Here is a 144,179-nt window from a genome sequence, read left to right on the forward strand (position 1 = left end):
TAGTTTTTAGTGATGCCCCACACTAATTCAATTGTATTGTACTGGCAGTGATATGGTGGTAGTCTTAGGACCTCATGACCATATTTTAGTGCCATTTGGTCAACGACAAATTTTTTCTCAGTAATGTGTTTTTTGCACTTATTTAATAATTCAGCTTTTAAAACTAGATGTTCGTGTTCTATATTTTTCTCCGACAGCCACTTTCTTAAGTCTTCTTTTTTCCAGCTGCTTGTGGGAAACTTTTCCTCCTCTCTGGTGTGATACGAAGCATTGTCTAAGACTATTAATGAGGATTTTCCAGATTTGTTCATCAATGTTAAAAAATATCGGCGTCCATATTTCCGTGGTAATCATCAGTTTTTTTTGTCGAAGAAAATATAAGACTAGCATTGGGTATAAAACTCTCCGTATTTCCTGCATGCAATATAATATATCTTTTGCCATTACTCGCACTAGTACTCGAATAGCATTTGGTAGAATCATCTTGCCAGGATGATTTGGTATTATTTCCTTTCGCAAAAATCCACGTTTCGTCAAGAAAAACAAATTGTCTGGCAAATTCGCAATTCTTGTTTTTTAAATAGTTTCTTATAAATGTCCACCTTTTTCCAACAACATTGGACATCTCGCACAACACTTTACGATTATTGGTTTTTTGTATCTAAAACCCATAGCTTTTAATACTTTTGATAAACTTGCAAAATAGAAAAAAAGAATGGAATAACCCCATAAGCAGAATGGAGGAAACCCGTGTAGTCTAAACAGCAAGAGATAAGTCACCAATCAGCAAAATAAGTATCGGACGACCGCGCAAAAGATGGAGTAACAACCTTCCATTAATCCGCCAATGAACAAGCAAAATTACTTTTAAAGAGAAAGAAGAAGAAGAACAATATTGAATTTCTTTTTCAAAATTCATATGATCTGTTCGAACTTTATATATATCGAACCTAAATTTTTCAGTATATGGATTCAGATGGATTTAAAATCATGCAAATAGCTTTATTATCCTCTACCTTAGTAAGTTATTCAGGAATTTCTACTTTGCTGATTTATGTATTTGGAATAAACATATCATCATCTTTTATATTTTCAACATTTAAACGAATAATTTGCTTGGTTCGTGGAGGTACTACTATACAATTCGTGTCACGAATTCAGCAAAGTAGAAATTCCTGAGTAACTTACTAAGGTAGAAAATAATAAAAGCTATTTGCATGATTTTAAATCCATCTGAATCTTATTTTAAATTGGATGTAAGTTCCCCAATCTTGGTGGAAAAGTTCGCTGCATAAAAACAAATTTTAAATCCAAATTTTAATTCGATATACTGAAAAATTGAAGTTCGATATATATATATATATATATATATATATATATATATATATATATATATATATATATATATATATATATATATACATATATATATATATATATATATATATATATATATATATATATATATATATATATATATAATGTACGTATATATATTATATATGTATATACAGGGTGTTTCAAAAAGGTATGTCATAAATTAAATCACGTATTCCGGGGACAAAAATAAATTGATTGAATCTAACTTACCTTAGTACAAAAGTGTACACAAAAAAGTTACAGCCATTTGAAGTTACAAAAAAAAAATTGTTTTTTTGCATTATCTCCTAAACTACTTGACATTTTGTAATAAAAATGGACACGTACTTTCTTGTTCTGAAAGCATTTTTCATAAAAAAGAAACAACAAAATCTAAGCGCACAGAAACATTTTAAGGGGGGTATGCAGCCCTAACTCCCCACAAACTTTTGAGTACGTTCAAATTAAATGACTTTTGTGTCAGCATTAGTTTAACACATTATTTTTAAAATAAAAGTTGGATTCAATCAATTTATTTTTGTTCCAATGTCGTCAATGTTGTATATATATATATATATATATATATATATATATATATATATATATATATATATATATAAATATATATAATAATAGCAAAAGACAGAGAAGAAACGAAATGCTGTTAGACCTAAATAAATACAAAATCAAAAGAAATAGGACTAAATAGGAATAAATCTAGCAAAAACTAAATACCTAACAAACGAATCTCTAGATATAACTGGGGATATAACTCTAGACAATAATGATATAGATAAGGTTGAGTCATATATATATATATATATATATATATATATATATATATATATATATATATATATATATATATATATATATATATAATTTATAAAGCAGTTAGGTATTATTGACTGACACGTTATGTAAAATAAAGTTTTATTTTGGGGTTACAGTCATTAATAGGGCAGGAAAGTGAAACTTTTTGTTCTTTATCAAGCTTTCGCGAAATTTATTTGCTTCTCCAGGATATGCAAAAAATTGGTATCAGTAAATACAATGAAATTAGAATTAAATGGCATTGTATAAAACTAGTATAAAAACTTACAACGTGAGGTTAATCCACTAAATTTTCAAATTTACAAAACATTAAAAGCATTATGGAAAGCTCAAATGTAGTTTATATAATACCATGTGAAAATTGTGATAAGTCATACATCAGACACACATCTAGAAATCTAATAGGCAGACTAACATCACATAAAAGTGACCTTAGAAATAATAAAAATACGTGTGCATTTATAGATCACGCAATTAATAAAAATCATTCATTGAATTTCAATGAAACTAATATATTAAGACGTGAAAACCAATTAAATAAAAGAGAATTCTTAGAAATGGTATGCATAAATAAATATCAATGCGTTAATAAAAAAACTGATATTGATAAACTAAGCAATATCTATAATTACATTCTGTCTTACGAAAATTAATAGGTACTATAATTTTCAAATATTGATTTTCTGACTATAAATACTATAATTTCAAAAAATTTAAATATTCATATTTGGCGCCACATTGTACGTAACCATAATAACAATCAAGAGCTACTTATCAACAACAAAAAATATAATAATCAGAAACGAGTGTCTTTCTGACATAAATCAAACATCAACATAATCAATGTCATAATGAATTTGTACAAAATTAAATAAAATTAAAATATTGTACTTAGATAACTATATAATTTTAATAAGTTTTAATGTTTTGTAAATTTGAAAATTTAATGGATTTTAATTTAATTTAATTTTAATGGATAATATATATATATATATATATATATATATATATATATATATAAATATATATATATATATATATATATATATATATATATATATATATATATATATATAGGATAAAAAATCGAATTAACAAAGGTTAAAAGCTGACTTATGTACAAGGATGTTCCTTAGCATGGGCAACATCCGGAAGATTACAAACAGTATTTAAATCAAACTTACTAAATACTTTAAAGGCAAAAATGTTTGATCAGTATGTGCTGCCGGTACTGATATACGGAACTGAAACATGGTCTTTTAACAACAACATATACCACAAACTTCAAGTGACTCAGGAAGTTATGGAACGGAGAATGCTCAACATATAGCTCAGCGATCGCAAGTCCAATGAAGAAATAAGAAGACTAACAAAAGTTATAGATGTAATCCAAAAGATTGCCATATTAAAATGGAACTGAGTAGAACACATAGGAAGCATGGACGACAACGGTTGGACGAAGCGAATTATTGAATGGCTACTAAACAAGAGAAGTAGAGGCAGACCTCAAACCTGGACTGATGACATCAAACGAATGGCTGGTCACGAATGGATGCAAAAACCAACAAACAGAAATAAATGGATACACCTAAGGTAGGCTTACATCCAACGATGGATGGAATACCTGTTCATGATGATGAGATATTTATATATTTAGTGACTTTTTGTGTTACATGACTGCGAGCCCGTCTAACCTCATTCGCCAATTAAGCTAAAATTTTATTTAAAGAACTGGACTATTAAATTTTTTATTTATTTGTTCAAAATAATCTTTTTTGATATTAATATTTTCTTCTTTTTTTGTCGTTCATTGTTTGAGAAACATATAATATGTTAACAATAATTAACATTTTTCACAAGCATACATATTTGAGTATATCCGAAAAGAACAGAAAAAAAAAATGAAATTTCACTTTATTTACGCATGTTAATCTTTACGTAGAAACGCCTTTGATATGTGAAGAAAACTTGATTACTTCTATTATCATTTCAATTTTATTATCCTCGAGCAACTGCTAGTTGCTCTACAGGACGATTTCTATGAGATCGGTTTCTTTGAGTTTTTGCCTCATTATTTCTGGTTCCATTAATATCATCACTTTCTTTCTTGTGTGAATTATCTACAAATACTCACATACTGTTTATATTTCACTGGATCATTGATTTTAATTTACCAACCTTGTACACGACCCCTGTTCTCATTTAAAACAATCATCGGTTACGTCATCACGCCCAGATAGATAACGTCACTAGTATGATATATATGCCAAAAAATCATAATTTCTTCTTCTTCTTCCTTCTTGTATGTAGGCTTTAAAGACTGTTTCTTCTTCAATAGGGAGTTTTTGTAACTACCTAACGTAACCTATCTCCCTATACGTAAAGAACTAACGTATCGAAGAAGATGAACGTTAAATTGAAAATTGATGAAAGTTAAAGTTCTGCACGTAACATAACGATGGTGTTGTCCTCATCGAATTAGTGATAAACTAATAAATTGTCAGTGCCAGTCTTGTCCAATGACGTATAATATAGTCTTGTCCTTGTCACTTAACCCTATTTTTGATATTCAAAATAAATAACAAATATATTTTTTAACAATTTTTAATTTTGGATATGGACGCTATATTAAACGCAGGTGCCTTTATTGATGATGAAGAAGATGAGGATATAGAAAATGCGCTTCTTCTCCATATCTTGCACGACTATAAGACCGCTTAAATTTAGATACCATGTCTGATATACAATGTAAAAATATTTTTCGCTTTTGGATTAAATTCCACCTTTCTGTATGATCGTAAGGATTCTGGCCTACGACTTCCTTCAACAAAAACAAATTATCTTCATTGCTGAAGTGAGGTCGTTTTCTACTGCTTTCCATTATGTATAAAAATCAAAACAAATATACTTAACCATAAATGTGAAAAAACAGGTGCCACGTGTGCTGATGAAATATGGATGTTGAATGTTGATATTTTGGTAATCGGGTAAGATCCCCTTGTACATTCGGTTACTTTCGGCCCGATAGGGATGCGTATGAACGTAACGTACCAGCCCGTTACCAGCACGTTAGATAATACGTATCTAGATACGTTAGTTCAACCATTAATGCGCACGCTTACAAATCAAAAAGATACGTTACGTATACGTATTTACTTGCACAAAACTCTGTAATATTAGCCTCCTAAATTGTTTAAATTATCGCACTATCTTTTTCTTGGCCTGCCTATACTTCTTCGTCCATTTGGTGACTTATTTCGTGCTAGTCGTGCTATCCTATCCTCTGTCATTCTACTAATGTGTTCGTTCCACTCCTGTTTCCGTTTTGTTATCAATCCATTTATGTCTTCTATATTACATGCTCTTCTTATGTTTTTGCTTCTCTCCCTATCCAACAGACTTTTCTCTGATATTCGTCGGAGTATTTTCATATATGTTGTTTCTAGTAGTCGTCTTGTTTTAGATGTCTCAGGTCTTGTCTCCGCCGTGTATGTTAATATAGGTCTAATTGCTGCTTTATATATTCTTATTTTTGTATCTTGTCTTAGGTGTTTGTTCTTCCAGATTATGTCATTAAGAGATCCCGTCGCTTTACTTGCTTTTAAGCTTTGTTGTCGTATTTCTTCTTTAACATCTCCGTAACTAGTTATATCTATTCCCAGATATCAAAACCTTGCTTCCTGCTTTATTATTTTCCCATCAATTTCGATTTTACATCGTAGTGGGTATTTAGATGATGTCACACATTTGGTTTTTTCTCATGATATTATCATATTGTACTTATTGGCTGTTGTATTGAAGATATGTAATAATAAGGAAACAACGTAACTTTTAAGTTCATTTTATTATTTATTTACTGCTTAATATTACATCCTATTCTTTCATTTCATTACACAATGCTTTAATTGCCATTTAATTTTGATTTGAACTCCATTTTTATATATACGTTTTAAAAAGAAGAGCTTTCCTGCTGTCCATAAAACTGTTATAGTTTTTTTACAATAAATCTTTTTCTTATATATTCATTCATATTTTAAATTAATTGTTCTGAGAGTTACCGCCTCGGTGGTGCAGTGGTAAATCGTCAACTTACCAAGCTTAAAAACTCAGGGGTCGTGAAATAGAATCTAAGAGGGTGTGTTTTATTAAAAAAAATTAGAAATATTCATCTTTTTCGCATCCGTACACACCCAAGGTACGCGGTCGTTTGAATATAATGTTACGATAAATAATGATGCATAATATCTAAACTGTAAACATCCTTTCTCATTCAAGTATTTTCCAGATCATATACCTGCCGGCAGAAATTTCTAGTCCCCTACGGTAAAAAAACCTCTGGAAGGTCAACGCCGCTTTGAGAATAACTGTATTATATATATATATATATATATATATATATATATATATATATATATATATATATATATATATATATATATATATATATATATATATATCTATATATGTATATATGAGACATTTTATTTAAAGGGACAGTTAGTTTTGAACATCGCGTCGAGTTTCGAATTGTAACGCGTATTGTAATAAATGTGAATAAATTATATGATTATTAGTGTGAAATAAATTAGTTATATTGTACAAATAAAGACTTTAAACTTGTAAGTGTTATAAATGTAGAACTTCTGATAATAAATAAAAACAATAAATTAGATTAATAAAAATATTACAGGGGTGTCAGAAAAGTGGAATATATAAAATAAATTGTGAAAATGACTTATGATTTATGAGCTCACAGTCACGAATTTAAGAAGACATCTCAAGGATAGAGAATTAGCTTCTACTGGAAAAAAGGCTGAGTTAGTCCAACGACTAAAGAACGCTTTGAAGGAAGAGGGTTTTGACCCGGAAACTTATATATTTGAAGATGCTGTCATCTCGTCGATTTCGAAACTAGAGAACAAAGTCCCGGCGACATCGCATCATTAGAGAACAAAGTTTCTGGCGACATCGCATCATTAGAGAACAAAGTTTCTGGTGACATCGCATCATTGGAGAACAAAGTTTCTGGCGATATTTCGAAAGTTTCCGGCGACATCGCTTCTTTAGAAAACAAAGTTTCTAACGAGATTTCTTCTCTGGAAACCAAAGTTTCTGCTAACATCTCTTCGGAAATCTCTAAAGTCACTTCTGAGATGTCTGCCCTGGACGATAGAATGTCTTCGTTAAAAAAACAAGTTGCTGCCGATATGTTGGCCTTCGAAGAAAAGATGAAAGAGATGGAAAGGAAGATGGAGGAAACAGGGACAGCAGAGAAAGGAAACGATCCGATTACAGTAGAGACAAAAGAAGACGAGACGAAATGTAAGTTGGAAATATGGCCGAAATTTGAAGGAAGTGGAGGTTCTGTTCATGTGAAAGTCCCAACTTTCAACGGAAAATTGTCATGGAACAACTACATGAAACAGTTCGAATCAGCTGCAAGAGCGAATGGATGGTCTGAAAAAGAAAAGGCTGTAAACCTGACTATCGCTGTTTGAGGAGATGCCTTAGATGTGCTTCAGACCATAGCCGTAAAGGGGACGGATGATTTCGAACAACTGAAGAAGGTTAAATATGCGATATGGCCACGAACATTTGGAGCATGTATATCAGTCGCAGCTTAAAAATTGAAGACAGAAGAAAGATGAGGCTCTTCAAGAATATGAGGTAGATATTGCCAGATTAGTACGATATGCTTATCCAACAACTCCCGAAGACATGATGGACAAATTGGCCGTTCAAACAATTATTGATGGTCTTCGTGAACATGAAATGCAGAGAACACTGCGATTAGCTCGTCACAAGACGCTGGTTGATGTCTTATCCGCCGCCCTCGAATACGAGTCAGCTACGTAGTCCTCTGGCGGATACAGAAAAGTTAGGACTGTAAAAGAGGAAGGAGATGAAGATTAACTTGACCAGCTCGTTAATATGATGAAAAGTATTACATGCAAGAAAACGAAGACCATAAAATCAAGAAACTCACCATCAGGAAAACTAGAACGAGTCAGCCTTAGGGGGGCAGCTTCGACCCGGAACTTTTCCAAAGACCCTCTCATACTAATAGCTTCTTTGAAATGTCGTGAAGATAGTGTATATGTAGATGGAGAAATAAATGGTAAAAGGCATACGTTATTGGTGGATACCGGAGCGACCAGAACCATTATACGCCCGACAGTTATAAACAGCCGTAAGAAACTGTTACCATCGAGGTTGCGACTTCGGACCGCTACAGGTGAAAATGCCAACATTCATGGAGAAATCCAGGTACAATTAGGAATTGAAGCAGAAAGGTCCGTCCATACTGTTACAGTTGCTGACATCGAAGAGGATGTTATATTAAGAATGGACGCAATGAATATGCATGGATTCCAATTGGATTTTAAGAATAAGGTAATCAGAGTTGGCAACGAGGAGGTATTTCTTCATCCACATGATGACAACACTTTGCAAGCAGCCATTAAAGAAGATACAGTCGTGCCTGCGAGAAGCGAAACGATCATAATAGCGCGGCTACAGGGAATTATGGACGAAGGGACACCTGTAATGATGGATCCTTGGAACCATGACGACGAGGTTGGCCGTGGAATCATAATTGAAAAGGAATTGGTGACTTTGGCTAAAGAAATTCCTGTGAGTTTTATCAATGTCAATGACTACCCAGTGACCATCAAGAAAGAGACAAAAGTAGGAACTTGTGTACCTGTGACATCTATAATCCGTCAGGCGACAACATCCGATAATTCCAACGTCAAATTCGACCAAATGGTTACTGTTGTGGGACAGTCTCTAAATCAGATGGAGAAAAGGAAATTAAGGGAATTTCTTCGGCAGTATCGTGATATTTTCGTACCCAAAGGAGGAAAGACGGGAAGAACTACTGTTGTAAAGCATAAAATTGATACTGGTAATGCTAAGCCAATTCGTCAAACAGCTCGACGATTACCACAGGGGAAAAGAGAGGAAGCTGAAACAATTGTTCAGGAAATGAAGAAAGACAGGGTGATAGAACCTTCTACGAGCCCATGGGTCTCTCCGGTGGTCCTGGATAAGAAGAAAGACGGAACGATGAGGTTCTGTGTGGATTACCGTTTGCTGAACAACGTTACCAAGAAAGATAGTTATCCTCTGCCTCGGATCGACGATACATTGGACACATTGGCTAGAAGTAAATTGTTTTCTACTTTGGATTTGAAGTCTGGATACTGGCAGGTAGAAATGGACCCAGTAGATAAAGAGAAGACAGCCTTCACCACAGGATTTGGATTGTGGCAATTCAACGTTATGCCATTTGGACTCTGTAATGCTCCTGAGACATTTGAGAGGCTTATGGAAAATGTGTTGAGAGGGTTATCTTGGATAACATGCCTAGTTTATCTACATGACATAATCGTCTTGGGGGAGACATTTGAAGATCATCTGAAGAATTTAGAAAACGTTTTTAATCGACTTAAAGCTACCCGATTGATGTTAAACCCCAATAAGTGCCAGCTATTTCAAGGTAAAGTCAATTATCTGGGTTATATAGTCAGTAAAGAATGAGTGGCCGTGGATAAGGGAAAAATCGATTCCATTAAGGAACGGCCAGAACCAACGGACAAACATCAAGTGAGAAGTTTTCTTGGACTATGTAGCTTAGTGACCTACTTACTACCGGAGGTTTATTGAGAAGTTTGCAGATATCGCTAAGCCATTAACGCGACTTACAGAAGAAGTAAGAGATTATCGCTGGGATAGAGACTGACAAAATGCCTTTGAGACCTTAGAAAAAAGAATTTAATCACAGCCCCAATTTTAGGTTATCCAATGCCAGAAGGAGAGTTCATCTTAGATACAGATGCAAATAATGTGGGAATTGGAGGAGTGTTGTCTCAGATTCAAGGAGAACACGAAAGAGTCCTTAGATATTTTGGCAAAGTTCTCTCAAAACCTGAGCGGAATTATTGCGCCACGAGAAGAGAACTTCTAGCAGTAGTGAAATCAGTAAACGGAATCCAAGGAAGCAGCAGTGCTAAGAACAACGATGGTCAACGACGATTGGAGTCCTACTAAGATAAGGGAAGAACAAGAGAGAGATCCAGTTATACAAAAAATTCTAAAATGGAAAGAGGAAAACCGTCAACCACCTTGGCAAGCAATATCAAACCTATGCTCAGTAGTTAAGACGTATTGGGCCCAGTGGGACTCATTTATCATGGAAAACAGCTTGCTCAAACGAGTACTGGAAAATGGTGACGGTTCAGAGAAGAGAAGATAGTTGGTGATTCCAAAGAGCAAAATAGCTGAAGTACTTCGTCAGTTACACGACAGTCCATCAGAAGGGCATTTCGGTATAAAGAAAACCATTCAGCGAATTCGGGAACGGTTTTATTAGATGAACAGTTCCGACGACGTAAACTACTGGTGTAAGAAATGTACTATTTGTGTTACGAGTAACGGGCCTCACCGAAAAAGAGAGCTCCTATGAGACAATACAATGTTGGAAGCCCGTTTGAAAGAATAGCTTTGGACATCGCTGGGCCATTTCCAGAAAGTGAAAATGGAGGCAAGTACATGTTGGTAGTAATGGATTACTTCACTAAATGGGTCGAGATTTACGCACTTCCAGACCAGAAGGCCGCCACCGTTGCAGATAAGTTGATCCAAGAATATATCAGCCGATTTGGAGTGCCTTTGGAGATCCATAGTGACCAAGGAAGGAACTTCGAAAGCGATCTATTCCAAGGAATATATGATAGACTAGGCATGAAGAAAACAAGAACTACCGCGTATCATCCGCAATCGGATGGTATGGTAGAACGAATGAATAGGACAGTTGCAAGTATTTGACAAAGATGGTGTCCAATCATCAGCGAGACTGGGACCAATATCTTCGGTTCTTCATAATGGCCTACAGATCTGCTGTTAACGAATCAACAGGCCAGACACCAGCCAGAGTCCTATTCGGACGCGAGATGCGACTACCTTGTGATCTAGAGTTTGGGTGTCGACCTGGAGAAGATGTAGCAGGTGAAGATTATGTGATCGAATTACAAAGAAGAATGGACGATGTACATGAGTCGGTCCGTTCCCACCTTCAAATCACTAGCGACCGAATGAAGAAACGGTACGATACACAAGCCGAAAAGGGTTGCTTTAAGAAGAACGACAAAGTCTGGCTCTATAATCCCAAAAAGCGAAAAGGTTGTTCTCCTAAGTTGCATCAGTTTTATAAAGGTCCATACCTCATTATGGAGAAGACCAGCGATGTCATCTACCGAATATGCAAGATGCCGAGGGAAAAGTCGATGATAGTACACCATAACCGGCTGGCGTCTTTCGAAGGTGACCACGACGTAGATAAAGAAGTGGAAGTAAACCAAGTCCAAGATGTGTCTGACCTCACGTTTGAGTAATTCATGGGGCCCTATGGAGGTACCTGTAAAGCAAGACATGGTGTTACCACTGAAGAAAAGCAAGATCTGCGCGAGCTTCCTGATGACTACTCGCTGGCCCTTACCATCCCGGCCAGTATCAAAGACGCACCAGGGTTGGCATCCGTATTTCGAAGGAAGTTCGGTCCAGTTGCAGAACTTTAATGCCAAGTGTCAGCTCCCTTGAAACTCCAAGATGCATCACGTTACCTTTTCTACCTGGAACGAGGAGACACTGTTTGTGACCAACCTACCTACCGAGATGTATGGGAAGCCTTACTTCAATTGAGAGAGCACGTACTAGACTCCGACGTGCAAAAGTTAGCCATGCCAAAGTTAGAGTGCCGCAAATTAGATTGAACGGTTATCCGAAGTATGGTGGAGGAGATCTTTAAAGACACCGAAGTGCAGGTGTTAGTCTGTTGCAATCCGCATAGTTACTGGTGCGGAGAGAAAACAGTCCCTTGTCCAGTTCCAGTCCCGACAAGGTTCCAGGAGGAACCATCTTTTAAGAGGGGGGCAATGTTACGATAAATAATGACGCATAATATCTAAACTGTAAACATCCTTTCTCATTCAAGTATTTTCCAGATCATATACCTGCCGGCAGAAATTTCTAGGCCCCTACGCTAAAAGACCTGTTTGGCTCCACGACAATCGGATAAGTTCTGAAAGGTCAACGCCGCTTCGAGAATAACTGTATTCTTCTTCTTAACATGCCATACACCAAAGTGCGTAGGCGACTATCTCATTACTAGAATTCTGTTCTTGGCGGCGTGACACAGCTCGCCTGTATTGTGTATTCCTGTCCATTCTTTAATATTTCTTAACCAGGATAATTGTTTGCAGCCGGCTCCTCTCCTACCTTCGATCTTTCCTTGTAGGATTAACTGTGGTATTTCATATTTTTCTCCTCTCAATATGTGCCCAAGGTAACCAATCTTGCGTTTTATAATTAATTTAAAGAGTTCTCTTTCCACGCCGGCTCTCTTAAGGACGTCATCGTTTCGAACTCTATCCACCCAAGGTATGCGCATCATTCTTCTTAATGACCACATTTCAAATGCTTCAAGTTTGTTGATAGATGTTTTTTTCAAAGTCCACGTTTCCATGCCATAAAGCAAGATGGACCATATGTAGCACTTGACCATTCTGTAGCGTATTTCGAAATTTAAATTTTGATTACATAGGAGAGGTCTGAATTTCACAAAAGGTTGTCTTGCCATTTGTATTCGGTTTTTTATCTCTTGTTGTGGATCCGATTGGTCATTGATTGTGGTGCAAAGGTATTTAAAAGTTTTCACGCGTTTTATGCGATCGTCACCTATGCATATTATCGGGTTTTCTGGAGGGTTTCTGCTAATGACCATATATTTAGTTTTCAAAATGTTGATTTTGAGGCCATATTTTTTACCTATGCTATTCACCCTATCAAGTAATAACTGCTGATCTTCCAAATTATCAGTTATAATCACTGTGTCGTCCGCATAGCGTAGGTTGCTAATTGGTATGCCGTTCACCTTAATGCCTAATTCCGTGTCTTCTAATGCTTCCGCAAATATATTTTCAACATATAAATTAAAAAGCATCGGAGAGAGTATGCAGCCTTGGCGGACACCTTTCCGGATTTCAAATTCATCCGTATATTGGTCTTGATCAATCCTCACCTTTGCCATTTGGTTCCAGTATAGATTCTGAATAATTCTGATCTCCTTCTGGTCAATGTCGGCCCTATGTAGTAGTTCCATTATGATATCATGTTTAATATTGTCAAATGCCTTCTCGTAGTCGATGAAGGTGAGGTAGACATCTTTTCGTTGATCTAAACAGTTTTGTATTAAAGTGTTCAAACATAAAATTGCCTCTCTTGTTCCTAGTCCTCCCTTAAAAGCGAATTGTGTTGACCGAATTGTATTATAATTGACCAAACTGTATTATATATATTATTATGATTGTTTATTTTGAGTTCAAACTTAGTTTATTGAGCCAATAAAAAAATTATAACTTATCTGTTATCAAAAGTAAAATAATCCTTATATTACCTGTGTTCGATGGATTCAAAAGATTTTCTAGTTGTCCTTTATCGGGTGGAGAAGAAAGGATAATAATACAAATATATTATATTACAAAGATTTACGTTTCTTTATTTTATATGAAACGAATAAAACAATTATTAAATTCTGTCGTTATCTTATCAATCAGCATACAAGAAAATAAATCAAATTATTATGATAATAAGATTATAAAGCTACATACATTTATATTACGTGAAAAACCAATTTTACTTAAAATTTTCTTTACTTGAAAAAAGAAACCACAAAACTTTAAACTTTTGATTAGCCTAACAAAACCTCAGTTCTTAAATTTGAATGCTAATGACCATGATGTCGAAACGATCCTTCACAGATATAAAATTCAATTGTACAAACACTTACAGTTTATTTTCTTCTTGAGTTGTATGTTGGAACATACCCAGAAAAATCCAGTCTCCTCAAAGATGTGATCTCCCCTTTTTGGCACTTCGGCTCCTTCTTTACGTCTCTGCAAACCTCCTTCAGACTACACAAAAAACGCCTGATTCACTTCTCCAAACTCCGCTACTTATTTATGACACCAGGACCTCCTTTTGTCAACTTGATGCCGTAAGAATACTTTCACATATACTTTATAAAATGCCCACGGTAGATACAAAGACCTCTTTTAATCCACTTGTTATCTCCGTCTTCAAACTATTCACTTCTTTTCGTTACGCCGGTATCCAAAATCACGAACCACACCCTATCTTGAGACACACGACTGTTTCCTTTCGATGACCAAAATATGACTGACTTCTCCTGTCTCATCATCGACTCCCAAATTCCCATTTAAAAACGACCGTCCAATCAAAAAGCTTAAATTGTGTTTACTATGATTTTGGAAAAGCCTAATTTCGGTTTCAGAGAAAACTAAATAGCTTACTTTAAAATTGGTTTTTTTTTAATACATCATTTATACATATTTCAAAAGATTAGAATATGGTCATTTAATACTCGACTCTACAAACAATGAAAAGATTAACTTACAGGTAAAATGTCTTCTAATTCTAAACAAAGGTTTTTTGATAATTTTGTTTGCAACGGAAAAGGTCGTTTGCCAAACAAATTTCTATTCTTATCTACACTAAATCTTATCTTAAATTAATATATACATTTTGTTTATAATGATTCCTTGAAATTTTATTTCGATGGATATTTTTATTTGTTTTTCTTTGGTTGGGAAAGAAAAAGTATGACAATATATATATATATATATATATATATATATATATATATATATATATATATATATATATATATATATATATATATATAGGTATATATATATATATATATATATATATATATATATATATATATATATATATATATATATATATATATATATATATATGGGACATTTGATTTAAAGGGACAGTTAGTTTTGAACACCGCGACGAGTTTCGAATTGTAACGCGTATTGTAATAAATGTGAATAAATTATATACTTATTAGTGTGAAATAAATTAGTTATATTGTACAAATAAAGACTTTAAACCTGTAAGTGTTATAAATTTAGAACTTCTGATAATAAATAAAGACAATAAATTAGATTAATAAACATATTACAATAAGTAACTCTTTCTAAAGACAATGAAGCCGAATTTACTTAGTAATAAGGCATTTACTCAACACACACACACACACACACACACACACTACACAAAATGATTATCTTGATAATAACCAAAGTAGTTGATGCGGTTAATTGAAGTAAAAAAACATACGAGATAATTTTTTGTGAGATTATTTGAAAGCAAAAGAAAATGTTAGGGAAATAACTTCTACATCCAAGTATGAAGATTTAATCATTAATTGCCCGTTTTAGGGACAAATGGAGTAAAACCTACCTAAAAATCGATTCTGCCATCCATGACAATTTGTCCCGCGCATTAGTTAGCGCCCCTCCGATTTGGTTCGAAAGCTCAACAAAACACGGCGCAAAGACCAGCAGCAAGATTACAGAGCATGTGTAGCAGAAGCATACGGTGTATTAAAATCGAGGAACAAATGTGTGTCAGATGTTAGCGATGTAAACACGGTACAATATTTACATATCTATTTGTAAGTTTAATATACAAAGTGACGTGAGAACAGATTTGATTATCGTGTATCTAAATACATTTTATCGACAATGGCGGAATTAAGTTTGGATTTAAATAATTCTCTGGATATGAGGATAGCTGAATTTAAAAACGATCCTGAAAAAATGAAAATTGTAAATGAGTTTTTAAATGAAATATTTGATAAAGCACAAAAAGAAGCAGAAAAAAAATGTAGCAAACAAAAAGGAAAACTGGTATGTATTTCCGTATTTAGATATAAAATAAATTTTTTTTAATCATGTTTGCTTTTTTCATTTTCAGGATGCTTTAGGATTTCAGAGTAAGTACCTATTCATTAGTCGCACATTTTTTCGTTAATTTTAAAAAAATCATGAATAATCAATAATCCTCTAGCGCATGTCACCTCGACAGGTGGATATACCTGTTCTTATTTTATTTTTAAAACCCGCCAAAATATCTAGTCAGAGCACCAATCATAGTTTCAACGTTCATTTAGATGTATTATGGCAATTAACATATGCCGATGGTGATATCAATTTTTAAACGAATGCATGATACTTATTACGTTCTTTAATTTTTTTATTGCATTACGACAAAAGTCATGAATAACATAATATGCAATTATCCTGTTTTCAGAAAATTAAGTCAACATTAATTAACGTGTACTTAAAATGTTTTTATATCTAATTGAAAAACATCACTTATTTATATTGAAATTATAAAGTATTTACGTTAACTGGTTTTAAAATATTTAAACGATAATTTTGCATATATATATATATATATATATATATATATATATATATATATATATATATATATATATATATATATGCTTGCTAACCTGAGAGCATGGTATAGAAAGACCTCAAACAGCTATTCCGTATAGCAATCAACAAAGTCATCATAGCCAGAATGATCGCCAACGTTAGGAACGGACAGGCACCCTAAGAAGAATATATATATATATATATATATATATATATATATATATATATATATATATATATATATATATATATATATATATATATATATATTAAACTTAGAGCTAAGATTAATATTATTATAAAAATTAATATTAAACTCACCAGTCTTCCGGGTTGAACCGCGTCGATATCCATTTTGCCGAGCTTTCGACATCCTCTCTGATGTCTTCTTCAGGGCTTCCGAGGTCTCAGTCTCCCGAGCCCCCAGACACTACTACACTCACTAGTCACTTCTAGTTCACTCACTAGTTCACTACTGTGAACAATGGACATTACCCTGTTTTTCATACCCAATACTGTATTATATTTTTGACGAGTGGTGTGGTTTGAAAAGTAATTCATAGACCTTCCCGAAGCTGTTGGTTTTTTGTGCCAATCCAATGTCAGAATATTGTCATTTGTTCTTATTACCTTTGTGTCTAAAAATGGTATACTAAGATCTGTCTCGGTTTCAATTGTGAACTGAAGATGTTCATTAAATGAATTAAAAATGTTTAATGTGGTACTGATGTGATATGATGGAACTGCACATATGATGTCATCGACATATTTATATATAAATGATAATTCGAAAGGTAATTGTGCGATCACATTGTCTAAGAGATGATCAGTTACAATAGTAGCAAGGATGGGACTAATCGGGGAACCCATAGGTGTTCCAAAAATTTGGGAGTAAAATTTTTCATTGAAACTGAAATAAGTGTTATTAAAAATGAACCTGAGAATTAGTAAAAAATTACCTTTAGATAATGCCGTGTGGTCTTTTATAAGGTTCGAATTTGTTTCTATAATGTCCGTGACCATATTTAATGAAATGTTTGTAAATAAAGAAACTACATCCAAAGAAATCAAAACATAATCTTTTGGTAACCGCATTCCCCTAACAGCATCGACAAAGGTAAATGTGTCCTTAGAATTATAATTATTGCGATATTCAAAGGCATCATTTAATATATCAGCAAGAAATTTAGAAATGTTGTACGTAGTGGACTTTAAAGAACTTACAATAGGCCTGAGAGGAACGTCCAATTTATGGATTTTAGGCAAACAATAAAGTTTAGGAAAACATGAGTCATAGATTGTTAACTTTTTTGCAACTTGTTCAGTAAGTTGATGTTGGCTTTTTAATTTTTTTATTAAGTCATTATATTTTTTCTGTATCACTGTAGTAGGTTCTTTGTCCAAACGAATATATGTCTATCTGTCGTTTAACAACGTTAATGTTTTGTCGATATAATCCTGTTTGTTCATAGCTACCGTACATCCACCTTTGTCAGATTGTAAAATGTATATGTCTGAATGCAACTTCAAATATTTTTGAACATATTTAAACGTTTTGTTTAATGTTGTGGGGGGTTTAGATGTTGAATTGTGTAGATAATTAGTTACTACATTTGTTACTTGTGCCCTAAGTAGATCCTTGTATTCAACTGTCACCTCATCGATGATATTTTCTACATCTGCTAAAAAAATATCGAATTTAAAATCTGGGGGTGTACACTCAACACTAAATTTCGGACCAAGAGAAAGAAAATCAGACACTTCTTTTGGAAAGTCAACGCTCGACAAGTTTTTAAACCATTTGTCATTGTTTAAAAATAAGTGGTTAGAAAATAAGTTATTAGTTAGATGTTCAAACTTTTTTATGTTAGTAAGCTTGACTTGGTTGAAAACATTGGAAAAACTATTCTCTAACCTTTCTTCATATTCAGTTAATATGTTGTTAGGAACAAATTGTTGTAACTCACACTTAATTTTACATTTACTCACACTTAACATTAATACAAGTTATTTTTATTTCTAAATTCAATGTTTTCTTATACATATATACATATATATATACATATATATATATATATATATATATATATATATATATATATATATATATACAGGGTATCCAGAAACTCTCCTGAGGCAAACAAAGAACGGAGATTCCTCAGATAATTATAAGACAATTTAACCCAATGCACCTAGTCCGAAAATGGTTCCTAAGGCAGCTAGAAGCTCAGAAGATGGCTGCTTGTAATTAGTTTTTTTTTTAAAATACCTCGAGAACGCTTCTACTTAGACATCGAAAATTAGTACGGTTGTTTATCCTTATAGTTGAATCAATTCCATCAAATGCAGTCAATTCTAGTTTCTCTGTATATTTAGACAAGACATAGTATTTTATTTACAATTCCACTATCAAATACCAAACTAATAAACAAAGTTGCAACTAACGTAAGGTTTCCGTTTTGACGATAAATCAAAACTAAACACACTTTAACTTAAAAGAACTCACAAAAACTCAAACCAAATGTTCTACATGGTCTCCTCCGATTTCTATGCCTTTTCTAATTCTTTTTATAAAGGATTTTCGGACGTTAAAAAAAATATTATTCTGTCCCCTTATAAGATTAGCTGCATTTTAAATGTATCTTCAAAGTTCGTCTCGTGGATTAATTTCATTGGCATAAACTAAGGACTTCATATTATGTCCTCAAAAATAAAAATCTAGCGGGTTGTACTCAGGACTTCTTGGTGGCCATTGAAAATCACTGCCTCTGCCAATCCATCGTTGAGGAAATACGTCATTAAGATGATTTCTAACAGCTAATGAAAAATGAGGTGGCGCTCCATCCTGCATAAACCACATTTTTCTTCTTACATCCAGTGACAGATCATCTAAAATATCACTAAGAGTATTTTCCAAAAAGAATAAATAAGAATCTCCATTTAAATTCGGAGGAAGAACAAGGCCCTAGTAGTTGGTCGCCTATAATGCCACACCAAATATTCAATTTAAACTCATGCTGAAAATGTCTAGCTTTAATAGCATGCGGGTTTTCTTCTTCCCAATAATGACTATTTCGCCAATTAAAAACCTCTCGTCTGGTAAAAGTTGCTTCGTCGGTGAACATAATATTCTTAATAAAGTGTCTGTCATTGCGATGTTTATTCAGAATACGTTGGCAAAACTGTAACCGTCGTGGAAGATCTGTTGGAAGTAAATTTTAAACAGGAGTGAAGTGATAAGGATGGAGGTTCTCTTTTTTTAGAATTCTAACAATAGATGACTGACTTACTGCTGTTGCTGCTAATAGATGTCGTGAACTTATTTCAGGATTTTCATCTACTCGAACCAAAAGTTCATATTCTTGATTAGGTGTGATTTGTTTCGGTCGACCACCCCGATTTTTAGTGTGAAATGACCCAGTTTCACCTAAACTACGATATAATCTTGCAAAAGTTTTGTGATTTGGTTGCCTTCTGTTTGCGTATAACATTCCATACCTTCTGGCTGCCGAGCGACCGCAAAAATTTTCTTGTGCTTATACGCAAATCATATCTCACATTTCTTCATTAGTAAAATGATTGTGACGAGGCATTTCAATAAAAAAGAGTAATGATTACTTTAAAAAAATGCAACATTACACTACACTGTCACATCAAAAATAATTTACTCTGAACAAATGATATTTACCAACAACAATTATCTAACAGTCCAAAGCATACTTTTCATAAATGAAATAATAATATTTGAACTCCTTTTTTAAGACTAAGCAGTTCGACTGCGTTTTTATCGAAAACAGTTAAAATTATCATGTTTAAACAAGAGTACCAATTTTACGTAAAAATGATGTTTACGTCATATTTTCTAATAAAAATTACTAAAAAGTTTCATCAGAAAAAGTTTAGACTCAATTTGATCATTAGGAATGACCCCCATGTGGCGCCCTCTATGACAAAACGTAAAATTGTAAATAAAATACTATTTCTTGTCTAAGACTATGCCTCTGTGCCAATTTTGATAGCAATTTATAAATATACAGGGAAACTATTAGCAAAAAACGAAAAACAAAAATTAACTTTAACACCCTGTATCTTTTTTCTTAGCAACATTGTATTAAGGCATATTTGGCCCAATAACCATATTTTGGTCCAAATAACCTGTTCTTAGTCTATGTCCCAATAGTTATGACTCGCCCTGTATATACTAGTAAATAAATTAATAGGCTTACAAATTGTGAGGATGTGAACTTTTACGAGCGTTTTGAACATTTAAAGTGATTTTTTAAATTATTGTTTTCATTGGTCTTATGAAATAAAGGTAACTATTCTTTAACTGTAAAGTGATTTCGTTCTCGTTTTAATAAATTTCTTCTACCAAACTTAGTAGGTATATCTAAATAGATAAATAAGATCTAAATAGATAAATTAGGTTGTTTAAAATACGTATAAATATACATTGTATTCCAGTAAAAACGGAAGTAGAGTAGTAACAAAAAATAGGGCGTCAGATGTGTTATGTGTCGTTATACTTACATGCAAAGTTTCATGAATATCGTGATTTTAGTTTCAAAGATATTTACTTGGTTCCATACTTTATTCAAAATGTGTATATAGACCTTTACGTTAAAATGATAGTTTTTGAAATAGTATATGGGGAGAAACACATGAAAAATAATCAGCATATATAGTTCTCTCAGTATCTAATAATGTCGTCATTAACTTCAATACAACTTTTTTCGAATAGAATTTGTTTGGCATGTAATTTTTCTTTCCATAATAAAGCAATTACTATTTTAATAGAAATAAGCCACAATTGAAGTTTAAAATAAGTTTATTGACGTTTTAATTTCCACTTTGGAAATCGTTCTTAATATACAAACATTATTAAATTAAACAAGTTTTGTTTATCCCAACTGTAAGCAAAGTTTTTGAAAGATTGCTGCTACAAAGGATATACGTAGATCATGATTTCCTATCATTACTTCCAAAACATCAGTTTGGTTTTCGGAAAATCACTTGACTACCCAACAAGTCTATCGAATGATAAATGAAATATTAAAAAGTCTTGAAAAAAAGAAATACTGCAACGCTGTATTTCTAGACATCTCACAAGCGTTTGACAAAGTCTGGCACAGAGGTCTGCTTTACAAAGTAAAAATAGCACTATCCAGTAACTATTTCCTCTTACTTAAATCCTACATATCAAATAGATATTTCTCTGTAAAATTTAAAGACCAACAATCCAACCTCTGTCCTATCAACTCCGGAGTCCTGCAGGGTAGTGTTCTAGAGCCGCTGCTTTTCTCACTCTACACAGCCGATATACCAGAGACTAATAATACTACAATCACTTCCTTTGCGGACGACGTAGCAATACTAGCTGTAAATGAAGATCCCATGCAAGCCTCACAAAACCTGCAACATCATCTGAACATAGTCAGTGATTTGTATACGAAATGAAGAACAAAAGTAAATAAAACAAAATCAACTCAAATAACATTTACCAACCGTCACAACATATGCTCACCTGTAAGAATGGAAAATGTAAGAATACCAACAGTAACAGACGCTAGATACCTTGACCTCCATCTTGACCAACGTCTTGGAAGAAATATATCCAGACAAAAAGAAGGCAGCTCGACTTAAAATTCCGGCAAATGTATTGGCTCCTTGGACGTAAATCAAAGCTTAACATTCAAAACAAAATTCTTCTATACAAAGCCATACTCAAACCTAAGATGCTGTGATCATCTCAGACTCTAAGTCAATTCTTAGTGGACTTAATAATACTGAGTTAAACCATAAAACATGTGAGCTGATATGTGACATTAAACAAAAAATGAGAAACAAAGATATAACATTTATTTGGGCAAAAAGTCACTCCGGGATAAAAGGTAATGAAATAGTAGACGAGCTCGCTAAGGATTCTACTCATTCAGGTATACAAGAACATATTTACACAGTATCAGACCTAATCAATTTTTATAATAAAAAAATAAATTTTAACTGGCAAGACAGATGGAAAATATTGGCGAATACTTCAAATAATTATTATTACAAGATCCATCCTACGTTACCATCCCTAACAGAATTACCACACATATTCTATTATAATATATCTAAACGATCAGTAGCAACTATTACAAGATTAAAAACTAGTCACGGTGCTGTTCCTGCTCACCTGGCTAGATTAAACATTATAGAATCAGGAAAGTGTTTATGCGATAATATTTCCCAGTGTGATGTTAATCACATCCTGTTTGGATGTATTAAAAATAAAGCACTCTCATCTACGTTTTATAAAAACCTAGTTAAAAGTAATGTGCAACTTCCAGTAAACATAACCCACCTACTGTCATTGAATCAGAAATCTATATACGAACTCATATGTAATCACTTATATGCATCCAGATATATAATATAAATTTAGTACAATCAAGTTTTTAATTGATAAACATAACATAAATCATTTAAAAATCTGTGGCAAAAGGACTAGTTTCCATGCCAAACACACTATCATCATCATCATCATCATCATCATGATACTCAAACCTATCTGGTTCTGCGGACTACACCTATGGGGCTGTCCAAAGCCAACGTCGCTGAATATTATCCAAAGATTTCAGTCTAAAGTACTAAGATCGATAGTGGGTGCACCATGGTACGTAAGTAATCAAACACTTCACTACGACTTAAAGATTCCTTTCATCAGAGAAGAAATCCATTGAGCCACGGAGTCACAAAATAAATGTACCATTAAACATGAAAATTAGCTAGTAAGGGAATTATTCAACAATAGTCCAGCCACAAGAAGACTAGATCTAGAAAACCTGGCCTTAAGACCTACTTCAAAACTAAACCAAAATATAATAAGGTGAGATAACATTGAATGTCTGTCCTTCACGCTCAAAACCTGTAACACATTTACTTAATACTCTGTAATGATGTAGATTGTAGAAATAAACATATTATAAAAAAAAATTGTTTAAAAAAACGTTTAATTTATTAATTTTTGTATTTTGAGAACGATTTCAGAAGTGGAAATTAAAACGTCAATAAACTTATTTTAAACTTCAATTGTGGCTTATTCCTATTAAAATAATAATTGCTTTAAAATACCACATAAAATAGCTTTATAACAATACTCCATAATAAACTATCACTATATTCATTCACTGTTCCATATTTTTTATATAACAAACTACCACACGAAAGTACCAAACTTTCTTACTTTCATCTATCACTACATTGTTTCCTGAGGACTATTACTAAATTAGTTCATTTATTATTACTTTTCCAAATCTGAAAGAAATTTTATTTTATATAATATATTTAACAATAAACTTTATACAGTGGCTCACAGCTTAAATCATGCAGTCGCCACTAAATAAAACTAGGTTATGTCAGGGTCTCAATAATTATTAGAAAAAAATTACATACTGAAATTAAATTACTATAAAGGTCGTCGCATATTATCATGCACGTTGCGTTTACAGCACATAGCGTTTAGTTTCTGAAAAATATAATTTAAATGGTTTTAAATATGAACAATTCACACTGTCCGGAACCTATGGTATCAGACACCTAACGTTTCCGTTCAGTATATTCGAAAACAATATTTTACTGATGCCGATGGCTACGTAACGAGTCCGTTGGTACGGATAATGGTACGGAATTAGATGTCCGTTGTTTTCCCCTCGTTGTTTATTTAGGTATTTGTTTGATTTTGATACAGAGTATTTAAAAAAAATAATTTTCGAGGCTATTTTGTCATTTATGCATGTATTTTTATTGCTTTGTGACAATTAATCACAGAAGTGATAAACAATTAGGACTTTTGTACGGAAGTGATACCTCATCTTTTAAAAAATTTTTTTTAAAATTAAAGTAATTAAATGTAATTAAATTTAAAACATATTTAAACTGAAAACTGAATCCTATTCATTCTAAAATATCCATAATATTTTCATTGTCATCAATTAATTCTTTGTATAAATTCGAGTATTCACCTTCCTTCTTCCTGTCTCTTAGCATTGGATGTACTTCAAACCTTATTTTTACTACAGTTTTTCTTTCTTCATCGTTACGAGCAATTGCACATAATTTTTGTAGAGAAAAGCGAGATCATATCTTCACCGAACCAAACTGATACGTTCTATGTATGAAAATGTGAATGCGAAGTCCGATTGCTGAAGTGGAAACGCTACGTGCCGGAAACTATACGTGCACGATAATATGCTGCGACCTTTTAGTCTTCTAATAAATATTGAATTATTTTATGTATGATTTTGATGTCACAGCTAAAATAATGCAGATAAGATGAAGCATTACAAAACTTTCAACAATTCATATTGCAGTTATTTTATGTTTAGTTTGCATTTCAAAGTATTTAATTATTCAATTATTCAATTATTTAATCATTATTTATGAATGGGTCGACGAACTACGATAAGAGAAAGTAATTTAATTAATATTCACCATAGAAATTGTTGTAAATAAATGTTCATCAACAGTTCAGCACCTTATTGAATGTTACCGAAATAAAAATAGACTTGAAAATAAAAAATCAAGGTTAGCTTCAAATAAGATTTTTACGAAAGTGAGGAAAGATGGATTGCCAGAGAAATGTCAACAAATAATCCTACAAAAAGTGCACCAACATTGCGAGATGTGGTAAAAAGACAGTTTAGAAAACAATATAACTCCGAAACAATTAGACAGATATTACGAAAGAATAACCTACATTGTCGAACTGCTCGAAATAAACCTTTTATTGGCCAAAGAAATGGCGTATTAGATTGGTGTTCGCTAGTGAGCATATTAACAAGGATTTGAACTTTTGGAATTCAGTAATATTTGCTGATGAAACCAAAATAAACTTGTTTTACCACAATTTTACTTTAAATTATTAACTTTTTCCATACAATTTTTATATTTTTGGACCAATGGACAGGAATTTCGGAAGTTAAAAAATACGTGTGTGCCTGACCAAATATGCTGCTAGTACAACTTTCAGTAAAACAGTTGCGTGAGCAACTAGAAGAACGCGATGAAGACTGCAGCATGTCCAAGAAGATCTTCCAAGAACGACTAAAGAATGTTCTTAACAAGAATGGAGATGACCCATAGACATTCCATTTTCAATCAACACAAGAAGCAGTTTTAATGAAGATAGAAGAGACTTCTAGAAAAAATGATGAAAGATTCGATGAAACGTCTCAAATTATAAAAGAAGTAGCTAGACAAAACGACGAGAAACTCGAAAATGTTTCTAGAAGATTCGACGAGAAATTTGGAAATGTTTCTCAAATTATGGAAGAAACTTCTAGAAAGAACAATGAGAAATTCGAAGAAGTTTCTAAAACATTTGATAAAGTAGAAGCGAAGATCAAACAGTTAGAGAGCATGAGAACCAATATAAAAGTGCTACCACCAATTAATACAGTAGCCTTAGATCCGGTAGTGAAATAAGAATCACCTAGAGATGAAACGACATATCATATGCGATTCAAATTGCCACCATTTGATGGAAAGTCTTCTTGGTCCATGTACCTTAGACAATTCGAAGCTATTGCGACAGCCAATCATTGGACAGAATAAGAAAAATCTGTTTCCTTGACTGCTGCTTTACGAGGTGATGCTACGGATATCCTAAGATCGATTCCTAAGGGTCAAGAAAAAGGTTACCAGACCTTGTTCACTCGACTAGACAAACATTACGGAGATGCCCATCTACAACAAATCTACAAAGTACAAATAAGAAGTAGAATTCAACGAGCAGGTGAGAGTTTGCAAGAATTTGAAGCAGATGTTGCTCGTATAGCGCTCTTGGCTTATCCAGAGGCACCAGACAACATATTGGAAGAAATTGCTGTAGATACCTTCTACAATGGGTTAAGAGACAGTGAACTACAGAAAGCTTTACGACTAGCAAGACCGAAAGTTTTAGATGAAGCGCTCGCCATTGCCTTAGAGCACGAAACAGCTAGTCAAGCTTCACGGAGCTATCGAGTACGAACCTCTGAAGAGAGCAACGAACGAAACGATAAACGACTGGAGGAAATCGTATGGAAAGTAGTTCGTAACATGATGCCAAAGACACGCGAAACCAGATGTTGGAATGATGGCGACGTAGGTCAGATTCGTCGTAAATTGCAAGAAAATAATACAACAGTCAGAAAGCTAGAACAGATCGAACACTGGGCTGGAAAAAGTCATTCAAATGCTGATGCTCAGTCAAGACGGCGATGCAGTGTAAATTGTAATCACTGTCTTAGATTAGAGGAACGACTTTGCTCCGTGAGACGAACCACCGTCATTAATGATTAATGGCAGCCTCAACAGCTACAAGACGCTTAAGCAGATGATCAATGTATAAAAAGAGTATTGGATTGGGTGCGTCGAAGTGAAAGACCCTCTTGGCAAGACATTAGTGCATGTAGTCCAGAAGTCAAGTGTTACTGGAGCCAATGGAATTGCCTAGTGCTAAAAGATGATCTTCTGTATAGAACCCTTGAGAACGATGATGATACAGAAACTAAGCTTCAGTTGATTGTACCTTAAATTAAAGTGTCAGAAGTATTGCGTCAGTTGCATGACGGTGCATCAGGTGGACACTTTGGTATTACGAAGACTTTGCAAAAGGTTCGAGAACGGTTCTATTGGGTGAACTGTAAAGATGATGTAAGAAGATGGTGCCAGAAATGTGAACTGTGTGCAATCGGTAATGGTCCAGTTGGTAAAAAGAGGGCACCCATGAAACAGTACAATGTTAGTAGTCCTATGGAAAGAGAAGCAATCGACATTGCAGGTCCACTTCCAGAGACGAATGATGGAAATATATACATCCTGGTGGCCATGGATTATTTTACGAAATGGACTGAGGCGTATGCGATACCAAATCAAGAAGCTGCTACCGTTGCAGAGGTACTTGTTAAAGAATCTTTAGCCGATTTGGTGTTGCCTTGGAGATCCACTCCCACCAAGGGCGAAACTTCGAGTCAACCCTTTTCCAAAACGTTTGTAAATTGATTGGTGTCAATAAAACCAGAACGACACCCCTGCATCCTCAATCAGATGGAATGGTCGAGAAGATGAACCGAACGATGAGTAAACATCTGTCCAAAGTTGTATCAGAACATCAAAGAGATTTGAACCAGTACATTCATTTATTCCTAATGGCCTACCGCTCGGCCGTGAATGAAACTACAGGCCAGACTCCAACTTGCCTGATATTAGGTCGTGAAGTTCGTTTGCTCTGCGACCTAGAGTTTGGCTGCAGACCTTCCAAAGAACATGTTGCAAGCGAAGATTATGTCGATTGCCTGAAGATAAGAATGAACAACATTCATGAACTTGCCCGACAACACATCCAGTTAGCCAGTGATAGAATGAAAGATCAATATGATTCTCGATGCAAGAATGAAAGCTATGAAGTAGGTGATCTTGTTTGGCTTTATAATCCACAATGTCGTCGAGGCTTGTCTCCTAAATTACAAAGACAATGGAAAGGTCCGTACGAAATTAAAAAGAGAATAAATGACGTAATATACCGAATTAAGAAGTTGCCGAAAGGTAAACCAAAAGTAGTTCACATAAATCGTCTTGCACCTTATGCTGGCTCAAATGAAACAGAAGAACGAACCCTTCAACATGAGATCTAAGATGACCGGCGACCAAGCTTTAATGAATTTATGTCAAATTACACAGAAAGAAAGAGTGCTAGATTCGGCGTGACGACAGAAGTTCAGCAGCATCTTTTTAGTGTTCTGCATAACGTTTCTCTAGCCCACTGTGTTGCCCAAGATCTTGAGATGACCAAAGGAATCTCATCTGTATTTTATAAGAAGTTGGGTCGTTTCTTCTTCTTCTTCTTGTGCCACTCCTATCGGAGATTGGAAATCATCAAGGCTACCCTTGACCTTGTTTGCAGCTGACCTAAAGAGTTCATTAGTGGCACAGCCAAACCACTCTCCCAAATTACGCAACCATGACATTCTTCTACGACCTGGATTCCGTTTTCCTTCTATTTTTCCTTCGTATTTCTTCGGTCGTTTGGACGAGTTAAAAAATCAGCAGCCTAAAGTTGGAAGAGTACTAAGATTAGAAGATGGTTCTCGATCTTTGCTGTATATGGTAACCAGGAAGTCATATACAGACAGGGCAAGCTACGAGGATATTCGGCATGCTCTAACTAATTTGAAGAAAATCGTGTGCAATTATGAAATCAAGAATTTGGCCTTACCCAAGATAAGCCATGCACTAGAAAATCTGGACTGGAAGATTGTCAGAAACATGATTGAAGTGATCTTCCGAGAAACCGGCGTACGAATTACTGTGTGTTGCATTAACCTGAAGAGATCGTGTTCTTCAAAGTCAGTAGACTGTTATTTCTTCTTGAGGGGTTCATGCAGAGCTGGAGAGTCCTGTAGATTCCGCCATCCTGAGCCTACATATAGAGTTGCTGATCGGGATGCTCAGATCTAAGAGGGGAGCAGTGTTACGAACATGCATTCGGCGTGGCCCGTGTAACGGTTGCATCTCGAAAGCCACTAAATATTTCCAGCGATGTATGTAGCGCGGGAGGGATCGACCCATCAAATAGGCGAATTAGAAATGCGATACTCCAGAATGTTCTAGTACATAACTACTTTTATAAATAATCGTACCTTCTAGGAGTTGTTTTTAGTTGCTAAGATATTTTCGTGCTGTAAACTTATAAATAAATATATTTATTTAAATTCGAAGCGCTCGTTTTATTTAATCTGTAGTCTAATATATATATATATATATATATATATATATATATATATATATATATATATATATATATATATTGAAATGATATTATTTAAAACATTAATTTATAAGTTACACATTAGATAATATTAGATATTTGGTTATTTTAATAAGTTATATACTAGAGAATTTAATAAAAATTATTTATGTGAGGGCATTTTTAAGAAATTAGCATATAATAATTGAAAAAAGTTGTATTTTAATGTTGTAAATATATTTAAGTGAGCCATGTGCATAGGCAACCAACTATACAGTAAGTGACTGACAGAAATTAAGAATTTTTAGGAATATAAAGTGGGGTTATAATAATAATGTTAGTTTAAAATGTTTAATTTATATATATTTAATGATTTAAATGTTTATTCTGATCTGAAAAGCCTAAATGTCAACAAAATTATCAATAGAACATTAACGAATTCTCCAGAATGTAGAATTTGACCTGTGTTTATGTTGGAACATTCTGGAATAATGATGTCTGTGGAACGAACATATAGGTACTTTTTTCGAGAACATCCATATAGAAGAAATAGAACTAAATCGAACATGATCTCTTACCAGATGGTTCTAGAACATCCAAAAATATATAAATACCCGTGATTTGGATTTAAGATGGCAGTTTTAGTCAGAAAGTTTTACTATGAAGGCCAGTTTATTATGAAAGTTAGTAGAAGATAGACTCATTAAGTTAGTGAAGTCAATTGTTCAGAATTTTCAAGATAGTGCAGTCAGAAAAGTTTTTAGTAAGTCAGTCAGTCAGGCCAGTTTATTATGAAAGTTAGTAGAAGATAGACACATTTAGTTAGTGAAGTCAATTGTTCACAGTTTTAGTAAGTCAGTCAAGCAGTTTAGTAAGAAAGTCCGTCCAGTCCATTCAATTAGTCAATCAGTTACAAATAGTCCAATTGTTTAATATAGTGAGTTAAATGAAGATTAAAAATTATGCATATATTTTAATGCACATTTATAATGAGACACAAATAATTATTGAAGATTAAAAAAGTATATTAGAAGAATATTGTAAGAAATTAAAATTATATTATAATTGGAGATTAGTATAAATCAACTTATAATAATTGGATATTGGTATATTGAAAAGAAGAATAAATATAAATGCTGTTTTGCTGGTTTGCTTGGTGGTTTATAAATGCTGGTGAAGAAAAATATATCTTAAATTGGTAGAAGCTGATAATTGGAAAAAGTAATTTCACAAAAACAAGGATAACCGAAGTACGAAGACATTCAGTGGTGATTAGAATCTATATAGTGGAAAACAGTTCATTTAGGCATTCAGTGAAAGAAAGGTACAAAATTTTGTTAATATAATTTAGTTAGTGTCATAACAGTTTCAATTTTGAAGATAGTTTGTTTAAATTTTACATTGTCTATAGAATTTAATTAGTTTTATAAGAATATCAATTTAAAGATAGTTTATTTTAAATTTACATTGGCTAGGTTAGATATATATATATATATATATATATATATATATATATATATATATATATATATATATATATGTGTTTCATAATAGTTATAATAAAGATAATTTAAAAAAGTACTTACAAACTAATTCTTTGAGAACCGCGATAAAAACCCTATATTATTAAAAATACTCATTGCTCATCACTCAAACAAACAACACATCATAACAATATATATAAATATATATATATATATATATATATATATATATATATATATATATATATATATATATATATATATGTTGTATATATATGTTGTATCTTTTTCTACTATCTCCGGGCCTGAATCTTTTCTCTCCAGTTTGCCATTTTCATCTTTGATATATCCTCTAGTAGTTGGCCTTTTCGTCTTATTTTTGGTCTTCATCTTAATCTGTTGATTACTGAATTCAAGTTTGTTATCTTCTCAAATTGTGCGTCTTCTTCTCTTCTTTATATGTGTTCAAACCATCTCAGTCTTTGTGCTTTAATAAATTTTACCATGTCTTTCCCTTCGGTTATATTTATTATTTCATGGTTCATCCGTCTTCTATATTCTTCCTGTTCTGTCTTTATCTGTATTTATTACTTATTAAGTATTTTGTTCTATTTTGATTTATTATTAGTCCGTTCTTTGCTTATCTTATCAACATAAGTAGTGTTTCTTTTAGCCTTTGTTGGTCACTGCCACCAATGCTAGATCATATGATTTGTGTTGAACTTTGAATAATTGTCTTTTTAGCTATGTGTCTCTAATTACTCCTTCTAGTATGATATTAAATAGCACCCTTGACAAACTATCTCCTTGTCTTTCGCCACGTTCTATATTGATGTCACTTGTATCTCCTTCGGTTGTTTTAAATCTTGCTGATGAGTCCTTCATTGTCATTCTACTCAGTCTTATTAACTTTGATGGTATTTTCATCCTTTTCATGTCTTTCAATAATTGTTGTCTGTATATGTCGTCGAAGACCTGTGGGAAGTAGATAAACCATATGTGTAGTTCTATGTCATGTTCGTAGTTTTGTTCCATTGTTTGCGTTAGTACGTGCATTGCATCTATTGTTGATCTCCCTTTTCTAAATCCCTATTGAAAGTGTTCTATATTTTTTTCTGTGTACCAATTTTGTTACATCATATGTGTAGTTCTATGTCATGTTGGTAGCTTTTTTCGATGTGGATTGCATCTATTGTTGATCTCCTTTTTCTAATTCCTTGTTGATAGTGTTCTATACTTTTTTCTGTGTAGCAATTTTGTTGCACTTAGTTGGATACCCCTTCTTAAAAATTGGTGTGATGTATCCGTTTTTCCACTTTACAGGCATGTTTGCGTCCTAGATCCAATATTATGAAAACCATAAAAATAATTATAATGAATGTAGTACATTTTTATTCCCAAACTTTTAGGTCTCCTTATTTTGGATACGTTATCTAATATACAAAAACTCTTATATATATATATATATATATATATATATATATATATATATATATATATATATATATATATATATATATCTAACAGAAGTCACAGACGTAGTTGTTTTATTATCTTTTAGTATGTAAAAATCGTTTTATTCTTATCACGATTGATACTATGTTCATAATGAGACAACTGGAAACACTTTAAATAATTTTTCCACTCCTCGCCATGAGGATCTTTAGAATATAATACAATACAAAATCATCATTATGTGCCCACTTGACTTTATCCATATTCATGTCAAAATCATCCTTTACAATTTATATCGTTCTCAGACACTGAAAATTCATCAGTCTTGGTTCAATTAACTTTTTTGCTTCTTTTGATTTTATTGTGATTCCCTGTTGTGTTAATTCCATTTTGGTTTCTTATTTTATTTTCACAGACTTTTTCTGTTTTGTATTGGATTAACTTCCTCAACTTTTACTACTTTTGTCACTGCTATGGAATATCCTAATTAATGGTTTCTACACACTATTTTAGAGGTGATTTTTCTGGTCATTCTTGGGTAGTAACTACTTCTTTTTATTTGCCTCTTAATAATACATTTGTGACCAGCAAAGGTATGCCTAAAGAAATATATCGCATATTTACTAATCGATTTACCAGGTGATTTCTGGGGTGGCACTTTTTAAATATACCGGTCACATAAGCTTATAAATTTGATAACTGTTTACAGTATGACCGCTGTAAGTGACTCACGTACATTCTTTGACTGCACAGTTGTTAAATCAGTTTCGTTATTGCTGTACATTTTTGAAGGATTTACATAAATGTCTGTCATTGCAGTTTCTAGAAAATCAAAAAATTTGGTTATATTTTCTGGAGTAAATCATTTTCTTCTAGTTTTTGAGATTTTTTCTGGGTTTCATGCAATTGTTTACCTGCATCCATTATAAGGAAATGGATGACCTAGATCATTTCTGAGAGCTATTTGACACGCCAGCTTCTTAATGTTAACAGTAACTTTTCCATAAAACTACGGTTAATTTCTAATCAGTAATGTATAGGGTGTAATCCATCGATTTGACATAATCTTTTATTGTTGGCTTCGGAACTTCAATCCATTTTTAAACTTTCAGATAACCCATTTTCTTTCCCTTGACGGCACGAATAGCAAGCCTAATTTTTTAACATCACAATGTTTATTTCTTTTATTAAAGACATTTTTAGAATTTGGAAAATTGTTTGGAAATTACTTTTCGGAATTAGTCAATGTTCTTCTTCAAGATTAGGACGCTGTCAAATTTTTATAATTAAAACTATATACAAATTATGACAAAGATAAAACAAGCCAAATCCATAAAAATAAAAAACACTATATATCTTGACTTGCTCTATAACAATCAATAATTCCAAAATTTCTTCTGTGAGAACTAAAAAATATCTCACCTTTTTATATCATAAAAAATTAATAAATGAATATAATTAAATACTAAAACAAATTTCCTCATTCTACTTTACTGTATGCTTCTGCGTTAAGATGTAATGCTTCATTCGTATCAGCATTAGTATTACCTATATGTTTGTTAGAACTAGAAAGAATTGAAATTACAAAGCTGGTATGGTTTCTACCAGGAGTACTACTTTTCATTCTTTATATTCGTAATATAAAATGTATATCGCTTTACTATCAGTTTTTATTCTTATAAAATGCTCCTTGTACATATGTATGTTTGATAAATTCACGTTTACAATGTTTCACTGTCGTTAATCTTTAATTTATGGATTTAAACTAATTGAATTTTGTATGAAATTTGCAACTTTATGCAGTGCACTTATACGCTTAATTATAAATTTGTATCGACAGCGGTCTTTGAATTCAAGTTTGCTTAGGATTTCTACAATATGTTTATTATGAAGACCTAAATATCTTTATCTGAGAATTTTTTTAAAGAGATCAGATCAAGTATCAGTTTTCACCTCTAAACGACATTTTTTACAAGAATTAACAAAAAACAACGCACCTTGAAAGGATTTCTTTTAAAAGTGAGTATTAGATACAGACATACAGACCACCGGTAGATCCCATACCGAAATAAATTTCATTGCAGTACGTAACCAGGTGCTGCTGACATTTGGTTACTTAAACTTAAAATATAACTAACATGCAGAGTAGATCACGACGATCCCGTTCCCGTATGTATGTAATACCCGTAATCCTGTTATGTAATATGTATAATATTACATAAATAACTTTTTCATCGACAGAACGGCAACATTTACAGATTTTTGTACCAGTAAAACCTATCTGAATTGAATTGGCTTAAATTTAAAGTTTATATTTATATACGGTTAACAGTAAATGGCTATTAAACAAAGTGTGCAATATTCTTGCCTGTAATTATATCATTATAATGTATAATTTTAAATAAAGTAGTCAGTAAAGATAATGTCTAAACATTTTATTTTAGGACCCAAATTGAAAATCGTATGTTTTAGAAAATAATACGATTCAATTGGTACTACGGAAACAGTTAGTAGAAAGACTTTTTCTATTAAATATCAAAACTGAGAGATTTTGGCGACAAACGAGGTATGCCCATTTAAACTCATAATTTAGCGATCTTTTTTTTAAATAAACGAGTTTTTTTATTTTGATTGACCAATTATTTAAAAATATTTGATTTAAAAATTGATATCGCCATTAAAAATAAACCATTGTCTGTTTGTGCAGTCTTTAAAGAAAAACGGCTGAAACGATACATAAAGCCGAAAAAAGTGTTTTGGGTGCTAAAGATGTACGGAATCTCCGGATATCTAAGGCGGGAATACTACCATCTTTAATAAAAAGACTACCTTCATTGGCGTAAGTACAGGATAGTTAATTCTAGCGGAATGTAAATAGCATTCGCATATTAGCAACTTGGCTTTTTATGAATTCTTTTAAATAATTAGTGGCTCTTAATTTATAGTGCTAGTTTTTATATTCATTAAGAGTAACCAAAGGATATAAGTATTTTTTAATTAGTACCTACTAGTATTATTTTATATGGTATTTAATATAATTTAATGAAAGAAGCATAGGTCGATCTAGAAAGATGTGAAATGACAATACTCCAATAGAATAAGAGGCAACGTTGAAAAAAAAAACAGGCAGCATGTCTAGATAAAAATAGAAGAATATAATTTTAAAAAATCAATGTTTTTAACATACTTATTGTGTTAATAACCAATATCGACCACAAAGCTATATTTCAGTTATAACTTTTACAAATAATATTAACGCAAAAAACCTTGGGAAGTCTGTGGTTCCAGAGGCGCAGATAACTTCAATAAATTGTTTTGTGAGTGACTTATATGAATAAGAAATTTTTTAATAATTCAGCATTATTATTTTAATTTGAATCTTTATACAATCATCATTTTGAATAGTCAATATTAAATAATTTAGGTATACTCTAGTCACTATATAACCAAGAACACGTAGTCATAGAAAAAATTTTTGTCAAATTAAGTCAAAAATTATTCACATCAACAAATTGAAATTGCGTATCTCAAAACAATAAATCAACGGTTAACATGTTTATTTTGAAATTTTATGGTTGTTTATAGATTAGTATTTTCAAATGAACAGTTTTCAATCAAACCTGATAAATATGCTCTACTTATCGTCTTTTTTCAATGAAAGAAGTCTTCAAAAATAAGTTCATTTGAGCTATTAATAGTGATGGTAGGCATTTTTGTGTTGTATCTTGCTGACAACAATTCTGCCAAAATATTCGCAAGCTGAGTGAAAGGAATATAAAGCACTAAGTGCAAGAAAGAACTTATTTTCACCTCGACTTCAAGCAAAATGATCCAAAGCTAAGCAATAATTCAGTGCCGTATTTACCATTAGTTATTGTGCATAGTTCATTCAAAAAGACTTGCATCCGCCACTCTTAAATTGTTAAGATTTACTTAGGCTGCAAAAACAAAAATCCTTTTAAAAGCTATGTGACCAAATCTCACCATAACCATAATCTATGTTTGTTGTTTCCAACTTATCAATGACTGCAACATAAATCCACTGAATCACTGTATACTTTTGCTTATGCAGGTAATCTTCACGCCATAATATGGGTAGAAAGAGTGAATTAAATTTGAATATATATCTAAAGATAAGAGACCGTTCTCTCTTTTTCTCTTGCAATAACAGAAGATTAGGTTTTTTAAAAGAATAAGAATTTATCGGTAAGTACTTAGAACGTGCTTGGTATTTTTACAGCGTTATATTAAAGAATAATAAGAAAACAATATATTTGATATACTTTAATTTGTATTTTGGTTGATAGAGGAATTAATATGGATATAAAATATTCAGACACATTTTTTGGCAGTAGGAAAGTTGTTGTTGTGTGGTCACCAGAATATTTTGTATTTATCTAAAAAACTATAAAAAAATTAGTAAAGAAACGAAACAAAAAACCGAAGATCGTAGAGTATTGAAAAGTCAAGGAAATTTTGACCTACAAGAAAAAAACAGCATAAATAAAGAAATCTCTAAAGTTATCAGACGAGACATTAGAAAATATGAGAACGATGAAATTATAAAAACTATAGAAGAAAACAAAAGCATCAATGCATTTAGGAGAAAAATAAAAAATGACGAAAAGGAAATCTTCCACTTAAAAACCAAAAATGGAGATATTAGTCTCAGATAGACCGGGCATATTACATATAGTGTAAAGTTTTTATGAAATATTATATCAAAGTCAACTTATTCCAGAGCTCATCGAACAGCCAATACAAAAGATACACAATGTAGGATCAGAGGATATAACAGATATATTATGAGAGGACATTCAACCTGCTCTCAAAAATATGAAAAAATATTAGAGCTGTGGGGGAAGATGGCGTAGTCATTGAGATATTTAAACTATACTCAGATTTACGAGAAGATTTCAGCGTTGGCTCTTACGGACACCGTAAATCAAATAGAAGAAAGCGCTGCGCTGTTGCGAGTTCATCGTCGGCCTTGCCACGATAGATGGTGTGTAGATATACCATTTGTATTCGAACTTGAAACAATCCATTATACAAGGAGCAATCCTCGTAATATTTGACCAATACAAAACTTCTTACATCTCTTTTTATCATATTTACGTAAATGGATGTTCAAATACTTTCTGAAACCGAACCAAATACTAATGATACACAAATACCGGAAATATCGGGAATCACTAATACGGAAATTGATGAACTACCGGATGTTGAAAAGCTATATAGGATTTTCAAAATTTAGCCTATGTGTAATCAATTCAAATAAATTATTAAATTTATTGTTATGAGTACTGTAAATTTAATGGAACAGATATTTCATTATCTATAAAATAAACAATGATTTAGAGATGAATGTCTAATAAATGCCCATTGGTATGTAAACAATAATTTAATAGCAATTTCTTTATTATTGTAATTAAATAACCATTTAGGGTTTTTCTGAGTGGATATTATAATAAATTATTAAATAAGAAAATAACTTACTGACGAATGACAGTTTATATAAACGATTTAATAGTTTTGTGTATGCATTCGAAAAGGGACGTTAACCGGCCAAACAATTAGTGGAATTTATTTTTAAACTTTTTGACGTGACAACGTCTTAAATTAGGTTGTGGCTCGGAGTCATTCATGAAAAAGTGTAACGCCCGCTCACGTCTGTTACGATGAGTCACCGAACGAGAGAGAGGATCGCCGGACCGGCGAATGCCTTGCGTCTCTCTCCCACTCAAACATGATCGGTCCGCTGGTGCGATGCTATTTCTCCTATCATCGTCCTATCCTCAACAAAATCACTCAAATAGAAATTAGTTAAGTTTAAGTTTACATGTACAATCTTTTAGTAAACAAAATATATTTCTATAGTTAAAATTTGTGCAATTCTTATTTTCATTCAATTCCTTGTTCCTATTGTGCAATTTAATAATATTCATATCAATAAATATTCTACCGAGAAAAAGACGTTGTCACGTAAAATCTTCGCACGTAAAACCGACTTTACAGGCAACCGATTTTTTTTTATTTATTTATTTTTTTTTAAACAGTCTGGAAAATTCGTCAGTAAGGATTGGGTCATAATGGAGACTCAAAATTCCCAAAAAACCCACGTAAACGGTCCAAGAAGGCAACCAATCGGGAGTTTACCTACAATTAGAATATGAGGAGCCAATTGAGAAGAGTAAATATTCCAAGAGTACTCTTAACCGACTATAGCGAGAGATAGGCTTTGTTTATGAAAAAGAGGAAAGAAATCAGTAATGATGGAGTCTCCTGATATAATAAATTGGAGGCATAAATTTCTCAAAAAAATACAGAATTATCGATTGCAAGGATACAATATTTTCTATTTGGAGGACAGTTGGGTAAATATCGGACATATAGTTAATAAGGTATGAACGGATTTAACCATAAACAGTTATAAGGATGCATTTTTTGGAAGCTTTGACTACTAGTCTAAAAGATCCAAAACAAAGAGGTCTGAGATTCGTCTTGTTACATGTGGCATTTGATAGAGGTATGCGAATATTATTCAAATTTGTAGAGGGATACGGCAGAGATATATTTTGTCGCCAAAATTATTTATAACAGTCATGGAGTACGCATTAAATCGCTTAGAGTGGGACTCAAAGGGTATTAACATCCATGAAAAGAAACTTAATTTTATCCGATATGCGATGACATTGTTCTCATAATAGGCGACTATAAGAAGCCAGAGTTATGCTACAATATTTGCAGCGTACAAACAAGTAACACAGAGAGTCGGTTTAAAGATAAACTGTGGGAAAACAAAAATGATAACGAATCTCGTCCTCAATAAACTAATAGAAATCGAGAAATCCCTCATAGAAGTTGTGGAAAGATATGTGTATTTGGGTCACGAAATAAGGTTAAAACGAGACAACCAAACATACGAGCTACTGAGAAAAGTAAGTTTAGGTTGGAATACATTCGGAAAAATAAGAGACGTGGTTAAAACAAATGTTTCAATCCATTTAAAAAGAAAAGCTCTTAACCAGTGCATTTTACCAGTCTTCACATAAGGAGCAGAAACTTAAACTCTCACAAAAAAAATCAGCGGACAATTTGAGAAAGACACAACATAAAATTGAGAGATTAATGTTTGGAATAAGCTTACGAAATAGACTAAAAAACGAGGAAGTTTGTAGACGAACCAGAGTGGAAGATATTATCGAACGAATTACAAGACAAAAATGGAGATGCGCGGTATATGTTGCAACAATGAAAGACAGGTGTACAAAAAATTGCTTACATGGAGACCACGGACAGACAAGCGAAGCCGGGGAAGACCCCCAACGCGATGGAGCGACGACTTCAAAAAGAATTGTGACCAATTAGATAGCAGAGGCGCAGAACAGAATAACATGGAAATATCTGGAGGAAGCCTATATTCGACAATGGATAAATTGGGGCTGATAGATCATAATGATAATCTATAAAACAGCGAATGTTTGAGAGGAAGCAGTTATTGATATAATGTAAGGATAATATTAGAAATACATTTATTTTAGGACGATTAATATGTGATGCGCATATTTTTGATTATGTAGTTAATATGTTTTTTTTTCATAATTGGGAGTTTATGGGTAATAGGGAATTTGCATGTATTACAAATAATTTCCTCATTAAATAATTCAAAGTTCATTATAAGAGAGTTGGAGAGTACTATAATTTTATTTTTTACATTGTAATAATTTTTTTTTTATTTAAATTAGATATTACTTTTTATTGCATTCATTTAATATAGATTAAAAAAAAACACTTATAGAAGCAAGGAAATGCATAAAAATGTTAATTTAAAATTAGTATTAAAGATCAAATCTAGGAGAACAACTGTTAGTTTCTTAATATTTCGAATATTATTAAACTCAACAGGAGGCTTTTTATTATCTTTTACTTTAAGATACATTAAATACAGACATATTTATAGTATATGTCTGTATGATAATAAATACTGATAGAGAAGGCAAATTAATACCAACTACCCGTACTTCTTGCCTTGGTAAACTATGAAAAGGTATTTGATAGAATTGAGATGGAAACCAAAGAACACGCAACTATTAATAATTATAGAATAGATTCGAGATATAGACAATTAATACATAATATATATTAGTCCAGGCGGGATCTGTCAAAAGCAGATCATAATGGACATTTTCCATAGATGTCTATTTTTTTGCTGGAATCACTTTAGGATGTACAAATGTACATTATATCCATAATCACGATATGCGCCCGCTACATCAAACTTGTGCTTAATTTTGTATTTAACAAAATCTGAAATAAAAAATCGAAAATTTTTGTTTTTTGCGCCAATATTTTCGCCTATAACTCGGGAGATATTGCTCGAACAAAAAAAAAAAAACTTAAAAAAAGATAATTTTTTAAACAAATATTAATAATTAGGAAAAAAGTGCAAAAAATGGAGTTTTTCCTTTAAATTTTTTCGTTTCCTTTAATATAACTTACAGTCTTCATATTCCGCCCAAAAGTTTTTTTATAATAATTTTGCAATCTAGGATCTAAAAAAAATTGCAGAGTTGCAAAATTCTGCTTGTCCCTGACTAAGCACTTTAAAATATAAAGATGAAATTTGTTTTTTTTAATTAACCGCATATATATATATATATATATATATATATATATATATATATATATATATATATATATATATATATATATATATATATATATATATATGTTTTTTAAGGGTTGGAGTCAATAAAATGGCTATTGGTAAACTATTCTTTATGTCAAGCTTTCAATTGTGTTTACAATCTTTATCATGAGCTTCTAAAAAAAATACAAAAAATCTTACAAAGCGAATCTTAGAAAAATAAATTTTAACTCACCAAATAAAATTAGTTTTTTTAGTAAATCTAAATTGCTAAACATCTTAAAAACTATCTTAAAAAATATCTAATAAATGTTTCTCTAAACTTTGTCTTTGTCGATTACATGCTCTGCTAAATATTATGGAACATATTATGGATTTTAATAACATTAAAATTTTATGTAATGAAAGAAATAAATTCAGAAGAACTTTTTTAGAAATGGTTTGTATTAGCAGAAGTGATAATAATTTAAACAAAAGATCAGGAATTCAAAATCTAAGCAAAATTTATAATTATATTATTTCTTTATAGTTTATTTATAAAACCAGTAAAATATCACATCTTGTTTTAATTTTCCATATACTTGTTACATTTTTTTAGACATCTATCAATGATGAATAAATCTTCTTTTTTATTACTAAATAAAAAAGAATTTTTTACAAAAAATTTTATTTTTTGGCAATATAATTGTCAAAAATTAAAATTGTAAGTTAGCATTCATGACATTGAGGCTTATTTGTAATTGGTCGCTATTCTAACTTATTTATAAATTTAATTATTTTTGTTAAAAAAGTTTTCAAAATTACTAAATTTAGAGAAACATTCATTAGATATTTTTTAAGATAGTTTTTAAGATGTTTAGCAGTTTAGATTTACTAACAAAACTAATTTTATTTGGCGTGTTAAAATTTATTTTTCTAGTTTCACTTTGTAAGATTTTTTGTATTTTTTTTAGAAGCTCTTGATAAAGATTGTAAACACAATTGAAATCTTGACATAAAGAATAGTTTACCAATAGCCCTTTTATTGACTCCAACCCATAAAAAACATATTTATATATTTTTTCCAAACGAGTCACAAGTACTTCTTTTTTTCTTACTCATATATATATATATATATATATATATATATATATATATATATATATATATATATATATATGTTCGGAAAGATTTCCGCGGTTAGTACAATTAAATCTAGAGCTAAGATTATTAATATTATAAAAATTAATATTAAACTCACCAGTCTTCCGGGTTGAACCGCGTCGATATCGATTGGGCCGAGCTTTCGACATCCTCCCTGATGTCTTCTTCAGAACAGACATCTGTTCGCAATTCCGATTCAATTTCAGCTCTCGGTCAACACCATCTTCATACAGGTCACAAAACTGATTTTGAAAACTCCAGAACCATAGTCCCCATCCGCTTCTATAAACCAAGAATTATCCGAGAAGACATAGAAATAGAAAAGAGAGCAAATTTCTTAATAAAAGAGATGACGCCATACGGTTACTTTCTACAAGGAGACCTCTCATAAAGAAAATATCGCCCCTTCCATCCTCGAATCAAAATCCCACTGTCGCAAATGTTCGCGCCAACTCTCGCGCCAATCCAAACCCTAACCCCCACCTAGTCCACGTCACCATCGACGGTATAAATGAACCGTCTCCTGGTCCCAGTCGTAGTAGTGAACTAGAATTGACTAGTGAGTGTAGTAGTGTCTGGGGGCTCAGGAGACTGAGACCGCGGAAGCCCTGAAGAAGATATCAGAGGGGATGTCGAAATCTCGGCTCAATGGATATCGACGCGGTTCAACCCGGAAGACTGGTAAGTTTAATATTAATTTTTATAATAGTATTAATCTTAGCTCTAGGTTTAATTGTACTAACCGCAGAAATCTTTTCGAACATTTTAGTCGCCTGTACGGGGAGGAATTTTACCAGCTTACAAAATCATATAGCAACCTACTACTGCGTAAGAATCGTCTTCTTTGTGATTTAACTTTCCTTAAAGCCTGCCGAGACCATAAAGTCATTCCCAAATTTCTGAAACTCAAACACCACACTTCTTCTTCTTCTATCTCCCAAATTATTAAGAAGGCTAGTTTTTCGTTTCTCCGTGAAGCTATTCATTCCACTAGACGAAAACTAGATACCACAAATAGCAATATTTTCAATATCTGGTCTTCTATTCAATCTTACAATGTACATCCTGTATTATGGGACAGTTTCGACCGTATCAATACACAATCAGCCCTAAAAACTTCCGAATCTAATGGTGAAACTCAGAAGCACAAATTATTGCATCTCCTTTCCAAACAAATCTTAAAAACCTCAACGTTGGAACCCACTACAGTGGTCCATAACTTTTCTGATACCCCTATTTCTATCATTGCCACTCAAGCTTTAGCAAAAGGTTTCAATTACTCTGTTACCCCAAGTCACATTACAATTGAGACAATCATCTGTCAAACTGAAGAAGCCATCTCCAGTTTATTTCCAAAGATGCAGAAATAACCAGACAAGACATCTCTAGAGTTTTCAGAAACTCAAAGCCTCCTACTCAGAACATTAGCCAACCCGAGAAAAAAGCCCTGAAAGAACTTCGGTCAAATCCAAATCTAGTCATTCTTCCCGCCGATAAAGGAAACGCCCCGTCATCCTAAACACTTCTTTTTACATCAATAAACTCTCAAATCTCGTTAATACTCCAGACTACAAACTAATTCCTAATAATCCAACAACCTATCTGGAGAAAAGAACAAAAGCCATTATCAATAAAACCTGTCTTCCTGTTGACATCAAACAATCTCTAATTCCTCGTGACAAGTCTTCAAGAACACCTCGAATATATGGCCTTCCTAAAATTCACAAACCCGATATTCCTCTACGGCCCATTGTCAGTGCATACACTCCCCTACACAACCATTGGCCAAGTATTTGGCCAAAACTCTACAACCTTTCTCCGAAAATGTTTCATCCTTCGTCAAAAACTGTTTTCATTTCATCGAACTTCTTAAAGAATACCCTATATTACCGTTAGACATTCTAGTAAGTTTCGATATTATCTCACTTTTTACAAATATTCCTATAGATAAAACTCTAAACATTATGAAAACCAAATACAGTATCCAACAAGACCACTTATCTCTCATTTAACATTGTATGTCCAACACCTATTTCATCTTCCAAAATCAATTCTACAGACAAATAAATGGTGCCCAAATAGGCTCCCCTCTATCTCCAGTAATTGCCAATATATTTATGGAAGACTTCGAGACCCGAGCACTATCCATATCAACGCTCAAGCCCACATGTTGGCTACGATATGTTGACGATACATTCGTAATTTGGCCCCATGGCAGGGATGCTTTGGTGTCTTTTCAAACCCATCTAAATGGTATACATCCTAGTATCCAATTCACGATAGAGATGGAAACTGATTCATCCCTACCGTTTCTCGATGTTTCATAAAGAAAAACCAATCCCAAGATTTTGATTACTTTTTCTATCGAAAACCCACAGATACCAATCGTTACTTGCATGCCAACTCTCACCATCCACCTTCACAAATTAATTCAGTCATTAACACCCTTGTCTCCAGATCAATACGCCTTTCCGATGATGCAAGTAGATCCGCTGAGCTCTCTTGTTTAAAACAAGCCCTTATCCAAAACGGTTACCGCGAAAATCACATCAATAGGAGCATCCACAGACAACAATCTCCCACTCAATCTCAATCCAAAGACTCAGACCCTTGTCATGAAATGAAAAGCTTTTCTTCCTTACATCAAAGGTGTCACTGACAAAATCGACAACATTCTTAAACCGAGAGGAATAAAAACAAAATTTACCCCCCAACAAAAACTTTGATCTTTTGTCCGATCAATCAAAGACAATATTCCAAATGAACAGCATAGAGTTTATGAAATTCCTTGTGCAGACTGTCCCCGATCCTATATCTATCTATCTAATTAGCCTTCTTCGGTCCATCTTTGGACATAGGCCTCCCCAATCCTTTTTTATTCTTCTCTGTCTGTCGCTATAATCATCCACCTAGAGCCCACGTGCTTCTTGATATCATCTGCCCATCTCATTTGGGGCCTTCATCTGCTTCGTTTACATTCCCACGGTCTCCAACTTATAAGAATTTTATTCCATCGGTCTTTTTTTTGTTTTATATTGTGTATCAATTTTGCAACTTTTTGTCTAACATCCCTCACTTTTGTTTTCTCTCTTATCCACTCGTTTCTTTTTATCCATTAATCTTATGTGCAACATTTGTCTTTCCATTGCTCTTTGGGTTTTTATGATTTCGTCCATGTTTGCTTTTGTAAATGTCCACGACGCATTGATACTTTGGTCTTAAGATGCTGTGGATATCTTTTGTTTTTAAGAATGTAGCTTAGTTTGCCAAATGCCGCCCATTCCAGTCTAACTCGTCTTTTTATCTGTGCTGTATGGTTTTCTTTGTTAAGTTTTAAGTAAAAAAAAACAACGATCCTATATAGGCCAAAAAAATCGTAGAATTCAAAATAGAATTTATGATATATTGAGATATATATATATATATATATATATATATATATATATATATATATATATATTTATATCTCAATATATCATAAATTCTATTTTGAATTCTACGATTTTTTTGGCCTATATAGGATCGCCTATATATATATATATATATATAAAGGTGCTGAATGCCAAGGGATTTATCTTTTACTGAATTACTTAGTTTAGAGTTGAAATTAAATACAACCGACAATGTTTAATAATTCTAATACATTTTTTTACGCTATGCTCGGACTATCAGTAATTTGTTAACTTGTGAACTAAAATTAAATTAGATACTTGAGAATAATTAATAAAATAAATGTTTAACGTGACCTCAACCTTGCATTGATAGGACGAATCCAATTGTTAGTAATGCCGTAGTTAACTAAATTATGCCGGATAGTCTCTCCAACATTAAAAATTCATTCCCGTAATTCAGCTTCTATTGCAATTTCATTTCGGTATCAAGAAGATTTTTAACAGCTCAGGTAAAATGTGCTAAGACTCCGTCGTAAAGAAACCACATTTTAAGGCGTGTTTGCAAAGCCACGTCTTCAGGAGGTACCGGCAAAACATTTTGTAAGACATTATAGCAGGACTCTCCATTTAGTGTTCTGGGTAATTCATATAGACCCATATGGTAATCAAACGATTTTTAATTATTCCAGCCCTTAAATTTATGCTATAATTTATGGGCTCGTCACCTCATATGTGGCAAGTATAAAAATTATACACACCGTTTCTCGTGAAACTTGCTTCATCCGCACATAACACTGTAGATGGATTCAGGTTGCCTGACGAGTATATCATGAAACTACCTATATAAAATGTTAATTTTAGAGGAAGATTACCTTGTTGTAAATCTCGTACTCTTTGAAACTAGTATGGATGTAGAAGTTGTTCCCTAAATGTTCTATGAACAAAGTTTTTTGACATTCCAATATACATAATTTCTTGACATCAATTTTGACAGCTAAATTACTGTTATACTGCCCTTCTCCATAAATAATCAACATACGTACTCATGAATCGAAAACATTTTCGCGATTCGCGGTGACACTAAACACGATTGTTGCAAAATATCTGTATACTAAAGTTGTGACTGTCTACGTTTAGATTTTCGTACTGCGCGTAGTTGACAGTTTTTTGTATGTATTGTATATAATGTATTTTCGTTTTTTGGATAAACCATTGAATTTATAAAAGAACGTTATACTACTTTTTTGATCTAAATGGTGCCTTCTACGGCATTATTTTCGGGGACACCCTATATGTATAATATATAAAAATATATACATATATATATACATATACATATATATATATATATATATATATATATATATATATATATAGATATATTTATATATATGTATATATATATAAATATATATATATATATATATATATATATATATATATATATATATATATATATATATATATATATATATATATATATATATATATATATATAGGGTAGAGTGAGGTTAACTGAACACTTCAACGTACCTGCCACCTGTTAGAGAGAATCAGAGCCGTGCACATGTAGTTTAAAGCAAACTCTAACAGCCACTACTTGTGGCCACTAAAGATTTCTATATAACCTACAGGGAATTGTCAGTGAAGTCAACATGGTTTTTATTGGATGCAAGTAAATTTTTCGCTCTGTGAAAATTCTTATTTTTAAGCAGATTAAAATATAATTTAGCCAGTTATTTTGTACACAGTTTTTGAGGTAAGTATGAGCCATCTATTCCACTATTTGAAGTTAGTATATTTGGCGTTGTTCTTAGAATTATTATTATTTATAATTTTTATTACCTAGTTGGGTTAATTGAACACTCACCGTGTGAGGTTAGATGAACATATGTCCAGTTAACCTACTATAAGGCGGTACGCAGATAAACTGCTTTTAAAATTGGTTTATGGGTCACCTGCAATAATACATTTAATTGTAAATCATTCATGTGGGCGTCACGTCTAAATGTATTGGTTCCAAGTCAACAATAAACAAATTGGCTCAGCAAATATTCTTTAAGCGTCTTGTCTTAATATTTTTACTGGTTTCTATTTATTATTACTTTATAATTTTTTTTTGTTTCAGAAAATGCCAAGGAAAAGAATACGAACGACAAACAATAGGTCCTACAGTTCAGAAACATTAAAACAGGCTTGCAAAGAAGTCTTAGAAAATAGTCGTTCGGTAAGAAACGTAGCTATCCAGTTTGGTCTTCCGAGAATTACACTAAAACGTTATGTAGACAAGTGCCGCGACCATGATTTGGGGACGGTTAATTTTCGCCCAAGTAATGAACACCTAATGGTATTTTCTCAAGACGAAGAACTGCTTCTTAAAAAATATTTACAAGAAGCTTGCAACATTCATTATGGATTGTCAGCCAAACAAGGTCGAAGGTTGGCATATGAATTTGCTGTAGCTAACAACAAAACTATAAAGGAGAGTTGGATTCGGGATGGAATGGCAGAAAGGGAGTGGATGTTTAATTTTATGGGAAGACACAGATTATCATTAAGAACCCCTGAACAAACTAGCCTTAGTAGGGCGACCAGCTTTAATAAAGAAAATGTACAAGCATTTTTCAAAAATCTGAGAGAGCTTAAAAATAGATATAAGTTACATGCCAATGATGTCTATAATCTAGATGAGACAGGTGTAACGACGGTGCACAAACCGCCAAAAGTATTGGCCGCAACAGGCAAAAGAAGCGTGGGGCAAATGACTTCTGCCGAAAGAGGGGTCCTTGTTACCTTGGTGGCAATTATTGGCGCCACTGGCAGGTATTGGTCATTGGTGCCAACGTTCGGAACGGACAAGGCACATGAAGAAGAAGAAGAAGGAAGGTATGTGCCACCCTACTTTATATTTCCACGCGTGCATTTTAAGGATAACATGCTTCACGGAGCCCCTACTGGAAGCAAAGGTGCCGCAACACCATCTGGGTGGATGAGAAGTGAACTCTTTTTGCCTGTTTTGCAACATTTTGCTCAACATGAAAGACCGTCAAAGGAACACCCAAAACTAATGATTATCGACAATCATGAAAGTCACTTAAGCATAACGGCACTAGATTTTGCGAAGGAAAATGGAATAATCCTTTAAACGTTACCTCCTCACTGCAGTCACAAGCTGCAGCCGCTAGATGTGGCTGTGTTTGCCTCGTTAAAAAAATTTTATGGTGCCGCTTGTGACAGGTGGATGGTGAATAATTCGGGAAAGACTATCACCATTTATGATGTTGCAAATCTAGCAGGAGAAGCTTTCCTTCAAGCTTTCACACCAAAAAATATATGCAGTGGATTTAGAGCTACTGGCATAGAGCCGTTTAATGATCAACTATTTTCTGATGATGACTATTTGTCATCATATGTAACAGATAGGCCAAATCTAGAGAACGGACAACAGACTTCGTCCAACAGTGGTCAAATAGGAACATCAGAAGAAAACTCTCAAACATTACAAATTCAAATATCTCCGATAATTATTGAAAAAAATGTTCGTCTTCATCAAATTCAAGAACATCCAGTGGATGCAGAAACGAAATCTCAACAGTCTCAGTCGGGATTAACATTAAAGAGGCCACTTTGTCAAACCCCAATGTCAACAATTATAACTCCCGAACAGATTCGCCCTCACCCAAAAGCCAAGCAACGCAAATCTAAAGTTAGACGTAAAAAACGCAAATCTTTAATACTAACGGACACACCTGTCAAAGAAAATTTAGAAAAAGAAGCTAGGATTCGAGAAGAAAAGGTCAATAAAAAAATAAAAATAAATCAAACTAAGACACAAGTTGTAAAAAAACGTGTATTTAGAGAAAGCACATCTTCCAGTAACGTAAGTGTCAGTTACCAAGAAAGTTTCGATTCACCAGAAGATTTTGACGATGTAGAATCCAATCCACCCAAAGTTTCAAAAGGGGACTATGCTATTGCAAAAGTTTATGGCAAGACTAATGCAACCTGTAGGCATTATGTGGTTCACATTGATGACAATTTGTTAAACGGCTATGATGTTAGTTTTATGGAACGCCATAACCAAACACGATATTTCTTAGAAGGGCGACCCCGGTTTTGTTCCTATTGATGATATTATTTACAAACTGCCTCTGCCGATAAAAAGTAGCAGTGCCAGGTTTGTTAAAATGATTTCTTTTAACATAGACTTTGATGAATTTGACTTTACTTTATATTAGTTCAATAAAGAGTTGTTAAGAAAATTCCCTATTTTCTTTACTCATTTTTTTTGGTATATCATACTGTTCAGTTATCCCGCTTCCATGTTTCAGTTAACCCACTAGGTAGGTTAACTGGTCAAAATTGCAGATTATTACGAAAATCATCCCCTTATTCCTTTAGATATTTATTAAACTTCAAAAACCGTATTAAATGGTTAGTCAAATAACAACGAAACACAGGATAAATATTGGCTTATTTTGAACCAGACACTAAGTAAATATAATTTTTTTTTTCAAAAGATGTCCATTTAACCTCACTCTACCCTATATATATATATATATATATATATATATATATATATATATATATATATATATATATATATATATATATATATATCTTCTTCTTCTTTAGATGCAAATCCACTAATGGATGTTAGCGATCACATTTTCCATTAATTCTCTATTTCTTGCAATATGTATCAGAGATTGTATGTCGTTAATCCCTGTCCATTGCCTTATGTTTCGGAGCCAGGACATTTTCTTGCGTCCCATTCCTCTCTTGCCTTCAATTTTACCCTCGATTATAAGTTGGAGGAACTGGTATTTTTCATTTCGCATGATGTGACCTAGATACGCCGTTTTCCTTTTCTTGATGGTTTCGAAAAGTTGGCGTTCTTGGTTTATTCTTTTAAGGACATCTATATTTGTGATTTTCGCTGTCCATGGTATTTTTAGAATACGGCGATAGAGCGAACATATATATATATATATATATATATATATATATATAATTCTTTGGTAGATAACTATCTGGAAAGCGTCAAGTCAAGGATCGGCTTGAGATGGTATAAGCCAGTTTGGTGTAGAACTTTATTCGAAATGTGAAATTTTCGGTGATAGGCTGTCACCTTCATCAGCACCTAAATGGAAAACTTAAAACACTATATTTTAAAGAACCAAAATAGCAGCGAAATGAAGTCTGCTCTCAAGTTCAGGCAGGTCATCTGTGTATGTTATGGTAAGCCACCTTCATTTTTCAACCTGTTACATCTTGTCAAGTCCTGCTAAAGCAAAAAAAGAAAAAAAATTCTTCTTTTCTACCTTAAACGTGAAGATGCGGTTTTTGTTGGGTTTTAGATGTTTTTGTGTTGTTTTTGTAAAAATACCCTTTTGTGTTTGTAATGTTTTTATTGAAAATTTTAAATGTATTTTTTAACATTTTTAACATATTCATGACAGTGTTCTTCACCACTAGGACAAACTGAACATTTTCAATGTAGGTTTTTAAATGTTAACTTCCACCATTTGTACTAAATAAGTTTTCCATTTAGGTGCTATCACCGAAAATTTCACATTTCGAATAAAGTTCTACACCAAACTGGCTTATACCATCTCTAGCCGATCCTTGACTTGACGCTTTCCCGATAGTTATCTACCAAAGACTTGTTATTCTTAGCGTCGTTACATACACTATATATATATATATATATATATATATATATATATATATATATATATATATATATATATATATATATATATACAAACAACACAGTTTATTAGGGCTGCAGTCAGTAGGTTTGGCCGGGATGTTATAGAAACACTCTTTTGACTTTTGGTCGAGCTTTCGGAATTCTTTTATTCCTTCTTCAAGACACTGTAATTAGAAGAAAGTGTAAATATTTACAACATATCTCAAATTGTCATTACAACTTACTAGTCGTTGAGATTATTTTTCTAAAGCTACGACACTCAACATTAAAAACACACATATAAAATATAACATTTAAAATAATGGACAATATACATTTTAAAATTTAGTTGGAAAGTTAAAATTTTGTTAGTGACATCTTTTCATGGTGTGTTTTGACTGATCCATAGAAAACAGAAAAAAAAAACAAAAATAGTGTGATTAAAAAGTAATTAGGAGTTCTTGCTATTATATTAATGGAAGTAGTATCTTGAACCTGTCTTGATAGTATGCAACATGTTTTGTATGCAGGTGTATTACGGTGTGTATATGTAAAAGTAAATCTTTATTTTATTTTTGATGTTTTGTCAGTAAGTAACAATAAATGTGGCTCAATTTATCTATGTCTGACTTTTTATTTATACAAGACGTATTAGATTTTATGAAACACATTTCCAAGAAAACACGTTTTGAATGGTTTTTTTCTTTAGCCAGAATACAGGAATCCTCGAAATTAAATTCATGTTTTAAAGGTAATGCATGTTCTGTGAGCGCACATGCGTTTATCTTTTTGGTTTTTATGTCGCTGCGATGTGATATTACTCTATTGTGAAAATTACGAGATGATTCTCCGATATACACGTTTTTACAGTTGGCACACGGTATAGAATAAACAACATTCGATGACTCCTGTATTGTGAAAGGATCCTTTGTCTTTGAGTACAACTTCGATACCGTTTTCATATTCTTAGTTGCAATTTTTAAGCCACTAACATTTTTGAAAATGTTCAATAGCTTAGGTGTGAGAACTGGAATATAGGGTAGGCAAACATACGTTATTTTAGATTGTGGTAGCTCTGATGTGTTCTGTGTCAATGTCTGTGTCAGTTGTCGGACCTCATTCACCTCATTATTATGAAAATTTTGGTTGTCAGAAAATTTCAAAGGAAAAGGAGAACCAAAAATGAGTTTATTCAAAAGTCCTGTAGGATAGGAGTTCTCTTGTAGTATAGATCTCAACTTTTTTAGTCCCTTGTCCCTGAACTCGATGTGTGATAAGTTGATAACCCTAGTTTTAAGGGCCAAAACCAAATTTGTTTTCATCTTAGATGGATGTTGAGAATAAAAGTTTATGAAACGGTTACTAAAACAAGGTTTACGATACCACTTCGTCCTTAGCAAGTTATCACTGCCACGATGTATAAGCATGTCTAAAAACGAGATCATATTATCAGCTTCTCTCTCTCAACCGTAAACTTTAAGTGTTCACACTGTGCGTTAAAAGTGTTTAGAACATCAGTTACTTTGTTTTCAGGGACCGATAAGATCAAATCATCTACATATCGTTTGATAAAAGGTATGTGAAAAGGTATCTTTTCCTTAAATGTTCTTATAAGTTGATCCAATACAAAGTTAAGTATGGGGGATATTTTGCTGCCCATTGGAGTGCCAAAAATTTGTTTAAAAAAATTACCATTAAACAAAAAGATGTTAGAGTCAAAAATGAATGTTAAAATTCTTAAGAAATCATCTAAACTGATCTAGGTATGTAGAGAGATGCTGTTCCAGTTATTTTTGATGCTGTTGAGAATAGCATCTAGTGGTAGGTTTGTAAATAGTGACACAACATCTAAACTAATTAGTATATAGTTATTCGGAACTTTAACATTATAGATGAAGTTACTAAATGTGAAAGAATCTCTAATATAGAATGCATTGGATTCGTTGTAGGAAATGGTGAGGATATCTGTAAGGTGTTTAGCAAGTTTACTATTAGGAGCATCAATGGAAGAGACAATAGGTGTCATTGAAATAGTGGGTTTGTGAACTTTAGGAAGTCTATAAAACCTGGGTGCAACTGCATTGTAAATTTTCAAAGATTTTGCAACTTCTGTTGTTATGGATTTGGAAGAAGCTAAATCCGAAACCAGCTTGTTCGCCTTTTGTTGGAGGGTGCACACTGGACTGTTACATCAAACTTAAGAACACCACGAAGAAATAGGGTAGTAAAATAATAAAATAAGGGCAGTAAAATAAATAAAAAGGAATAAAGCTCCTGGAAGCGGTGGAATCTTAGCAGAAATGCTGAAGGATGGCGGAGAAGAAGCCATCACATATCTAAAAATACTATTTAGTAAATGTCTATTCCAAGGCAACATACCCGAACAATGGAATGCTGCTAAAATAATACTAATACACAAAAAGGGAGACACCACAGATCTGAAAAGTTATAGACCAATTTCACTTCTTTCACAACTTTACAAAACATTTACAAAGATTATTACCAACAGGTTAGCAATTAAATTTGACGGATATCAACCAGTAAAACAAGCCGGATTTAGAAAAGGGTGCAGCATCTGTGCCCATCTATATACTTTAAAAATCCTAATAGAAAAGACTAACGAATACAATCTCCCATTATGTCTGGTTTTTATAGATTATGACAAAGCTTTTGATAGCGTAGAATTATGGGCAATAGAAGAAGCATTAGTTAACAACCGGATCGACTCCAGGTACAGAATATTAATACATAATATTTACGAACAAGCTGAAATAATAGTGACGTTGGGTAATGGAATCGAAACAAGAGCAGTAAAAATCAACCGCCGAGGAGTAAGACAAGGAGACACAATATCAAAAAATTATTTACAGCTGCCCTAGAAGATATCTTTAAGTCAATAGACTGGGAAAATAAGGGAATCCCTATTAACGGACGATACTTGAACCATCTTAGATACGCAGATGATGTAGTAGTAATAGCCGACAAGTGGAATGCACTGAATACGATGATTGAGGAACTACACATAGAATCCCTAAAAAAAGGACTAAAAATGAATTTCAGCAAAACTAAACTAATGTCAAACAAAGATGACAAACCTATGATAAACATCGAAGGGACAGAGATAGGACACGTAGGTGAATATACATATCTGGGTCAAAATGTTAAGGTAAGCAAAGAAAATCAGACTACCGAAATAAGCAGACGTGTAAAAATGGGATGGGCAACATCAGTGGCGGCTTTTGGGGGTAGGCAGGATAGGCCGGGCCTACCCAATAATTTTAAGAGCTTTAAAATTGAAAAACATATATTCAAAAATTATGTTAATGCATGTAAATAACTTTTAAATGTACTAAATCACTCAATACATTAGCGTCCGTTAAAACAACTATGTTATTATATTACCACAGAAAGCATCGAAACGTATTCAGGCATTTTAAATATCATTAATAGGCCCGATCGGAACTGGCCGACCCAGCTCACATAAGATCCCCGTAAGAAAAAGCGTTTGAAGTTAAGCAGCTTGCCGGACAACGATTTATATTGTCGTGTTTAAGCTTGCTGTTTAGGCACCAGACGATCGGGCCTATGCCGACCTTTGTTGTCACTTATATTACAATTATCGAATTGTAATATAAATTTTCTTTTAAATTATGATAAAAAAATATGTAACATAATCTATAATTGTAACATATTTTTAAACAAACACAATTGCAAACAAGTGCACGGTTGCCCAAATAAATTTTAAAAAAATCGTCAAATTCAAAAAAAGATTCCCACCCTCACACAAAAAAAAATTATGTATTACACACACTGGCGGCTACAGAATTTTTTTTGGGGAGGTCATGAATCTTGAGGGTGATTACTTTTCTCTGATGCAAGGTCACTTTTAGTCTTTCCACCAATAGAATAAGGGGAGGGGGTCATGACCCGTGACCCCTCCCTCTGGATCCGCCACTGATTACACATAGCTATATGTAATTTGCTGGCTTGGCCTATCCAAAATTTTACCACACCAGCCGCCACTGGGCAACATTCGGAAGACTCTCATACGTACTTAAAAATAAAAATATATAGTACGGTATAGTACAGTATTTTTTTTTTGTCCATTCAGTACCAAGACAAATGATAATTGTAGAATTTTTGGGCAACGAGGTTCCACAAAACATAATAATTAATTTATGCAATTTTTCAGTAGATCCATACATACACACGGTAGTGCAATGCTATAAATGTCTCAGATATGGTCACTCCTCAAAACAATGAAAATCTAAGGAGAGTAGATGTAAAAAATGTACAGACACCACCCATACTGCAGAAACTTGTAATGAAAATAATCATTGCATATATTGTGAAACCAACGATCACACCTCGTTGTCTAGAAAATGCCCAATATACGAGAAACAGAAGAAAATCAAAGCAATAATGGCATCAGAAAATATAACATTCAGAGAAGCAGAACAATTACATAACAATCCAAGTGACACAAAAATAATAACTAATAATAGATTTTCTATTCTAAATAACACTTCCAATTTTCCCAGTTTACCTACCTCGTCTAACAATGTCCCTAATTTCACATTAAATAAACCGGTAAGGAAAACTAATCACACAACTACAACTAATAAACGTAAAGCTCTACCAATTTTACGCCATACCTTTGTATCAACTTCTAGTCAAATACCCACCCCTAAATCTAATCCTATAATACCCAATCCCTACAGGGTCAAGAAACAGGTAATAACACAGAAACGGATAATTTAGCGACGAGTGACAATGAAAGCATTCACTCGTATTATTAATTTCCAAATGCACAGTCAACCTACTCATTCTTCCTTAAATATTTTACAATGGAATTGTAGATCGTTAGTAAGTAATAGGGATAATCTCATAAATTATATTAATAATTCTCATGTAGATATTATTATTTTATCCGAAACTTGGTTGAAAAACCAAATGGATTTTAAATTAAAAGGGTATAATTTTGTTTCAAAATGCCGTGGAAGTGGCTATGACGGTGTAGGCATTTTCATACTAAAGGGCATTGATTATCAAATAATTAACATTAACTATAATTTTAATACCGGAATAGAAGTGTGTGCACTCTTACTTAACAAAATTAATATATCTTTTGTGTCTATATATAAACCATCTAACATCAAAGTAGAAAAGACTGATTGGATACATTTATTTGAACAATTCGATTATAATAAAACAGTTTTTTGTGGTGATTTTAATGCCCACCATTACATGTGGGGTCCGATCCCGGATGACAGTAATGGTAGAATATTAGTCGAAAGCATGAATTTTTTCGAATTAGTTTCTCTAAATGACGGAACAACTACTAGAATCGCCGTAAGTGGTAATCATTCTGCCGTTGATTTGACTATCACCTCAGCCTCATTAACAAATCGTATAAATCGGTTAGTATATCCCGACACATTGGGATCCGATCATTTCCCTATTAAAATAGAGCTTTAAATTAATCCTTCTTCATTCCTAATTAATCCATCAACAAAATGGAACGATTGCCGCGCTGACTGGAAGCTATTTCAGACAGATTTAGAAAAACAATTATCCACAGTTTTATCATCTAATAATCTTTCTAACGATGAGAAGACAGCCCTACTCTTTCAGACTATCTCCCTAGCTGCCTCCAAATCTATGCCCATAAAAAAACCTTTTACTCCTTCAATGCCAAGGCCTTATTGGTGGGATGAGGAATGTACATTCATAATAAAAAAACGATCAGAAGCCTTGAAAGCGTATCGAACCCAAAGTAACCATAATAATTACATAAACTATAAAAATATAGCAGCCCAAACCAGACGATTATTTAAAACACAGAAAAAGTAGTTGGATAAATTTTTTAAACAGTCTAAACAAAAGCACACCTCTCTCAAAAATACGGTCAACCGTCAAATAAATTTCCAATAACTATCAGTACAACAAAAAACCTCAACTTTCTGAAAATCTCATTAAACAGATGTTAGACCAACTTGCACCTTCATCTGCCTCTGGTAATGTTGGTAGGATTATAGAAATTTTTCGTTTTAATACTAGTATAGATTCCATGTCAAAACTTTTTACTCCTTCAGAACTAGATTTCGCACTAAAAAAAAAACAGAAATACAGCCCCCGGTTTAAACGGTTTTACTTATAAGATATTGGACAAATTGCCGTCAAATGCTAAAGATGTTCTCTTACAAATCTTTAATAGTTGGTGGTTGAAACAAGAATATTGAGATACTTTAAAAAATATTATCATATGCCCTTTACTCAAATTTAACTTAAACCCAGAACTTCCATTGTCTTATAGACCCATTTCTTTATTATCATGTGTGACAAAATACTTTGAAAGGCTTATAAAATTTAGATTAGAACATTTTATTGAAAGTAGTTGTTTTTTCCTACTTACAGTATGGATTTCGTAGAGGTCGAGGTACCATTGATGCTCTAATACATTTAGTTACGGATATTCAACTCTGTTTCTCAAAAAACGAATTTATGCTATGTTTGTTTCTAGATTTAAAGGGTGCATATGACGTGGTTGATTTGGATATATTATATTCAAAAATATCGGGGTGTGGTATTGATAAAAGATTATCTGTAAATTTAATAAATTTGTATGTAAATAAAAAAATATACTTACGGGACCATAGAAATGTATTACACGGTCCAAGAATATTATATAACGGTCTCCCACAAGGCTCAATTCTAAGTCCTTTATTATTTAATGTTTATACTGCAGATCTGCATGGTTTGATGGATGAAAAATGCAAAATAATTCAATATGCAGACGATATATGTTTATATACCAGCCATAAATCCTATGAAGATTGTATGTTGAATCTAAAACTTAGCTTTAGTAACATAGATAAGTGGGTGAAACAAATGGGTTTTAGTATATCACAAGAAAAATCTTCGATTGTGTTTCACTAGACGTAGACAAAAAGTCACAGGCAAATGCCAGATAGGTGATTATAATTTCCCCTTAGCAGAAGAGTATAAGTATCTAGGCATGATCCTAGATAAAAAACTCTTGTGGTCCAGCCATATAAAGTACGTAAAACAAAAGTGCGAGCGTGGAATTAACCTTCTGCGTTTCGTTTCTAAAAAAAGATGGGGTGCAGATCAAAATATCTCTTTAATGTTTTATAGATCCTACATACATTCTGGATTACGGTTGTATTCTTTACGGTTCAACATGCAAAACAAATCTATTAACTCTTGACAGAATACAATTTAAATCAATAAAAATTTGTCTAGGAGGGTCTTCACCAAACCAAGTAGTTCTAGCAGAAGCCCAGGGACCTCCTTTACACATACGTAGGCAAATGTTAGCCAACAAACGTCTAATAACATACAGATTGTTTAATACAACTATGGTTCACAAAATAGGTTTACTTTTGACAGAAAATTTAACAAATTCTTACTGGAGAATAAAAAATTCTCCTCCCCTTGCAGAATCTTGTATCGATACGAATTTATTTCAATCTTATATATTACAGTTACCAAAATTTCCTTTTTACATATAAAACTTTGAAGTTCGATAGACAAACCAACCATTATAATCCCTTTTAATTAATTAAAGCCCTCTTATTCAGACTTGCCAATTTTAACTAATCTGATATTCAAATCCATACTAAGCAAATTAGGGGAAGATTTAACAATAATTTATACAGATGGATCAAAAACTGTTGAAAGTACCGGTTTCGCTTTTTTTGTTTCAAACAGCAATTATATTGACAAATATCGAATTCCTGAATGTTGTTCTCTTTTTACAGCCGAGGCTGCTGCTATGCAGAAAGCACTAACTTGGTGTGTCACTAAGTATTGTGAAAACATCGTAATAGTATCAGATTCTCAGGCAGTATTACAAGCTATTCGTAGTTATCCATTGGATAGTTTTCAAAACTCCATTATACTTGATATCAAAAAATTATTACATGATCTAAAAGTCACAAAAAAAAACAGTTACTTTACTCTGGGTTAAAGGACACAATGGAGTAATTGGAAACGAATTAGTGGATGGTATGGCAAAAAATACATCTGAGATATCCGAAATTACAAATTTTTACTACTTTAAAGATCTTTTTTCTATTATCAGGAGTATTGGCAGGGAAAGATGGATGTCAAAATATAAAGAGGTTCAGAAGACTTCAAGAAACCATTACTTTTCTATTCATCCAGGCTTACCAAAAAATATTCCACATTTTAATTTTACCTATAATAAAGTACATTCTTCGTTAATAACCCGGTTAAAACTTAACCATGGCCTCTTTCCAGAGCATCTGCATAGGATTGGAATCTATGAAACTCCTTTCTGTCCTTGTGATGGTAAATCTGTCGGAAATTTGGACCACTTATTTTTCGATTGTCTTAATCATAGGGAACAGACTCGAAGCCTATATTTAGGTTTAATTGATCTCAATATTAGCCTACCAGTTAAAATCAGCAATTTGTTATCTTATTCTGACAAATCTATATATAATATTCTAATCTAGTTTATAAACGATTCTAAAATAAAAATTTAAACCTCCTTATAACAATTTTCTGTGGTAAAAAGATTTTTTGTCTAATGCCATCTCTCTCTCTCTCTCACACACACACACACACACCACTCATTTTCACTTCCAAAATCTTTATCTGACAATGCTTTGTTTGAAAATTATATCCGAGTAGATATTAAAAAAATAGACAGTAGTGACATTAGAATTATATGTAAGCTCTATTGGAAGAATCAAATATCGAAAGTGAAAATGAACTGATTGATGATATCCAGATTCGCCGTGGAGTGTGCCAAGAGTGTATTTTATCACCAGTGTTGTTTAATTTATAGAGTAAAGCTATCTTAAAATTAGCGTTTGCTAAAGTCAATGAGGGCCTAATAATAAACGGTAAGCCACTTAATAATATAAGATATGCTGACGATACCGTCCTTCTATCAGGAACACTAGAAGAACTACAACACCTTGCTCCACTGCAAATTTGAAGAAAACCAAGTTCATGGTATTTACAGAAGCACAAAACATCAAAGTCGAGCTAGTACTAGATAATACAGAAATTAAGCAAATATCTTCGTACAAATACCTTGGAGTATTTGTACGAGTATGTATCACAGAAGATACTGATCAGACAAAAGAAATATGCAATAAAATTTCATGGTCAACTTTTAACAGAATTAACGATTAACAGAAACGATTCTGTAAGCGCAATATCAATATAACGCTTCGGATAAGAATGCTTCGATGATTATATTTTATTTAAACTTTAATATGGGGCTGAGGCCTAGAAACTAAAACAATCCAACATTAAAAACCTGGAAGCATTAGAAATGTGGTGTTGCCGACACATTCTGAAAATGTCATGTTGTGGATGGGTCACAAAATAAAGCAGAAGCAGAATATAGCAGAAGCGTAGGAAGACCTAAAATCTCCTGGCTACGCCACCTCCATGAATGGTTTGGATGCAGTTCAACTAAACTATACACTATATACTATGAACAGAGATAGAATGTATCTTTATTTGAGGCCTCTTTAAATGTAACATTCGTTGGTTAATCTCCCATCGACTCATACGCCTGCTTTAAATGTTTTCTATGATACGTAGATCTCTGGTATCAATGCCTTTAGCTCTTAATATGTTTAAAAGCGTTCCAGGCTTTACCACATCGAAAGCCTTTTCGCAATCGATGAAAGCCACAATCAGATTCTTTCAATATCGCCATCCGGAGAGCAGACGAAGAGGGTTCCGGAATTATTAAACCACTTGAATCAACTTCATCTTCGTCGAGCCAATCGGCAGCCTCAAACGATGTGTCATTGTAGCGCACAATGCAGAGAAGCTCATTTCCACTTTTGGTAGCAAGTTGCTGTGGGATGTAAAATAGATCCTACTGGTTGTACATAGTCTGTACTTAAGGTCGCACTGTGGTGATGGACAAAAGAAATCAGTGGAGGTGACAGACCAACTAAAACCTAACAAGAGATGGTTAAAACTTGCAGTATTCTTTATGGTATCGACTAGGTACCACGAACTTGCTTGGGATGTGAAGAATTTGGCAGGCTGGCTACAGAAAATTGTGAAAAATAGATTTTAATGCACTCCTCGAATAGCAACAGTAGATTCCGTCCGTGCATTTAATTACTTGCAATAAATATTGCATTGCAATTGTGACGTGAATTGAACACAATTGCAATTGTGTTTACAATTATTTTCAAGAGCTGCTAAAAAATACAAAATATCTTACAAACTGGAACTAAAAAAAATTATATTAACTGACCCCAAATTAAATTAGTTTTGTTAATAAATTGCTGCTAAACATATTTTAAAAAAACTTTTCATGAAAGCTCGAGATAAAAAATAGTTAGCCAATTAGCATACTGATGTTGGTTCAAAATTCCCTTCACAATGTACAGCCTCCCTATGCACTTGTTACCGGTCACATACCATAACAAGATTTTGTGAGGATACTTTACTCGCTGCACTATGCAATCTTTATGATATTTTTCACCCATCCATCTTCGGAGAAGGTCGACGAAGGTCGTCCATGAGTATCTCCAGTGTAGACTCATCGGAGAAACAAACTTATGACTAAATAAAAATAGATGATATTTTTTTATAAAGATATTTTTTAGACTCAAAACAGTGGTTATAGGGATTTAAACTTTAGTAGTGATGTAGTTTACCTTATTCCAATCCTCCATTGTACAAATTTGGTGTTCGTTGGCTCATTGCTTTGCTACATTGATTCATTTTCATGATTACGACAGTCAACTTTAGCTTTTTGACAATATAATTTGAAACCTTGCTCAGCAAGCCTTCTGAGAACCATCGTGTCAGAAACAGGCATCCCAACTTCACGGATAAGTACCGTCACAATTTTTCGTGGTTTCTTTCTGTTGTTTACGAAGATATTACTCATTTTTCTTTCGTCTCTGGGCGTTGTGAGAGGCTTTAGACCACATTTTTGGACACGTTGCTGAGTCAGGGGTTTGTTGAAATCGATTTTGTTCCTTGATGTTGCTCACTATTGCCTGCGCTACTTGGCACTGTTGAGCTATCTGACATTGGGAAAGCTTTGTATTCCATAAAAGTGTCTTTATCTCCACTATTTTAGTTTCAGTAATGTCTTTAGCCTTAGTCATTATGATTTTATTCTCAAAAATCGATATTTTTTGAAAATGTCTATAAAATTAAAACTGACAGTTTTTTTTAACTCACGATCATCACTAATACATTATTAAAACGTACGACATAGGTAAAACGATATTAACCTTTAAAAAACAAAATAAAAACAGACAAATTAAATTCTAACCTCCAAGCGCAAATTCACCACACTGTGTATATTGTGACATAATTTGCCACAAATGACATTTATAGAGCTGTCAATGTCAAAAAAGGAAAGTTATTAATGACAAAACATATTGGCATAACTTAATTTTATAGCAGTATATGATTTTACTACAAAACTTTCAAACAAATGTGAAAAACTTAAAAGTTTGTGACTGATTATATTATAAATATACTGAATATAATTTGATCACCTACTGTATATATATATATATATATATATATATATATATATATATATATATATATATATATAAATTTTGTATTTTTATATGTATGTTGTTATGTATGTGTTTTTTTTTGAATAAATTCTACCGTTTTAAAATAATTTACGTTAAACTTTATTTATTTTAGGAGTTTTATAATAATTATTATTAGTTTAATAAATTTGAACATTTATTTTTGTTTGAAAGTGAGGAACAATTTAAAAAAAATGTTTATAACTGTAAAAAAATCCCTGTGCTCGCCTAGTTGACAGATTTAAATTTTTCAAGGCGCGGTTGAAAGATTGAACTTTTCTTTATATTTAAAAAAATCGACTATTTAAAGTGTTTATTTTAAGCCCAGCATAATTTAAAAAATTTGCAATTTTTTTGCAGACCTTGGATTGCAAAATTATTATACAAAAACTAAAAAGCTGATCCTAATGAAATTTAGTACACTTATTATAAAGATTTTATAGGCAGAATATGAAGTAAATTATGAGAAAAAAAGAAAAAACTCTCTTTTGCAATTTTTTCCCAATTATTGCTATCTTTTAAACAGTAAACATTAAATTTTTAATTTATAGCTAGTCACATATTACATATATATAAAATTGAAAAACAAAACTTTTACCTTCTATAAGTTTTGTTATATGACCAATATCTCTTGAGTTATAGGTAAAATGAACTCAAAAAGCAAAAATTTTTGGATTTTTTTTTTAGATTTTGTTAAATAAAAAATAAATCACAAGGTTTTAGATTTGCACATATCGTGACTATTGTTACAAGATACATCCTGAAGTGATTCCAGCAAAAAATAGACTCCTATGGAAAATATCCAATTCAAAATAGATCTCGTCTGGACTATAAATATAAAAACGCAACTATAATAGTACTAGACGAAAATACAATTTCCATTAAGAGAGGAGTTAGAAAAGGCGACATAATAGTTTTAAAGTTTTTTATCTAATCCTAGAAGACGTATTCAAAACTGCAAATTGGTCAACATATGACATCAGCGTTAATGGCAACAAGTTAAACCACCTTAGATTCGCTGACAACATCGTGATTATAGAGATCGCATTCAAAGAACCACAAATTATGATTATGGAACTCACAGACATGTCAGTCTAAAAATGAATATGACCAAAACAAAAACAATGACAAACACAGACGACCCCAGACCCATAACTATAAATAGCAGTGAGATAGAACAAGTAAAAGAATATATCTACTATTTCTGGTGAAATGGTACATATATTCCATTATACCATGATACCATCATACCAATTCTGAAACTTAAACCAAGAGAACCAAAGTGCGGAAAACGCTAGAAGAGCAAGACTGGCAGGGGTAAGATTTGGAAAACTCAGTTAAATACTTAAGAACCGCAAAATGCCTTAATACTTAAGGAGCAAAGTGTTTAATCAGTGCATTCTTTCTATCATGGCATATGATTCAAGACCTTAATCAAGACAAATATGAATAATCTAGCCACAACAAAAAGGTTACACTGCTAGACAAAAAGTCCAACGAGGAAACGCCACAATACAACATTGAATATCTTACAAAGAGACCAAGAGGAAGACCACAGATGAAATGGGTAGATGACATAAAAAGAATAGCCGGAACAAATTGAATGTATCTTGCTCAGGATGGAGATCGATGCGTATTATTCATTCACATATACATCATTTGAATGCGTATTATTTTACATCGTCGAAAGAAAAGGTACGGACATAGGACATTCGAATTATATATTGAATCATAAATATATATGTTACTCATTTTATAGTGGTTTTTTCATTTTAAGATCGATTTTTTGATCACTCACAAAAAGCAAATCTTTAGAGATGTTACAGTCCTAAACCAGTTTTCAACAGAATGGTAAAAGCTTTGATAGAAATAGAGCTACCGCATGGTTAAAAACAAGTTTACATCTACTTGGACAAAGTCTGATAATATAAATATATTTGAAGAACAGATCAACAGCATTCTCGAATACAGTAAGAATATAGACCTTAATGTCAACACCTGAAATGACATTATAATAAAACCTATAGAGGAAAGCCAGAAGATACACTGCCAAAAGAAACGATACAACGAACGAATAAGTCCTCAAATACAAGCACTTAAAGAAGAGAGAAGAAAAATGGAAAGTAACAGGAGCTAAGAATACCATGCACTTAAAAAGGTAAGTTAAGGAATACAAAAATCCGTTGGAACGGAAAACCGAAATCATAAAAGTGAACTAATCCAATAAACGATTGAAGATAATAAGAGCCTTAAAGTTCTAAAGAGAAAATTAACAAATGGCAAAAAGGAATTACCAAAATTAAAGAACAAAAATGAAAATATCATCACCAACAGATATAAATTACAAAGGGATATAAAAGATTTTTTACAGAATTATACAGAAGTCAACAAAACCATCGAACCAACTAACAGAAAGGTTAAAAATTCAGGAAAAAGTTTAATCAACTAAGGATCGAAATTGATGTCTTATATATAATAGACGATTTGTTAGTATTTACAAGAATGATAACAAATAAAGTGCAAACAAAATTAGATTTTTACCAGCCTAGAGAACAAGCAGGTTTTAAGAAAAACTTCGGCACTTACGATCACCTCCACAGCATAAAAGGGACTATAGAAAAATCTATCGAATACCACTGAACATTAGTCCTGGCTTTCGTAGGCTTTAGCAAAGCATTCGATACGATAGAAATACGAGAGTTCGAGGAAAGTTGTATAGATTATATAGGTAAACCAAAACTGTAAGATTAAACAAAGATACAAAATGTATAAAAATCAAAAAAGGAATCAGACAATGAGACACGTTGTCTCCAAAACACTTTACGGCAGTTCTGGAATATGCTTTCAAACAAAATTGGAATGGGATACAAAAGGAATCAATGTCGACAGCGAACTGCTCTCCCACCTACGATTTGCGTACAATATAGTTCTGATAACAGATAACTTCATCGGTCATGATGTCAGAATGAATGGCAGGCGGTGGACACAAAAAAATCAGTGTGGAGACTATGAGTAGAAAAAAGAAGTAGAGGTAAACCACCTACACGAAGGACAGACGATGTCAAAAGAATGATTGGGAATTGGCTGGAGGAAGCTCAACATTGACAGAACTGGAAGAAATTATGGGAGGTTTATGTTCAACTTTAAACGCAGAAGGCTGGATGATGATGATAGTGGTTTTAGTTTCATCCAATATAAGGCGTCACGTATTTCATGCAAACTTGGGCAATTTAATTTACATTAAAAAATGCACTATTTATTAGCATCTCCAATAGTGCTGTAAAATATGAAAAATTACAAAGGGTTTTACAAATTGTAAACCACAAAAAAAATAAACATTCAACATTAGCTCTTCAATAATAATGAGCTTTTCTGGTTAGCAAACTCGTGCTAGTCACTGATATGTAGCGACATTGTATGCAAGACGATACAAAGCTCTAGTAGCGATAAAAAAGTTAAAATGTATACGAAGGAGCCATTAATTATTTTTCTGCTGACATTTCAGCATTATGAAGACTTAAAACCTTGTTTGAAATAAGTACTAATTTGGAAACTAGAGTTCAAAGAGATTAGATCAAAAAATCCAAATAAATTCTGCAGCATAAGAAACGTCAGATTTTTGGACACACTCTTGTTCAAAATTAAGAATTCTTCAATTTCTTACAGTTTTCTAAGCAACAAATTAGTAAATCGACATTCAAAAATCGCTATTTTAAAAGTTTAAAGGTGTTTTATCAGATAATTACCTCCAAATTTATTCAAAATGTTTTCATTTTTACTGGTAGAAAAAAGTTCTTAAAATGGTGCATTTTTGGCCTTAAATTGTTAATAATTTTAGAAGTACACCGAACGCACTACAGAAAACGGGGGTTGGGTTATCGAGATCCATAAAACTCAAAAAAAAAAAAAATAACAGATACTTGGCCGGGATAAAGCCACATGAATACCTTGTTTCTCTAGATTAATTATTAAAAATATCTTTAATAATTCCCATTACACTTGACCTTTTATGAATTATAAAAATGTATAGGTGGACAAAAATAACGTTTAAAGTGAATTAAAATATATTAGATATATTGGATACAATTTAAATTAAAAAAGATATACATTGTTGTATTATATTATTTATGATTCTTATAGTAATCGCAATGTTGCTTTGTTAGTTCTCTTTCTATTTCAGAAATATTATTAATCGTTAATAAGTAAAGAAGCACTATTTCAACGAAAATTGAGAAAAAATGTGTAAACATATTAGTTAGGTTAAAATCATAATCATAAGAATACATTAAATGTTATTGTCAATATATATTAATTTTATTAATTACTATAATATATTAATAATAGTTTTTTGAATCTTTCAGATGGATCTAAAAAGATAGGAATTTGGTCGAACCGTGCTAGAAGTTCTGCTAGAACCTTCGCCTCCAGGCTATTTACAACAATATGTAATTGCACAAACTCTGTTAAGAGTTCTTTGATAACACGCAACAATGGCAATAACTAATCAAATATTAGTCTCTCCAGGTATTTTTGGGATCAATAATATGGAAAAGTAATAAATTAGATTTCTTTGTTAGTGTTTAATTGGATTTGGTATTTTATTATTTATAATCGAAAATAAAATGTTATCAAATTTTTCTTAGATATATATATATATATATATATATATATATATATATATATATATATATATGTAACAGATTATATATATACCTACATATATATATATATATACATATATATATATATATATATATATATATATATATAAATATACATATATATATATATATATATATATATATATATATATATATATATATATATATATATATATATATATCACATACTGTTTATTGATCCAAACTATTTTATAAATAGTAAAAACAATAGTTTTGATGAAACTGCTCCTTTGACTGTTTTAATTTTTTATTTAATCAAAATTTAACCAATATTTAAGTTAAATATATTCTTAAATAATATTTCCTTACCATATTTCTATTTGTCTGGTTACAATTTTACAACAGATACCGAACTATATTATTTTCACGTTTATATTAAAATGGTACATTTAATTCTGTTTTAAAACTTTACTTCAGTGTGCTTTTATTCAAAATATTCCTTTTGTTTCTCTATATTATATTAAAATTGTTTTATATTTTCTTACTGATTAAGTTTTTATATGTGGTATATGTTCCTTTTATTAGAAAATTACTTAACTACACCAAATCCATATAAATTGAATAGTTGGCAGTTTACTTTTGGTCCAGATTTTTTTTTTATATACATACCTTTACCTTATACCAGTCGAGATCTGTATAAAATAGCTTAAATTGGATGTAGTCCATAAAAAAATCCACGTTACGGACCCTTATTGTTCAACATGTTATCCTGAATATCTAAATATATCTATAAGCAAACATTGTTTCCAGCGTGTAGAAATGTAGAAGAAAAATTTTGGTTATGGGAATCGGACTGTTCATTAAATTATCTGACAATTTAATATGTTAAATCTAAAGGTATATCCAAAACAATGGTGTACACTAGAATGCAGCATCCGTTCAAAATTCGAAAATATTAAACTTAGTTTTAGATGCTAGAAAATTCTTTATTATATAAATCACAGATATTTTTACTACTACAAGAGGAAAATCTTAAACGCATTTCAAAAAAGTAAAATTATCAAAATAGTTAAGCATAATTACGATAAGAATATTTAAAATTTAATAAAATTATTTTATAATTATCACTGTAATAATATATATATATATATATATATATATATATATATATATATATATATATATATATTCCGCGATTAGTAAAATTAAACCTAGAGCTAAGATTAATACTATTATGAAAATTAATATTAAACTCACCAGTCTTCCGGGTTGAACCGCGTCGATATCCATTGGGCCGAGCTTTCGACATCCTCTCTGATGTTTTTTTCAGGACTTCCGAGGTCTCAGTCTCCCAAGCCCCCAGACACTACTACACTGATCATTAATCAATGCGTTACTGGTGCTAGGAATCTTCTTCTTCAATGTTCATTTGTAGGAAAGGGGTTAGCTACAGTAGTGAACTAGTGAGTGAACTAGAAGTGACTAGTGAGTACAGTAGTGTCTGGGAGCTCGAGAGACTGAGACCTCGGAAGCCCTGAAGAAGACATCAGAGAGGATGTCGAAAGCTCGGCCCAATGGATATCAACGCGGTTTAACCCGGAAGACTGGTGAGTTTAATATTAATTTTTATAATAGTATTAATCTTAGCTCTAGGTTTAATATATATATATATATATATATATATATATATATATATATATATATATATATGTATATATATATAATATAGATATATACATATTAAACCTAAAGCTAAGATTAATACTATTACAAGATTTAATATTAAACTCAACAAACTTCCGGGTTGAATGGCATCGATTATCATTGCGCTGAGCTTTTGACATCCTCTTTGATGTCTTCTTCAGGACTTCCAAGATTGGGGGCAGTCTGCAGTAGGAATTTCATAAATTCCGTGAATTGCATTAGGAATGTTGTCTTTGATTGATCGGACAAGAGATGAAAGGTTTTGTTGCGGGGTAAATATTGTCGTTATTTCTCTTGATTTAAGACTTTTGTCGATTTTGTCAGTGACACCTTTGATGTAAGGAAGAAAAGCTTTCGTATGATGAGGGTCTGGCTCTTTGGGTTCAAATTGAGTGGGAGATTGATACCTGTGGATGCTCGTATTGATGTGATTTTCGCGGTAACCGTTTTGGATGAGGGCTTGTTGTAAACTAGAGAGTTTAGCGGGTCTGCTTGCATCATCGCAAAGGCGTATTGATCTGAAGACAAGGGTATTAATGACTGAATTAATTTGGGAAGGTGGATGATGAAAGATAACAGAGTGATGAAAACCTTGGGATTGGTTTTTCTTTATGATAATGTCGAGAAACAGTCGAGATAAATCAGGTTTTAACTCCATCGTGAACTGGATACTAGGATGTATACCATTCAGATGGGTTTGAAAATACACCAAAGTCGTCCTGCCATGGGGCCAAATGACGAATGTATCATCAACATATCGTAGCCAACATGTGACTTTGAGCATTGATGTGGATGGTCTTCCATTAATATATTTGCAATTACTGGAGATAGTAGTGAGCCCATTGGGGCACCATTTATTTGTCTGTGGAACTGATTTTGGAAGATAAAATATGCGTTGGACATACAATGTTTAATGAGAGATAAATAGTCGTGCTGGATACTGTAGTTAGTTTTCAGAATGTTTATGGTTTCGTCTATAGTAATGTTCGTAAAGAGTGAAACGATATCGAAACTAACTAGAATGTCTGAGTGTGAGATAGGGTATTATTTAAGAAGTTCGATGAAATGAAAAGAATTTTTGACGAAAGATTAAGCATTTTCGGCGAGAGGTTGTAGACTTTTGGCTAAGTACTTGTCCACTGATTGAGTAGGGCAGTTATATACACTGACAATAGGACGTACAGGAATATCGGGTTTGTGAATTTTGGATAGGCCATATATTCAAGGTGTTCTGGAAGACTTTTCACGAGGAATTAGAGATGGTTTTATCTCGACAGGAAGAGAGGTTTTATTGATAATGGCGTTTGTTGTTTTCTCCAGATAGGTTGTTGGATTATTAGGAATTGGTCTGTAGTCTGGAATATTAATGAAATTTTAGAGTTTATTAATGTAAGAAGTATTAAGGATGACGGTAGCATTTCCTTTATCGACGGGAAGAATGACTAGATTTGGATTTGACTGAAGTTCTTTCAGGGCTTTTTTCTCGGATTGGCTATATAATATAATATAATATAATATAATGTATATATTATAATATATATGTATAAATACTGTGTTCAAAAAATTAGGAGAAAAGCAACAAAAAAAAATACTCAAGCATATTATGTATGAAAAAATTTAAATCAATTGAATACTTTCTGATAAGCAATATATTTTTTTGCGTTGCATAAATATACAACGATGATGGTTTTCCGACGCATGAATAATTATTTATGTGCGAAATATGGAAATTTTAAGCTAATTATGCAAACTTCCAACGGTTGGTTTTGTGATTTTTTTATTGTCATTACAAAAGCCAAATGCACGGAAAATTGTAAACGTTTAAAATCAAAATACATTCGTTGGAATTATCGGTATACGCGGGATTTAGACATCCTCTCCTTTGTATTTTTTCTCTATAATTGTTGCCCCAATGACATTATATATTAGCCTTTTTACAGCCAGTCTCGTTCCAATGCAATATATATCAATGCAATCCAATGCAAGTAATAATTTATAATTTAGTGTCTGACAACTCTAAAAGCCCCCCTCGTAGTGCAGGAAAAACGAAAAAAAATCGATTTACCAAAAATCTGTATGCCGTAGAAAAAAATGTTTCATATAAAAAATGTAGCTGAGGTAATTTTAAACAAAAATGTTTATAATTACTTTTTACGTAGAATGAACAGTTCTCTCAGAAACAACGCTTGAAGCGACCGTTTATTTTCAATGTCAGTTACGCGCGGGAAATAAATTTGAAATAAAATTTGTATTAACTCAACGGTAAAAAGTAGAGGTCTTTTAATCAGTTACCTATCAACAAAAATCAAAATACATTTTAAAGGTGAAGAGTTCAGCTTTGTATGTAATTTTTGTGTTTTACCTAAATGAAGTCTTTATAAAGTTTTTATGAAGGTTTTAAATAAATAAACATTGCGCGATTTTTGAATTTTTTAAGATTCTCATAAGATCAATAAAACTCATCACTTTCATTGAAGGGTCACTATGAAATTTCTATTACTAGAGCCCAATCATCAAAACCTATAGCATGAGATTTCGGTTTTGAGTTTTGGCAACCAATGTGGGGCATTTGAAATATGCCTAAAAACGATGAATTTAACTTTCACATTTCAAACGATCTAAAAGGTTTAAACTATGTATAATGTAAAAACTAATTAGAAGCAAAAAATGAAAATTCCCCTACGACCGATCAATGGAAGTGATAATTTTGTTGATCTCATGAGAAATATTAAAAAAAGTGGAAAAAATCGCGAAAAAATTTTCGATTTGATGGTTCGATTGAAATTATTTTGACAAGAACACCAAAACATTATATCATTTTTAACAGCGTTGTTTTGTAGATAACTTCAAACTTTTATCCATATTTTCAGAAACTTTTGTGATTGCCTATAAGTAAATTTTCAAAACGTTATTTTTACAACTTTTTCTTGCAAATAGTTATTTCCAAACGCTGGATTTTTTTTTAACCCAGATATGCCAAAAGCTTACTTTAAATATGTTTAATATTTTTCTCCAAATTTACTCTGTAGGTATATAAGGTAACAAAAACATATTTATCGTCAAAACAAAATATTTATGCAAAATAGGTAAAAAAATACAAATAAAAATATGGTACGTAGGCAAATGACCTAATATTAAGTGTGGGTATGATATGAAACAAAACATTTGACATGTAAGCCTACGTTGCATTTTAAACATCTTATTTTTGTTCTGTCGTGGCACAAACCATATATAAAAAGTTTTTTTTTATATGTTGCAAGGCGTCTTCTAAATGATAGTGAATCCAATTTTGTAAGTAGGGCCTCTGTCACAAGTCGATTGTTAGCATCTATTTCACGTTGCCCAAACATTTTTCTGCGAGGAATGTGGACAAAACCACTCAATATAATAAAGGCCATGATCGACAATCGAGTAAAACTGCGGTTTTGTGGCTCGTCTGTAAAGCTCGTCAGTGTATCATTGCAATACCGCGGTTTTATATACCTACGAGCCTGGCTCGCGGCTCGTCAGTTTGTTTTATTTTTTACTTGGCTCTTCATTTAAAACCGTGCGTGTATCACTGGTAGTATACTACCAGTTGCAACTTATGGATTGGAAACTATGGCAATAACAAGAAAAATGGCAGAACAATTAAGAGTAACTCAACGGGCCATGGAGAGGGCCATGTTAAATATAAGCCTCAGAGACAAAATTCCTAACACCGAAATACGTCGAAGAACTAAAGTAACCGACATCATGGAAAAAATAGCGACATTGAGATGGCAATGGGTAGCACATGTAGCAAGACAAGACACCAACAGATGGTCTCATAAAGTGACATTCTGGAGACCTCGAGAAACAAAAAGAAGCGTGGGAAGACCCAAAAAGAGATAGATAGACGATATAACAGCTGTAGCTGGAAAGCAGTGGATGAGAATTGCAAAAGATAGGGAAGCGTGGAAACAATTGGAGGAGGCCTATGTCCAACAATGGACTACTGGTGAGCAAAACCGGCAGTTTTCAGCGACCGTTGAAGTGAAAAGATCAGTTTTTAATCATGGATATGAGTACTCTCACGACTTTTTATTAGAATTTATATATTGTTTACGAGAATGTGTTTGTTTATGGAAATGTACATCGCCAGAATACAAAAACAAAACAACTCGACTTAACGCATATGTTAAACTTTTAAATACCCAACGTCTAGGACTTCTCCGCTTTTTTTTTTGTAATTTTGTAGTATGCTATAGCGAGGTAACATAAAACTTCACTTTCAGTTGAACACGACATATTAGCTGTGGACGGTTGACAATGACTGTTTTGCTCGCTAGTCGATCAGCACTAACGACGCGCGAGTAAAACCGTCGTTCTTAAAACCGCGGTATTATGGCTCGCTCGTCGATCACCCACTTTAGAGTTCTCAGAGCCAGAAAGGCTTTGACTTCATACTCACGAACTTCTTGTTAGCCATTCTCCAGTGTGGCATATCGATTAGTTTCTGACGTTATAAGCTTTATAATTTCTTCATTAAAGAAAATACTTTAAGGTCATTCTTAGAAGGATGTTCTGAAAGTTCTTTTACAATGCTACATTGAGCTTCTGTCTGAATATCTTCGTTTACCTAATGTTAATTTTTTTTCTTTTACCTTTCCTTTTTTCCCTCAACTCTGTTAATGGAATATTATCTTAAAAATCGGGTAACAATGTGTCATTGTCATTATTATACACATTTATTTTAGCAGGAGTTTGCAATTGCAAGCCAGATAAATTACCCATAGACATTATATCTACTTATAAGAGTCTGAGGACACGTTACCATGCCTGTTAGGACATTGCAAATGCTTAACAAACAAAAACACCTTATGATCGATTAAGACTTACTGAAATGTTTAAGCTGTTACCAAGACAAAGCGCACATATGTACAAGCCAAAACATGTTTATAGTGTAGAATTTATTGTACGCATTATAATTACAGGAACAACTTTTGATAGAAAATTTAATTGCGACCAATTTTACTTGTATCAATTTTTGTCATAGATATGATATTTTCCGAGATATTCAGTATAAAAGTTGAACAGATGTTATTTGTAATGTAGATTTTTCGTTCTAAAGTTTTTCCTGAATTTTTCTACAAAAATATAACATTCAAATTACATAGATCCCGACTGTGTTATTCTAGTATAGGTTGTTTTTTAAAACTCTAAAATCATCTTAGTTTCAGATTTTATTGTTAGCTTTAATATTTAAACATTAAAATCGTTAATTAATTTACTTATATATATATATATATATATATATATATATATATATATACATATACATATATATATATATACATATATATATATATATATATATATATATATATATATATATATATATATATATATATGACTTAAATTTAAAAAATTGAAAATATAGCTGTACGCACAATCTCCGTACGTAAATCAGTAAAATCTATACGACTTATTAGAATTTAAAACCTTTTCAACGTCAAGCAACGTTCCCATTTTGAGAACACAAGAAAAAATATGTTAGATTCAGAAACTATTAAAATATTTACAATAAATATTGTAAATTCTGCTTTCTGTATGTCCCGCTCTTACTTTCTCTTACCTGAGATGTCTTTTTTACTTACAAGATTTACCTAAAAACCGCGTAAAATAACGTCGAAATTAATGTCACTTGTTTTTTTTGTGCTATAGTTGTTGCTGTGAGTCGATACGTAATGAACTGTGATTTATTTTTGAGTAGAAGTACAGTAAATGAATCAAATAAAAGAAATATTAAAAAAAACTACCCGTTTCTCTTATCTTATTTCTAAAGATATTACGTTCAGCATTCACTGTTCCCAATATGGGAACGTTGGCAACAGCGGAATACTGTTACTCAAAGTTTCCTACAGAATGCCTGCGCACAATTACAATAACAGCTTGGTAGTGGACACGAGCTTCTTAGAGAAAAACACTTGGTTTTTATAATAATTTTGAGTTTTATTTACGTAAGTTGGTGGCAGTAAAAAAATATACCTACTACTTAGATGGATCATGTATACCAAGGTAGAGATTTCAAATAACTGTACTCGACGACGTGGAGGCTTCAACATCTGCAGAACCAGTGGATATTGTTATTCTTCCTCCTGATTCAGTCGAACCAAGGTAATGAAAGCAACGAGGATTATTGACGATTCGGTGTTAGAGATTCCTGATGTATTAGACGAAGTATCTGGTGAAGTAAAAATTCGTGCTTCATGATAAGGAAGAAAATATATCCATTCAACGTAAATGGAAAACGGGTGAGAAGGTTGCAATTCAACCTCAAGCGTCCACACCACCAAGAGTAGGCGATGAACAGTTGAGCCAATCTGATTTAAAAATGTTTTCATTATTTTTTACACCTGAAATAATTCAATTTATTCATCACAATACCGAACTCTACGCTCGGAAGGATAAAAATATTCACAACTTTACTATTTCTAAGGAAGAACTTCGACAGTTTTTGGAGTTTCTTTTGAGAAGTACATATAATCATGTTCCTTCTGAGGATGATTAGTGGTCTACTGCAGAAGAGATGCTTATGAAGATATACGATTTGATGGAATAAATAATATTTTTAGAAGTAAATAATAAGGAAGATGTACTGTATGGCAAAGAAACACATCCTTAGAATGTACTAAACTAAATGTGAAAAGAGTCTACATAAAAAATTTTGTTTTTATAAATATAATACAGCTCGCTGGTTTATTTGTAACATTAGGTTTTTAGTTTTCATTTAAATTTTTTGAGTGTTGTTATTATGTAAGAAATACAATATGTTGTTACTGGAATGATGTTACTTTGTTATATAGTTGTGATCTATACATGCCAACGTTCCCATTTTAGGAACATGCTTATTCTCTCAAAAAAGAGTATTAAGTATATTTTCTTGCAAAATAAAATGATAAAAGATACCTCAATAACATGTTTTTTAATGGATATTTGTGATTTTCTTAGTTTTTAATGATTCGGCGTTTAAAGGGAAAACAGTCACAATATGTAATATACCAAATAAGAATTACGTTATCAGGGGTTCATAATATCATTAATAACTTCTTTGTACGATGGTTTGTCTTATAATCGAATCTCGGATTCATAGGCAACAAAAATTGAAGAAAAGGGCGCAAAAATTTTTATTAAAAAAGCAGAAATCTTAACATATAGGCAACATAATAAATTAATAACTAAATAATTGTTAATTAATAATTTATCCTTCTTATTATTTTCGGTCTTAAAATTATGTATCTGATTACTTGAAATTAATTTGTACATTGAAAATTAACGTTCTACATCGACAGATGTACTTGGATATTTCAGGGCGGATAATAAATCTAGCTCAATTTGTAATTTCTTGAAAACTGTCAAATTTCAAAACTTAACAGCATTATATAAAACGAAAAACCTTCATACTTGTCAAAAACATATTTTATTTTTTAGAAAAATTAATTGATCGTTACTTCCACGTACCAAGTAATTTTTGACTTTAAATTATTTACTAATTTTACTGACTTACATAAATTTACCTCTTGTCTTTCTAATAAGGTAATTTTGATAACTATTAATTTATAATTCTTATTGATATATATGCAAGTTGCTGTTTCAATTTCGGATTTTTTATTATTTTTTTTTGGCTCTCGATTGGCTTCGGAAATATCATCATCAAATTCTGACATTACTTAATCTATCTCATACCAGTGTTTAAAGTAAAAATAAATGCTTCGAGTCATGTTCCAGAAATTGTAACTACTAATTTAGGGGGCATAGAAGCACCGGAAAGTCTTTCTTTACATATCGGTACCCTTAACGGAGTGTTTACAAAAACTTTTTTCATAAAATTCACCAAAGGAAACAGATTTCTTATTTCTTCTGCAATTCTATTTACCCCGTTGGCTACACAAGCAATGAATTAAGTTGAAAAAAAAATCTTTACAGTAACAGCCGCTTTTAACATATATGCCACAGCATCTGAAAGTATTAAAACTATTTTAATAACTGGTTTTCGCGCTAAGTTTTCATTCAAAACTTTAATCATCAAATTAGCTATATACCTACCTGCCGCATACACCTGTCGTTTGATCTACGATAATATAAATATAAGAAATTGCTTCTCACTCCTGCTTAATTTTTGAAATAAATTCCACATAGCATTTTTTATAAACTGTTATCTCAATGTATTTTCTTCTGGTAAGGATTTATTAAAATGATTTTCAAAAAAAGAACTTAAAAGTAGGAAGAAAAGCTTTATACAGAAATATCATCATCCAGCCTAAATCAAATTTAAATGTGTCTATAATAGAGGAAGTTCCGAATATTGTCTAATCCATTTAAGTACTTAACTTTCTAAAGAAAGAAGTCATCTTTCTAAACAAACGTCTACAATTTGTAAAATGTATATTCTTTGCTTTTGGCATACGCAACAAAAATAAACTCTCATATTGTTGCCTCAAGTCTCGATCTAGTCCATTTTATTAGAATTATATTATAAACAAACCATTGATATTTTATTATTGACCCAAAATTGTATTATGGAAAGGTATAGTAATAATAGTATGAATAATATAATGGGTAGTAACATACAATTTAAAAAAAGGCACACATAGGCGGAATTTACGAAAAAAGGCAAAATGTGCAAAAAACACCTAGAATGGACAAAATAGGCAAAAAAGGCATATTGTCTATAATTTAGTTGTGATATAATCAGAAGGATGGTATCACCACGAGATATACTATTATTTCTAGTACATTAAAATGAAATACCTCCATTACTCGAATGGTAATGTATATATTCTATTCATATTTTATTATAATAAAGCCCAACGATGAACGATCAGTGTATGTAAGTGTGGGACTTAATTATTGCTTCCTTTCGCCACACTCGCCCTCTAGAAACTCTGTAATTAGATATTCGTTTGCCATTTGTTAATTGTCTTTTGGGATATGGTTTCATGACAAGATCTGAGAGGGAAAGAGCTTTGTCTGCTATAAAATAGTAAGGAAAAATTGCATTATCATTTTCCTCTGGCAACGGTTTAGGTTCGGGAAGATCAAGTTGGTCGCTAACTATTGCTTTTCCAAATGCACATTTGAATGTTCTGCCATCACTATTTCGTCCATATTCTCCAATATCAACCTACAACAATAGCCCGTCTGAGTCAGCCACAGTTAACAATACAATAAAAAAATATCCTTTGGGGGGGGGGGGGGCTTTAATCCTGATATGCTTTTATCAATAAAGCCACAGCAATAAGGCCAATTCCAACGTTCCCAGTATCTAGTCGCTGTTTTAAGCCATAATTCCCTTGATGGTTTAGTCAGATATTTTGGCTGGAGTATTGTCCAAATTTCGCCAGATAGGTATTTAATTCTTTAAATATATACATTAAATCCACTGTGACCTTGAATCTCTTTTCAATAAGGGTGTACCCAAAACTGACGTTACGGACAAGTTGTGTCTATGCTGACGAAAATACGAATTTTGAAAAAACTAGCCTTTTTAATGTCATGCTACTTTAGTGTGCGCTAGCTGCCACGCCAGTGCCATGCCCATGCTATACCACTGCCATGTTACATGTCACGCCAGTTTGGTGGGCGCTCTCGCTTAGTTGCATTTTAAATGAGTTTAAATCTGTTTAAAAATATAAGACTCCTCAGCAAATATTTGATTTCTATCAGCTAACTAGTCTTATTCCCATACAAAAATGAAACCTTTACGAAATATAATATTTTGATAAGATTCCTACCGTTTTTTTTATTAGAGTTGTATATTGTTTTTGAGTATTGTTGGCTTTGAAGTCTATGCCTGTTCGCCGTATATACCTATTCCAGGTTTAACAAATAGACTAGTAAATACATTTAGATAAGTACCTAATATCAAAATTGGAACCAGAAAAATAAAAACAATATCGAAATTACATACCAAACTACTAAAAACACCCTTAAATATTAAAGAAAGCCCCAATGTGGTGTACTCTCTACTCTGTAATATTGCAATAGGATATATTATTAGAGAAACGTCCAGAAATTTGTCCGAAAGATTAGCATCGCACAAGAGTGACATTAATCTGAATAAATTACAAACCTGTGCACATTCTGTGAACTGTGCACTATGAACATTCTAATAGGATGGGCCAGACGCCTAACTCTGATCAAGCAGAAATATTGAGAAGTGAAAGAAATTACAACAAAAGACTGTTTCTAGAAATGTGTTTAATTAAAACCATTGATTATAAACCACCCATCCGTGGGTGGTTTATAATCAATGTTAAAACTACACAAAACACCTTAAACAAAACAGCAGACATTGAAAATCTTAGTACTATAATATACAGTTATCTTCTTTTAATACAAAAAAACAAAACTATGTATATAAAAGTTCTTATAAAAATTACACAGAAATTATTCTAAGTTCAAATAAGATAAACATTTTTTTTTATTTGTTTGGTTTTTCCCTTTTTGATATTATGTCAAAATGTGATGAAGGTTTGCATAAACATAGACACTTCCTTTGTCAAACTAACCTAAAATGCATATAAAAAATAGAAGAGACATAGAAACCATAGTAATAAGTTTTGAATGAAAGAAAAAAGAAAAGCCAATTAATAAAATGTCGTCAAATGTTAAGTAATTCTGCTAATTTTAATATATATATGTATATATATATATACATATATATATATACATATATATATATTTACATATATATATATATATATATATATATATATATATATATATATATATATATATATATATATATATATATATATATATATATATATATATATATCTATATAATTATACATTTAAACTGCTTAAACTGCATAATTATAAATAAAAAATAAAATTAGTAATAACTTTTTTCGACCGATTGCGCTGAAAAAGAATGTAAATTTTTTGAGTACATTATTTAATATCCATTTTTTTTATAAAGTGTATAATACAATATTATAATTAATTAATATTATTGTATGTATTGTAGTTACCTAATTGTATTTAAGTACAAATCTAAAAACTTTTTAAATAAGCAAAACAATCATTATACTATATAGGAAAAGTAATTATAGTAACTAGATTAAGATCCAAATGTTTGATTCAATATTTTGATGGTATCATAAGAAACATTGCAGTTTACAATCATTTTTAAAAATTGAAAATAAAAAATTAAAATATTTAAATATTTTAACGTTATAAACGTCACATATTTGTTACTTATCTTTTAATAATTATTATATTTCAGTTTCTTGTTTAATTTTATTCATTTATTTTCTTTATCTTTCATTTTGCTATTTTTATTCTAATGTGTAAACATTGAACGACTGATCAGAATCGCTGGGTGCCAATGGGTAACAATATAACTACCTCCGAAGGTTGGGAGCCAATGTAGAACAATAAAACTCACAACTTTCTTTGGGAACCAATTGTCCGACCTCGTTTAATTCAGTCTCTCAGGTGTGAGAATGCCTTATCTAGAAGTAAAGATGAAAAATGGCTGGAACAAATAAACCAAGATATTAACTATTCATATTTATTGTACATAAATAACTAAAAAAAATGAAAATTTTAATATTAAATTAAACTTGAACAAAATAACAAAGCAAATCTTGCCTATAAGCTTTACAAATGATACTCATGGCATCACTGGATAACTTGTTGGCTTCAAAGGATTGCAGAATGTAGTGGTTAGTGGCTGATGTTGACTTCACAGGATAACTTGCTGCCGATGTAGTTGAATTTAGACACTTTCATCTTCAGGTGGCCATTGGGTTCTAATTAGCAGTTGCAGTTATTTCTGCATGGTCGACCATGTGCCGCAGAATTCTTTAGCCAAAAAGGTAGGTATATAAAAATTAGTCCAAAAAAAAAAAACTAAAAAAACTAACATTGTGTTAGCCACTGCATGTGTTTTAAAATATTTCCTTGCCATTTGAAGATTGAAAATAATTACAATATTAAATAGAAAATAAATAGCAAATTGGATATAAAATGGATATAATTATTATTCAACAAATTAGTTATATTATAATAAATATACTAACTTCATATTGAACGAATTATAAGTATAAAAGAAACATGTGCAGAAGAGGGTATGTATGAATTTATAGAAAATTAAATAAAATTTGAAATTATAAAAAGATACTGGATATTGGTTAAATATTAAATATAACTTACCTCAGAGAAGATTCAATGTAAAAGATGAATTTTGAGCTGAAGATTCAGCTCAAAATAATTATTATTTTGAGCTGAATAAATTTAATTATTAATTATCAATAAATAATTATTAAAAGAAAAATATATGTCACGTTTATAACCTTACAGTATTACCACATTCCATAAAGTACATAAAAAATATCCAAAAATAATTGAAACCAAATACCTTTTTATAGATTAAAATGACATAAAACGTATTTGAAAAAATTAACCGAAATACGTAATAATAATGAAATTGGACTATTGTGTGAAGTTATAATTATGCCACGAGGTGTTCGGTGGCCACGACGACTAATTTTATTATATACCATTTTTCTACTTCAAGGTACTTATTTGTTAATTTTAAATTATCATACTTTGACAACTATTCAAATACGATATATTTAATTATTAAATGTCGTTACTGCAATCATAGAGGATACTATCTTTTGTCAGAAATGCTATTAATATAATGAACCTAAAGTTTTGCGACATGGTGTAAAGGAATGCGAAAGCAATAAAAACATATGATATAGAAATTAATTGTTCTATTCAACAATAATTGATTGTAAAATTATATTATTTATATTTACCTAACAAATTACCAGCTGTCAATATATGTCATTAAGATTAAATCTACCAAAGCTGAATTGAGAACCAATGTAGTTTTTGAATTAGAATATGCTAGAAACCTTTAACACTAAAAATATATTGCTATCTGGTTAATAACATATTCGACAAAAACTCAAACAAAACAAAAAATAAAATTGTTACTTTTAAACAAAAATTAGTGTTGGAAATTTGTTGTGGATAGATGTAACTTGTTCACTGTTATTATTCTATTTAAATTGTTCTCAATTAAAGTTTAAAATAAGTTTATTGACGTTTCAATTTCCACTTCGGAAATCGTTCTCAAAATACGAACATTAATAAATTAAACAAATTTTGTTTTTTGTTACTTGGTAAAAAATTCTTCTAATAATTTAATTTTATCTGACTCTGTTAAAAAGGGAATCATTAAATCCTTATACGATAGAGCCAAAATTACTTGTTCTAACGATAATTAGTTCTTAGAGGAAAAACATTTTTTAACATCTGTTTTATTAAAAATGATTATCCTTTATCGTTTTTAAATATGGAATTTTCAACAACTGACCGAACGGGACAAAACAACTTAGAACGAGATTCTACAGCAGATACAAGAAATAATACGAGGAAAATAACAATACCATATATAAAAGGGTTATCAGAACAACTTAAAACGATATGAAATAAATTCAACAGATGCAACATTTCAAACCATTCAAAATGACAAACACATTGAGATCTATTTTATCTAAAAACTAAACCTAACAATGAACAAGAAAGAACAAAGAACACACACACACACACACGCAGTGTCAACCCTGCCCCTAGGAACATGTGTATACCAATGTAAGAATGGGATCCACATGTCCGAAGATCAAACCGGTCACACCTCGCTAGTCGAAGTGGTACCTATCTGACCCCCAGGCTTTTCCACCACCCCTCCTCATCGTGTGACTTACGTGAGGAGGCTTATGATCTGAAATTTACTTAAGATGCCCTGGGTAATAGGACATCCTCGGTTTTTAGTGAATGTGGTTATGCCACCTAACTGTAGGGGTAGCCACATCTAGGCTTTTCTCCCTATTTATTTTACTGACTCAATTGATTTTACTCTAGCTTTACGTCGGAACTTGAGTCCCTAAAAAAGAAAAAAGAGCGTGTGTTCCGACCATAGAGCCATCAGCCTGAGCTGATGACTCTATGTCCGGAAAAGAGTGTGTGCTCGGTCACTCAGCCGCCGATTTGGCAAAATAAATTTTGTTCTCCTCGCCGGCTAAGCACCCGAGAGGGGTCCGGCCACCAAGCCCATGCATGCCGCACATGACCTCAGTGCTCGGATTTCGCGAGTATATCTTTCATTTCGATCTGCCTTAAGGGCCTAGTCCGCGGAGCGGTATATAGAATTCTATATTTGCTATATAAGGTAAATTTACGTTAAACGGTTTAATGAAAAGTATGAATGTATCAATATGAATTTACGTTATTTAATCAGAAAACACATTTTTTTTTTTTTTTTTGTGGACTTCCTTGTGGCGTCGGGACTATAAAATGCCTGGGCAACAATTCTTTCCCTATTTGTGTGCGTGTATTGGGGTGTGCATTCCCAAGTGTATAATGCTCTCACACACCCCGGTGTATATTGGACTTATAATTACCTAAAAACCTAAAAAAGAAAAGCGTACCCTCTCGCCAGAGTTTTTTTTTGGTGTGTTTTCTGATTGACTGCATTTCTTTGTTCGTTCTTCTTGCAACCATCTCATTCTTTATTTATTCGTTCGGGTTCTCCCTATATCGAGCTATCTGTTGTTTTGGTCTTCTGTGTACCGTCCTTGTGTTTTCATTGTAGTTAGTCAGCTCTCTTAACATTCTGCTGGGGTGGTTTCTTAGTCCGTTAAAAATTTCATATGCTCTCTCGTCTAGCGTGCGTAGGATTCTTGTTTGTCCTGAGTCTCTATATACATATCTCAAGGGTACGTACCTTGGTATCTTAAGGGCATCTCTGACTATTTGATTTTGAGTAGTCTGTATCTTTTTCCTGTTTGTTTTACAGGTGTGTCCCCACGCAGCGGATGCATATGTTAGGACTGGCAGGATAATACTATTCGCAACCCTGATTTTGGTTTTAAATCGTAGTTTACTTTTCCTTCCAATAAGTGTTGAGAGCTGACTTTTCAACGCTTTGGCTTTGCGTATTTGCTGATTGATGTGCTCAGTGAACGTTAGCTTCTTATCTAGATGTACCCCTAGATATTTAGCCTGGTTGGTCCAGTCTACTGGGGTGTTTTCGATTGTAATTTCGCGATTTGGTACACTTCTTCTGTGACTAAACATTACAGCCTGTGTTTTATCTGGATTTAGGGCTATTTTCCATTTTATGCACCATCTTTGGAATCTGTTTAGTGCTCTTTGCAGATGATTAGCTGCATGATCCGGGTTTCTCCAGCTAACAGCTATTGCTGTGTCGTCAGCGTAAAGACTCAACAGAGAGCCTGGCTCTTTTGGCGTGTCGGCCGTATAGATGGTGTACAGGTACGGCGACAGCACCGCTCCCTGAGGCACACCCGCCTCCAGGGTCCCGACTTCGGATAGGGTTGCCCCTATTCGAACTCTGAACCTTCTGTTGGCAAGATATGACGCAAGGAGGCATGTCATCGCCTCACTGTAACCAAATTCATTCATTTTATAGATGAGTCCATGGTGTCAGACTCTGTCGAAGGCTTTGCTGACGTCCAGAAAAGCTGTAGCTGTGTACATTTTTTCATTAAATCCTTTGGTGATGAATTCTGTAAGTCGTAGTACCTGTAATTCACAGGAGTGTTCGCTTCTGAACCCGAATTGAGCCTCTGGTATGGTTCCTAGCATTTGTGATTCTTCATTGAGTCTTTTTAGTATAACTCTTTCCGCTATCTTGCTTATAGATGATAATAAGCTGATAGGTCTGTAATTTTGCGGAAATGTGCCGTTTTTACCAGGTTTTGCAATCATTATTACGTATGCCTCTTTCCACCTATCTGGGAAATATCGTAGTTTTAGCATGTTGTTTATTATGTTAGTGATATAAACAATAGCTTTTGTTGGTAGATTTTTCAGCGCCCTATTTGTGATGTTGTCGGGTCCTGGGGCTTTTTTGGCATTTGTCATTTTTATAAGTTCCTTTATTTCTTCGGGAGATGTATGTGTAATACCTATTCTGCCCTTTTTCCTTCTAAGTCTTCTCGCTGTTCTTTCTACCTCTTCTTCAAAGTCTATGTCATCGTCGGGGTCTTCGTTGTTTCTACACGCCCTTTCTAGTTCGTCCTTCATGACTTCGGCTTTGTCGATTTCCGTATGGACAATCCCGTTTACTCCGTGTAGGGGAGGTATGGGTTTCTTGTCCTTTCGAAGGATTTTAGATAACTTCCAGAAGGCGGATTTGTTAGGATTTAGCTCATCGATATAGGAGTCCCAGCTTTCATTTCTATGATTTTGAAGTTGTTTTTTCACTTCCCTGTCTAGCTCATTTGCAATCCTTTTGTCTTCTACCATTCTTGTGCGGTAGGCTCTTCTTCTTTTCCGGTTTTTCTCTTTGATTAGGTTTTGAAGTTCTATACTTATATCCCTGAATCTTCCTTTTTGTCTTGTGATTGTTTCGGTTTTGGAGCTGGCATCGATAGCATTGTTTATTGCTTGTTCTAGTTTTATTACACTGTCTTCTAGTTCTGTAATATTATTAATTGTTGGGATGTTACCGATGTTCTCGCTCACAATTCTTCTAAAGTTTCGCCAACTTGTTTTCTTTCTGTTGTGGGGCTGCAAATAGTTCAATTCTGTTGCGCCCAGGGTCAGGACGATTAGGTTATGTGTCGAATCGCCTTCATTTAGAGAGTGTATCTCGTATTGTTGACCCACGTTGTGTAGGATTGCAATGTCGAGATACGTAGGGAGTTCTCCATGGAAACATGTCGGTTCTGTTGGTCCGATGACATATGTGTTCGGTCTGTTCTCGTTATGGTTGCAGAGATATCTTCCGTTTCGGTTGGTCGTCCTGTCAAACCAATTGGGAGATCTAGCATTTAGGTCTCCAATAATTATAGTTGGCTCTTCTGAGTTCAGTATTAGGCTCAAGTCTTCGTTGAAAATCGGATCATGTGGTCTAACGTAAGCTGACACTATTTTTAGTGTTTCGTTGTTGGTCTTAAGTCGAATAATTGTGGCTTCCATTGTCACCAGTCCGTCTGGTGTTGGGATGTGCTCGTGTTCGAGTCCCCTTTTGACTAATATAGCTGTTCCTCCTGATAATGCTCTATGATCCGTTCTATAGATATCGTAGCCTGGAAATTTTGTTTTTTTCCTTTCCACTAGTTTAGTTTCTTGAAGGGCTACGATATCGAGCTCTAATCTGTTTATTATTTCATCCAGAAGGTTGATCTTTTTGAATATTCCGCCGGAATTCCATGACCCAATGCGTAGATCTTCGTTTTGGTTTGCTAACATTTTCGGACGGCTTCTCCAAATGCAGTCATCATTTTTGTTGCTTTGTCCATCATGGACATCATTTCCATCATTTTGTTATTATACTCTGTATGGAAGTTTGCGATGAGGGTAGCTGCGTCCTGTACCGACACTTCTTGTGGTTGTGCTGGAGATTCTGAGGTGGTTTCAGCGGATTTTTTCGCTGCCTGTGCGTAGCTGACTCCTTTGTTGATTGGAGCGCTGTTTATGGGTCTTCCTACCGGTCTTGTTGGGGCAGGTGTTTTCTTTTTGGGGGCCTTAGAGCATCCTCTATAATTTGCTGTGTGCGCTTCACCACAGTTTGCACATTTGGGGTCGGTTTCCCGGCTTTTCTCACAGTCGTTACTGATGTGATTTTCTCCGCATTTTACACATCTGGATCCGCAATGGCAAGCCTTTGAGCTGTGATAGAACCCTTGACAGTTATAACACTGTAGGGTGTCTTTTGTGATTTTGAATTTATCCTCCACATAGATGCGCATGTAGCATATATCAGATATTTTTTTAATTTTTGCAACGTCTTCCTCTTTGAGGGTGACGATAAAATGTGGCAGTACTTTTTTTATCAGCTTTTTTGGAGATCATATTGATCACCCTTGTTGCTTCTATTCCTTTATTGTATAGTTCGTCTTTAATTGCTACTGTGCTAGTAGTAGCAGATAGCCCTTTTATAATGACTCTTTTTAGTTTATCGCTATCTATGGGATATGCGATGAATTCTACTTTTGGACTGTGTTCTTCTAGGATGTGTACCATTCCTAGGTAATCTTTTCTGGTTTTTGTGTTAATAACAATCGATCTGCCTGATCGTGCAAACTTATTGACTGATATTATGCCTTGGTTGGCTGCTCTCTGCAGGATTTTTTGGTGTTCTCCTACAGTTTTTAGGATTATCGCCGGTGGTTTCGGCTCTTTTACTATAGGCTCCTCGCTTGTTTGCGGTGAGTCTTTTGGTACGTCGTTTTCTTTTTCAACTTGGCTATTTTTGCTCAAGTTATTTTGGGCAGTTTTCTTTTTCTGGCTTCTTTCATGAGCCTCTTTCGCAGCCTTGTTAAATTCGATTTCTTTCCGCTGATTTATTATCTGCGTCTGCTTTTCGGCGACGCTTATTTTTGTTTTCACACTACTGTCTGATTTCTCAGTAGTGGTGCCTGTCTTTTTTCCTTTTTTGTTTTGGACTTGTGTCCAACCTGCAGGTTCTTTGGTTGTTATAATTCTTTCCGGCTCTTTAGGCTTGCCTTTGCTACCGGATGGCTTTACGGGGGGAGGTGAACTGATTCCTAGTTCCACCAGCTTTACAACGTCATTATCGAGGGAGGCTTTCCACGGGTCGATTTCCATTATTGACTCTTCTTTCTCCTTGGCTGCTGTTAATGCCATTATATGTTGTACAAGTTTTTGTATCTCCTTGTCCTTTTCTTTGTTTTCGTTTCTCAGCTCAGTCATCTGAGCGAGAAGGTCTTGGATTTGTTTATTTGCCTTTTCCTCGCGGATACGGCTTTCTTCTTTAAGGGATTTGATCTGTTCCGTCAGTACATTGACCGACCTTAAAAGCTCATTGGCCTTTTCCCTTTCCGCCATTTCTCTGGCCTTTTTCTTTACTTCTTCGTCTTCCGAAGAGTCTTCTTTGGGCCTTAGCCTTTTCATTTTCTTGCCGATTTCGGGCTCGGCTTCATTTGTGGAGACGTTGCCCACGGCGGGTTGTGTCTCTACTACAGTTGGGGGTGGGGCTTCGCGCGATTCTGCAGCTGGGCTCGGCTCTTCGTCGATGGCGTCCATCGTATTGATATCGTCATCGGTGTCGATTTCGCTTTTTTCTTCCTCCGACTCGGGCAGATAGGAGTCATCGTCAGATATTACGATTTCTATGTCGTCGATCGCGGGATTAGTCGATTTAATAAATTTATTATATAGCTCGATCGAGCTGTCAACAGAGGGGTTTGATGATTCGGCTAAATCATTTTCTTCTTCTTCTTGTGTTGTCACCTGTGTGACAACACTTTCTGGGGGGGGAATATCACTCATATTGCCGTAAGGCAGTGAACAAATAGTTCATTAAGATATAAGAAAATTCTACTTAGACGACTCTGTTTTTTTTTCCACCGACTGACCGCTGTCAGTACGGCTTACTGGGTGCCGTCCCAGGTACCTCGCGGTAGTTCACTCCCTGTATTCACAGTGAGGGATCCTCTTCCTGTTTCTCACACCTCAGGAGCAGGGGCCGTTTCTGTCCGACCTTGTCAAATGTCAAGGCCTTACAGTGTCATCCCTGACGACACACTGAGGTGATCCCGAATTCTTCGCAAACGCGAAGCTATTATAGCCTCCGCGAGGAGCCTATAAAAACAGCTCCTCGACGGTTTAACTAGTAACAACCTCGCATCCGCTTTTCGCTAATATGTAGGACAAGTGCCTATGCCACACTCGGTGTCTTACCCACCGGGAGCTGAAAAGCTCCGTTGACAATAGGTCAGTCGCCCCCACCTAAGCACGCTTCTCTCTCACGTCCGTACTCTTCGGCTGCTCGAGTCGAACTAAAGAACAAAGAATTGTATTTATAAAATACCTGGTAAATACGATCAGTTTTATTTAGGTGAAACGTCAAGGTCATTAAATGTTAGAATAACTGAACATCAATCTTATATTAAAAATAGAGAATTTGATAGATCTCAAATATGTAAACACGCATGGGAAAATGAACATAGGGTTCAATGGAACGATTTAAGTATAGTCATTAAAGAAACAATTAGTAAAAAGAAAAAATTAAAGAAACGGCTGTAATTATGCTAAATGAGACCAAATGTTCAGCAAATTTCTCGGCAGAATGCAGTAGGATTTGGTTACCCACATTAAAAAAGGAAGTTAATAAAAGGTAAATACCACTATTAGTAAGTCAGTAACATATCGAGGATATATCATTTATATTTTTTAAATAACATACATATAAAATCAGAATTTGGTGTTTATTAAGAGCAGGGCCAAATACGTACCATGTCGGGATAGTATTTGAGGTTTTTTCCTTATGATTTACTATGGAATCACTAACAGGAGAATTTAACTGCCAACATGACTCTTACAATAAAGTCGTTCAGGAACGCAATATTGGCAATTTCATTTTAAAGTCGTCTACTTTAAAATGTACAATATATGTCTGAATTTTAATATGAGTAGATCAAATTAAATTATTAAAAGAATTTTTTACCAAGTGAAAAAAAAGAAAAAAACAAAAAACAAAATTTGTTTGTTTATTAATGTCTGTATTTTGGGAACGATTTCCGGATTGGAAATTGAAACGTCAATAAACTTATTTTAAACTTCAATTTTGGCTTATTCCCATTAAAATAGTAATTTCTATTTAAATTGTTATTATGACCAACCAGTTCAAGTTTTAACTAAATTTAATTTACTGTACCTGTTATGTTAGGTCATAATTTAAGTGATAAAAAATTTGTTAAAGTTCTACTCGTATATAGGTATGTTGAATATTATATTTTTATTTTTGTTCTTTGACTGCAGTAAATATTGGCTAGTATTAAATACATCAATAGACTGATTTAATACCAATCAGGGTCTTCATAATTATTTAAGGAACTGAAATGTTTATCTCTTTCACATTATTAATTATTACAAAATTGACCGATTTGTTCTGTAGAAAAAAACTTATTTTATATACCTACATCAGCACGCAACATACAATATCAGAATATGTATATCTACATTATATATTCATCTAAAATTAAATCGACAATTTTATTTACTGTATTTCTTATGTTTCTGATTATAATCATCTGACAATCATTTTTATCTTTTTCTCTACTGACTTATTTGATAGCATCAACATTTTATTTTCAACACTAGCTCGACTGATAAAGTCCCTTCCCATTGTAACTGACCAATCTCAATATTTTTTTAATGCATGAAAAAGTTATTTATTTGCTCATTAGCTTAAAAATTGTACAGTTGTTTAAAAATTCCCTAGGCTTTCATATTCAACGGATTTCAATGATTCGAATTTTACTTGAAAGTCTGAATACCCTTTTATGTATAAAAATTTAGTATTCAGTATTTTTAACCTTTTTTGTTGGCTCTATATAATTTTGAAAATTAATAACTTTTTTTTAATTTAGATTGTTAAATTATTTTGCGGTAACTACTTAATCGATTGTGCTTAAATTTTGTATAGTGCTTTTTTTATACTAAATATATTTTCTGGGTAAACTTTGAATGTTCTGTGTGGCTTTTAAATAACTGAATAAGTTTTTGCTAATTTTGCAATAATAATTAATATTTTTTTAATTTGGCGTCAATTCTATTTTGTAGGAAATTAAATTGCAAAACTTTTTGTCGTTACAAAATTTTTTCTAAAGCCTAGCTGCCGAGATAATAGCAAGGAAAAATAATTTTTCTATTTTTTTTTTCACAAATTATTTAACACAAAATTTAACCCATCTTAAGTGTCCGCATAGTGAAATTATCATTTCATAATATTTCCGCCTGGTCTACTATCCTATATCACCTTTCAGTATTTTCATTTTCTCGGATATTATATAGGTACATGATATTGTGTTTCAACTTTAGATTAATGAAACTGTCATTAATCTAAGGTTTCAACCTTATCAAAATTCATTTTACTGACGGTTTCACATTATTAAATTTTATATTAAAATTTTTAAGTCAGAATAATCGCAATGTTCATTAAAGTGTGTATCAACATTTTTTAGATTTATAAGAAAATATCATCAAAAGAACAAACTGCAAGACAAAATTCCTGAGGTCTTATTCTTGGTGTAACTACAGTGATAAATATTCGCGATCATCATACCAATCTTTATATTGTCTGCAGCAGGGCGGAAAAACTGCACAGATGTTGTGTTAAACCAGGCTCTGAAGTTCTTTAACCAGGATGTTCTTCTTCCTAAACCTTTCTTTCCAAATGTTTTTCCTAGGTGGATGGCTTGTAGGGGGGCATATCTTAATTCATTTCGCATAATGTGTCCGAAGTACTATAGCTTTTGAGATTTGATAGGACCTAACTCTCAATCCACGGGATCTTAAGTAGTCTCCGATGTAGCCACATATCAAATGCTTCCAATCTTCTGCACATACCTTCGTTCAAAGTCTACGAGTCAACACCATAAAAAAGGACAGAGAAGGCCTATAACTTTATTAGATCCATAAAACCCAAAAAATTAAAGCTTTAATGTTGTGGTTATAGAGGATAAGTACCTTAGTTGCAAAAATGATTAGATTGGAAAATAAATCATATAAGCGCCATAAAATAAATTGGTAAGATATAAATATTTCGGTTCTAAAATATATACCTAGTGTAATAATTATTATATTTATACATTTACAACTTTTTAAAAATTATCACCAAAGATATCTAGTCTTGACATTTTATACTGACCCAACTTTGTTGTTTTCTGAACATATTTCTGTATAATATATGAAAAAATATAAATTTGTTTATTGAAAGCGTTTTAATTTTTTATAGGATATTTATTTGATTTAGGGTTCAAAAATCCTATTTCAAAGCCAAAGTGAAAACTCTTGAAAGTAAACTGAAATATAATAAAATAATAGGGTTATAATGTGGATTACATTTTCTTCGAGTTGACCATCAAGGCAATAGGTAAGTGGATACAGGAGAAGACAATGAGCATATTTTTGTTAGTTTTCAGCTTAGTACTTATAGGTATATAGGAGATATTGTTACGATAGTTCCAAAGATTTATTCCATAAGTATAGAAAAAGTTCCCTGACAAAAAATAAGAAGTAATAAAAATCTAGAAAGTTCGAGATGTCATCGAAAAATTCCAAAATGTCTTGCAAAGTCTGGAACTTGAGAAAATGTATATAAATGCTGGAAGTTGACAGTTTGAATAACAGTAGTAGTATTAAATTTATTAATTCACGAAAATTAAGTTAGAGGTAAGTCACATTACAAATAGAATAGATTAATTAGAAGCACAGCAGAACGATATAAAAACTGATTTAGAAATTAAAATTGTACATCAAAACGATTTATAATCTAATTAAGAACGACAAATATACCTAGTTGAGTTATATGAGTTAAAAATTAGGCACCTAAAGATTTTCTGGAACGAATTGGTATACAGGCACTCATAGATAGACTACACGATGTCAAAATGCAGTGAGCTCTCTGATTACAACATCACACAACGCTAACTGGAGCACTAATCTCAGCTCGAGTGTGAAGCGGCAAAAAGCGTTTCCAGATCTTGCCCAAAATTAAAAGAAATAAGATTTCGAGAAAATTAAGATTTTATATCCCAATTTTATTCCAAATTTTAAACATAAGTCAAAATCTTCAACAAAAAAAAATCGAAATATAAAAAGCAGATATTTTAATTGCGACAGAATGGGACATTTGCAAAACAATTGCAGCAGCCGATCCCAAGCAAGGAAAGAATAATCAAATAATGAAATCAGAAGATCGCCTAGATTGACATCCCGAAGCCCGTCACATAGTCCTACTAGAAATACTAGTAGAGATAGGTCTTTAAAAAATGTATGTGTTACAACTGATCGCAGATATCTAAACAATAGCCGGGGAAACGAATAAAGTCGACACTAAGCGTCGGCTGTACCTAATAAAAGCCCCAAATTCGCACTTATACTTAAAATAGAAATTAACAGAATTTATTACTTACGAGCTACGTTAAAAAAAAAATACAGTTTAATTATTAATACCGGTGCAACCAGATACTTTATTCTAACCGGATTTCTGAATGGAAAACTTCAGTCAACTAATGCAAACTTAGTTCTTGAAACAGCTTCAGGTTACACTACTTTAATTCATGGAGAGAACGGCAACTGTACAGACTGATAAATCCTTGATAAAACATTTATTTCTTGTAGCCGATAGTAAAAATGAATGTGGTCTTGAAGTGGATATTATGCAGAACAAATTTATCATAGATCTTCAAAATAAAATTTTGTTTATTGAAAATAAAGAAGTTGTCCTAAATTTGGAAGAATCCATATTTCAAGTAAGAGGTATAGTAAGGACACAAAAATTCCTCAAAATTCTGTAAATATCGTCCTGGCGTGTTATGGAAAACGAGGAACCCGTTAGTGACGGAATTTTTATAGCTAGGTACCTCATTAATGTAGAAGAGATGATTCCAGTGGGGGTTGCTAATTTGTCTAAATAGCCTTTTAAATTGAAAAAAGAACAACAAATAGCATTATGTGCGCCTATAACAGAAAATAATCAAGTGCAAAAAATATTTGAAAAGAATACAGCTTCAAGTTACCCAGTTGACGCTAGCCCCGTAGCACAATTAATCAAACATGTTGATCACTTAACAACTGAGAAATAAAAAAAAAATAATTAATTGATTAATGAAAACTACGACATTTTTGAACCTAAGAAATCTACTAAGGCGTACTAGTCTAGTTCAACATAGAATTTATACTGGAAATACAAGACCAATTCGTCAAGGCGCGAAAATTACCATTTGCTAGATAAAAAGAATTTGAAACTATAATTCAATCTATCATCGAAGAAGCTTCGAGCCCTTGCTGTTCACCAATAGTCTTAGTAACTAAGAAAGACGAATTTAGTCGCGTTTGTGTATACTACAGAAGATTAAACAAGGTTACAAAAAAAGACCATTACCACAAAGAAATGATACATTTAAATACTTTATCAGGTGCTAAATGGTTTTTTAGATTTTAAAGCGACTACTGGCAAGTAGAAGTAAATCCTGATAATCAAGACAAAACAGCTTTTTCAATTGGCCGTGGTCTCTACCGGTTCCAGGCTCTACCATTTGGTCTTTATAATGCTCCACCTTTGTTTGAACGTCTGGTGGACACGGTTTTAGGAGGACTTACCTGGAAAACATGTCTCGTATATCTTGATGATACACTTCTTGCGAGGTATTTGACAGATTAAAAAAATCCAATTTAAAGCTAAATTATAAGAAATGGTTACTATTTCAAAGAGGACTACAAAAGATACAAAAGCTCTGTATAGAGAAAATAAAGTGCCCATTAAAATGGGAACAAGAATCATAGGAGACTTCACCACAACAAAAGGCTCCTGCAGGGTTATTCCACATCTCCAACCCTATTCAAAATATACTTAGAGAAAGCCTTGACTACATGGAAAAGAAAATGCGAAGGCATGAAAGTACCGGTACGACACAAATACTTATATACGTTAAGTTTTGCAGACGATCAAGTAGTGATTGCACAAAACCAAGAAGACCTCAGTTACATGATGAAGAAACTACAAAAAGAATATACCACTGCTGGCGTAGATATTTACCTCGCGAAAACAGAGTAGGTACCTATCTACAAGTGAAGAAGACTAATGCCCATATTTATAGTCGGTACTCAAGTATCGGTCGATGCTTGAGGTCGACTTTAAGTCGTTTTTGTGTTTTATAAACGGAAATCGAGCTTGAGTACACAAAAATGACAGCTCGTGCTCAAGCATCGGATTTCCTTGTCTAAGGCCCGTATTTATAGTCGGTACTTAAGCTCGTGCTTGAGCACGTGCTCCGCCAAGTCGAACTTACGTCAAAGTCGTGCTCAAGTATTTGTTGTGTTCTATTCGCTCCGTGCGTGACCATGGTAGGGGTACTTTGAAACGACGCCAGCGTGCGTAGCGGCGAAATATGACAAAATTGGCTCTACCTTTTTACGCATAAATTTTATCAAAAATGTGTGCAAATACATATTGCGTATTTAATTGTGCTAATAATAGCAAAAATAGTAAGTGTAGTTTTTATAGGTTCCCAAATATTACATATAAATTAGAGAAAAGAAAAATATGGATCCGTGCTATTAATATGAAAAAGTAAATATCACATAACTTCATTTTTATGCAATTGAAATAGAAAAAAATTTAAATAATTTACCTTTAATGATATTTTATAAGGCTTCAAGCTAACCGCAGAGTGCCTGATGACTTTAGCTTTTATATTATAACTTTTACTATTACTGTTTTTAAATATATGTTCTTTCACGTGAAAAACTTGATTTGCCAGTACTAGATTTTTCCCTTTCTTTTCCGTTTGTGGTTGAAAAGATATATTATGATGAATTTTGAGAAACCCAGTTTTTAATACTACATTTATTTTGTACATAAACTAAAAAAATATAATTAAAAAGTTAATTATTAATACCTGTCAATTCACATGTATTTAACAATGTCAAACATATCTCATATGTTTAACCTGAAAATTGGTAGGTCCAAAACTGTCAGATGAAGGCGGTAGGTATCGCGTCAGTCACGCACGGAGCGAATAAACGATACTTCGGGTATTCTCGTAGAAGATTGATCTCAAGCATGAAAATTAGGGATTTTAAGTAAATTTGATTAATGACATCCAATAAAAAGAAGATTCTGTCAATTATTATCATTGTCACTAAACTTTATTTAAATATTTTTAGCGCCAAATTTAGCTTTATTGAAGAAGAGGCATGTTGTGTATTAAAAAAAAATTAATTTTTATTAAATTATTTTAAGGTATGTAATATATTATAAAAATATGCATTCGAGGGAATACATTTCGATTATTTGAATTTTTAGATGAGCGGAAATTGTACTAAATATGCAGTGTATTCAACAAAAGGAAAGGTATTTTTAATCCAGCTGGTAAAGGAAAATAATACTGTAGAGAATAAAAGGAGAGACGGTGCTTCCTTAATGAAAAAAGAAGGATTGGGAGTACAATACAGCATATTATATAACTGCCAGCCTGAGGTAGATATATTAGGGACTTCAGAACAGCTACGAAAATTGAACAAATTGAAACCGAGGTAAAATATTTTTATTTATTTAAGCAAAGTTTTTATCGTAGAAAATGCAAAAAAACAACAACAGCTGGCTACAGGTGATGGCCCTTTGAAAAAGCCAAAGCCTGAGGTAGTGCTGAAGTTTGTGAAAGTTGCTGTTCCCGACATATATGTAAGCATCGACTGTCCTTGGGACAGCACAAAAGTATTTGGAAGAGGTAAATTTACTATATATTCATACTTAGTATAATTGTAGGACAAAAGGAGGCCCACCAGCTAGGAGGACATGTAAGTTTAATTACTGTAACATCAGAGGTATCTGACTCCATCCATTGCTTTTCCAGTTCAAAATAAAGAGTTGTTATGTATGATAATTTTGAGAAATCTTACTTGTACATTTAATAATAATTTCAAGTAATACTTGTAATATGACACTTGTTGTTCCTATAGAATATGTCAATGTGCTTCAAATGGTAAGTAATCTTAAATGTACTTATGACAATATGTAACAATAATAACAAACACTACTACTAATGGAGTAGTGGATAGTGGATAATTGCAAATAAAAAACATTTGCCAAAAAAAGGTTTGAATTATTTCAAAGGTTGATAGTAATCTATAGTTATGGATTTTTAAAACAATCATTAATATATAACTATTCTTAAATGTATGTATTATATTCAAAATTGTTAAAAATTCTAAATGTTTCTACGATAAAAACTTTGCTTAAATAAATAAAAGTATTTTACCTGTTTCAATTTGTTTTACAATTTTCGTAGCTGTTCTAAAGTCCTTAATATATCTACCTCAGGCTGTCAGTTATATAATAGGCTGTATTTGTACTCACAACCCTTATTTTTCGTTAAGGAAGCACCGTCTATCCTTTTATTCTTTACAGTATTATTTTCTTTACCAGCTGGATTATAAACACCTTTCCTTTTGTTGAATAAACTGCATATTTAGTACAATTTCCGCTCATCTAAAAATGCACATAATTGAAATTTATTCCCTCGAATGCATATTTTTTATAATATATTACATACCTTAAAATAATTTATTAAAAATAAATTTTTTTTAATACACAACATGTCTCTTCTTCAATAAAGCTAAATTTGGCGCTAAAAATCTTTAAATAAAGTTTAGTGACAATGATAATAATTGACAGAATCTTCTTTTTATTGGATGTCATCAATCAAATTTACTTAAGGCCGTTCCTCGCGATTCTGGGCATAGCTAAATTCCAATGTAAAAGTTTATATCAAATAACGCAAAAACTATGGCAGATATTGAGATGATTCTTTTTTTATATGAAAGGTCTTAAAAAGTTCTAGTTTGCTATTTGGTTGTAAATTAATAAACTGTTTAAATAATATTTTTTTTTCAAATATTTTTGGTTAAAATAAACGTAAAATTTTTTTTTTGAAATAGGGCACTACAGAATTTGACCCACTTTTCGAATCTGTTTTTATTTTTATCATAAAGTGTAACACAAAGCAGCTATTTGGTATGAACTTTTTAAAAAATCTCAAAGTTCTGCTAAATGTTACTCTCTCTCTTTCGGTCAGTACATGCTATCCTTGTCGATAGTTTCTGGATTCTCGCCGACGGGTAGGTAAGAATGAGGGAGGGTCATAAATAATGTTGAATAACATTATTAGGGCTTATTCCGACTTTTGACAAACCAGTGTGTTAATTGTTTTTAATATGGGTAGTTCACGAAGACGTTTGTGTTCCGGACGAAAAAGTTGACGACGATTGAGGAAATTTTATATAAATACGCAGTAAGTACCTATAATTTGATTAAATTTTTATATGCATAGAAATATTTTCTGTTGATTTGTGACATTTTCCTTCTAAATGTTTATACTGTTTTTATAATAATACTATTGTTTCAGTATTTGCTTATATAATAATAATTTATTATGTAGAAATTTTGGTCAATCAGTCAGTACATTTTTTTGTATTTCAATCAGAATTATTATTTTCTTTTCTTCTGTACATGAGCTCAGAGTAATACCCAAATATTTTGCAGTATTTGAACATGGAGTTTGATTATTTATATTTATTGGACAATACCCAAATATTTTGCCGTATTTGAATATGGAATTTGATTATTTATATTTATTGGAATATTTATTTTGAACGTTTTTGTTAGTAAAGTTTACATAATATATGAAGTTTGTTTCGTCACTGTCTTGTCCAGTCATCTACCTGTTTTCTGCCTAAAGTTCGGAGCCGTTTTTTAATGATTAACAATTTAATGCAAAAAACGCGATATTTTCGATTTTTTGCACTCCATTAGAAAGCTAAATACTTGAAATAAAATTACAAAATTTTATTTTTTAGAATATTGACAAAGCTTCAAGATGCCTTTTTTAAGTTGAAAAGTCAATTTGTTGCTTTGCAAACTTCAGAATAAGTGACAATTGATATTTGTTAAAAACTTTTAGTAAACTTAAACTTTAGAGTTCCAGTCAAGGTTGGATATTGGGGTACTTAACAAACCCTCAACATTTGGAACCGATGTATTAATTAGTTTAAAAGTTATTGTATTCTTTTACAATAACATAAGACAGAAAATAATAAAGATAGGTTAATGCTGTGGGTGACAAATGAAAGTAAAAGACTTATACCATCAATATGTATTCAAAAAGGTAAAAAAATGATTTATTATAATCAAAAATCCTGATGCTAAATTTTTGAAATTATGTAGTTTATAAACATTTAGAATAACTTTAAAAACATTGTTCTTAGAAAAAATATTTTTTTACATTCGAAAAATTTGGCCTAGGTTAATTTGGGCCAAAGTTAGCCATGTTTTTTTGTTAATTCACAGCTAATTTGATTATAATAATTAATGAACCTCTTTGACGCCATGTTAAAGAATGGGATTTGTATTTTTTGTTAAAAATAATGCACAAATATTGTACCTTTACAGGACCTTCTAATTTTCAAAAATGTAGTTCAAATGGTGACTAGGAAGAACCTACAAATCCATGGAGTTTAAATACCGAACAAACAATTTCAAAATAATAAAATTTTCTATATCTCCGGATCTACTCAATGGATTTTGATTATTCTTTTTTAATGTCTATGTAATTTCTACGTACGTTACAAATATGTAATATGTTTATATATTAATTAATTCATAAATAGTTTAGTTTGTTTAAAATTCGTGAAGAAATTGCGTTTTTTGCCTTAAATTGTTAATAATTAAAAAACGGCTCCAAATTCAAGGCAGGAAACAAAAAGGTTTTCTTCCTATAGGTCTACAATAACTAAAAAAGTTGTCAGTGATCAGGATTATTGAGTGTCACGAACATGGTCTATTTTTTGCTTATTTCCCTGGAGTATATATTTGATAAACATCTGTGTAATTTCTCTGTCGCTTCCTCGCTGGTTTTGCATATTGCTATGATAGCAGTATCATCGGTAAATGTTGCAATTGTATTATTTTCTAGGACAATAATATAATACATATACAAAAGGTAAAGACACTTCTTTGTGGCAGCACTTTGGGAATTCAAATGGAAACTTTGTAAGGAAAATATATTTTCGGCAGAGCTGGAGCATAAAAATTTTATTTTTAGGTCATCTTCTAAAATTTGTGGAAGAAGAATTATAGACGTCTGTCATTTTTCCAAAGCTCTGCTAAGTTTTCCACACTGTGGACTATTTTCTTGTGATGGTAGCATAGTAGAGCTGTTAAAAGAAACCAGAAAGGGATTGGAATCAACTTTTTTATTTCAATGTAATATCTGCAAATCGACTATGGAAGTTTCAACGGATGATCTACATTCGCAACAGACTCCAATTAATACTGCTGCTGTAACTGGAGTGATATCGGTTGGGTTGGGATATTCCAATTTAAAAGAATGGTGTTCGACCCTTAATATGCCAGTGATGTCAGAGAGCATCTACAAAAAAACAGAAGAGAAGCTCATTGGCAGTTTCTATAATACAGCCATGGAGTTGATGTTAGCTGCTGGAGAAGAAGAAGAAAGTCTGGCACGAGAATGGGGTGAAGTTGATCAGAAGACAACAAAGCTGTTATTACTGTAATAGCTGATGGTGCATGGGCAAGAAGATCAAATAAATCTGTATTTTCGGCCAATTCGGGTGTGGCTTGTATTATCGGAAAAAGAACTGGTAAGCTATTGTACTTAGGCGTAAAAAACAAGTATTCTTGTATGTGTGCGTCAAAAAATCCTATTACTCCACACGTATGTTACAAAAATTATAACGGTACTTCGACTGCGATGGAAAGTGCAATTGTTGTAGAAGGTTTTAAACAGAGCATACAAATGCACAACTTAAAATATAAACATTTTATTGCTGATTGCGACAGTAGTACATACAAAAAAATATGTGAAGCCAAGCCGTACGGCAATAAATTTTTTATTGAGAAAATCTAGTGCAAAAACCATTTGTTACGCAATTTTGTCAATCGATTAAGAGAACAGTCTTCAAAAAAACACAGTTCTGCGGGAAAAGCTATTCCTTTACTATTAAGATCTGTATTAAAAAGTAATATACAACGCCTGCGAACGGCAATTGACTGTGCTGTCAAATATCACCGGGAAAACAATTCCTATGACAATCTAAAAATACTTGGTTTACAACAAGATATTGAAAAAATTGTGCCGCTTATTTTTGTAAAAAACAAAATTTGGACCAGGAAATTAATTACATTCCTGAAATGCAAGAGTGTGGTTTGTTGTCCGATATTATATCATTCAGTAATAGGCTCAAATATCATGCAACAAGTTTGATAAAAAGCGCCACCAATAATAACGCCGAAACCTTCAATTCTGTTATAGCAAAATTTGTTGGAGGTAAACCTGTAAATCACACCAAGAGAGGTGGCTATCGGTTAAGGTGTTTGGTGGCAGCAGCCTCATATTATTCTCGGGGAAATTATTTAAATAATATATTGCAAAATATAAGCAAAAGTCCAACTGGTTATTACCAAAATTTATTTGCTCAAACAAAAATTAAAAAATGGATCCAGCAAACAAAAAGACAAAAAAAATATATTAAAAAACAAAGTAATAATCAACCTGATAAAGACTATGGCCTAAATGCAGAAGAGTTAGTTCAGTTGTCAGATGAAGACTTCGAAGCAAAAAAACTGGAATTTTTAAAAAAATTACTAAAAAATATCTCGGAAAGAAGACCAGAGATTTTTAATAATACAACGAGTCAAAATAACAGTGCTGCATGGTTTATTGAACGTCACCAACGATTAACGTCCAGCAATTTCGGAAAAATATGTAAATTGCGAGACAAATCAGACAGAACTAAAACAGTGGAAGCAATATTGAACGTTTTGTGTAATCCAACGTTTTGTGGAAATAGATTTACGGAATACGGAATTGCGAACGAACCTAAAGCAAAAAAATGTTAGAAATAATTTTAAATATAAATATTGAACCATCAGGCCTTTTCATACATGATGAATATCCCTTTCTTGCAGCTAGTCCTGGTGGTTTAATAGGTGACTCAGGCGTAGTCGAAATCAAATGTCCATATAAAGCAAGAGAAGTTACGCCTGAAGAAGCTAGCAGAAGAACAAAAAAAACTTCAATTTTGCCAACTAATTGATGGCCAATTGCATTTGAAACGAACTGATTCCTATTACTATCAAGTGCAGGGACAGTTATTTATATCTAATAGAGAATACTGTTACTTTGCAGTATGGACCCCAAAAGGTATTTTATTCGAAAAGATCTATAAAGATGTAGAACTGTGGGAAAATATGCTACCAAAATTGCAAGATTTTTATTATAATTTTTATCTGGAACAGCTTCTAAAGAAGCATTACACATAATTTTTTTTTTATTGGCTTTGGCTTGAAACCTTTAGCCACGCAATTACATATATAAATATTAGTATTCATTCATACAGGATTGTAAAAGGAGGACACTTTTCACGCTCAGGGATTCATCAGAGCGGCTTTATTATAACAAACAAGATATAAACCACGGTTAGGTAGGTGGGCAACATATATGGTAAACATACAAAGGAAATGTTCACGCTAGTTTGTATTTTGAGAACGATTTCCGAAGTGGAAATTGAAACGTCAAGAAATGTTCACGCATACGATCAATTTTACACTCATACCTTTAATTTAATTTTTACAAGAAATATCATAATTATTTTAAAGATTTTTATATTCTCTTCACTTAATAGAAGATTTACGTTTAATGGTGTACTTAAACCCTCTTTTATCAATTCTTTTAGCAGCCACGTGCTTGTATTACGATGTAGTGGGCAGTTGAAGAATATGTGATTTAAATCAGCTATACTAGTTCCACACTCACATCGGTCTGTTGGGAGAACTCCTATTTTGTGTAGATGTTTCGGAAAACATCCATGATCTACTTTTAATCTTAAGACAGTTGACACTGTGTTTCTGCTTAGTGTGACATCTTCTGTCTGTAAGTAGATGTAAAATTGTTTTACATTTACTTACAGCATTACACATAATTCTATTATGTGAATTTGATAGTAATATGCGTGATTTCTCTTTAAAATATATCTATTATTTTTCACTTCCATATACTTTAGTATTTTCTTTCTATTGCATCTTTAGGCCATAAATCTTTGCTGAAATTGGACATTTAATTTGGACAATAATATTACCTATGAGTCGATCAGGTGTTGCAGCTAAAAAACGATATTCCTGATGAACAAACATTCCTGATGAGCAAATATCTAAAGCAAGTATCAGCATAGTATCTCATTTCATAAGACCCCCGAGAGCTATAATTTATTCTTTTACCTCCTAGAAATTTGATGTTACATTATTATGTACTGTTCGGCATAATTGGTACTCATATTATTTATAAGACTATTTGCATGAAATTTTACTCTTGCTGCACATGAGCTATCTTTCAAGAGGCTGCGTTCTTTCATTGGTATTGTATAGTCTGTTTCTGATGATTTTCTGTGGCAAAAATAATCTGTGCAATTCGAATAGTTTCCAAATACATAAAGATGGCTATTAGATATATCATATCTTGGTTTATCTGACTGTCCATGATATTCAGTTGCTTTTGTAACAGCTGTTCTTAATCTTAATATGTTAATTCTTAAAAGTTTTCGTAAGTAAATTGGTACCAGTTTGCCATCGGAACAATATCGTTTTGTTGCTAATTCTAATTTAAGGAAGGATAGAGGACTGAAGAGGAGTAGCCAGAAGAACAATGTCATGGCTACGCAACATCAGAACTTGGACAGGCATGAACGTCCAACAAGTGTTAAGAGCGGCGCAGAACAGAAAAGAGTTTGATGCAGTGATCGCAAACCTCTAGTAATGGAGTGCACCAGAAGAAGAAGATAATTCTTTTAATCTTGTACAATAGTTTATTATGAGATGGTTACGACATTCAATTTTCTCAACAAAATTATTCCCATAATATGGTCTATTTTCTAACATTTTTTGATGAACAGTACTATCTCCATCGGCTATTAACAATTTGTAAGTAATGGCGTGCATGTGCCATTTAAATCCGTCTAGAATTATTTGACTTTTCATTGCAGTCGAAGCTTGTGTCCAATTGTTATAACATACGTGTTCTTTTACGTACTGAAGCACTAAGATACAGAATCTTTTGGATTCTGTATCTTTATGTTTCAGTTCATAAGATTTTTCCAATCTCCTACACTTTTTAAGTTTGCAGAAAAAAAGTTTTGAACAGAAAATATTATTGAAATAATATCTCAAATTATTTTTTGAAGAAAAAATTTTACTTTTTTTGAAGAAAAAAAGCTTACTTATTTTTTGTTGTCATAGATTTTCTCAATTTTTATACACACCTAGGTATATACGCTATAATCATAATATATTAGTCTGTGTCAGCCATGTATTTATGTTTTAAAAATTTTTAATAATCAAAGTATTTTCATGTAGATCATTACTTCAAAATTAACTAATCTTTTAAATTTTTGATAAATGTTGTTTTGTGAAGAACTGTTATTGTTGTTTTATGTTATTCAAGATGTACAACAGCCGTTTACTATTTTTAATTTTATGTAAATTAACCAACATTTTTTTATAATTTAAATTTTGGTAAGCCTTTCATTACTTTTTGTTATACCTACTCATTTAATTTTTTTTCTACTTTTAATATTTTCATCTCTGCATTCAATCTTCGACTTGAATGAATTCTTTGACTTGCTCAAAGGTATGGTTGTTAATTTGAATTCTCTGTTGGAAAACCAACATATATTTGGTTTTTTCCTCGTTTACCACAAGTCCTAATTCACTTACCGCGTCCGCAAGCCTTGTAAAACACTACACCATGTCTCTCATGGTTCTATTAAAAATAGTTACATTTATTCTAATATTTCATTTTCTGGTTGCCTTTTCCAAGGCAACATTAAAAAGGAGACACAATAGCGCCTTCCCCTGTCATATACCATCATTACCGTCAAAGCACATGGAGTTTTCTCCTTCAATTCTAACGCAAGAGCTCACGTTTTGCATTGTTAGTTGGGTCAACTTAACTAACTTCGGTGGGATCCCAACGAAAGTCTATCATTGCATTATATAATGCAGTTCTTTTAACACTTTCATAGGCTGTCACAGCGTGTATCTATGTTATATTCTAGTGACTTTTCTAGAATCTGCCCATGTGCTTAAGTTTGATGTGTAGTTGACTTTCCAGGAGTAAATCCTCATTGATATTGACCAACAATATCGTTTGTAAAATGTTTAAGTCTTTCAAACAATACATTGCCGAAGATTTTATACGCAGATGCTAACAGAGTAATGCCTCTATAGTTCTTACTATCCAGTTGATCGCCATTTTTATGCAACGCATATTATTTCATTTAGCCACTTTTCTGGTATCAATCCATTCTGCCATATAAGTACTATTAGTTTATGGATTACTGCAAAAAGTTGATCACCACCTTTTCATACATTTCCCAACAGATTTAATCGATTCCTGTGGCTTTATTGTCTTTGAGTTTTAGGACGGCATTTGACACTTTTCTAATATTGTTGGGTCTTCACTGTGTAGTTGACAATGTAGATTTTGTTGATTGTCGATGTTGATGTTGTAACCTCCTTCAATATCGTGTATATAATATATTATATAAATATATATAATATGATATAATAATAATGTACCTATAATATGATATAATCCGTATAAAACGTCTTCCGACGTCCATTTTTCATTCAATTCGGTTGTTCCATTCTTTTTTAAGTTCTTTCGAGCTCATTGAGTTTTTTATTCCTTCCATCCGTGTTTTCTACGGTAGTCCTCTCTTCTGGATTCTTGTAGTTGTTCATACAGGTACTTGTTTCGGGAGTCTACTGTCTTTCATTCATTGGACATGTCCGTACCATTTGAGCTGCTTTCGTTGTATGCCATCCATGACGGTACCTTCTATTCTCATACTTTATTGCATCCATTTCGGCGACATATCTTTCTTCGATGTCTCTGTTAATCGTCTCGTTTCACAAGCGTGTAAATAAAAGCATGCTTTTTACCACAGTTTCTTGGGTTGTAGTGCTAGAGAGAGCATGTCAGCTGAGCCAAAACAAAAAATAATCCTCCTTATTGCTTCCACTAGAATAAGCTTGACCGTTCAAATGAGCCCGGACTACCTCCTTCTAATTTTTTAAACTCCTGTTTTGAAATTAATAATACTCATTATTTTGTCTAATTACCTATTTAGTTGTCAAGACAGATACATTGTTACCTAAAGAAGTGAAAGTGGTTCAATTTAGAAATTATATAGTAAATAATAAATATTTGAAAACTGATGCACATATTAATCCCGCGATTTGGGCTTTAAGTACTAATTTTATAAATCGCACCACCAATAGACGTAAATCCTTTCATTTTAATTTCATGAATGTTTTTATTCGCCACATCTCAACATTTTCCATTTCAGAATATTTATCATCAAACTGTAATCTACGTTAAAAGCCAATTTATCAGTAAAAAAAAGTAGCAAAAATAAACAAAAGAAAATATAAGACATAAAAAACCAATAGGTACTGTGACCTCAAAATATCTTGTTATACATTATTTTGTAATAAAATTTTATAAAAGTTTGTCTTCGATTTGATTGTTATGAATCATTTACAGGACGATTATTTGTTACCTGTATGTACCCTTGCTAAGTTGTGAATTAATTATTCAATAAATAATATTACTCTGGTATACTCGTATTATTCTAATTACCCCATAACCGCACTGAATAGAAGACCGCCCGATCGCTTTATTGTATAGACCCAAGACTTTTCACCACAGGGTGTTTTAAGTAGGTATAAATATAAAATCTAGTACAAGATGACGTTTAGAATATTCTTCGTGAATGGATTTTGCTTTCGTAAAGAAAGATATTTTTGAAATAGATATCTCACTGAATTTTACCGTTAAGATTTTCGAGGATAAGCCTTAAAATCCCTAATTTTCGTGCTTGAGATCAATCTTGTACGAGAATACCCAAAGTATCGTTTATAGAACACAACAAATACTTGAGCATGACTTTGACGTAAGTTCGACTTGGCGGAGCACGTGCTCAAGCACGAGCTTGTGTACCGACTATAATACGGGCAATAGAAGTTCTACAGATTGACGAAAACGTAACAATAAAAGGAAAGGATAAATTCAAATACTTGGGGTTTATAATCAAGAAAAAGGCAACAACAGAGGAAGAAATTAAGCAAAAATTATTACAAACAAGATGGTGGGATAGACACCTAAATATGAAGACAAAAAACAGATTTATAAAACATTAGTGCGAAGTATTATGGGGCTGAAAATTGGATTACAAACAAGAAATCGGCAGTAAGATAGTAGCAACAGAGATGGAATATGCTGCAGAATAACAATATATATATATATATATATATATATATATATATATATATATATATATATATATATATAAATATGTATATATATATATCATCACTGTATATATATATATATATATATATATATATATATATATATATACAGTGATGAGTGTCTTACCACCCGGCTTTTTAACGTAAGAGATAGAAAACACAGTTACCTTATAAAATAAAAAGAGATGAAACTCGTAGAGGTGAGAAATAATCGATAGAAACCTATAATTTACATTACATTACATTACCACTATCGATAGTCTCACACCTTTAGACGTTAGCTTCGAACTAAATCACCTCGGTCATAATTATTATGTGTAACGTCGTATGTGTGACGTATTTCCATTTTTTAATTTCGCATAAAGTAAAAACTGATTGACCACAATAAAGCAAAAATGTGAATAAAATAATTTAATTATTAGTGATTATTTAATCTAAAGTTTTAAATTATTAACCAAGAATAATTTCTACTATGATTTGAACAGCAGCAGAACAATAACCCAAACTGTCACTAAATAATTATAAAAGTCTGATGGATCAGAGTTCAAGGCACGATGTTCTCATCCAGGCGCTCAGGGTTCGAATCCAACTTGGAGGTTTTACTTTGTTAAAAATTAAAATTTGAAATTATGCAGATATTATATCGTTTTGCTTTAAATCACTAAACATTTATTTCAGTCTTTATTAGAAGTGTTTATAGTAAAACATGAAAATCTTATTGAAAAAACAATGTCGTACTTTCGAAAATAAAGTAAAAATTCTTCAAATATAAAAGAACGTCTAAATAAATGTACTTACAAAAAATGTTTAAATAGGTAGAAATTCTATAAACATATTCTAAATAAACGTATTTTATTCTAATGAAATGTATTTACAAAAAATGTTCGAATAAGCCTCCATTAGCAGCAGAACAATAACCCAATATATTATAAAAGTTTCGTCTAATATTAGTTAATGTTTCTGGACTAATACCTCTCATTGAATCAAAGATCTTTTCTCTTAATTCTTGGAGAGAATTAGGCCTATCGTCTTCAATTCCATATAGTTTGGACTTGATATATCCCCACATAAAAAATCACAAGGTGCAAGATCAGGTGATCTTGCAGGCCAAAAAATATCTCCGTGGCCACTAATCAATCGATTAGGAAAAATCGCACTGAGATATTCACTGACGATGCGAGAATTATGTGCAGGACAACCATCGTGTTGAAACCATATGGAATCGAAAGGTATTGGTAAATTACAAAGGACTGGGACAATTTGACTTTGCAGAAGTTCCAAATATTTCCGCCCAGTCAACATACCGTCTATAAAAAATGGACCAATGACATGATTCCCTATTATTCCTCCCCAAACGTTTACTTTTCGAGGACGCTGGGTACGAGCGACATAAATCTGACGAGGATTTCCTCGAGACCAATACCGAGCATTCATTGAATTGTGACGGCCATGCAATGAAAACGTACATTTATCGGTGAACAAAACGTTTTCTAAAAAATGTTCATCTTGATGTGACATTTCCATTGCAGTTTGACAAAATTCTAAACGTCTATATTAATCCCCAAGGAATTGTTCGTTGGATTTATGAAGGTTATAGGGACGGTATCCATGTATTTTTAAAATTTTACCTACTCTAAATCTTAAAATTCCATATTGTTCTCCGAGACGAGATGTTGATTGGGTAGGATTTTGCTCAATAATTGCACAAATCAAAGTGTTCCTTAGTTCCAAATCTGGATTTACCTCCTTTCGTCTACGAACTCCTCTTGGAGCGGACACTGATCCATAAGTAAAAAAATTACGTATAATAGACTGAATTATTGATCGTGCTGGAGCCGGCCTATTTGGAAACATATTTACAAATTGTTGTCTAATCATGTTGTCTGATAATCCATTCACATGCCAGACAACAATTTGCACTTTTTCCTTGACCGTTAAAACCATTTTTACGAATTGTTTTTTCAATAAAAAGTTTCTGTTTACCGTGCAAAAACACTTCTCGATATGTTATTATTTGATGGCTGAAGGCTTGATGATTTGGTTAGCTGTAAAGCAGGCAGCTGTTCGCGCGCATCCATTCCAATGTTGTCAATTGTTTTGAGAATCATTACCTGTACAGAGGAATTGATATTAACACTGAGAATTTAGTGATGGATTTGACATTAAACAGTCTTCACCGGATTATTTTGCATTTACAACTGAATACTGTAAAACTGGAATTGAATTTGAATTATTTTGTATTTTTATTTTATAACATTGGAATAAGAATAAATTGTAAATAATGAGTTTTTCGAAAACTTGTTACCTAATATGTATCATATTTTTTATTATTTTTTGATTGAATAAAACAAAAATTTTATCCTTGGTGTGAATTGAACCCCAACCTTCTTGTCAATAGACCACGTCTCTAACTATTACACCAATTCCACATACAATAACTGTTTTTGGCTGAACATACCTACCTTTAGTTTAGTCAAATATTTCAGTTGAGTTATTTTTATTATTAACTAACTTAAAGATTTATAATTTAAAATCGCTACTAATTAATGTTTTTTACTATAATATATCTTAATTTATTCAATCATTTATTCTAACATCAGAAATTATTAAAATAAAATATTTTCGAGGTCATCCGTATAATTATGACTGAACTGAAATAGCCACGTTTAAGAACTAGTTTATCTCGTACTATCTCACAACTTAATCTATCTTCTATCCTTTCCGCTATTTTGCCGGGTGGTAAGACACTCATCACTGTATATAGTTTGTATTAGCAGAAGTGATAATAATTTAAACAAAAGATCAGAAATTCAAAATCTAAGCAAAATTTATAATTATATTATTTCTTTATAGTTTATTTATAAAACCAGTAAAATATCACATTTTGTTTTAATTTTCCATATACTTGTTACATTTTTTCGGGCATCTATCAATGATGAATTAATCTTCTTTTTTATTACTAAATAAAAAATAATTTTTAAACAAAGTTTTAGTTTTTGGCAATATAATTGTCAAGAATGAAAATTTTAAGTTGTCATTTATGACATCGAGGCTTATTTGTAATTGGTCGCTATTCTAACTTATTTATAAATTCAATTGTTTTTGTGTTAAAGAAACATTTATTAGATAAGAAAGTTTTTAGAATAGTTTTTTGAAATATGTTTAGCAGCAATTTATTAATAAAACTAATTTTATTTGGTGAGTTAATATAATTTTTTTTTCTAGTTCCACTTTGTAAGATATTTTGTATTTTTTAGCAGCTCTTGAAAATAATTGTAAACACAATTGAAAGCTCGAGATAAAAAATAGTTACATAATAGCCCCTTTTATTGACTCCAACCCATCCAAAACATATATATATATATATATATATATATATATATATATATATATATATATATATATATATATATATATATATATATATATATATATAATATACTACATGAATTATTTTGTAGCCGTCATTCGTCATAGTACGTAATCCTGCTAAAAAATTCTTAATAAGAGTAGTGTACCTATTTTTTATTGTGCTGTCTCATTCGAAGGTTGGCGATACAAATGTCAATTGTAGCTATGGAAACTACTGCACGAAATATTTCTGCGGGTGAAAGGTCAAACTATCTCTTCAGGTCTTTCAGCGACGAGTTCTGGCGTCTTCGCACTGATCTTTTACCTTTCAATTCGGAGTACTTCATATCTTTCACCTTTCACCTCTCCTCTCAACACATGACTTAAGTATTTTATTTTCCTCTCTTTGAACATCAATCTGCGATACATGTTCCAATGCTCTCTTAAAATTTAACCAAAAATAGTGGCTTTAATATTTGAGCTTAGGCGTATTCTACTAGTAAACCTCCATGCATTCCATGAAATTGTTTTCAATGTATGATATTAGAGCATACACCTTTAGTTCATTTCATAAGTAGGAAAGAAGAGACTGGTTAAAGTTTTAGTTTTCGTGTGACGCAAAGGACAAAATTTTGGACAGAAAATACCGACATGATTTCGAAGCGTATTACTTCGTTATTTCTAAATCAAATTGTAAAGATTGGAGTTTCTTCTTATAACAAAATATTAAGCCAAATTGTATCTTTTAATAAATGTTAAATCATAGTAGCCATAGGTAATTGCGAACGGTTAAGGAAAGTCATTATTTATTTCATAGATAAAAATATCAACAATTCAAAACTACTAAAGAGTGTGCAACAATAATGCAGCATTGAAGCTTTTCCTTGATACAATCGAAAATAAAAGTTTTAATGATAAAAGGATTCTGGTAAAAATTTTCATGGAATGTTCGCCATTGCCAGAAATGTTGGATAATACCATGTTTTTTCTTCTAAGCCTAATTTGTTCGAATTCTAACTTCAAAGGCGTTGAATTTAATATTTCGGACGTCTTTTCTTCCATCCTTCCCATCCAGGATATACATTTTTTAAGTAATACATTTGCATATAAAAAAAAGCGTAAAATAAGCAAGCTATACTTTGGTTTTATAGAGTAAATTTCATTTATTGACATAGGTCAGTATAATATAAAATAATATAAGATTTTTTCAGAAGAGATAGAAGACCTACAGAATAAACATGATGATAGACTTCTCCATAAGAAAATTAAAGAAATGTGTGGGATCAGAAACGCTAGGCAGTGGGGCACAATAACAAGCACGGATGATTGAGTCCTGACCACAATAGAAGAGCGTTGAATGGCGAACATACATACAAAACCTATTCTCAGATGACAGAACAATCAATATTGATAGACAAACAAACATCGAAAATAACGACTTGCCCATCTTAGCATCAGAAATAATATACGCCTTAAAAAATATCAAAACCGGAAAAGCCTCTGGACCGGACTACGTTCATAGTGAAATTATACAACTTTTGGAAGAAGACAATTTAGAACTATTATCAAGACTCTTCAACAGTATATACAAGACTGGTACAATTCCACAAGATTGGTTAACGTCTACGTTTGTGCCTATACCCAAATCAAACTACGCAAAAAAATGTAACGACTTTCGATTAATAAGTCTCATGCCCCATATTCTGAAGATATTTCTAAAAATTATCCATAACAGAATTTACAAAAAATGCGAAGAAGATATGGGTCCGAAACAATTTGGCTTTCGAAACGGTATGGGAACTCGAGAAGCTTTGTTCAGTTTCATTGTTATCATGCAAAAGTGTCGGGATCAACAAAAAGATGTCTACTTGTGCTTTATAGATTATGAAAAGGCTTTTGACAAAGTCAAACACGATCAGCTAATAGAATGCTTGCAAAAAAAGAACCTGGATCCAAACGACATTAATACAATACGTGAACTCTACTGGAACCAAAACGCCTCTGTCAGAACTGAAATGGGTGATACTGAAACAATAAACATCCAAGGAGGAGTTAGACAAGGTTGTATACTATCACTATTATTATTCAACTTGTACTCAGAGGACATCTTTGCACAGGCTCTAGATGAAGCACAAGAAGGAATAAAAGTCAATGAAAAAATCGTGAACAATATCAGGTATGCCGATGATACAGTACTGATTGCTGGCAGTGAAGAAGAACTACAAATTGTGTTAACCAAAGTAGTGCGAGAAGAGAACTATACGGCCTTAAGGTGAATGTAAACAAAACCAAAACAATGGTAATTTCAAAAAAACACACACCAGTTATAAACATACTAGTCAGCAACAATATAGTTGAACAAGTGAAAAAGTTTAAGTATCCAAGCTGTTGGATACATGAAACCTTAGACCAAGAACAAGAGGTTAAATGTAGAATAGAACAGGCAAGAAACACCTTCTTAAAGATGCGACAGTTACTCACTACCCGTAATCTTGATTTGTCCCTACGATACCGCATGATAAAGTGTTATGTATATAGTGTACTATTACACGGCGTGGAATCTTGGACGTTAACAGTCAGCTCACGACGTTTAGAGAGCTTTGATATGCTCTTAGAAGAAGTTTTAAGGCGTATGAATAGAGAACGTGAACTCACAGAAATTGTCAAGAAGCGTAAAACGTCTTATCTTGGACACATATTTAGACACGACAGGTAAACTTCCTTCAGCTTTTTATAGAAGGGAAAATAGAAGGCAGACGCGGCTCGGGCAGACGACAATTGACCTGGCTGCGTAATATCAAAGATTGGACAGGATTAGACTTTCAAAGTTTAATAAGGAAAGCCCAAAATAGGGAAGACTTTGCAGAGGTCATCGCCAACCTTCGCTAAGAAGACGGCACCTAAAGAAGAAAGGTAGGGGAATTTTCTCTTGAGGGTTGACCCGGAAAATAAACCTGAATGCGCCGAGTACAGAGCTAACAATATTAAAACATGTATTAAAATAAATATACAAAGATGGCAAGTGGTGGTGGAAAACCAAAGCACAAGGAATATGATAGCAGCGGGGAAGAAAGATGGATAAAAAACAGACAGGAAGAAGATGAAATGATATTTGAGACAAGTAAGCTAACCAAAAGATCATCCAGTAAGATTAGAGACCAAAATGAAAATGTGATGCAAATGATGCCAGAAATCTTGCTTAAAAATAATGACATGATGGAGGAAATCAGAAACTTACGGAAAGAACAAAGAGAAACCCTAGGTGTCATAGAAGTGAAACGAAAAAATAAGTATGGAATCAGAGAAGGGTCTGAAAGAAGCAAATAAAAAATAGAAAAATTTGAGAGAACCGCAAAGAAAAATAATATTAAGTATAATTAAAGGTATAAACATACAAACCAAAGATAATAAAGTAACCAAGTAAAAATTGGAAAATTTTTTAGGAAGAGATCTCGATTTACACAATAAACTTAGAGCAGCTGAAAAAAAAAAAATAGGTGAAAAGACATTTGTAGCAGAAATGGAAGATACGTTCGACAAGATATAGGTGTTAAAATAGAAAATTAGACTGAAAGATATTGCAGACCATGAAATTTACACTGAATCGGACCTAACCAGGAAAGAGAGGGAAATTCAAGCTAAAATTAGGAAAGTAGCCAAAGACGAGAGAGAAAAGGCAAACACAACGAAGGTAAGATACATGAAACTGAAAATAAATGGGATGGAAATGGAACAACGTGAAAGAAGAATTGATTCAGGGAGGCCAAATGAGAGGAGGAAAGCCGACAAAAAACTAAGAGCTCATAGTATATTCAGTAGATAAGAGCAATATAATGGAGATGATGGATGAAGAAAAAGTAGTGGAAATAGCGAAATAAATGTTTAGTTTTAAGTAGTAATAAGAATAGGATTTGGAATGTAAATGATAAATACTGTATTCATAATTGACTTGTCATAGACATAATATATAGACAATATACGGACCATCAGAAGGTAATGAAGAAGAGACAATGATAGAATTCTACAACACCAAAATGCATTAGACAATACAGAGAATAGAAAAAATAATAATCTTAGGAGATTGGAATTCAAGAGTAGGTGAGAATGTTAATAGGGGATTAAGATGTATTAAACAATATGGGGAAAAACATTAAATATAAATGGAATTAAAATGCTAGAATTCTGTTAAACGAATGACCTGATAAGTAATAGGAAAAACATTCAGTGAACAAACCATTGAAGACAAATATACACGTGTGGTCGAAGAAAGAAATGCGAAAAGCTTAATCGATTATATAGTCTCTACGCGAAACCTAGAACAAAACATCCAACGGAAAAGGAACCGGAACTGTCCACACAACACAAGATGGTCACTGCAAAACTGGAGGATGAAAAAATGGAGGAGGTGGAAAGAAAAGAGTACAAGAAAGTAAAGGTAAACAAACTCAAGATAGAAAGTGTGCGACAACTTTACAAGAAGGAAACTAACAAAAGATTGAGACAAATAGAGCGCCAAAAAGAAACATGTAGAATGGAAGAAAGATGAAATACTCACAAAGAAGTGTTGAAGAAAACAGCAACAATTGTGTGGAATCAAAAGTGTAATAAACAGTTGAAAAGGACAAGATGGTTGAATAAAGAAGTATATAAAAAAAGAAAATGTCATGGAAAAAATACATCGAAACGGGATGTAAAGAAGATAAAGAAGAATTATATTATAGGCAGAGACAATTTGTAAAAAAGACAGTCACACAAACAAAAGCAAAATCATGGAAAGAATTTATGGAAGAACTACAAGAAGGATATGAAACAAATAATAGAAACTTTTGGACGACAATACGACACATGAAGGGAGGAAAACGAAAGGAAATAAGCACAGTAAGAGATACATCAAAGCAAATCCAAATAAACCCAGAACAAATAGCTAGGGCTTGGAAAGAATATTATGAGAAAACATTTAATAGGTACCGAAGTAATAAAGGAAGAAAATGTAATAAATGAGTAATAAATAATGTATTAAGTAGAGAAGTAATAAAAGGATTATCAAACATAAAAATAGGCAAGGTAGGTGAAGATGATGAAATTGAACCGGACATGGTAAAATAAATGGGAGAAGAAGGAATAAACATCCTATGAAAAATATATAAAGAGGCGTGGGAAAAACAAACAATCCCTGAAGACTGACAGAACAACATCATCGTGCCAATATAGAAAAATGGAGAATACATAAACTGAGACAACTATAGAGCAATATGTCTATCATCAGTATGTTTTAATATATATATACGAAAATAATAGAGAAGAGACTAAGACAATAGGTAGAAATGGAAAGTACTTACAAAGAGGTAAACCGAAGAGTACAAAAAACAGGGGAAACATCGGCAGAATTTAACTGGAAAATAGGTATTAAACAAGGAGATAGTCTTAGCCTTTGCTATTCATAATAGTAATGCGCGAATTAATAAGAATTACTAGAGTGTTCAATCACAAATTAATCCCTTAATTTGTAATCTCACATTATTCTTAACTTCTTAAACTTTTATAGTTTCACTGTGTATAATTGAGACATTGTAAAACTATATCGAGTAATATTTTAATAATTAAATTCCATTCACCTGCAAACCTGCACTTAATAATTAGTTGAATAATATATTTTTCTAATTGAACTCCCTAAGTGTTGCAATAATGGCCTAGATTAAATTTTATTGTAAGCTCATAGTTCAAATTTTGTTAGTATGATAGAAGCATTAACCTCTGTGCTGAGGTATACATTATTTTTGTGAAATTATAATTTGAGGATTTGAGCTCATTTAGCACAGTCTATTATAGAAAGTTCCTAACCAACATCTATAGTGTAATGATTAGTAGCTGTCAATAGAATTATAATTTTTACTCCACGACTTTAACATTTTATTGCATTACCATTACCATAGTACTAATAGCAGATTCCGAGAATAAAATGCAGAAACTAATGAATATATGGGTAGAACAAATAGAAGAACTAAAAATGAAAAAGTAAGATGATAATCAGAGCAGATAAGGAAAATAATGAAATAAAGATAAAATGTAAAAATTCAGAATTTGAAATATTTATAACTTATGAATACCTGGGAAGTATAATTACTAATGCCGGAAAAATAGACTGGGAAATAACAAATAGAGCAAAGAAATCAGAAAAGTTACACTATGCTTTAGCCCTAATACCGTGAAAAAGAGGACTTGCACGAGAGACAAGGATAAAAATATATAACAGTGATACTGACTGCTTGATGCAAGTGAAAACTGGACAATTCTGAAAACAAACTAAGAGCAGAATAAATGCAATGGAGATGAGACATGTAAGAAGGATAGTTGGAAAGGCAAAATGGGATGGATTAAGCAACGAGACTATTAGCAAAGAGAGAAATGAACTGGTATGGGCGGGCATCTGATGAGGATGCAACCCAACATAATTACAATAAAAGTCCATGATGCAAAGAACACAGTAAAAGAAAAAGGGGTAGGCCAAGAAAACAAGAAAAAGATGGATACTGCAAGTTGTAGAGGCAGGAAAGTTACACAAAAATTACTTGAGGAATTGAAAATAATGGCAGGAAATAGAAAAAAAAATGGAAGAGATGTGAATGGAAATTAAATTAGCTGGCCCAAAATCCGACACCCTGATAGGGTAATAGAAAGGGGAGATAGAAAAAAGGCATACCATCATGACAGTTCAAAGTCCCTGAGAGTTCTTGAGTAAACTATATCAAAGTTTTCCCTGCTTGTAGTTCGTTAAGAGCAAAGAATACTCTAACAGAAATAAAAACTATATAAACTGACCCCAACAGCACATCCTCCATGGTAGAAATTGAGATCGCCATATTGGACAAGAATTCATTGCATATACACAATACTCACTCTTTTGATTTATTTGAACAATGAATTGCTACAATTACTTTGTTATAATTTATCCTATCACATAAACCAAGTATTAATAAAAGATATTTAAGAATAGTCATTTGCAGGTGACATGTTTATAGTAGAATATAGAATACAATGGCAGAAAATGAAAATAAACTACATACAAATTTGGACATATGATATTAGATTTTATAGAAACACAAATGAAAAATTTGTACAGAATAAAGAAAAAATTACAAAAAATGAGAATGGAAAACATATAGCAGTTAATAATAGGATACTTACAAAAAGCGAAATATCTAACATGCAATCAATAACAAATTTGTTGGTAAAAGCACAATTACACGCAAAATAGATGTATTCACATTAATATTTAGAATTCTTTAATATAAAGTCATAGGTACCTAAAAAAGAAAAATATATTTTTTTTGATCTCAAAATAAAGCACAGTAAGACTATGAGTAACTAAGTAGAAGCTGTAAAATCAGAAATACAATAAATGAAGACTTGATTGATGTGTAATTTTAACTAAATTAAGTAGTTAGTGTCTCAAATAGTATCATTGATATATGATTATGGTAGTAAAATAGGCTTTAAATATGATTTCATTATAGGACATTTTTATCTGAGTATATATTTTTAAGTTTGTTTATTATTTTATTATCTACTTTAAAAAATAAACCGCAAAATAACCATATTACACTTTATTTTAAAATTCTTGTGACATTAAAATAGCAACCAATCTCTTTAGATTTATAAGTTATGATTTTTGATTCATAAGGGGGAAAAAGTTTAAACATTTTAGTTTCCATAATACCAGCTCCACATTTATCATTTAATACTACAATACAATTTGTATCTTCACTATTTACTAAACCATTGTTGTCACTTTTCATATTTTTATGATATATTTCACAACACTCAAGAAAAATAATGCCATATTCTTTTTTAATTTTTAACACTTTTATATGTACAACCCCCTCTGTATCTGAGCTCCTTTTCATTGAATGTTCATGTTTCCATATAGAAGTTCTTGTTTTTTGTAAGGATAAAGATCGCTGTAATTTTGATGCTAAACCTTTTTTTTTGGTTTTTTTCCTTTTGCTAAGCTTAGGATAAAAAATATCATCAGAATTATTGGTAATGCTACTTTCAAGGCTTTTTATTTGACTGCATTGCTGACTAGGAAAAGAATATATAAAATCTCCTTCTGAAGTATTTAATTTAATTAGTAAGTCTGGTGAACAATGTTCAATTGTTTGGGAATTTTGTGATTCAAATATATCTGGAGAACAAGAGATTTCTTTAGAAATGTCTCTGGTTACATTATTTCTTTTAAATTTGGTTCTCATTTGTTTTAATAATTGTCTTTTACCTATTACTGGAGAAACTTCTTTAGATTCACTTCCACTACCTTCTGTTAAAACTGGTGACATCTCTTTTGCATGTAGACTGCTAATAACTGGAGAATTTTCAGGTCTCTTAGATGTATGTGTACAATTAGTTGCTGTTAATATTGGATTAATCCAACTAATAATTGAACCTGTATCTACTTTTTTTTTACGTTTTTTGTGTCTATTAAACTGTTTTAACTCCATTTCGGATTCACTACTAGTCCATGATATATCCAGTTGACTGCTTTTTAAATCTTCCCGAATCTCTACACACCACTTATTTCCCTCCATAAATATTATTCGCAGATTTTTACATGTTTTAGTAGTTACTTTCAACTCATATAGTATAGATACATGATACTATAACAAATATAGGTTGTTGTCTATTTGCACAAAAAAACATGGGTTAAGTTCTTCTTCTTCTTCCTTTAGTGGGTAATATTCCCATCGAGCAAAAAGACAAAAGAGGGAATCTAATCGTTATGGAAAGGAGACCAAAAAAGTGGCCTCTGATGGCGGACATATCCGGAAATGCGAATGCGCCAAATTTAAATTTCATGACACTTCACAATAATCATACAGTGGTGTAGGGGTTCTAATTTATCTATTTATTTGTTATATTAGATAATATTAATATTACATAATATTAATACATAATACACTTAAAATACTTTTTTTTAAACTAGGACACAATAAAGTTTTAATTAAATAATAACAATAATAGTCTAAAATGTGAAGCAATTGTTAAAAAACTTCAATAGAAAATACAAATAATCTTTCATGTGACAGTTGGGACAAACAATAACATCAGAAATGACATAACCTAACTAAATTTGATTTCTTAAACAAGGAAAGAGTCTGTCTTTCCTTGTTTAATGTGGCCTCTCAAGATGGCAATTCCTGTCTAATAATATTTTTGCCCCCACTACCTTTACATTCCCTCTTTTGTCTTTTTGCTCGATGAATATTCCAGGGGATAATTTGTCCAGCTAATTCATGGGTTGGTTGAGTTCATGGTTGAGTTTACCGAAAGTACAAGCTGCAAGCTGAATATAACCGCAAATCTCAAAAATTTTTCGGTTTGGAAGTGTTGGCATGTTTTTATAAGGCATATGTTGTATGCTTCAAATATAAAGAGATAAAACTTTTAAAAAGTACATTTTGATTATACTGTTTTATGAATTCTGCAATTTTTAATTTATATGAAGCAATAACAAGTAGATATCTGTCTCTTTCGAGATTAAAATTGCAAACATCTGTTGTAGTCTGGCAACTGCTGCTTTGGCGATTGCCAAATCTATCCCCTAATCTATCAAAGGGTAATTGCTAAAAAAAATTTTAATAATTAACTGCAATTAATTTCCAAAGAAACAAATAGTTACTCATTGTATTTTATATAAATCAAAAATTGTAGAATTCATAACATAATATAAACAACATGTACTTTTCTAAAGCTTTATCTTTTTATATTCGAAGCATACAGTATCTACATTATAAAAAAAAAACACTGTTGTACCGAAATTTTTTGTTCCATGTTTGACATTTGTGGCTATAATCAGCTTGTACTTTCGATAAACTCAACCCAAAAAAACATGTTACTCGTGTATCGTGTTATGATCGTGTTGTACGTACCAAGAACGGTTGACTACATGGGATAGTTCCATCGCCCAAATTATGTAGAAACTTATTCCAGTCTCCAAGATATTTTAAAATTTTATTTTTATTTTATAACAAAATAGGAAGACAAATAAACCACAAATTATCAACCAAAGAAAAAAGAAAATGAATTTTATCACGTTATGTCTAACAGCTGATTTTCATTTGTCTTAAATATTTTTCGACGAATCAAAATTAAAGTTTGATCAAACTGGCCTTGACAAATAGAAGATCCTCTATTTTTAGAGGCATGGATCAAACTCAGGATGTGACGTCATATGCTGTCAATTTTTTGGTTTGGTCAAACTAGTTTGATCAAATATTTGACCGTCTGATACGGACTTAAGAGAGAGATTTTCTCTCTCTTTCTCTCTCGAGAATAAAAATGTTCCTTTTGTATATATATTTAATATTATATATATATATATATATATATATATATATATATATATATATATATATATATATATATATTATATATATATTATATATATATTATATATATATATATATATATATATATATATTATATATATATATATATATATATATATATATATATATATATATATATATATATATATATATATATATATATATATATGTATATATATATATAATATAATATATATTAATATTATTATTTATGTGATGTTTGGTATTATTTATTAAATGTTCATAATTATTTTAGGCTTTTGTATTTCAAAATAGTAATAATTACAATAAATCACTGTATGATCGAGAACTGTCAATTTTGAAATACGTTAGTGTCATGTCTAATTGGCAAATTTGTGTTTTGTTCATACGCTGGTATATGTGAGTTCGAATCCCAATATGAATTTACTTTTTTATTTTTGAAATATTTAAAAACCCCACGTTAATCTTATTAAATATATGTAATATACGCAAAAATGTTAAATTTTAAAATAAAATGAAAATTTATAACATAATCCAAGTTGTTGGTTTTTTATTTTTATCTTCCACAAACATTTTTTGAAGTTATACTTCTATACGCGCGTTCGACGTTGGAAATTTGTATGGGAGTGAATCGGCAAAATCATTACATATGTAAGATATACGTAAGAGAGAGACAGAAGATATATTTTCTGTCTCTTTCTCTCACGAGAATAAAAATGTTCCTTTTATAAATATATTTAATATTTATTAATATTATTATCATGGTAAATTAAATATATGTGTAAGTAAGTTATGTATATTGTCATTTTTAAATACTTATGAATATTGCATTTTAATTTGTATTGTATTATTATATTGAATTATGTTGCAGTGTATTGTATTGTATTTTTATATTAATAACAAAATAAACAATGAATTTTACTGCACAGTATGTGTAAAAAAACTTTTTTACATTCAACTCCTTTCATACATATATGAAAATAAAAATGTACATTTTCATCAAAATATTGATTTAATCCTTTATTTACTATACTCCTATTACAGGTCAAATGTTTATATACAGCAAACGATGCATCATATACCTTTTTCTCTTTCTGCTCTCTCTTACCTATAGTATTACATATATGTAATAATTGTGCAGATTGACTCCCATATAAATTTGTAACGGCGAACGCGTGTATAGAAGTATAACGTCTACCGGCAATCCCACTGGACTGCCACACCCGTTTTTCTTGAGGAATTTTAAGATTGGCTTTTTGGAATACTTTTGGACTAATATATTGATCCACACTCAGAAAAAAGTGCAATTTGGTTTGTGGTTAACACCTTATTTAACAAAATTTCAGCAAAAATTTCAGAATTTTTTTGATTTTTTCTGAAAATTCATATTTTTTGGCTTTAAAATACCTCAACTGACTTGTTAAACTTTTTATTTTCATTTGACCCTTTTTCTTCAAATTGGAATGATCGTAGCTATTAATATTTTATACTTGTTTAATAAGTCGTTGTAATTTGCTTCAAAATCTACTTCAGATTTTAAATCTATATTGTCACCAGCTTGTTTCAAAATTATTTCAGATTCAATAATACTATGTTCATGTTGATTAGATGCAATATTCAAAATATTTGAATCAACCTTTGTAATTTCTGCTACAAGTTAATTTCTGTTTCTAACATCTAATCTTCATGAGTAGAGACAGAAGGTATGTCAAAGGTATGTTTATATAAACAAAGTGTTGGAACTGCAGTTTTCTTTAAAAGGCGTTTAGTAGGTAAACCTAAAATAAGTTACGTTAAAAAATTTTTATAGGCATTTTATTGCTTTTTTATTTTACCTAATAATTCATTTTGAAGATTTCTGTCATAGTCATTGTTTGTAAAATAAACAGAGCATATTCTACTAGAATCAGGATTAAAATTATCAGCTCTTCTGCGTCTTCAGCCCTTATAGTTTTCGACACTAAATCCTTTCCTTTTGGAATACTGTGAAAAATAACAGGTATATTTTTGGTTTTCACACTCTTAAAATTATTGTCACAACCATATATGGCACATCTATTACCATTTTGTTTATACATGTAAATTGATATAAGGTAACTGACCCTATAATTGACACTGTCCGTATATTTGACAGGTTTTATCAATAAAGCTAAAAATTAAGAAAATGGATCCGCAATTCAGTAGATTTGTGGTAGTAACGCCATCTTTCATTTGTTCTGAAATCAATCACCCCGACTTTCTTACTCAGTTGGTAAAAAACGCGCCAAAACAACAGTTGTAATGTGCATGCACACGGTGCAATAGCGTCTCTTGTGTTTTGATGTGGTGAATAAATTAAGGTGAGTGAAAATCAAGTTACTTTTCAAATGTGTTCTACAATGTTGCTACTGTTGCAAGGAAGGTTTTGTTGCTTGATATAACATTTATAGAGTCTAAAAATCAATTTTTCATTAAAAATGCTCTAAAATTTCCAATATGTCAGCTATTTTTTAGGGTGTCAAATTTTAGGACATCTTCTGGTAAAGTGCTATAAATTTGACATGTAGGTGTCAAATTTAGGGACACCCAACTATTAATATCATATGTTCGTTTTCTGTATCCATCTCACAGAAATTGCGTATAGTTATCCTTTTTTGGTATATTTCATTACCAATGTTTTAAAAACCTAAATCTGACACCCCAGTCAAATTTAAGATCAAGGGGTGTCAAAAATAGGTACACGAAAGTTGCTTTATGAAAAATTGAATTAATTTAGCATTATTTTGTTAATAAGTAAGGATAACTAAGATAACTCTTATTTTTAGATGCCTAGCAAGGGAAATATTTATAGAAAATATTCTCAGGAGGATCTGAGTAGAGCTGTAGAAGCCTGTAAAAATGGAATGTCTTGTGCTTCAGCAGCTAAACAATTTAATGTGCCACGTATCACTTTGATGTACAAAGTGTCAGGAAAATTTCCTATGGGATGCAAAAGTGGAGTAAGCACTGTATTAACTGAAGGCGAAGAAAGTCTATTAAAGGATTGGATAATAAATGTTGCTAAAACCGGTTTTCCCGTAACAAAAGACCAACTATTAGACAGTGTTGCCTTGCTTGTGAAAAGGTTGAAGAGGCCTAATAATTTTACAAATGGTAGACCTAGTAGACATTGGTTTGAAGGATTTTTGCAGCGACATCCGGAATTAAGTCAACGAATGACCCAAAACCTAACAAGCTCTAGGTCTGCTGTCTCGGAAACAAATATCCGAAAGTGGTTTGAGGAAATCAATGAATATTTTGTTGCAAATAACATTGAAATCACCAATCCCAGAAAATATTTAACGCTGATGAAACAGCCTTTTTCTTGTCGCCAAAGGGCAAAAAAGTTCTTACTAAAAAAGGATCAAAAATAGTATACAGCTATTCAAATGCAAATGACAAGGAATGTATCACTACACTAATAACAGGTAAAGTATCTTAAATAATAGGTAACACTTTTCTCTACTAAATTTTCATGTTTTTTAGGCAATGCTGCAGGTGAAGTAGCTCCGCCGATGATAATGCTTAGCTATGAACGGATCCCTAAGAATATAATATTAAAGTGCCCACAACCCGACTGGGCAATAGGACGCTCGGACTCTGGCTGGATGACAGCTGAGAGTTTCTTTGAATTCATTTCCAATAATTTTTACAACTGGTTGTTAAAAAATGACGTCCCATTTCCAGTTGTTCTATTTGTTGATGGGCATAAGTCCCACTTAACCTACAATTTAAGTGCCTTTTGTTCCGAAAAGAATATCATACTGATAAGTCTTCTGTCTAACGCCACTCACATTTTACAACCTATGGATGTGGGCGTTTTTCATCCATTAAAAAGTGGGTGGCAAAATGAAGTTCATGCTTGGAGACTAGAAAATAAAAAACAAACCCTTAAAAAAGAAGATTTTGCGCCAATGCTTAATAAAGTTTTGCAGAAAGTTCTTGGTTCTGGACAAGAGAAAATACTGAAAAATGCGTTTAGGAAATGTGGATTATATCCATTCGACGTTAATAGTGTCGATTTCTCAAAAGTGTTGAGAAATGAAATTGCATCAACTCTCTCAGATGTACAAGATACATGCCACTTGAAATCAAATAAAGTTGTTAAAGATGATTTAATAGGTGCTTTAAGGGTCATAGAATCTTTTCTAGACAAAAATCTACTTGAGAGTTTTCGAGCTAAGGTGAAATTGGCTAAATGGAATGGAAAAGTAGAAGATACAAACTTATTTTTTCTTTGGAAGAATTTGAATGAAAAGGTACAAGCAAACAAGCACCCTGAAGGAGAGGTCTCGAAGGATATAATAATAGAGGTTGCACATGATGTTTTGTTGGAGGACATAAATTGGGAAGATGTAGATATTGAAACAGAGGAACAAGAAATTTTAGATAACGGAGAAAATGAAGCAGTCATCAAGGAAAGTGGAGAGGCAAATGTAACAACATTAGATGAAGAAGATACTATTATTTTAGATCCTAGTAAGAAAGGTGAAGAACAAGCACCACACTATGAGACTATCGTTAGTATAGATAGAGTGATAGAGGGAGAAGATGTAGTTTTGGAAAACGGTAGAAAATATGTGGAGCAAACGGATAATGAGAATGTAACCAAAATAATAGAAATAGTAGGAAACAAAAGAGAAGAAGAAACGATTTTCGAGGCTGATGGGAAAATTAAATGTAGCGAGCAACTAAGTGATGAGACAACTAAAGTAAGAGAAACAGATTGAAAAGAAAAAGAAAAGACAAATATAACTTTGGATAATAGTGAGAAATGTAGCGAGCAAGCAAGCGATGAAATAACAGTTAAGGGAGTTGAAACAATAGAGAAAGAAATCGTCAAAAATAACGATAAAGAAGAGATAGACGAAGCAAAGGAAAATAAGAACATGATTTTAAAGAATAATAAGGATGCTCTATTGATACCCTCCCCTTTTAAATCTATTTTGTTTTGGCCAGATGGAAGTACAAACAAAAAATCAGGAAGAGTTGTCAAAGAAAAGGTTCCAAGTGTATGCTCAGTGTATTCCTCAGAACAGTGGAAAAAATATTATTTGAAAAAGGAAAACGAGAAGACTGAGAAAGAGAATGCAATTCTAGATAGAAAAAGAAAGCGAGAGGAGAAAAAACTTCAACTTCAAGAAGAAAAGGTATTTATTTTTAGGTAGGTATATATTTATTTATATTTAAAATAGAGGTATTTATTCCATACCAGAAATCGGAAAATATTGTAGTTTCGTGACATAAAAAGATGGCTTTTCTCTACTTAGGTACCTATACTTACCTAAAATATGTAGATACCTAAGTATGTAGGTATCATTTGTACGTTGTTATTGAGAATAAAAATTTTATTTTCAGTAAAAAAAGTGTATATACTTATCACCTGACACAATTATTATTATCAATTTTATATTCCCTAAGTAAGTAAGTACTGAGACTTCTGACAATTAATTTTGAAAATTGTAAATGTATGTCAAATATAGATACAACCCACTGTCAACTTTTGGGACACTGTCAAAATTGGGTACAATTTCATGTCAAATTTATGAACAAAATCAAAATTTTGCTGTCAAATTTGGGGTCACTATTATAACCTAGTTCTGAACGGTTTTATGTCTTAAGGTGTCAATTATAGGGTCAATTACCTTAGAAACAATAATTAAATAGTCTTATAAGGCCGTTAAATGGCTAGTAAAACAAAAAAATTGGCGGCAGGCACAACTATTCTATATAAAACAATAAGAATTGCCAATCACGAATCCCCACGCCTACGTCATACAAATAGTAGTGGACCCAAAAATATCCCTGTAATACACCACTAAAAACTATTTTTTAGATGACAGCAATTTTCCAACTCTAACACAAAACTTCCGATTTGTTAAAAAATCATTATTTCAATCAATACATTGTCCGCGAATGCCAAAGTGTTGTAGCTTATACATCAATTTTCTTCTTCGCACTCGAGCAAAATCTTTTGCAAACCCTAAATATATATCACTTACAGGTCGTTTTTATCCAATTTGCTGCTGTCGCTGCTGTCCATTCATTAACATACCACAGTAACTTAGTCATGCTTGATCGACTTTTAACAAATCCATGTTGTTGTAGGGGAATAATTTCTTCTCGAAGCAAAAATTATGAAAGACACTTTGTGATAATTGATTCAATAACTTTAGAAATAACAAGTGTAATGCTTATTGGCCTGATATTATTGGGATCTAACTTATTTCCTTTTTTAAATATAGGTGCTACTGAAACACTCTTCCAAATTCGAAGCAGAGTGTGCATTAAAAGTTGAACACATTATTAATGATATTGGAAGAGCGAGAACATCTGAACATTCTTTTACAAATAATGTAGAAATTTAGTCTCATTTGGTCATCATTTGTAAAAACCAAATCTAATTATGATGGCAAATTGTTTATTCTAAAACAAGTTGGATTTCCAATCAATTAGTGTAGACAAGAACTTTGAACAAAGTTTATAAAAGTGTTTCTAGCATTTATTAGTTCATTATAACAGGCAAATTCCAAGAGATATAGGAAAATGTTTTCAAGTTCCATTTTTTCAATCAAGATTATCTCATTTTCTAGGAAAGTACTACCTAGAAGGCACATCAGATGAATTACAAATGAATTTAGAGATATTTTTAGACATTAAAATTCAATGTTCGGGATAACAACATCCAGATTAGCAACAGAAAAAGTTTCAGTAATTTCTAAAGACAGATATATGCACACTTCTCCTCCTGGATAAATTTCTGTAAGAAATGTATCCAAGTGTTACTACGCCACTGGTAGCAATTAACTTACACTTCTTAAATTATACCTAAGTAAATTCTCCAGCAAATTCTCATAAAAGCCGAAAATCTATTCAAAAGATATTTTTACCCATAGATTAAGTTCCTACGACCAATTCCAAAAATTTCTCTGTTAGACAAGAATTCAAAAGATTGGTTTTACCTACCTCTATATAGAAATATCGAAGTTGTATTAGTGTTTAGTTTCGTATTCGATTAAATTCGACGCATTTCTGGTTTAAGTGTTTAGACTCTCGCGTACAATATCAAATTGTATCCCAGCTGAGCTGGTCGCTTCTTGTTTTAGAGTTTTATCTCTCGAATTTTAGTTATCGTTACATAGCTTATAGTTAAAAGCTGAACGCTCATTATTAATCAAGTATATTCATATAGAAGAAAACGTCCTTAGTTGAAGTGATAAGTATTAGTAACATTTTAATCTGTATCGGTGCTAGTGTAGTGTGTCGGGGAGTAGTGTGGACAGTAATCGGCTGTTTGCTTCAATAAAAGAACTTGCGCTAAAACTTTGGCTAGATATTAATTTAGTTGTAGTAACATTCAATTATTAAATTAGTATGCTCTAAATGGTAGTAAGATCGCCATCCTAATTTGTTGAACAAATGTCCGTTTAATTCTACCACCTTCTCTGCGCGATTGCTGCGATCAAATATGTAAAGACAGTATCCATCTATAATCTATATTATATAAACTGTCAGAATGTTTTTATGTTAGGCAAGTTTTGGTTATTAGTATAATATTTGGTTTTACATCCTGAATATAACATAAAAGTTATGTTCAATTTTGCTCTCCGTTTTCTTTTTTTAGTTTCTAACTCAGATCGTAATTCTTTTACTAAATTAACTTGCCTAGCTGTCTTATCATCGACAATGGATACATTTTTTGTTTTGCTTTTTCTAAGAGTTTACTTTTATTTCGTAGAATTTGCTAAGCTTCATACTCATTATTCATTACCATTTTAATCATTCTAGTATATTTATTACCAACTTTTTCTACTTTAAGGAAAGTAACAGAGATCGTGTTACATTCTACAGTCTTCTGCAAATTTCTCCTTCTACAAATTTCTTCCAAATTTTTTTTTTGTTTGAATATTACCTGTAGATTCTGGTGCTTCTCTGACAATAACATTTTTGGCACGATTAGTACGATCAATGACTTCATTGACAATATTTTCAACAAATTGCTGTGACGAATGTTGGACAGTAGATGATCATTTAATTTCTGGATCATTGAATTTCGTTGTAATTTCAGCAAAATTTGCATCAATTTGACTAATTTTTGATTGCAAATCGTCGTCGATGGCGAAATGCTCTTACACCTACAATTTGCGGACGACATTATTCTGATAATAGATGACTTAAAAGAGATTGGAATTGCTTATTAAATTAGATGCCGCCTGTAACGAAGTTAGTTTGAATATAAATTTTAGAAAGACACAATAAATGACAAATTTGGTACCAAGCGAAAATCTAAAAGTCGACTGTAAAAAAATAGGATTAGTTCATAAATATAAATACTTAGGTCATAAAATCCAAATTGCTAGGGATAACCAAACTGCCGAACTGCAAAGCAGAATCACTATAGCATGAGCCGCATATGGAGCTCTAACAGACATCTTCAAGAGCAACATGCCAAATTATTTGAAAAAGAAGACGTTCGATCAATGTGTGCTTACAGTCATGACTTATGACGTCGAAACATTTTCTTTAACCCAGGCCACACCAACCAGACTCAGAGTAGACCAAAGACGAATGAAACGCTCGCTACTTGGACTGACTCTCAGAGACAGAGTTAGAAACAAAGAAATAAGAAGGACAGGGGTCACATATATCATAGAGCGTACCGCATGGCTAAAGTGGAACTGAGCGGGTGTGACCAGAATGAATGACTTGCGGTGGACCCAAAAAATTACAGTTTGGAGACCACGAGCTGACAGAAGAAATAGAAGTAGACCACCTACACGATAAACAGACGACGTTAAAATAATCGCCGGGAATTGGCTGCAAAAACTTAAGACCGACAGAACTGGAAGAAATTAGGGGAGGCCTATGTCCAATTTTGGACGCAGCATGCTGTATTTGGATAGATGATGAATTTAATATTTTTTTTATTTTTTTTTAATATTTATTTTATATTTTATGTAATTGTTACAAGCACGTTAAATTAAATGAAAAAAAATTTAAAAATACAAATTTAAAATTAAATACAAATGATTACAAGTTACAGATAATAATTTTAATTCCACGCACCCTACATCTAGTTATGCGATCATCAACACGTAGTTCGGTACATGTCAGATGAATCCTTTTTTTACAGGCATCACATTGTAGGGAATATCGTTCACGGTCGTCGATCGCTTTCGCACAGTTAGCACAGGTCTGACCAGTTGGTATAGTGGGAATGATAATAAATGTAAATAAAAAAATATCTGACCTTGAAATACGATGAATTTTAGTTATCAGACAGGTGTGGATTCACATTCAGTACTCAAATTCACCAAACAGACAACACTATAACTTTTGTGCGCTACTTTTAAAAATTTAATTTCAGAAAGTTTACCACTACTAATTCCAAAAGTACAAAGACTATCAAAATAAGGTGTATAACTTTTAACAGCTGAACGTATACACAACGAAAAAAGAAAAATAAAGGTAGTCTTGTTATTTTTTAAAATTAATTTATTATATTTTAGGAGGAAGGAGTGGTCACCAATTTTAATATTCTGACTAGTAACACCGTTGACTTGAGAGGTGTGTGAAAACGAGGCCATAGAAACAATCTGCGAACATGGCTGCCTAGGGAGTTTGTACAGGTTAGCAAAGTATTCATTAACAAAACTGACGGAGCTACCAGAATCTATAAGAGGATCAGCATGAAGGCCTTTTATAAACGCAGGTATTATAGCTTTCTTCAATTAAGCAGTAGTAGCAGCAATAATAAAAGCTGTGGGGTGATCTTAGCCTTCAAATACGTTGGTTGACGCACTAGTGTTCTTGAAGTGGCAAACCTTTGCAAAGTGCCCCTTTTTATCACAGGATTTACTGATGGATTGCCGAGCAGGACAGTTCTTCCTTGGATATTTGCAAACATCTGTGTCCTGACCTCAAAGAGTGAGCAGTAGAGTTGGTAGCAGCTGTCACAGTGACACTTTCAAAATTCATTGGACAGCTTTGTGACTTGAATTAATAGTTACCAGGTAGAGCACTGAATGTTGGATTTTGATTTGCATAAACTTGAGAGTTAAGTTCTGTCATTTCCATCGAAGTAGCTATATTGTAACTTTCTTCCAAAGTTAACGTTAACACATTCCACTCTATCTTTTTTTACGGGAGATACCAGTGAGATATGCTTATTTAAATTAATTCATTTTTGAGGTACACCTTAGAATTTTATTTTTAATCAATGTTATAAGAAAAAAATAATACTTTAGTTATACAAAAAAATAACCACGCGAGTTGCGTTTGTAGCTACCGAGCGGAAAAAGACATTAAATTAATAAAAATAGTATTAATAAAAATATGTACTTATGTAACTATATAGCTAGAATAAGCATAAGAATGTATACTTAAATACAATTAATTTTTAATTTGTTCATGAAAAATTCTATAACAATTTTTTAAACACAATCCTGGCTGTTCCTGACACAGCACAATAAAACAATGAGTCCTTTATTTGTTTTCTAGTCCGCCAATAGTATTTACAACCTTTTCGTTTCGTAATATCATCAGATGATTTGGGAAAATAAGATGGCAAATGAAATACTATAGGTTTCTTTACTAGTGGTATTTTGGGTTTGGTCCCAAAAGACTGTCAATCTCTCCATTGACACACACACGCACACACACACACACACATATGCCTGCATTATTGTTAACACTCACTATAATATTTCAATTTTTGATAAACAACTTCGTGCTGATTTTATGCCTTTTCTTTTCTCAATATTCCCATAACGTAAGTTTTAGCTGTAAGTAGTTTTTTGAAAATATCACGCTGTTATAAAGAATTATCCATAAATAAGGTACAAATCCATCAAATGTAGCACTACTTTTTCTGAGTGAATTCGTCCCCCAACTGCTGGGTCACTTGCTACACTATAAACTAACAGACGTTGAATTATCCCTGTACATTCTTCATCCCTACTCTTCAAGATCATAGATTCGTCGAGGACTAATTGACTTTATGGGTAATAAAGATTAGCCATTTTGTTATTAAAAAAGTCTAATAGTGGAGATATTTTAGCAAGTTTAGACTGATTATTGTTGAAATCTAAGTTAATAGTAATTGTAGGAAATATGAAAACGAATTGGTTAATTTAAGATAGAATTTCAAATAATGTGGTTCTACAAGTTATGCACAAAATCGCTTGCCTTAAATTGGTGCTATTTAGGATTTGGTTAATTATGCAGAACCAAATATGATTACTCAATTCATCACTGCTCAATCACTTCAATGGATTCCTTCCATGAAATTCATATTGAACGCGAGACGGTACCGTCAGATACGTAAGGTCCCGAATTTCTAACCGTTTTCGTTGAAGGTTGGAAGCGAAGTCGTACCTTGTCGGTTAAAACCTACTCATTGGAGCATGCCCATTTGGATATATGAGCGATTGTGTGCGTGGAAGTAAAATCATATTATATCGCGCTTTTGAATGAAATGCGACCAATAAGCACATAAGGTTATTCTGCATCATTTCAAGGAAATATAATTATTAAAGATCTAAAACTTATTCTACCCGAAATAAATTAAGCATTATAATAATATTCAATATAAAATAAAGAAATAAGGATTCCAGAACAGTAAGACATGCGATATTAACGTAATAAAGCGATTTCTGCTTATGTTTTGTCCAAAGATTGGAATACTAAATAAATGATTTGACTTCCAATAATCGTTCAGCCAATTTTTATGGTTTATATATGAAGCAGTACATTAAGAAAAATTTTACAGTGTTTTTCTGTTATATCCTTCCAGAGGCGTAACAGAAGCCCCCGCGGCATGAAGCTTGCGGGAGGGCCCCAATATATCAGGGGCACCATCTTATCGTCTGATATATGTAAAAATGTGTTATTTTATATTATTTTACGCATGCAGACGCAACGTTTTTTAAGCAGTGCCTGGAAATCTTAAAAACATAAACATAAAAAAATTAACTAACATAAAACCTGTAAGTTTAAATTTAAGAATGCAAATTTTTAAATAGGCATATTCGGCATTTCGGCAACTATCAACTCATATCTGCTACTCCCATAAATAAACATAAACTTAATCCTTTCCGGTGTCCCGACTTTTTATGATGATGACTATATTGCTTTGTACGTGACTATTGAAATATTTGAAAGGTTTGAGAATTGCAATTTTGCGAATTTTAGAAAAATATTTTTCTAGATCTAGAAATGCGTTTTCTGTTTACGTTTAGTATTTCCTATTTCGATACGATATTCGGTAGTAGTATTATATCCTTACATTGTTTGGTTCTTTGCATTTTGTGTTATTTGTGTTGTTTTACGGTTTAGTTGCATCAATTTGGTACGCACTTATTTATCACTTATTGATGACTTGTGTTATCATTGAACAATATCTCAACAGATAAACGGTAAGAAAGGAAATTATCACACTTACACATGTAATTACGTTCTTATTGTAATATATCTGCAGGAGACAGAATGAGGGAATATAAAAGTGGTTCAGAAAAGCGAAAGCTACGTGCTCAAAAATCCGAACAAAAACAAAAATTACCAAAAATTTCTTCATTTTTTGTGACAACTGGTGAATTAAAACACCAGCCTAGTGAAGCTGGTGAAGCATCAATAGATTCAGTTGGCCTTAGTCAGGAAACAATAATTACTTATCCTACTCAAAATCAAAATGACAACCCAGAAGTAGAATTGGACGTCGAGCAGATTAATTACGCTTATTGTAGTTCCAGGTAACGTTTCATTTTTATTTGGGTAGATAGACTAATAATTAAAAAAATGCTTTTAGTTCCCATGAAAATTACCACTGTTCCGATAAGGGGTTGTATAATGACAATATTGAAGATTTTGCTATAAAAAAACCAATACTACAGCAGGGGCCATCTAAACCTAAAGGGCCATTCCGAAAATACGCCAATAACCGTTCTTTTTTGGAATACTTTTACAGCATAACTAATAAACCAAGTATAAAACTTATACTCAGAATAAATCAGGTATAGGAAAAATCACTAACAATAAACATGGAATAACTTAGATATAGGTTATACTTGGTATAACAATTTATTCCTCGATTATACCGACCCACACCCTTGTTTAAGTCTAGTATAACCGTGGTATAACCTATTTTATGAATGTCAAAGTCATCACTGACAAGAATATATTATTTTTTGTATTATTTTGTGAGTAAAGAAAAAGATAATTTGGTGTCAGTTGTCAGTTTCAAAGAAAAATCAAAATTCATTTCAATCAAATTTTCAAGATTGCTTAATTGTAGCGAGATAAACCATTCTGCTGTGGAGAACGAAGCTCACGCTATCGTTGAATCTCTAAAAAAAAGTGTCGTCATTTTCTTATAGGAAAGCCTTTTACATTCATTACTGATCAAAAGTCTATAACATTTATATTCAGCACCAAGCGTTTCAGCCAGATTAAGAATAAAAAACTACAAGGATAACGACTTGAATTTACATCTTATAGCTAATATTGCACTGCTACCATGACGCGAAGGCAGGTACATTAAAACTTAAGACACCTCACACATCACTCTGTCATCTAGGGATAACACGTATGTTTCACTGAATAAAATCAAAGTATTTACCTTTCTCTCTTGATGAAGACATGCCTATGACTCGTGACTATCGAGTATGTCCTAAAGTCAAGTCGAGGTACTTTAAGAATATGGAGCCTTTTCTGAAGCTTATAAAAGCCACATATGCTATCGAATGCCTTCGTATCAACTTTAAAGGGCCAGTGCCTTCATATTCCAATAATTGTTTTGTTATATTCTTACAGTAATAGATTAGTATTCCAGATTCCCATTTATTACCCATGCAGTGACATTATTGACAAACCAGTAATCAAGAGTTTAAACTTATTCATGATTCTTCAACTCCAGATGAATCGGAACAAGTAGAACTACTACTTATAATCCTCAAGGAAATGGTCAAGTAGAGAAGTTGAATTCGACTGCTTGCCTGGTATAGATTACAAGCCCATGGGACATTTTTAATGGGTCATTTGACCCAGCATGAATCACATATAAATAAATACTACCAATCAACATTTTTGTACGGCATTAGGTCGCAGGTCGCCGCACAAAAATGTTGGGCCAAAAAAACCTTACCCCCTTGAGTGGTAAGTTTATCTTACTCATGACTCATATGTACCGATAATAATTGATAGCATAGTTTCTAAAGTTAATATTATATATTGTAGTATTATTTTATATGTGATTTATGCTGGGTCAAATTACCCAATATAAATCTTCCATGAGCTTGTAGACTAGAAAGCTACTCAACTAATCTGTAAATCACCTGAAGCACTTATTGAGGGTTGAGAACAATACCTACCAGTTATGTTGCATTCCATTCGTTGATTGTTATGTACCGCAACTAACTGTCCGCCGCATTAAAGAATGTTTATGCACATACGTCGATAGCCAAATGGGAATACAATACCGTCATGGCTAACAGAATCACGACATGTCTTGATGAAAAGGGTTCATCAGGAAAACAAGTACCAGCCTATCGCAGAAGAAGTGCAGGTAATAGAAGCAAATTTCAAGTACTCTTTTGTTAAACTTCAAGACGAACGGGAGACCACAATGTCTATTCGTCATATGGCTACAATTAGATGAGGTGAAGGAGAAATACTTGATACACCAGGTCAAGAATTAGTTTTGGTAGAAGACCCACTTGAGTTACATTTAATAATTTCCCATCCAATTATAGAACCACGCAAAACATGCAGACCCAAGCAGATACATCTATATCTTCCCTTGCACCTGATTTATTACTTCTTGAAGGGCCCCAACAAGTTCTCAATGAAGCTCATCGCCTCCTTCAGGAGCTCCTAGAAGATGTGAAAGAGTTCGTCATTTACTGCGGTATTTGGAGGATTATGCTGTAGGAAAATGATCCAATATTAACCTCCTTGGTATTACATTGGCTGTAGGCTGTTTTGTTTGGAGTATATTTAATTTGATGCACAGTATATGTACTCTTATCTTGTGTTGGTTAAAACCTTAGGTAGATATAGGTTTTGCTTTCTAATAGAACTTACAATTTTAGTTCTTCAATTTCTTACGATGTATGAATAACAATTAATAAAAATTCTAGCAATGTTTTAAACTTTAATACTATACAGCATGCGACATTTTTTATCTTATTCTATATAATTATGATTAAATTGTACATATTTGTCAATTATAGTAAATATCTATGTAAAACGAGTATGTTTAGATTCTTGTAAATAAGGATGTAAATGTTGATAAGAGTGTGCAATACCACAGTTATAGAAGTTGAGCATATCTGAGTACGCAAGATGGTGCTGAGATTCAGATTTTATGTTTGAGGTGTCTGATCTTACTGCCGATTGAAACTTAAGAGTGCTTTCTGAATTACTTCCATATGCCATACTAAATAACGCTTCTGGGTCGCAAACAAATTTATAAACGTACCTTTCACCTAAAAAAATTAATTTTATTACAATATTTTAAATAAATATTTATCTACAATATATAAATAACAGTAATTGCCAAATTACTCATCCATTTTTAAAATACATAATACACAATTTTGATGGACTTTAATGCGCATGCACATTTTGCTTTAATTTTCCGAGTGGTTTGAATTTGGTAATTCATTCAAATCGCCTAGATTCTAGACAGCAATCAAGTACAGACTAATCGATAGTTGAAATTGACTAGATATATAGTAGGCAGAATGATTCGTCGACATCAGCTTACTGATAAAACTTTAATATTTCGCACAGGCTGTTCAGAGGAAAGAAAATTCTTTTTGCACAAACATCTCGTTCTGCCTCGCACATCAGTTACGAGTAATCAAATTGACTACACGTCAATATCGATAGCAAGTTGTTGATGCAAAAAAATCTTTCAACGCTATAATCTATAATATCATAAAGGAAAGGGGTATTCTGGACTAATTGCCAAAAGACAATAGACTCGTCATAAACGGGCTCAACAATACCTTAATTAAACAACTGTTTCTCGAACTATTTTTAGCGATGGATATGTCATAGAAGTAAGTGCCACCAAGTCTTATTTTGTACATCGCTACAAATGTACGCAAGTTACGTATTTACATACAGAAAAACGTTAGAACTTTCAAATAATGGGGATATATTATTGCAGACGGTTCTGATGTCTTGGTACCGATAAAAGGCACTATGATAGAAGAGAGTTATATAGAACCACTAGGAAATCATATTGATCCATAATCGATTAACCGTTTTCTTTAGAGTAAAATAATATGGAAATATTGGAATAGCCTTCATATTCCCTAAAAAGGAACTGTATTGAAAATATTTGACCATTTCTGAAACTTTGACCAGAGATCGTGCCAGTTAAGAGAACTCATAGATGATGGTACAATATTTGTTACAGAATGCCAATGACTTGATATCCATTCTTTCAACAAATCTAGACGAGAATACACGGGCTATTAATAATGATATGCACTTTGTAACAAGAACATAAAATCGTGCTAAATTAAATGAATTAAAGTATAATATTAAGTATCTACTCATTTATTGTTTACAAATTATCCCAGCGAAGGAGAAGGACGAACAAGTAATTTGGCAAATACTATGTTAAAATCTTTCAACGAATTACTGTGTGTGGTGTCAAAGCAACATTTTTTATCTTATCTCCGCCTGGGGTACAGCTAACAGGCCAGCAAAGAAAAAAAAAAAGGTAAAAAATCTCATACAGTATTAACTTTAGGTATAGGGAACCGTACCCTAATACTATTTGAGAGACAATTGATTTCTTTTTTAGTGAGATTATAGGATGTTTTATTTATACTTATTGACTTACTTTGGTTAGAAGTTTAAAGTAATGGCGTATTATTTGTGTACACCCTGTATTTAGAAATTTGATTTCGAAATAAATTCCTGAAAGAACGTTACCTACTCTTTGTGTGCAAAGTTTTTCAAGCAATTATAGTTTAATTGTAAATGGATGAGATATTAACTTTGAAAAAATTGTCTCTATCTTCAAATTTTATGAAAAAAAACGAACAACTCGTTTTAGACTTTAGACTTATGGTACCTTATACAATATTTGCTTAGAATTTTACGCATAATCTATAAATGCAATAATATACAAGGTGTTTTGTTTAAAATAACAAAGTTTTGGTTCACTTCTGGTATAAACGGAAATAGCATGTCTGTCAAAATATTTTCTTTAATTCGCCGTAACTTGTAATTCCCATAAACCAATTTTTATAAATATTGTGTAAATGATTTCTGATATATAGATACTGTAAGCTCGTTGTAAAAGATCCTATATATCATAGTCCAAAGAATACAACAAATAGGAGGATTGTCAAGAAGGTTATAAAGGAAATACGTTTTTACTAAATACTTATGGCAGCTCCTTAACCTATAAACTGTGCATTTTGAAGTGGATATTTTGAATATACCTATATATTTTGTTTTAAAATATTTGTTCGTTATTTTCTTTAAGATTATTGGCAAAATTTTAATTTTAGTTTCATTTGTTCTTTCATGAAAGATCTTGGTATTATGTATTAGTTACTAGCAGCGAATGAAGTGGAAATGACTACCATCAGTTATGCAAATAATTCTGTCCAACAATGGCGATTGCTTACCCAAACGGCTCGAACCGCAATAGCTAAATTGATTACAATATGGAAAGACCGAACAATAACAAAAAATACTAAGCTCGGGTTGGTCAATGTCCTTATTTTTCCATTTGATATATATGCAGCTGAACCTTGCGCTCTCAAAAAAAAATCGATAGGAAAAAAATCGAGGCCTTTAAGATGTGGGCCTATAGGAGAAGTCTATGCGTGTCCTGGATAGACATAGAACCAACCTGTCAATTGTGGAAAAGCTTTATATAAAAGTCAGACTTTAAAAAAAAGTAAACCGCACATACCTAATTTACTACGGTCACATAGCTAGAAAAACGGAGACCATGGAACTATTGGTAATAGAAGGAAAGGTAGAAGGCGGAAGACCAAGAGGAAGATCACTAACCCGATGAGCACACCAAATGAAGAATCTGGTGGGAAAATCCCTACATGAAGCCGTCCATATGGTACAGGGTCGTAGCCAATGGAAACAGCAAGCTAATAATATTTAGAGTGTCACCACGCCCTGACTAGGGCCCAAGAAAAAAGGAGAAGGATTAGTTATGTAGAGTGGCTGCCTTATTCTGTAGACTGAAATCTAATCGAACATACGTGGTATTGTCTTGAATGATAACTTAATTTTTATGATTTCCAGTTTGGAACTCTGAAGAGGTAGTGGTTCTGATCTTGCCTAGAAGGATACAGGCAGCCTTAAGAAGCATAGGGGATCCTAGAATATATTAAATAAAAGATTTATTAATCATTTTTTAAAATTTTTTACTTTTTTAGATAATCTAATTTAACGAATTTGGGTATGGAACTTTTTTTAATTTTTTTTCTTTACGATACAGTGTTGCTAAGCCTTGTATTTTAATAATTTCATATTTAATATATTAAAGTATTTTGTTCCACATGTATACAATTCTATTTGGTCATAATAATAAATTTGAGAGAGAAGAAATATTATTTTAAAGAAGTATCAAACTTAAACGACAATTCAAATGAATCAAGATTAAAACACCTAATTGGCCTTAACAATTTAAAGAAAACTATGTTGTAAACTAAATAAATGATTTATAAATAATTAATAGATAAACTTTGTACAAAATAAAAATGATCGGTTGATCGGCTAATTCAGTTAATTTTTACTCGATACTGTTTGACAGTTGAAATATGTAGTATGATATAACCCAAAGGTCCAACTCATTATTTTGTTAGTAACTTAAAAACTTGTGTATTTAGAGATTGTATATCAACAGACAACTTTTTTGAAAAAATAAACAAAAATGATACACAAAATGGGATTACTAAATTAAAATCGGTTAATAAACAAAAAAGTTATTGCAAAATAAACAACAAAATATTGTTGTTTTTAAATATTGTTAATAACGTTTTGTACCTCAACTTGAGAGTCTTATCGTGTTTGAATTGTGTGCAAAAGACGGGCTAGATCGATTGAATAGTTTTTGCGAAATTTAATTGGTTTATGATTTTTTGCAAAATGTCTTGCTTATTTCTAAGGCTGATTCAGATAATTTAACTAAATAGATCTCAATAATCCCGCACTTATTTGCTTTGTTAAGATGTATATTATTAACCTATGGAAAAAAGTTTTTAAAGAATTACTCTGATACACATACACAATAATTTAATAATAAATAGCACTTTTTAAGCTTATAAACATTTACAATAATAAATACTAAATATTATTCAAAAAGCTTGTTAAAAAAACACAATTTAAAAAAAAAGAGATCTTTAGACCTTAAGAAGCCAAGATAGCCCTTTTTAGGGTTTAGGGCTAAAATTAACCAATCTTTTAGGAGAAAAATCAAAGTTTCAAATTATTGAAAATTGTTAAAAAGGGAGTGTTGTAAACAAAGAATACTTTTCGTTCTGACTGGAGTAACAGGACTGGGATTAGCTGAATAAAGTGCCAGCCGCGCTCTCAAAAAATACACTATTTCAAAATAAAGCGCTCGCAAAAAATGACGTATCTTGGTTTCTACTGGACTTAATTTTTTTTTTAACTGGGTACGTTAAAATCATCGTATTTTCATTGAAAAATTATACAAAATAAAGCAGCTTAAAACTACGGCTACGGCAAGGGCGTAGCCAGATATTAGTTTCAGGGCGGGGTGGTTCAAGTAAATAAAATGACTAAGTACATAAACCCATATTCAAATATATATATATATATATATATATATATATATATATATATATATATATATATATCCTATTTGACATGAAAAATAAAAAAAAAAACTATATTCCTATTTAAAATTTAAATTAAAATAAAAAAATTTATATTTCTCAACCACGAGCATATAAATTTTTAAAAAATAATTATAGCTAGTTTCAAGAGAGTGTTTCGCAGAATTGTTTATCAGCCCCATGAACAATGTTTTCAAGCAAACAATTAGAGGCGAGTAGGGTTGATGGTTTAAGAAAGCGTTCGTCGAACTTTTTATTAAAACCACGGGCAATATATTTTAGTTAAACAAAGGATAGACCATTAAGTTTTCGAGATATGCGGGTAGGAAACTCATTAACCCGTACGGTACATAGTAGATACTTAAAATCTACCTTTGTATTAAGATTCTCAAAAATAGATAAAAACTTGATTAGTTGTATAAAGTAGAATAAGGATACGGAATTTAATTTCTTTCTTGGAACTCCATAAAGGCAAAAGCATACGTAAATTTGAAAATTTGTTTAGATTAAGAAGAGAGGTAGTTTTGGGTAAATAATGCGACATGATTGAAAGTTGGTTTTGATTGGATGGAAAATTAATTGTGGGAAGAACGATTTGGAAGTCGGAGAATGAATGAGGAGAGCGAGGTGTGTGTTTTGTTCGATTGAAAGGAGAAGTCTAGTTTTGAGTGCAGTGTACTAAAAAAAGGCCGGTTTGTGTTTGAAAAGTTACAAGCATCATAAAAAAAATCGTGGAACGAGTAATAGGCCAAGTCGAGAGATGATATAAATTCTTGAGTCTAAAGTATCCAGTATTGTGTTAAGTGATTCAAAAATGCATCAGGAGAAAGCTGGAACGAGTACGGTACGAAGCAGTGAAAGGAAAGGAGAACAAAATTTAGCAGAGGAGCAGAGACATTCTCGGGGGACGTGGACGACTTTTCCTTTGATCGAAACACCAGCAAGTAAGGAAACGTGTTATGGGTGAAGACAGTGTATAATCATCAGCAAAGGTCAGTCGTTTTCTGTTATGATATGAATGTATTGTTCACATATTTCACTATTATAAAATCATCAAATTTCAACCAGATTTTATTATTGTAAATCATTGTAGTTGATTTTTTTTTATGATACAATAATATTGACAAATATATAGTTAAAAAAAATTATGGCAGTTTTTGTAAATGTTTACAAGCCTACAAAGTGCTATTTATTATTAAATTATTTTGTGTACATAAATGTAATTTTTTAAACTTTTTTTCCATAGGTTATTAACGTTTTAACAAAGAAAATAATATCCGGTTTATTGAGATCCATTCAGTCAAATTATCTGGACCGACGCTAGAAAGGTTTGAAAATATTGAAAGAGGGCTTTCCGTCAAAACATTAAGAGAGTGGAGGAAAACGATAAAAGCGGAAGTCTAAAAATAAAGAATTCGATAGATTAGAAAAACCGTTAAATAAGAAGGTGTGTTAAATCAGAAATCTAAAAATAGATATCCGTTAGATGAGGAGAAACGCTAGAAAACAGCGGAAATTTAAAAAGAAAGAAACCGGTAAATAGGCTGTCAAGAAAAAAACCGTTAGGTAAGGAGAAAGTTTAAAAATGAAAAAACTGGTATATAAGCTATCAGATATAGTCCAGGCTGTGGGTAAAAAAACGTGTTATAATTCCATAATTAATTGTAGCAGTTGGGCGTTGTAGGGGGGACCTTCCTGAGTAATTCTTATGTAAAAGCGACCAAAAATTTTTGGTTATTATTTTTTTATGGACGAAAAACAGTGAAAAATTCGTATATTTTTCCTTTTTTTTAATATATCATTTAAGGTAATTATTTTGCAGCAAAACTGATTATAACACATTATTCCTTATTTTTTTACCTTTCATTTAAGCTTTTGTGAGTTCAATTTGGTCCAATAGTTATGCATAATTAGCCTTCAAAGACGAAAATCGCTGTTTTTTTCAAATTGCAATATTTATTTCAAAATAATTTTTTTTGAACGTTTTAACCTTTAAAATGAAGCTCTTCTGATTCCCCATCGAATGAAATTTTGTAAAAGTTAGTTTTGTTAAATTCACCAATTTGGTATTCCCAACTCTTTCATTGTTTTAAATATTTCCCTTTTATTTACAGATTCGTAGGCTATTTTGTAGTCTATAAATATGTGATGAATATCTATGCCATATTCCAATGTTTTTTCTAAAATTTGTCTTAGGGTTGCAATCTAATGAAATTTTGATTTACCACCTCTGAAACCAGCTTGGTATTTTTCTATTATTCCGTCTACATATAGTGCCAAACAGTGACATAGTGCTGTGGAAAATATTGTATATTCTACATTTAGAAGCGTAACTCCTCTGTGGTTAGAGCATTCAAAGATATCTTCTTTTTGTGTATGGTTGAAAGTATCCCAATATTCCAATCATTAAGGAGGGATTTATTTGTCCATATTTCTTTTATGAGTATGCCATGATGATGATATCGATATATATATATATATATATATATATATATATATATATATATATATATATATATATATATATATATATATATATATATATATATATATATATATATATATATATATATATATATATATCGATATATGATATGATATCGTTGCTACCTTCTTAATATAGTTCAGCTGGGAAATTATCTATTTCGGGTGATTTATTTCTGGTTAGTTTCTGCTAGTTAACTGCATCTTTAACTTCAAGAATCGTTGGTGGTTTCTCCTTCCTCTTTAATGTGTCGCTTACCTAATCTCTTTTGTCTTCCCGATTTTCTTCTTTTACCTCAATAGTAAGTGCCTGGTTAAAGTATTTCACTCATCTATTCTATATATCTTGGTGTTAATAGATGACCGACTCCTTTGCATTGACTTCTGATTGCCTTAAATTCTTTTCTGTTGATGTTAACTTTCTTATAGAATTTTCTAAATTATTTTAACAAAAAGTAATGTGTCGTCCAGTTACGTTACAAACTATTACAACTTTAAGGTTAGTTTTGAACTTTTTGGACTATAATATACATGCGAAGGAAACATGAAGAATAAAGTAGTAGCAACGTCCTCTTATCTTAACCAAATTTACAATGATTTTAGAGGCGAAATCATGACCAAAGCTTTTGAGTTTAAAGAGTCTAAATCTGGTTGGAGTCCAAAAAAAGTTGTTTTTAAATTGGTACATTAACAGGTACAGTCCTCTCACAGCGTCTTCGAATATTAGGTTATCTTTCTCAGTTGAAATGTAGAAAGATGTAGAATGAATATACAAAATCCAGATAGTGCCTGCTTTTCTTGGTCTATTAACGTGATGATATTCCAGTGATCCTAACAAACTAGAATCATATCGTCATTATAATACACTGATTATTTTATGATACAATATGTAATAAACAAAATGTGCAAAAGAAAAAACGTCATTTTTTACTCATAAACAATATATAAACCATGTAAGATCGCTATTTAATTTTAAATACTAAAGATAAAGACCAGTAAATTATACGGAAAAGTGACACAATGTTACTGAAAAATATTTAAAAGTTGACTTTTTGAAAATTATTAACAATTTTTATAAAAATGCAAAAAATCTTGATTTTGCATAAAAATAAGGACAATATCACAATTATTCAACTTTAAAAATTTCAAGAAGT

At 32.1% G+C, this 144,179-nt stretch overlaps 2 protein-coding genes across 5 annotated transcripts in view; one reads left to right on the top strand and one right to left on the bottom strand.

Moving 5' to 3' along the window:
* The first annotated feature begins 15,635 nt into the window (after window positions 1-15,635).
* Window positions 15,636-91,923, top strand: LOC140434708 (uncharacterized). 3 transcript variants are annotated; one of them, XR_011950075.1, is made up of 5 exons: window positions 15,636-15,980; window positions 16,048-16,066; window positions 67,061-67,223; window positions 91,027-91,591; window positions 91,800-91,923. XR_011950075.1 is itself a non-coding variant. In XM_072523161.1 (4 exons), the coding sequence occupies exons 1-3, from the start codon at window positions 15,816-15,818 to the stop codon at window positions 67,201-67,203; spliced, it is 327 nt and encodes a 108-aa protein (XP_072379262.1). In that variant the 5' UTR covers window positions 15,636-15,815; the 3' UTR covers window positions 67,204-67,251; window positions 91,027-91,725. The 3 variants fall into 3 exon arrangements, 2 of the variants coding, with proteins under 2 accessions (XP_072379262.1, XP_072379261.1); XM_072523161.1 differs by lacking the exon at window positions 91,800-91,923 and having other exon boundaries at window positions 67,061-67,251; window positions 91,027-91,725; XM_072523160.1 differs by lacking the exon at window positions 91,800-91,923 and having other exon boundaries at window positions 91,027-91,725.
* A 43,944-nt stretch (window positions 91,924-135,867) lies between these two features.
* LOC140434710 (uncharacterized) overlaps window positions 135,868-144,179 on the bottom strand; it is a 284,330-nt gene continuing 276,018 nt past the window's right edge. For both annotated transcript variants that reach the window (XM_072523163.1, XM_072523162.1), the window contains exon 8: window positions 135,868-136,173. In XM_072523163.1, coding sequence (XP_072379264.1) covers window positions 135,926-136,173 — 248 coding nt within the window. In that variant the 3' untranslated portion in view covers window positions 135,868-135,925. The remainder of the gene's footprint in view (window positions 136,174-144,179) is intronic.

The sequence above is a fragment of the Diabrotica undecimpunctata genome, chromosome 2, assembly GCF_040954645.1.
Source record: "Diabrotica undecimpunctata isolate CICGRU chromosome 2, icDiaUnde3, whole genome shotgun sequence".
Taxonomy (NCBI): Eukaryota; Metazoa; Arthropoda; class Insecta; order Coleoptera; family Chrysomelidae; genus Diabrotica; species Diabrotica undecimpunctata.

Bases quoted from the DNA above. Each gene is read 5' to 3' on its own strand.
- LOC140434708 (XM_072523161.1), top strand. From the start codon at position 15,816: ATGGCGGAATTAAGTTTGGATTTAAATAATTCTCTGGATATGAGGATA.